At 44.6% G+C, this 144179-nt stretch overlaps 3 protein-coding genes across 3 annotated transcripts; 2 read left to right on the plus strand and 1 right to left on the minus strand.

Moving 5' to 3' along the window:
- The first annotated feature begins 15699 nt into the window (after positions 1 to 15699).
- Positions 15700 to 24326, plus strand: pvalb6 (parvalbumin 6). The gene is made up of 5 exons (XM_056287532.1): positions 15700 to 15742; positions 18911 to 18976; positions 20979 to 21111; positions 21215 to 21324; positions 24301 to 24326. Exons 2-5 carry the CDS (start codon positions 18916 to 18918, stop codon positions 24324 to 24326), a joined length of 330 nt encoding a protein of 109 aa, XP_056143507.1. The 5' UTR covers positions 15700 to 15742; positions 18911 to 18915.
- Positions 24327 to 29868: 5542 nt separating this feature from the next.
- Positions 29869 to 63785, minus strand: baiap2l2a (BAR/IMD domain containing adaptor protein 2 like 2a). Its single transcript, XM_056288491.1, has 14 exons — positions 63632 to 63785; positions 62942 to 63017; positions 60154 to 60240; positions 58741 to 58802; positions 58570 to 58641; positions 57646 to 57726; positions 56816 to 56947; positions 55772 to 55870; positions 52494 to 52563; positions 50200 to 50404; positions 50025 to 50090; positions 46217 to 46397; positions 31681 to 31721; positions 29869 to 30788 (listed from the first exon to the last, which is right to left on the minus strand). The coding sequence occupies exons 1-14, from the start codon at positions 63689 to 63691 to the stop codon at positions 30707 to 30709; spliced, it is 1314 nt and encodes a 437-aa protein (XP_056144466.1). The 5' UTR covers positions 63692 to 63785; the 3' UTR covers positions 29869 to 30706.
- A 16189-nt stretch (positions 63786 to 79974) lies between these two features.
- On the plus strand, positions 79975 to 100778 carry cbx6b (chromobox homolog 6b). Its single transcript, XM_056288610.1, has 5 exons — positions 79975 to 80706; positions 89369 to 89651; positions 90489 to 90730; positions 99699 to 99878; positions 100548 to 100778. Exons 1-5 carry the CDS (start codon positions 80002 to 80004, stop codon positions 100776 to 100778), a joined length of 1641 nt encoding a protein of 546 aa, XP_056144585.1. The 5' UTR covers positions 79975 to 80001.
- The last annotated feature ends 43401 nt before the right edge of the window (positions 100779 to 144179 follow it).

Genomic DNA, 144179 nt, shown 5'->3' on the forward strand with positions numbered 1-144179 from the left:
TCATTGCTGATTGGTTGAATAACTACAAACAGGTACCTATTCAGGGTTGCAAAGAAAATATGCAGGCTAGGGGGTCCTTGAGGACTGGGTTGAGAAACACTGGTCTATGGCATAACAAAGGACAAATTCAAAATTTACACTGCTATGCTTTGCACCATGTGAACGTTATACATCGTGAACTGTGATGTCATCAAACTAGACAATGACAATACCATGTACAATAAATGTATTTACTGGTGTTGGTCTTGCTCACCAAATCATTATTCTAAAAAAAAAAGTTATCGATAGCTTGTTTAAATTTTGTAGGAAAGATAACTGAGCTTGACAGACACGTCAGGTAATTTGAAAAAACAAGCAACCTTGAATTAAATATCTCTCAATAGCCACAGTTGGCCACAGTTAGCTTGGCTGCTAAGTGAGACTTGATGGGAAAATCAACACAAATTTCCCAGCCTACTCACACCGGCAAAGAATGATTTGATTTCCCCATTAGCATGCCAGTCAGCACACAGCTAATTGACACATCTACTTGAAACAACTAATCTCAAATGAGTCGTCACAAAGGAGAGCCCCAGAAGTGGCTACACTAACCCCAAAGTCCTTTGATTCACTCGGCGGTGAAGTGGGGATAGACCAGTTTCACAGAGAGTGTCTAGAAAAGGCTTAAATCTATTCGCTGGACGTTCGTGAGATCACCTTCTTTCACCTTCAGGGCATCGATCGTAAAGTGTGCCTGAGATAGAGATTTAGATGTAGAATAGATTTAAACCTCCCCTGGATATTTCGCCACCCAGGTGACTGAAATCTACATATACATGTAAAGCTGTGGGTCTCGGGATGTCCACACATTTATACACATTTTGTTTTGAGAGCGAGAGCTAAAATGCATGCTGAGTTTCCTTTTTAGTGATGGACTATCTTTTGATCAAACATTTATTTTCATACTTTTTGAGTCAGTGCGAGCAATGCAGCGATGCAGCTGTAATCCAAAAACGACACTAAAATGAAGATTAATGTAGATGTGCCTCGTCTGTTTCGTTTGCTCATTAGCAGACCATGACTGAAGACTGGAAAGGGAAATGCTGCACTGATGATCAATATAGAGAGGATTATTAACTCCCACACTTTTTGGCAGGTAATGAGAATTTATTGCTTACTTTACTGCACAAAACGTTTGGTGGGTCCTGGGCCAGACGGCATCTCCACAGTCGGGTCAAAGTTTGGGGACGCCTGATGTAAAGCAGTGGGGGGGGGTGACCAGTTTGTGTCGGCCAAGTGTGTTCATCGCTGAAATGGCGAAAAGAAAGCAGGATCAATTTCCAAGTTGCCATTTTGTTTCTGACACTGCAGGCTGTTTTTGTTTTTCAGTCCCGCAGGCTCCGGGTGAGAAAAACCCTGGCATCAATGCTGACTCTGACGCACACACTCCCTTAACCCCCGCCGCCTAGCCCCCAACACCCCCTCCCCCCGCTTCCATCCCCTCCCTGACGTCCGCGCCTCATCTAACATGGCCGCTCCCCAGCAAGATCCTCTCTCTCCATCCAGCGCACCATCACATCTCTCCTCCATCCCATTCCTGCCTTTTCTTTTTTTAGCCGTTTGAAGTGACATTTTGTGTTGCGCTAAGCGGTACCATCTGCGTAGATTGTGTTGGGAGGGGTACCCTCCAAAAATGTTTGCGCAAGATTTTATGCTGACTAGAAATGATATGTTGTTGTAAAACATTGATGATTTTACATTTTGATTAACTTTGTAATACTCATTGGTAAGAAAACTGGCAAAACACATTTTCCTGCATCCACACTACTGTAGCCTCCCCCTTGTACCATATCACTTGGTATTGTCCGTGTGGTTTCTTTCAGTGAAGATTTCATAGAAACAGCCATTGATGGAGAGGCAAATAAGATGTATTCTCGGGCGTCCGGGTGGCGTGGTGGTCTGTTCCGTTGCCTACCAACACAGGGATCGCCAGTTCAAATCCCCATGTTATCTCCAGCTTGGTCGGCCGTCCCTACAGACACAATTGGCCATGTCTGCAGGTGGGAAGCTGGATGTGGGTATGCGTCCTAGTCGCTGCATTAGTACCTCCTCTGGTTGGTCGGGACGCCTGTTCAGGGGGAAGGGTGAACGGGAAGGGTGAACTGGGGGGAATAGCGTGATCCTCCCACACGCTACGTCCCCCTGGCGAAACTCCTCACTGTCAGGTGAAAAGAAGCGGCTGGCGAGGCATGTGGTAGTCTGCAGCCCTCCCCGGATCGGCAGAGGGGGTGGAGCAGCGACCAGGACGGCTCGGAAGAGTGGGGTAATTGGGCGGAGAAAAGTGGGGAGCAAAGGGGGGGAAATATTAAAAAAAACGTACTCTCACATTTAACCTGCTTAAACCAAAAGTAAACCAATCAATCTTTTGATAAAGGCTTTTGGGTGATTCTGTCAGCTTGCTCTTCTGATGAGCTAACTTTATCTCTGTTGAGCCTGTGCAAAAGCATCCATTTTGTACAATACAAAGTTGAATATTTGCATCGTATCCTGATCAGACTTAAGCACCTGATCAGGATATGATGTAAATAATATTTAACGTTTGCTACTCAGTTGGAAATGTGCAATCCATACGAGAGCATACTTCCCAATGACTAACCTAAGACAATGATCCTGTATACTTGTGCTCACAACAAAGTCACACAAAAGTTGTGTCTCACATCTCTGACGTGCCCCTGTTTCTCTCCGTGAACCCTTAGACATAATATTTACCCTCACCAGCTCCTCCTCCGCACCTCAATTCACGACTCCCTCACTACTACACCCTGACTCATCACAGACTGAAGGCAACACTCGCCTCAGCTCCTTGCATGGAAAAGCCCTATACTTGGAGGACAATGCACGCAGAGGAGCCATGGGGACACAAGGAGTGAGAGGGAGATGAGAGTTTCCAAGAGATGAGAGGAAACACGGTTTAAAAGATTTAGAGAGTCGTGGGCAGGGTTTTGGAAGTAGACAGTGAGCGATTTTCTCATGAGGTTCGACGAGGGGCGATACAAAGACGGGAGAGAACGATCGAGACGTTTCCAGAGAGGGATGCCGTATGCATATTTTCATGCATTACTCGGAGCAAAGAAAGAGAGAGAAAAAAAGAAGGAAGGCAAAGGAAAACTCGTGTAATATTCATGTCACACCAAGAAGTTTGACATGGGAACACCTGTTGTCTATAGTCTGTAGTCTCTCCTGCAGGGGACATTGATTCCTCTTTTGAAGTTTATCTTGCTTTCTTCCTCTCTCTCTCTCTCTCTCTCTCTCTCTCTCTCTCTCTCTCTCTCTCTCTCTCTCACACACTCACACACACACACACACACACACATACAAATCCCAACTCCATCCATCTCCATAAAGCCCGTTTATGGCTCTCCCGGAGAGACAGTAGCCCTTAAGGCTTAAATTGGACTCTCCCAACCCTGTAGTCCCTCAAAGGTCACCAAGAAAGGCACTCTGCTCCAGTATAGCATGCCGCCGGTGGAAACAGCTGATGTTTGCAGCAATCTATAATCGCACACAGCTCAGTACAGATCTATGGGGGAGCCTCTCAGAAGGACTACAGGGCAGGGAATGCCCGGGGAAAACCTATAGCTCCTTTTCATTGTTGTGGATAGATGATGTACACGCGTGGACTCCCTTGTGGATTTTTTTCCCTCTTATGTCATCACATGGCGCCCATAGGGAACCGTATAGGACTGCGTCGCCGTGTTCCCTTAATCTACCCGTCGCACACCCTCAGTGCCACGGCAGACGTCTGCAGCACCGCGTGGAAGCGGATGGAGCCGCTGCAACCAAAGTGGAGATGGCCCATAAAAGAAAGTGGACTGTATGATAATTGTGTTTGTGTGTTTTGAGGACTAATAGCACCCAGTGGGTCCTTCTTACATGACGCTGTTCATATGTGAAGTGGTGTTTGACCGCAGGGAGGGAAAAGGGGGAACAGAAAGGGTGTTGGGAGAGAAGAGAGGTGGGGGAACTTGAGCCTTGTAATTTGTCACTGATGATGTTGAATGCCTTCCAGGAGGAAAAAGTAGATGAGATTCAAAGGTGAAAATTAAATGTTTAAGAGAGGGAGGAGAGAGAGACGGGGGGGGGGGAGGGCAAGAGAGAGACAGAGGTGGCTGTACCCTAAGGAGATTTGAGGACCGAGAAAGAATATTTGGGGTAGAAGGTTTGAGGAAATTAGGTGGGAAAATCAAACAGATGAAGGGGGGGGTGGAGAACGGGTGGAGAGGCGCCGTTGGGATAAGGAGGTGGAGATCGAGTGGGGTGATTATTAATAGGAATGTCTGATTAGCCGCGGAGCAGTCGGAAAAGCAATACTTGCTCACACAGTCCAGCATCGTCGCCCCCTACGCTGGATGGGGTCGCCATTTTTTCCAGCCCAAAATAGCCAGAGAGGGGGGCGTATAAAACGGAGAGGGCAGAGCCGCCGGTCCTTTACCGGACATCCATCCTGCACCTACCCCGGCCCCCCATCTTCCTCCATATCACCCCACACCCCGTAACCAGGTAAAACCACTCAACGTGGCACACAGTGGTGGAAATGTTATATTAGATTTGATTTATTGGCTAAACTGCTTGCAGAGAAAAAATAATTAAAAAAAACAGAGAGAGAGAGAGAGAGAGAGAGAGAGAGAGAGAGAGAGAGAGAGAGAGAGAGTAAGGTCAGTGTTGTGGTGTACCATCTGCAGCGGATGAAACCAGTACACAAACTACAGCATCAAACAGCCATGAAGACAAAAAGTCCTTTTTTCATGAGCAAAGGATGCAAATTTTTTTGCTCATTTCACACTACATTCGCTCAGATTAGGACTATGTAGGAGCAAAACGGGCCGGGTTTGCTTGAATAAAGCCCATTTCCAGCCAGGAAATACCACAAAACCTGCACACAGTTGGGGCCCGATTCAACCTGATGTTGCCATCACACACAGGGATGTTGCAACCTGAACTAGAGGGAAAGGCGGCGGTGCCAAGTGTGTGATTTGTCGGGAACACGTGCAGGAAGGTAATTTACCGTCTCCTTACAGCCTTCTGTATGGAGCGAGATCAGATTAAGATAGCACATCAACAAGGTGATTGCTCCCTAATAGCAAAGATTTGGCAGAAATAGATAAATAAATAACAGATGCAGGAGCAGTTTTGTGTCAGAACCTGGCCTACTAAGGGTTTACTTCAAGGTCAGGTCGTGAATACGTGTTGCAGGGGTGAAATTACAGTCTGAGGTCGATCATCCTCCGCTCCTTCCACGTCTTCCCGTGTTCCTCCACGTATCCCAGCGAGGGAGGTGAAATGTGCCGCGACGAGACGCTGTGACATTTTGAAAAGCACATCCGCTCAGAGTCCCTCTTGACAAAATAACCCTGTCTAATTATGTTTCTACGGGCAATAATGGTGATTTTTAAAAAGCAATCCAGTCCCACGTGCTGATGGATTAAATGGCCGTTATGAATATTCATGGGGAGGGCGAGCCGCTTAAGTGGATGCGGTGGATGCGGTTGTTGTTAATTAATGGAGAGGATGGATAATGTTTTGCTTGCGTGACACAATGAAATATGTATGCCTTTCAAGATGCTCATGCAGCTTCCATTAATGCAAATGGGGGATTTAATGGAATTTACATCTTTAATTTGTTTTGTAATATTTTATGCAAATGTGTCATTTTATTATTGTGTGTTGGCATGTGTGGTATTTGCTAAAACCCATTGTTATCCCGAATGGGTTTTGTTAAATCATCCCATCAGGTTTGGTGACTTTATTAGACTATGAGTCATGGTGCCGGTCCCACTAGGTGGGAGCAAAGGACCCTCGGTACATCTCCACACATACTTAAAAGACGTACAAGCATGAAAGTACATGCAGACACACACACACACACATGCACACACACATGCACACACACACATGCAAATACGTGCATCCACTATCATGTATAGATTCGGGACCTTTCACTGCTGGTCTGTTTCACAGCGTTTCACAACAGTGACTCCAGGTCCTCAGAGACACCCAGAACTGCTGGTTTACCACTCTGCTGGTCCACTTATCCTAACAGGGGTGACAGACCTGACACAACACGTGAATGTAATTAACTACCTGGCAGAATAGAAAAACCAGCAGCACTGTGGGGTCCCTCAGGACCAGAGTTGGAGGCCACTGACTTGCAATGAGTGCAACCTCCTTGTACAATCAGCTGACAGTAACAAATGAGGCGCTCAGGGGGCGCCCAGGTGGCGTAGCAGTCCATTCCGTTGCCTACCAACACGGAGATCGCCATTTCGAATCCCCGTGTTACCTCCGGCTTGGTCGGGCGTCCCTATAGACACAGTTGGTCGTGTCTGTGGGTGGGAAGCCGGATGTGGGTATGTGTCCTGATCGCTGCACTAGCGCCTCCTCTGGTTGGTCGGGGTGCCTGTCCGGGGGGGGGGACTAGGGGGGAACAGCATGATCCTCTCACGTGCCACATACCCCTGGTGAAACTCCTCACTGTCAGGTGAAAAGAAGCGGCTGGTGACTCCACATGTATCAGAGGAGGCATGTGGTAGTCTGCAGCCCTCCCTGGATCAGCAGAGGGGGGTGGAGCAGCGGCCGGGATGGCTCGGAAGAGTGGGGTAATTGGCCGGATACAGTTGGGGCAAAAAGGGGGGGGGGATGCAACGGTCAGAGCCGTAATGCACTGACAGCCTTCCTACGACCGGAGAATGACCATGTAGTAATGAAATGCTAGGATAGCACCACCTCTTTCAATGATCACTCACTCACAGTACAGCATGAAATATGGACACACACACACACACACACACACACACACACACACACACACACACACACACACACACACACACACACACACACACACAGACCCCAGCTTCTGGTCATGCTATCCTGTGCTGCACCTGCCAGAAGATGAGGCAGAGGACTTGTGATAACAGCCAGATGATCCCCAGTCGCCCCCTCTGCTCTTATCACACATGCCCTTCACTCTGTGTATGCCTCCGGCGCGGGTGAGTGGGTGAGTGTGTGTTTCTGTGTTTCTGATATTAATTTATATGTAAAGGGTGCGGATGCATCCGTGTGTTTGCTTTTTATATGGCAGGCAAACACCAATTCCTTTACCTGCCTGAAAACAGCTTTGTAAAATCAACACACACACAACCACACACACACATATACATACATACATACATACATACATAATACAGACACACACAATAGATAACTTTTATACAATTACACATCAGGCGTAAGTGAACAGCAGCTGTCCAGCCTGGCGGCAGCTGTGATAATATTCTTTCTTATCAGTCGAGGCAAAGCACTGGAGTCACATACCCTCACTGGAAGGCTTGTTAACATTTTTCCTTTTTGAAAGATGGGCGCTCACTTTGCAGGTACACGGGTCTCTCGAAAGAATACTAATGGGCGTCCGGGTAGCGTGGCGGTCTATTCCGTTGCCTACCAACACGGGGATCGCCAGTTCGAATCCCCGTGTTACCTCCGGCTTGGTTAGGTGTCCCAACAGATGAAACTGGCCATGTCTGCAGGTGAGAAGCCGGATGTGGGTATGTGTCCTGGTCGCTGCACTAGTGCCTCCTCTGGTCAGTCGGGGCGCCTGTTTGGGGGGGGAGACTGGAGGGAATAGCCTGATCCTCCCACGCGCTAGGTCCCCCTGGTGAAACTCCTCACTGTCAGGTGAAAAGAAGTGGCTGGCGACTCCACATGTATCGGAGGTGGCATCTGGTAGTCTGCAGCCCTCCCCAAATCGGCAGAGGGGGTGGGGTAGAGACCGCGACAGCTCGGAAGAGTGGGGTAATTGGCTAGATACAATTTAGAAGAAAACGGGGAAAAAAATACTAACAACAGTCTCCTAAACGTTAAGGACAACCATAAAGCAAAGTGAAGACAATTAATGTAATGCCAACGATTTCATGTATTCTCCTGTTCTGAGTATTTTTGCTTCTATGTGATTTCACATAACGCCCACTCAGACTTCTGTGACTCGCCCGGTGCAACTCAGCATGCTGAGTGCTGAGGTCCACCACACCAAAATCCTCCATCCATTATCCAAGCCGCTTATCCTGCTCAGGGTCGCGGGGATGCTGGAGCCTATCCCAGCAATAATTGGGCGGCAGGCGGGGAGGCACCCTGGACAGGCCGCCAGGCCATCACAGGGCTATTTTTGATGTATGAACAAAAGACGTTTTGTATGCTGTTCTATTCGAATTGTTTTTCGGACAAGCCAAAACCTTAAACTCGTTATAGGACAGCCTTGGATTTACTCGGTTTTGTGAGACACATACCCCACACCAAAAGACACCTTCTGCTTCATGTCTCCACGTGATAAACTCAAACATGTAGTTCTTTATGGTTTTCAAATGATAATTCAGAGTGTATTGACAGGACTCTCTCTACATGTGGTGGGTGCGATTGATGTCATGTGGACTTAAAGCCTAGAGCTCAATGATAAATTAATTTCGTTAGTGTTTGAGTACATACAAATGATCGAAATAACTCGTCATGTTCATGACAGTTGAGCACATGTTTACTGAAAATAAATGTTTTCACTTGTCTCACCTGGACAGGTTATCGTAGTTTCATGGACAAATTTGGAGGAAGAACATTGCTGTACAAGTTTTAATTTTTTTAGCTAGTCAAGTTAACAACAACATATTTTTTTGAATTATTACCAGAATCATTTGTACTCAAATCATTATGAGGTATTTTGGATCAAATGTATGTTAGCATGTCAGTTATTTAAAAAACAAACTCTTATTCACTATCAGGGCATTGCAAAACTAAATTTTAAGCAGCGGACAAAAACTTCTAAAATTAAACGAGGTTACTTAATTTAAAAGGAAAACATTCAGTCCACGGTGTCCTTCCCCCCTTTTCTCCCCAATTGTACTTGGCCAATTACCCCACTCTTCCGAGCAGCCCCGGTCACTGCTTCACCCCCTCTGCTGGTCCGGGGAGGGCTGCAGACTACCACATGCCTCCTCCGACACATGTGGAGTCGCCAGCCACTTCTTTTCACCTGACTGAGGAGTTTCACCAGGGGGACGTCGCACGTGGGAGGATCACGCTATTCCCCCCAGTTCCCCCTCCTCACTGAACCGGCGCCACGACCGACCAGAGGAGGCGCTTGTGCAGTGACCAGGACACATACCCACATCCGGCTTCCCACCTGCAGACACGGCCAATTGTGTCTGTAGGGACGCCTGACCAAGCTGGAGGTAACACGGGGATTTGAACCGGCGATCCCCGTGTTGGTAGGCAACAGAATAGACTGCCATGCCACCCGGACGCCCACCGTCTTCACATTTAAATTAAATTCAGCCATATAATATTCACTGTAGAAGCAAGTTAAAGCTATGTTGTTGGTCTTTCTTCTCTGGACAATATAGGATATAGTATAGCATATATACAGCCTATCCAGGGTGTCTCCCTGCCTGCCGCCCAGTTACTGCTGGAATAGGCTCCAGCATCCCCGTGACCCTGAGAGCAGGATAAGCAGTTCAGATGATGGATGGAGGGATGGAATTTAGCATATATATAATATTAAAGGTTGCATTCTCCAAGGACTTCAATCTTTCACAAGTATATACTTTTTTTAATCTGACATGAAAATGCATTTGCTTGCTCATGGATGCTTGTTATCTACTCTGCGGTTGTCACGGTGTTGTCCACGTAAGTCATGAATAAGGCAATCCAAACTTATCTGGATTAATGCTGCTATTATATTAGCTATCTTATCTTAGATAGATAGAAAAACAATTCTATTAGTGCTTATACTGATATGTTTTTGAAAAATATGAGGCCCGGGGGTCTATATGAACTCAGATAAAAGCAAGTACTCTGCAAAAACAATGCTCACCATTAAATGCCTCGCTGTAGAACGCAAACACACAATGCATGGAGGTAAACACAGATCACAAGATAAATCCTTTACCTCCTTATAGACAATGACAGCTCAAGCCCATGTCACAAACTGCGAGCATGCGTACATGCATAAAGGGCCCCATATTCAGTCGATAAGGCAGCACACTATTTCTGCATCCCACCCACCCCCACCACAACACCATCTTTCTAGGCCTCATAATGACACGCATACACTCTCTTGATGTTTTTTTTTTATTCTTTTCTTACAGCTGACTGCAAACACATACAGGGTTGTGAAATACGCGTGTCAAGTTTCTCCAGACGCAATTAACTTCTCCCTTGATCATTCCATCTCCTCATCCTAGCCAGCTTGGCACCCTTACAAAACCTTTTACACACACACACACTTGCAGCTGTTGTGGCTAGCTGAGGAGGTGGTGGTCCTGGGCTGCGGTTGGGTTTCCCTCACTTCAGAGGGATGAAATGGGCCAGCGGGACATCGTGAGCAGGAAAACCCCAGTTTCATATATTGCACTACTGTAAAAACAGCCAGGAAATCCTCCAAATGTGACAGCAAACAAGGAATTAACCCATGAAGTAACGAGTTCCCGTGAGTTCTTTGCTAGTTATCCAGCAGATAATTATCATCAGTGACTTGCAAAACCTTTTTATAGCAACTTTTAATTTATTAGTTGTATCTATGATACTCATGTATCTGAGTTTGCTTTTTCTTTTTGTTTGTTGGCTGATTGGCTGGTTAGAAAAACAACATCAACTAAACAAAAAATAAAACAAAAAAATTTCACTACTGGCATTTTTCTTGCCATCAGGAATTGTTCTGGCTTGTTCTTTCAGTGTCGCTGGAATATCGAGCAACTTTTATTTAATTTTAAGGAGGCGACAGTGAGATGTGTGGCTATTTGCCGAACATTGAGGACATGAGGGGACTGTACATATTATATAATTTAAGACTTAAAAATTAAAAGTCTAAGAAAAATTCTAAAAAAAAAGTCTTTAAAAAAAGTCTAATTGCAAAAACATTTTTAATTAAATTAAAATTAATTAAGAAACTAATGTATTTGTTAATTTTACATTAAATTAAGTTAATTTGATTTTTTTTAAAGTCTCATTGTGTAGTATGACCATTAGAAGTGTAATTTTCTCATCTGCGGTAGTATCATGTGATTTGTTATGTCTAAACGCACCATCTCTGAACACAGCCAACTCTCAGGAGGCTGACGGGGGCTGGAGGGCCTGAGTTCACAAAAATCTTTATTGACAGCTAGCTAGCTCACTAGCGAGCATGCTGTTGCTAGGCAACTATTCGAAAACAGACTGACTGATGATGACAATCATTGACTGTCCAATCAAATTAGCGTATTAGATGATGTAATTTACTACCAGAAGCAGACTGGTTTTCTGAAACGTTTTAATGATGTTAAAAATGACGAGGATAGTTGCTCAAGGGGCTTTAGTCAAATTTTCCCAATGACAGTAGTTCTAACCCATCAATGATATGGCCTTAATGGTTAATGAATTCAATTATTTTTTTGTTGGTGTTGGTCCTGGATTGGCTGAGGAGATTGCAAGCACTGGCTGTAGAAATAATGTGGCAAGTGAAGATGTATAGGTAAAAGAATCTTTGTTTTTAAAGGGAACAGATGAAAGAGAAATTATTGACATTTTCAAAAGATTTCAGGGTAAGAATTCAAGAGACTGCAATGGTATTGAAATGTCACTAGTTAAAGATATTATTGAGTGTGTGGGGAAACCTCTTACATATACTATATGCAACCAATCTCTGAAAACTGATGTTTTCCATGTAAAATGAAAACGGCTAAAGTCAAGGCTGGTGATAGAGACACTCTCAAATTACAGACCTGTTTCTTTGCTTTCACAGTTCTTTAAAATACTGGAAAAGATATTCTATTCAAGGTTGGATGACTTTATCACAAAACATAATGTACTGTGTGAACAACAATATGGATTTAATACTGATAGGACTACATCATTTGCGCTGATTGATTTTGTGGAAGAGATAACAACTGCTATAGAAAATATAGAATATCCTCTAGGAATATTCTTAGATCTAAAAAAGAAAAAAAGCATTTGATACAGTTGAGCATGACTTATTATTGATAAAACTACAAAAATATGGAATCAGAGGAGTAGCTCTTTATTGACTATCCAGTTACCTAGATAATAGGAACCAGTATGTGCAAATTAATAATTTTGAATCACAATTATTGAAAGTTAAGTGTGGGGTTCCTCAAGGCTCAGTGTTGGGGCCATTATTGTTTATTTTGTACATTAATAATATATGTGAGGTTTCCATCCATCCATCCATTAGCCAAACCATTTATCCTGCTCTCAGGGTTGTGGGGCTACTGGAGCCTATCCCATTAAAACACTAAAAATAATTTTATTTGCAGATGACACAATGCTACTTTGCAGTGGGGAAAACTTGGAATAAGTTCTGGGTACAGTAGGACATGAATTGAAGAAACTAAAGAGTTGGTTTGATTAAAATAAACTAACACTAAATTTAAGCAATACAAAATTTATAATATTTGGGAATCGGTCAACAAACTCAAACAAGAAGCTCATGATAAATGATGTAGAAATCAAAAAAAGTGGGGGTCCGCGGTGGTGTAGCGGTCTAAGCATCGGCTTTGTGTCGATGCAGTTGCCCACTGGGGACTGGGGTTCGCGCCCCGGTCTCGTCAGATCCGACTATGGCCGGACTCGATGAAGCAGCAATCATTGGCAACGCTGTCTTCGGGAGGGGGGCGGAGTTGGCTTGTGTTCGTCACGTGAATGCGTCTCTGTGTGTGTCGGGAAAAAACAGTGGTTCGGCCTGGAGTCGCCTTGTCACAAAAGTGGGGAGGCGGTCTCTTTCGAGACTGCCGGCCGGAGAGATGCAGTTGGCGAACGCATGCAGTACGAGGGTGGGTGTTTGAATTAAAATAGGGATCGATTGGCCACTAAATTGGGAGAAAAAAGGGAAAAATCAGAAATAAACTTATAGAGAAATCAAAAAAGTGTCAGAAATACAATGTCTTGGAGTAATAATAGACAATAAATTGTGTTGGAAGCCACATTTAAAGTATATTAAAGCAAAAATATCAAAGTCAATTGCAATCTGCATGTGTATATAAAGCAAAAGTGTATGGTTGTATGTTCGCTTAAAACTCCAGAAATACTCATTGTAGAACAAAAAGAAAGGTATCTTTAGAATCAGCACTTTCCAAGGATTGCACAGTTCAAAAAATATTTCAAAAAGCAAGTAAACATTTTGATTTATTTGCGAAAGAGGCATTCCAGCGATGCTTTGTGGAGACTTCCAGCAAATCCTTCCAGTGGTCAAGGGAGGCACTACACCTAACATTGTCAATGCTCACCTGAATTAATGCAACGTGGTTTACCCTGAGCACTGAGTGATTAATACACACATGGACAAAGAAGCTTGATGAATGTATTGAAAATAATGACATTTGATCATTTTCATTAATAACATTAATTTATTCGACATTCGTTTGTCACATGTATCATATCATAAATTATCCTATATTTAATCATCGATTATATTGTAAAGATTAGATCGTTTTGGTTGTTTTGGTGAGAATATTTTCCCCGGGCAACGCCGGGTACCTCTGCTAGTATTATATAAAGTCAAAGATCTCCTGCATCAACCAGCACTATACCACATTGTACTGTTCCTTCATACTCCATACATCACCTACTGTGTGGAAGTGTGGGGGAACACATACAGAACAAACACGGATCCAAGCTTCATGCTTAAAAAAAGAGCCATAAGAATTGTAAACAAAACCACTTACAGAGACCCTACAAACCTACTCTTTATCAAACTGAAAGCACTAAAATTTAAGGATTTGGTTGACTTCAAAACAATTCAAATCATGAACAGAGTAAAAAATCAGCAGTTACCAAACAGTGTCCAAAAGTTGTTCAAAATGAGGGAAAGTAAACGATCTCAGCAGAATACGTATATTAAAAAAACAACTAGTGAGGACAAATGCAAAACTTCATTGTATAACCATCAAAGGAGTTAATCTATGGAACAACTGTAGAAAAGAAATCAAGATGTGTACATCAATAAGTAAGTTTAAACAATTCTTTAAGAATAACATATTGAACAGATATAGGATGGACGAACAAAGAGGTGGACTGGAATAACATGACATGATACATGACGTGTAAGGTGCCTTGTTTGACTTGCGCTGTTTTATTTATTTTGATTTCTATGCATTGGTCTTTCTTTTCTTTTTTTCATTTTTGTTTTGTTTTGAAAGTTTTGTTTTGGATTGATTTGGTTGATAATGTATAAAAAAGGGGGTTGGACCAGAAAAGTTCTTTACTTCATCCTACACCCCTTTCGAACATGGACCAGACTTGTGTTGTTCCAGAGAGTTTGCAAAATATGTTCACTGTTATTTCCATTTGTTTTTGTATTCCTGCCTATATATTTTATTTTGTTAGTTTAACATGTTCGAAATAAAATCAGTTATTCAAGCCCTCTGTTACAAAACTACAAGAATTGAAAACGTGTTTTCACTGGAGTGGATCTTAAAGCACAGCAAAGAGATAGGGTTTTCTAATTATAGGAAGAAGATAAATACAGGGCGAATTCGAGCGAAGGCAGCACTAGATTAAATGGAGATCCAATTACACTGATATGATGATGGGTTGATAACAGTGAAAATAAGGTTAAGAGTGGATTAATGAGCAAAACAACAGTGAGAACTAAGACCTGGATAGCTCCAGAAATGTAGTCAGTACAATATGACTTAGACGATATAGATAAGTGGATCTGAGTCGATGTTTGTACGAAGGTTGTTTGACCTCAGAGATGGATTCATAGGGGATCCCACTTGGTGATGAATGCACTCACAGATTTTTCCTGTTATGGCCCAACAAAGACCAATTAAGAGTCGCATTCTGACATAAGATGGTCCACCATTCCAAAAAAATAAAAATTAAAAAAAATGATGGTCTTACAAAATGACAGTAGGCATGAAAACAAAGGACAAATTCATGTTTATGAAATAACAAAAAAAAAAGTGTGTTGTATTGGATCTTTTTTGTAACAATATTATTCATAGTATCTATTTATGAATACTAGAAACTCACTGCCAAAACACGAGAGCAGAAACACCTCAAAGGAAAATGTTATTTCGCTGTACAGATTGGTAGTACTGTACTGGGAATATGGAGGGTGGCACTGGTTAACCGCCAATTCCTCTCTACCTTCCCATGAAGAGTTTCACTATACTTTAGTAATCAACACCGAGTTGAAGAAGAAAAACCTTGTCAGAGTAACATCATGTGGGAGGGTGTTCTGTTTCTTTTGTAAACCGTTCAGTCATTTATTTATTTGAGACTGTCATGAGCGTTTGAATACTGCTGAGATGCTGTGGTATGTCAATGTACGGTGGAGCCGTGATGGAGCTTATATAACCTATCTCTACAAGTATACTGTACTTGCAGAGATAGGTTATATAATGATTATAATTAGGATCTATCTATGTATCTATCTATGTATCTATCTGTCTGTCTGTCTATATCTGTCTATCTATCTATCTATCTATCTATCTATCTATCTATCTATCTATCTATCTATCTATCTATCAGTCCGTCTATCTTTCTGTTAGAGAAGATATGTGTGTGTGTGTGTGTGTGTGTGTGTGTGTGTGTGTGTGTGTGTGTGTGTGTGTGTGTGTGTGTGTGTGTGTGTGTGTGTCCTTGCAGGATATCAGAGCAAAGCATACTGTGCTAGGGAATATTTCAAGTCGCTTCAGCAGGACTTTGTGACCACTGTACTGTAAGTACCTTAACTAATCACTCCAGAGTACTTCGAATGAAGCTCCATAGCGATAAGAGAGCAAGCAAGAGAGAGAGATGGAGAGCGAGATGAGAGAGAGAGGGAGGGAGAGAGAGAGCGAGAGAGAGACCGATGGAAAGCAAGATAGAGAGATGGAGAGCAAGATAGAGGGATGGAGAGAGAGAGCAATGGAGAGAAAGATGGATCACGAGAGAGCAATGGAGAGAGAGAGATGCAGAGCAAGAGAGCGATAGAGAGAGAGATGAGAGCGGGAGAGCGATGGAGAGCAAGAGAGAGAGAGAAAGCCATACATGTTAATGCTCAGGAGGCCAAAAGTCTCCAGCCGCACACAATAGAAAATAGATTAACACAGGGCTTAATGCTTTCATTTAAAGGAATCGATTTCGGGGTCCACTTCATACAATTTCACTCACCCTTCATTAAACAAAACCCCTCCGTGAATCAATCTCACCCTCTTCTTCCCACCGTGAATCATTCCCTTTTCTCCACAGACCGCGGTGTGGTAAAGGTCAGAGTATGGAGGTTGTGCTCTTGTAATGATAAGAGAAGAGTTGTGTTATCACACGTGGTGCCGTATCGACCTGCGTGTGCAGCCGCCATGTTAGTCTCAAATGGTGCGTGGTGGACTTAGCCGAACCAGACTTCCTGAAAACTGTTGTTTTTATCCACACATTGTAGGTTTACATCTGAAGATGGAGTCCATAAACACTACATGGAGATATTCTAGAAATAAAGGATCATCTTGTGTTTATCATATAGTAATATGTATATGAGGATGTATAGGAGACCCACCCGGTCTGCAGAAGGGATTTCATTTTCCAGACCAAGGACACAAAGTACACACTTTGTGTAGAAGCCTAGAATAACCAGAAGTTACTGTTGGTTTGTGTCTTTCCAAAAACATGTTTATCTATCTATCTATCTATCTATCTATCTATCTATCTATCTATCTATCTATCTATCTATCTATCTATCTATCTATCTATCTATCTATCTATCTATCCGAGATGGTGTGTGTGTGTGTGTGTGTGTGTGTGTGTGTGTGTGTGTGTGTGTGTGTGTGTGTGTGTGTGTGTGTGTGTGTGTTTTCATCCTTGCAGGACATCAAACCTTAGGCTGTTCAACTCATCCCAATACCACACCCCTCCAGACCTCACACCTCCAGACCCCTGTGTGTGTGTGTGTGTGTGTGTGTGTGTGTGTGTGTGTGTGTGTGTGTGTGTGTGTGTGTGTGTGTGTGTGTGTGTAGGCACGCGCATCCTTGCAGGACATCAAACCTTAGGCAATTCAACCCATCCCAATGCCACACCCCTCCAGACCTCAACACCCTCCGGACCCCTGTGTGTGTGTGTGTGTGTGTGTGTGTGTGTGTGTGTGTGTGTGTGTGTGTGTACACCATGTTTTTCTATCCTAATGGGGACATTTGGTCCCCATTAGGATAGAAAAACCAGAATCCACCTAACTTGTGGGGCCATTTTATGGGACCGCACGAGTAAAAGGGTCTATTTTAGGGTTAGGACTTGGATTTAGGGTTAAGGTTAGAATTAGGGTTAGGTTAAGGTTAGGGTTAGGGTTAGGATTAGGTTAAGGTTAGGGTAAGGGTTAGTGTTAGGCATGTAGTTTGCGTGGTTAAGGTTAGGGTTAAGGGCTAGGAAATTAATGTAGTCGATGAGGGGGCCCCAAAAGTATAGCTTTGCGAGTATGTGTGTGTGTTTGTGTATGTGTGTGTGTGTGTGTGTGTGTGTGTGTGTGTGTGTGTGTGTGTGTGTGTGTGTGTGTGTGTTTAAGCACACAGTCTTGGTGCTTCTTGAGCAGATATAAGTGTGCGTGCATGTGTGCTTGCTTTTGTACAAGGGTGTGAGTGCTTGAATGTGTGCATGCGTTTGTGTTTGCATGAGTGTGCATTTGCTTAGCTCATGCCTACGTTTACTTTCAACAGCACCGGGGTGGGGGGTGGGGGGAGTAAGCTTAAGGGCCCGAAGTGAGCATTTCATAATTAGAGGTCGGGTCGGGTTCGGTCACAAACGCAGAGAATGAAGGCAGCGGCATGGTTGCCGGAGCTTGCAGGGCCAGGTCAGCTGTAGGCCTTCTGCCGTGCGTGCCCTTCAGAGGTGTTTCACTCTTGGACTAGATGTCCTGTAAAGGCCTGCTGACGAGGCATCTGGACGCCCGCCATTATTCCTCCTAACAGCCCGCTGACATTACGCTGATGAAGAGAATCATCATCATCATCTCAATCCCTCCCCTGGTGCAACACACACACACACACACACACACACGCCTCTTTCTGTTCCTCTGGGGGTGGATAATATTGATAAATTAGATGTCACAATATTTTTGACTGAATACCTCAATATTGCTGATGTGTGGTATTTTGGGAAAGACTTTCACGAGATATTTACACACAGAAAAATGTTGACAGCCTATCACTAGTCATTTGGATATGGTCACCAAGCAGCCTGAGACATCCATTGTTCAGTTCATTCAGCTAATTTATATCCCAATAACCAAAATCCCAGACGATATCTAGTCTCGTATCGCAAGATGGTATATGAGACTAGATATTGTCCTGTATATCCTGCCCTCTTCTACTTCCCATTATTTCTTCTCAGCAAATGAAACACTGGATTTACTTAAAAACCTCATTTCAAGTGGTTCCAAGCAAGTGTGTTGAATAAATTAGTTCCTTAAGTTGCTGAGAAGTTACTTATCACAGTTGTGCTGAACCACTTGCGTGACATTTTTAAGTAAAACCAACATTTCTTCTTATTTTTTCAGTGTAGGTTGCGTCATCATTGGCCACAGCTTCCCATTAGCGCTTCAGAAACAACAGGGCCGACCTGAAATGTGCGTGACCAAACCTCGCTGTGTACCTCTGACTCACATCATCCTCTTACAGCATCTCCCTCCTTCTCGGGAACTTCCTTCCTTCCTCATCATCTGTCACTAATTCCCTCTCTGCGCCGCTCATCCCCTCACACTTGTCCTGATTTCCTGCTCCATTTCAAGAGTGCCACTGGTGTAATACCAGAATGTCTTCTCTTGAGCTGCTTTCCAGCAACCTTGATTTTAACCTCTCTCTCTCTCTTTCTCCATCTCTCATCATTCTCTCTCTCCCTTATCTCGCCCTCCCTCTTTATCTAGCAGCCGCGATGGCAATGACCAGCATCCTCAAGTCTGACGACATCAAGAAAGCCCTAGACGCGTTCGCAGGTAAACTGCTTTCATGGTTTGGTAACCCAACTGAAACACGTCACACTGAAATACATGAAGCTCACCAAACGGGGCGGCCACACTGCACCTCCGTGTCCCATTAACTTCCATTCGAACACATGCACAGAGAGGCAGACAGGCAGAGGGAGAGGGAGACAGGCAGAATCAGCTCCATACCAAAATTCAACTTGTATGACGTAAACACACTTGACTAATACTGATCCTCAGTGTCACTGTTTTGCATACGGCCATTTTAGCGTTTGCTGCTATAAGCTATAGCAAGCTAGTTTAGCGAACGGCTAAATGCTATTCAGCTACCTACATATCTAATGCCAACACAGACAGCGACTGACAGTACACTGTGCTGTTTACAGCGCATGGATGCTATTTCTGTATCAAGATGGCTTGGTCGGGCGTCCCTACAGACACAACTGCCCATCCTGTGGGTGGGAAGCCGGATGTGGGTATGTGTCCTGGTCGCTGCACTAGCGCCTCCTCTGGTCGGTCGGGGCGCCTGTTCGTGGGGGGGGGGACTGGGGGGAATACCGTGAGCCTCCCACATGCTATGTCCCCCTGGTGAAACTCCTCACTGTCAGGTGAAAAGAAGCGGCTGGTGAATCCACATGTATTGGAGGAGGCATGTGGTAGTCTGGAGGAGGCATGTGGTAGTCTGGAGGAGGCATGTGGTAGTCTGCAGCCCTCCTCAGATCAGCAGAGGGGTGGAGCAGCGACCGGGACAGCTCGGAAGAGTGGGGTAATATGCCAAGTACAACTGGGGAGGAAAAGGGGGGGGGGTTTCTATATCAAGACATCATATCCTGCGACGTCTATATATGTGCGTCTATATATGTGCGTCTATATTTGTCTATATCGGAGTAAAGTGATTTCAGTTGCATCAGTGGTGATGTGACCACCCCTTTGTGGTAGATTTGTGAGTCAGACAAAATCTCAACACAAATTGACCTTCGCTGTAATGTGTACCACACCCAATGGTAAAGGGGTTGTTAGGGTGATGGCTAATTCATGAAAACATTGAAAACGGTACTGATAGCCAATGAATGGGTCTTTGTCTGAACACAAGACGGAAGGGAAAAGGAACCGCTCACATTTAATTAGATCAAAAAAACCTGTTTGGACTTTTTTTTTTGTTGCCTCTTTCTTGTCCCACTCCTGAAACATAAGCATTACCCTTTGTAACATCACTTAATAGTTAGAGAAGAACAATTAAGAGGTACTTGATGTCACACACACACACACACACACACACGTGTTATGAGGGCATGTGCACCTTGTGTGCCGTGTGTGTGTGTATGTGCATTTGCGTGTGTGCGTGCATGTGACTGTGTGCATGTGGACGTTGTCCTAACGAGGGACAGTCCTGAGGTCGACAGAAGTCTTTGACCCAGAACTGATGGGACCGCTGGTGGCTTGTTGGAAGACGAGCTGCGGTCAGATTTTGTCCCGAGGACCATTCAGAGCAGCATGCCGTGTGCCTCAGTGAATTCTCCACATGCTGCAGCTGTATACAGGATAGCTTGACGCATGCTAAATAATAATGGTAACAACTTCCCGGGGGTGTGTGAGACACACGGGATGCATGTTTTGTGTGTGTGTGTGTGTGTGTGTTTGTGTGTTTGGATATGTGCGTGTTTGTGTGCAACTGTCTGTGTGAGGGAGACAGCAAAAGCGAATGCAAAGAAAGTCCAAGTGTGTTGCACGTTTGCATATCCATTTTGTCTGCACAGTTATGGATTGTGTCCTCTAAAAAAAAAAGACTGTATTTGACATTTAAAATTGCTCCTGGGAAAAGAAAAAGTCTCTCAGAATACATCACGTCACCACCAGCGAGAGAACTGACAAGTTTTATCTGAAAAGAGGTTTCTCAATATGCTGGCATTGTTAGACCTGGTTTATGTGTGTGACTTTTCATTACTGCCTGTGTGTGCGTGTGTGTGTGTGTGTGTGTGTGTGCGCGTGTGTGTGTGTGTGTGTGTGTGTGTAGCTGCCGACTCTTTTGACCATAAGAAGTTCTTCGAGATGGTGGGCTTGAAGGCTAAGTCTACTGAGGATGTGAAGAAGGCCTTCCTAGTGCTCGATGCCGACAACAGTGGCTTCATAGAGGAAGAGGAGCTCAAGTGAGATGGCACAACTCAAACACACGCTCACACGCACACAAACACACACGAGGCGAAAGTGTTTCGTGACATGCATCAATTCTTCCTTCCTGTGTCTGGTCAGATTCGTGCTGAAGGGGTTTGCCACAAATGGCAGGGACCTGACAGACAAAGAAACCAAAAGCTTTTTAAAAGCAGCCGATAAGGATGGAGACGGCAAGATTGGAGTCGAAGGTGAGCACCTAACCTACCTTTACATCAGATTATACTAATTTCAATTTCAAAACATCACACACACACACACACACACACACACCATGCATATATTATAGTAGAACTGGATACAGTACCGCCACTCAGCCTTGCAGCCAATTTTTTCCCAGTGGTCACTCGCGGTATTGCAGCAAAAAATCCCCTGCGGCCCAAAAAGCATCTCCCCCATAGACCACCAATGTAAAAGAGACGCCAGTAAAACTGTTGACAGGACACCTGCAGCTATAATCATGGTCAATTATTACTCTTTGTTTTGTATATTTTTAAGCCATGGGGTTTTCATCTTTTTAAAAATTTTCCAAAGCCCAGAAATGTTCTTCCTGCATGACGCCACAGCTGTGTACAAACACTGTATGTGCGGCCATGTTGTGTCTTGGGAACGAGGATCTGTGCTAGGTTAAACACGCTGTTCAGATGAACAAAAATCAAAGGTAAAGGTGAATAAATGACACAAAGCTGAGCCTTCTCTTTCACACATCAAGATATTTTGAGTTTATGGTTTTGCGTCGCATCCCAGACAGCAAAATGAAACTGGGCCAGATCCGGGCCAGATGTATCACAGCAACTGGGGCAGATCAGCTAAACAGATCCGCCCCAGTTTCTTTTTGCACAACGGGGCCAATAAAGGCGCGGATCCGGTTTACGGATCTGTACAGGCTTTGGGCCGTACCTGTCCCAGCTCATTTTAGATCCACAAGGCCTTAAAATGGGTTCTGACTTTAGGAGGCCACACTGGTCAGGGGTGCAGGGCGGGGCGGCCTAGGAGCAGATGTGATTCCTATGCGAAACTGCTGGACTGTGGGCGGATCCAGCCCATGTCAGGTGCTATGATATTATTATTGGTCACTTGTTAGACTTTGTTTTGAACGTTAATTGTTTTGTTTTTGGTTTTTGGGTTTTTTTTGGCCGTTTGTATAAATACATCCATGGTTTCAAGGCCCAAGTAAGTCCCGTAGTAGTCTTGTTATGCATCCATGAAGTCCTCTTGCATTGCATTCATGAACGCACAGCGCTGGATCCTGAACGTGGTTCGCTCGTTCTCATAGCCTAGAGGCATGATGAGAGTATCACTACCGCGCATATTCAGTAGCCCCCATGTACCCGGAGGTAACTCGGAAGCTAGAAACTTTTTCGGCGTATGCGACGGGTTGGTGCTAGAATGCATCATCCGCAGGGAGGTGGGAGGGAGCTCCACTGCACGTCATCAAATGCTCACAGCGGAAGCGACCAATCTTATGATTGGGTAGCGGCTTGGGTAGGGGCTAGTTCAGTTTAGGAACAGTGGGAAAAAGTAGATTGACGTTACACGCAGCTCTGGCCTTTGGCCCTTGCCGGCGTTCACTCGTCCCCCCCCCCCCCCCCCCCGGGGTCCTGAGCCTGCGGTCTCGCTCCTTAGACGCAGCTCGGGCCTTCGGCCCTCACACCTTTACTAACCAACTCTATGTCAATGTGGATTGTAAAAAACACAGCTAAGTAACTATAAAGCTAGCATTAAACAACGCTAGCTAGCAACATAATCCGTGATGTCATATGTAGTCGAAGGACCCCGAGTCGATATTGGTCGATTCTGCTGTGAGCATTTGATGATGTGCAGTGGCGTTCCCTCCCGCCTCCCTCCGGACGATGCATTCTAGCACCAACCTATGCGCCAGGCGAGCAATTCTTGTAGGAATCAACAGGTGCCATTTTTAGATCCGGTATCCAGTTCTACTATAATACATCCATCACACACACACACACACACACACGCGCGCGCGCGCACACACACACACACACACACACACAGATACACATACACATACTGTAAGTGTATAAGCACTGTAGAAGCATCAAGCGAAACAGTCATTCTCTTTGGGCCTCTCAGAAATGTACACATGAGCAGACATTCAGACACATATGTACATATTAAGGCCTGGTCCTCACTGCTTACCTGTACCAGTGCGTGACAGCTACCTCACTGAACTGCTGCAGCTCGCATGCATGTGGTGTCCACACAGGCAGCATTGCTGCTGCAGTGCTGCTACTGCAAGCCCTAACTTTCTACACTGAGTTTGCTTTTGATAATGGCCCATCAATAATCAAATGTTTCATTTCATTATAAATTTAATTTATATTTAGTTTAGACACATGTTGCCTCTGCTTTCTCCTAACATTCAATTGCTAAAATGGTTAAATATATATATATATATAGGGCGTCGGGGTAGCATAGCGGTCCATTCCATTGCCTACCAACACGGGGATTGCTGGTTCGAATCCCGGATATGGGTGTGTTTCCTGGTCACTGCACTAGCGCCTCCTCTGGTCGGTCGGGGAGCCTGTTCGGGGGGTGAACTGGGGGGGAATAGCATGATCCTCCCATGTGCTACGTCCTCCTGGTGAAACTCCTCACTGTCAGGTGAAAAGAAGCGGCTGGCGACTCCACATGTATCAGAGGAGGCCTGTGGTAGTCTGCAGCCCTCCCCGGCTCAGCAGAGTGGGTGGAGCAGTGACCGGGACAGCTCGGAAGAGTGGGGTAATTGGCCGCGTGTAATTGGGGAGAAAAATGGGGGGGGGGTTTATTTTTTCATGTCTGTGACATATTCTACAGATATAGGCATTGAAACTATAGTGAAAGGTGTCAGTCATGTTGCCGGTATGATCTCAGCATGACTATCAGCTATCGTTTTCACTATCGATGTTTGCTGAACCGCGCCTCACGCCAGGAAAATAGGCTCGACTCCGAAACTCTCGACGATGCGTCGCTGCAGCGTGGCCTGAGCCGCGCCGCTCACGTGGGCCGTGTGGCTGCTCTAACCTGTTAGCATGGCCACCGAAATGAAATGCAGGAGGTTTTCGCTGCTCAGCTAGGCGGTGCGGCCCGGGCCTTTTAAGAGGTACAAACATGGTGCGACACAATGTCCAAGATAACAAGTCCTTCTATTTCTCATCTCTCTGCAGAGTTTACCACCTTGGTGAAAGAGTAATCGCCCATCCTGACTGACTAGTGCTCCACCACCTCATCCAAACCGCCACACTCGCTTGCGTACAACCCATCTCACCCCGCCCCACATGCGCACACACACGCACACACACACACACATGCGCACACACACACACACACACGCTCCCCTTCCGCACCCCTCTCACTGCCTGCACACCACTATCCACCACCATTATCCTATTTAATTTATCCTTTTTATACAAACTGTCTGTGTTTCTGTTTATGTGTTGATATCAAACATGCCTGCAAGGCCAAGCCTCAAGTTTTGATGTATAATGTAGATAATTACAGAAGAAAAACACGTAGGAGAAAGACCCCTTACTTCACCCGTCTATATGACTTCCTTCTTTATCCCCCGTCCCCTTCCTTCCTTCCTGGCCACCGCTTCCTCTCGTTCTCCCTCTTTCTATCTCTCCTCTCTGTCTGTTTCACCTCTGGCACACCTCCACACTCGCTCTCCTTCTCTTCTTTCCCTACCCGCACCGCACCGCACCAGCCCCTCCATCCGTCCCTCTCTCCTCTGGTAATGAGCCATTGTAAAACTCAACCTGAAGAAGAAAGAGGTCAAGCTGTGAACGAATAAAGTGAAGAATAAAAAATTTTAAAAATGCCTCGAAAACTTGGGCTCACGCTGACTTGTCTGTTTATCCCGTCCTTTAGTGTCAATTTTTTTTAATCTCATCTTATTTTACACCTTTGTTTTCTCTCTCTTTTCTTTTCCTTCTTTCTCTTGTTGTCCCTGCTGATCCCAGCAAGCACATTAACTGTGGAAACATCACGAAAGCCATCAAATCAGGGAGTAGGATGTGTAAAGGGTTTGCTTTGAAAGGCCAAATGAGTTAAAAGCATAATTCTGGGTCATATTCTCATAGCTTTTTTTTCCTCTCATGCATATTGGTTATGATATACTTTTACTCTGCAGCTTCATTGTGGAGGTGTTGGCTGCAGGACCACTGCCGGCCATAGCTTTATAACGGCGTCTTTAGGGGCAGTTTAAAATGAGCGTCGGACGTTTTCACGAGTCCAATTTCACCCAGTTAACTAAAAACCATTGCATTTTGCACTTTGAAGTGAACACCAAAGTGCAAGTTAAAATTTCTTACTCGATATGCCGGATACTATCCTGGGCCGGATTAGGGACTCGGAGGAGGTCTGGCCTCTAGACGTGGGGTACGCAGGCCCACCGGTGTGTGGATATTCCCTGATGCCCACGAACCAGCCCCCAGCTATGGGTTAAATAGTGCCACTGCCTGGTGGATACCTCGGGAGAGGAATAGGCTACGGGAGTAAACCCCTACAGAAAATGATCGTCTACAGTGCTGTTGTCTATTTTTGTTTTTCTTGCCCTTTTGTATCTGTTTAAGTGGGAGAGTACTGCTTTCGTCGTGTGTGGCTGCCGCTTCTCCCTCTCATAGCGCCCCCTTCCCATCCACCCCTGTAAGTCTGTGTTATGTTTATCCGTTGTCTTGTCTTGTTTCACCGCCGTTTATTGGAAAGCGACTTTGAGTTTTAGAAAAGTGCTATATAAGTTTGATTTATTATTATTATTATTATCATTATCATTATTATCATTATTATTATCATATATGGCATTGAGCAAGGGCCCGGGGCACCAACCAATTTGCTGTGCTGGGAGGGGCACCAAACGATTAAGACAACGACTACACTTTTAAAATATTTAAAATATATATTCAAATATTTGTCATATTTTCTACAATGGCTACTTCCCCCCTGTGCGTCTCTCAGCACCACGGAGCCGTGGAGAGAGAGACACTATTTCAGTAACTAGTGCAGTGCCCGTTTGGGTGTAATTCCCTCTCCGACCACAATATGGGTTGCAAGGCAGAGTGGCACACTGGAGGGTGTGCTCCATTATCGGGGCATCACACTGCTTAGCCTCCCTGGGAAAGTCTACTCTAGGGTGCTGGAAAGGAGGCTCCGATCGACTGTCGAACCTCAGATCCAGGAGGAACAATGTTGATTCCATCCTGGCCGTGGAACAACGGACCAACTCCTTACCCTTGCGAAAGTGCTGAGGGGGGGCATGGGAGTTTGACCAGACAGTCTACATGTGTTTTGTGGACTTGGAGAAGGCTTTAGACCGTGTACCCCTGGGCACTCTGTGCGGGGTACTGCGGGAGTATGGGGTGCCGGGGCAGTAGCTACAAGCCATCTGGTCCTTGTATAACCAATGTGAGAGCTGTGTCCGTATTCTCAGCGGAAACTCAAACATGTTTTCGGTGGGTGTCAGACTCTGTGAAGGTTGCCCCTTGTCTCTGATTCTGTTTGTGATATTCATGGACAGGATCTCAATGCGCAGCCAAGGTGAGGAGTGTGTCCATTTTGGAAACGTCAGAATTGCATCTCTGCTCTTCGCAGATGATGTGGTTTTGTTGGCTTCATCAGAACGCGACCTCAAGCATGCACTGGGGCAGTTGAGTGTGAAATGGCCAGGATGAGAGTCAGCACCTCCAAGTCTGAGGCCGTGGTTCTCTACCGGAAAATGGTGGATTGCTCCCTCCGGGTTGGGGATTAGTTGTTGCTTCAAGTGACGGAGTTCAAGTATCTCAGGGTCTTGTTCATGAGTGAGGGTAGGATGGAGCGGGAGATTGACAGGGGGGTTGGTGCAGCATCAGCAGTAATGCGGACGTTGCACCAGACCGTTGTGGTGAAGAGGGAGCTGAGCCGGAAGGCAAAGCTCTCAATTTATCAGTCAATCTTCGTTCCAACCCTCACCTATGGTCACGAGCTTTGGGTAGTGACCAAAAGGGTGAGATTGCGGACACAAGCGGCTGAAATGAGTTTCCTCCGTAGGGTGTCTGGGCTCAGCCTTAGAGATAGGGTGAGGAGCCCAGACATCCAAAGGGAGGTTGGAGTAGAGCCGCTGCTCCTTCGTGTCAAAAAGAGCTAGTTGAGGTGGTTTGGGCATCTGATTAGGATGCCTCCTGGGCGCCTTCCTTTGGAGGTTTACCGGGCACGGCCAACTGGGAGGAGACTCTGGAGTAGACCCAGAACTCGCTGGAGGGACTACATGTCCAATCTGGCCTGGGAACGCCTTGGGATCCCCCAGGAGGAGCTGGAGGGCGTTGCTGGGGAGAGGGACATCTGGAGTGCCCTACTTAGCTTGCTGCCACCGCGACCCGACCCCGGAGAAGCAGCTGATGATGATAGATGAGGCAGAGTGGAGCTGTTCATCCAGTTGCGACTGGACAGACAGACAGACAGATGGCGTCCTTCCATTTTAGTTAGATGATAATAGAAGTACACTTTATTGCTGGTAGAGAACAACAAAACAACAATAATTTCTAATAGCCTGCACATTGCAATGCATCGTCTCAATGTGCTATTCCCTCTACCGCCACATCAGCTCCCATGGCGCTCTGTGATCATCCAGCTGTTGAAACGGTTGGTTGTGACGGTCGTTATTGGGCTTGCCTTATTTGGTGTATGGGTGTGATGATTTTTTTAGACATACTCTGTAATGGTTTTGCATGTAGGATTCATATAGTACATTTATGATGGAATTAATGATATTTATCATGAGGTGTTGCACTGGGATGTGAGTCGCATTCAGATTTGAGCATCAGTGTAAGGGCTGGTATGGCACTTGTAGGCCCATGTCTATCTATGGTGGAAGGTTTCTTGGTTGGGTCTTACATTTTTCTGTAGTATGTGTGTTGAGCCTGCACTTTAGCTACAAGTTCATGTAAATCTCTGGTTTTATACCCATAGTAAATTTTTATGTGTAAAGTGGGAGGCACTTTAAGAGTGGTCACCTTAGGGCACCTCACTTTGATTCCATCACACTGCTGAGCTACTTCCTGGTTCAACTTGCAGGAACTACCAGCCTACTATAGTTACCATAGGCAGTAGTAACCATCAGTAAACTACCCAGCCAGCACAACAGTATGGGCAAACATGTACACAGTCTAAATGAGGCACTAGGGTTGTTGTTGTTGAAAGGGCAGGTTTAAGGCTTGTATTTGTTTCCCCTCTACGATGACGTTGCAAAGCTGTGTGGTCCCGTGTTCATACTCTTGAAACGAAGCCATTGAATAACAATCACATCATAACCAATATGCATTATGGCAAAAACTGTGAAAATAAGACCCAGGTTATAAACAAAAAACAGAATTATTCTTCAAATAAGTTGTCAATTTCAGTGTTGTACCTACAGCAAACTTCTTTGTTATTTGGTTATTTGGGGCGCTGACATTGCAGTCAAAGCAACAAGAGCTCGAGCATCACTGGTACTGAATCCAAGTAAGAGTGTATTCGGCGAAGTGGTCAGTGGACTTCATGTGTTCAGTAGGTGTGAAGCTGAACAGGGCATATTTACCTTGAGACCGGCGAGCAGCTCACATTAGAACGAAACATGGTGTCGTCCATCTGGGGGCTTGACACTGTTGGACTTAAAATTGTAGAATGCTTTTTTTTTTGCAATTTCTTTTGTCTTCATTTTCAAATATTCCAAGCATTGCTGAACATTTCTTAACTTTAGAAACCTACTGTCCTTTTTTTGCCCCCCCCCACACACACACAGATGGACTATTCTAGCTAAACATGGGAATGAGTGTGTGTGTGTGTGTGTGTGTGTGTGTGTTTGTGTGTGAGTGATTGAGAGTGAGCAAGGTAAGCAAGCGAGTACATGAGTGAGTCAGCAAGTGAATGAATGAGTGAAGGAGTGAACGAGTGAATGAATGAGTGCGTGAGGGAGCGAGAGAGCAAGTTCCTCTCCAGTCCCACGAGTTTCTCCGGTAACACTTTACAATAAGGACACATTAATTAGCATTCGTTTATACAGTAATTAGCATTAACGAACCCTAACCCTGATAAGAGTTAAGTAACTGTTGACACATTTCTCTTGTCATGTATTAAGTGTTTACAGGTTAATGAAGGTTGTAATTATAGTAAATGATGAACACCATTAGTAAATTATTACTAGACATTAGTTAATTGTAACTGTTAATGTGTATACCTGGATAATTAATGTGTCCTTATCGTACAGTGTAACCATTTCTGCACATCTAAAAAAGAATGTGCCTGTGCCATCACAGCTTACCGGGAGGAGCTCTCTGTGCCAGCATTTTCTTTCTACTCAATGTTGAGTTGTGTATTACATTACAAATCTGACTTCGGAGGGAGGAAGAAAGTCAGGCGGGGGGTCAAATTATTCATCTCTTCTAAATAGGTTTTACTCGGAGCTGCTGCGCCAGTCGAACACACCCACATCATTAAGACATTAGCCGAGCTGGCTTCACACTGAGGTTCAATTTGGGTTAAGTATCCCCGGCGGAGGACCCAAACCGGCAACCCGGAGCGCCTCGCCCGCTTTAGCAGGCCATTTTACTGCCTGAGCAGATAAACAGGGATCTGCGGCTGCATCACCTGACGTGCGATGACAGGCCAGTTAAGTTCAGTGTGGCTCAGGCTCAGCATGTCACAACAAGTTATTTATGGTGCGGGACGCCGCTTCCACTGGACCAGAGGACACTTCTGAAATGAGCCGAGATCTCGTACCTGATCTTGATTAGCTTTATTCAAATGACACCTTACAAAACATGCAAGAGAAAAAAACCCAATAACATAAAGAGGTACATACATTAATATATGAGAACGAAGTGTCCGTCGCGTATGTGCATTTGACATTCAGGATTGTCTTTTTGCCAGCCTGGCTTCCTGTGCTTACATCCTGTGCATGTTGTGGACAGCAGGCATGGCTGTTGACTGATTTACATATTAATTCCCAGACGTGTGTCTTAAGAGGACAGTGATGCTCTGTGACCAGCTAAACCTTTTAAAATAGGCATGGAGGAACTAGTTTGTGAGAATAATCCAGAAAATGACTCAGAATACGAATGTGTTCTCAAGGTGGGACTCGCTTCAATGTAAAAATGTCTTGTGGTAATCTCACGTGCTTCCCGTTCGGAGAACTCGCCCACCCGCCACCAATGAACAGCTTGTCTGGTAATGCCTGCTGACATTACAAAACCACTGATACCATGCAGTTAAGACTACAACATATCTATGAATCAACAAGGATAACAACATCAAATGCCCAATAGTGCACTGCTAGAATTATAAAGTTGGTTTCTCATGTATTCCTCTCTATGAATACTGAGATATTTGGATCTTAAAGTATAAATACAGGCCAGAGCTGTAATCAGGGAGTGAGTACCACACTACTAGACCATTCTTTCCTGATCATGTCCTCTTTTTTCCCCACATCTCTGTACAAATCTACAAAAAAACAAAAACTAACTAAGGACCCCATTAGCAAACAGAGAGATGACGGGTTGAGCAGTATCACGGTATTCAGCATGGAAGCGGGCCGCGAGGTGTCAGCGTCACGATGTCATAATGTCACGAGCGATGTAGACGGGGCGCCGACCTGTCATTGGTGGACGTGGGCCTCAGTTTAACCGTGGCAAATGGATTGGTACCCCTGTAGAGAGAGAGGGAGACAGACAGACAGAGAGAGAGAGGGGGAGAGAGAGGGACACAGACAGACAGATGGAAAGACAGACAGACAGAGACACAGATGGAAAGACAGACAGACAGAGAGAGCGAGAGGGGGGGGGGGGAGAGAGAGGTACACAGACAGACAGATGGAAAGACAGACAGAGAGGGAGAGAGGGACACAGACAGACAGACAGAATGACAGACAGACAGATGCAGAGAGCGAGAGAGGGAGACAGACGAGACAGATGGAAAGACAGACAGAGAGAGACACAGACAGAGAGTGACAGACAGACATACAAACAGACAGACAGGCAGAGAGAGGGGGGGAGCGAAAGAGGGACACAGATAGACGGATGGAAAGACAGAGAGAGAGCGAGAGAGGGAGACAGACAGACAGACAGGCGGAAGGAAAGAGGGAGAGAGAGAATGCTATATCAGAAAATGCTCTTATTATCTTCCTGACATCCCCTCCAGCTGACAGACCAGAAGCTACAGACGGAGATGTCGTGAGATTGGAGAAACATAAGTGCCGCATGGCTAGCTGTACGAGCATCATCTGGCTAAATGTTCACCTGAAGGGAGAGCACCAGCTAGCTCGCTGGAAAATGGCCGCTGCTGAGCACCCAAATTGTTTTCAGCACTTGACGGCACTTCACACACAGATGGAAAGCAATTGCATGATGTTCACATGCCTGTCCCCATCTGTCGGTCTCTGATTTGTTGATGTCATTACACACTTCAAAAAACCATTATTGGTTTCTCCATTAAGGAACTTCAACGACCTTCATTTTTAACACTTTGCAACAAAGCCTCTTCGCTTGTCCACAACAAAGGAGTTATAACACTTCATTCTACATCAGATAGGTCAGTCTTACTTTGGGAAGAGCTCTGGTCGGGATCCATACGACTCTGATCTCTGTGAAACATGAGAAATGTAGAGTGTTGACGAGTAATAATCACACAGATTAGATGCATTTATTCATAATTATTCATGCATGTGAAACTGTTTTTAATTTTAGAAAATAAAATGTAATCAGTCGGGATACGAGCTAAAATTTTGTCAAAATACATTGTAAAAAAACCTGATTACAATAATCTCTCATGATGTGCATTAAAAATCAAGGAATGAACAGTTAAATTACAATATACACAATTTAGAAAATGTTGTCTCAACAGTAATACAGTATGGAGAAGCCAGACTGTGAAAGAGGCCAACTTCTGACTTTTTTTTAACAAAAGCATACTTTCTACATGCATAAGTAAGATTTTAATATCAACCTATATGTCATAATCCTCCCAGGACGTCATGAAATATGACGGAGAGTTTATTCACCTTCTTCAATGGAAAATACATTTTCTGGGTCATAACAGCTCCTCCATTAGCAACATGAGCCCAAATGTCCTTTATATGAGGTGCACACTGCAAAAACAAAACCTGCCTAGCATGGACATGGGGGAAGCTGCACACTGGACATATAAGTCCACAAGGACAGCAGGGGAACTATTCACTACACACTGAAGACTTTTATATACTACCATTTATACTAAGATCAGCTGCCAACTCTAAACAAAGAAACCCGTTGTTGACAGTCTTATTTTCAATACAGATATTGTGTGTGCTGATGTGATAAGCGTTGTGGCCTGAAACTCCACATTTTGACACTATGGACTAAACTACATCTCTGGTGTTTTAAAAAAATTTTTTTTGTTTTTTTTGTTTTGCATTGGCTGCTGTTGGCTGAGAGTGTACAGCAGTCACAATCTCCTCTACCTAACCTTAAACTCACTCAGCATGAGTTTTGCGGATAAGCACCTATCAGCATCAGCCCCGTCAATGTGTGTATGTAAACAGACACACACACTAACACACACACACACACATATATATATATATATATATATATATATATATATATATATAGTTTCCCGAACATGCAGTGGGGTGCAACCTCACACAGTATATCAAAGAAGGTTGAATCAGTCCATCTGGATGCAATGTTTATTGACAGATACATTTCATCACTCATCTAAGTGACCTGTCATTGGTGGCGACCAGAGATGATGCACGAGGGGCACCTCAGTATGGTGTCATACCATCGGTATGGTATATGGTATGGTAACGGTATGGTTTATGGTATGGTAGTGGTATGATATATACCATCAAATAAACAATACAGTTGCATAACGACCGAAACCAACGGCCAGTTTCATATGCAAATTGCCGTGACCATTAACTAGAGTTTCAATGGCCATGTTTACTATTCACTGAGGATTGGGGAATAGCTACAGTCACAGCATTGTAAAATGGTGACAGATGTACTCTTAGCGCCCCCTCTGCCCCCCCCCCCACCCCTGGTTCAGGGATGGTTGTTCCCTCTTCACATAGATGGCCTCTTTGACTCCCCGTTCAAACCAGCGTTCCTCCCTATCAAGTTAACGGTCACACCCCTATTTGCATATGAAACTGGTCGTTGGTTTCGGTTGTAATGTAAATAAGGGTGGGCACACCTGCAGTCAGTTTAGACCGAGGATCAAAGAAGGTGGAATCAGTTCATCTGGATACAATGTACCCAGATGAACTGATTCCACCTTCGTTGATCTTCTTAGCTGGGTTATTGAGCATGCATCAAGACACTGAAGACTGAAGAGGTCACGTAGTTGAGTGATGAAACGTATCTGTCAATAAACGCTGCATCCAGATGAACTGATTCCACTTTCTTTGATTTCCTTACCTGGGTTATTGAGCATGCATCAAGACTCACACAGTATACCTTTAAGCGGAAATCCGGGCTCTCCCTCCTTCACCTAACAGTTGTTTTCGCAATTTGGATCATGTTTTCAGGTTACACATTTACTAGCTAGCATCTTTATCATGGTTGGAGACACTCTCCATATACCCAAACAGGAAAAGGATTGAAACGTGACGAAGATTTGGCGATGCATCTGTTAGACAGGTGATCTACTTTATGGTAATTTTACAGAACAATGTTTCCGTACAGGTAGATGTAATTTGTAATACATTAGATTGCATGTGTTAGCTTTGGTCCAAGGATGCCATTTTTACAAGGGTGGGAACGTTTACTGCTGAGCTGACGGCATACAAGTGTCAATGGCTGCTACGCCTTGTTTGTAGTTCTCACGGCCAAACGGAGGAACAGATCAGGGTAATCACGGATTTTAGCTTTAACTCTTGTTGGAGAGGTCTTTTGTAAAAGCAGGTGTTTTTTTCTCCCAAAGTTGGGTGTCTCATTTGTGTAACCGGGCAGATTATCGACACGTGAGGGCCCATTTGATCTCAGTTTACATCGCAAGTCTCTGTACACGTCACTAGCACGGTCTTTGGCCTTTCAAAGAGAACAGGGAAGAAATAGCTCTGATGACATTATGAGAAGGTAGGATCCTCCTACAAGGTCCTCCTATTTACCCAAGAGATCATCTCAAAGGGAGTCCTCAGTGTGACACTGCCACACAGGTGTCAGCACTCCACACCATGCCAGGAGTTAAAAAACATGCAATACACACACACACACACACACACACACGAAATGTTTTCATCCCTACGCTGTCAGCAGCTGGAACTCCCTCCCTGCATCCACCAGAAAGAGGGCTGCGGCATCATCGAGAATAGGACGTTGCCACAGTGCCCCTGCTGGGCAGACATGGAAATACAATGTACATCGATTAAGTCTATTAACCTGTCAGGAGGACATTACAATATAAACCACCTCATCTGTTTTATGGGGCTTTCACCATTATCTCTCCAAACTGTATGGCACAAATACACTGAAATAACCCATCTCCAGTACTTAAAGTCTTCTCAGCTCAGTTTTATAAACTCCAGTTGTCCCCTGGGGGATGATTTGGGAGCCATCTTGCTCAGTGCATGCGCTTGTTAATGTGGCATCAATCTAATTTCACTTTCTCTCGACTTTGATCACTATTGGGCAATTAAGTTACTCAAATATTAGCATAATTTTACAACACAGAAACAACAGCTTGCAAGGAGGACTGGGAGGTAAGATCAGTTTGGTAACATTACGCCTTATCAACAAAAAAAGGTTTTAAAACAAACCAGAGATAATCCACCAACTATTTTAGATCAGATCAATGGTTTTCAAACTGTGGGTTGTGACCCAGAGTGGGATCCAGCTTGGGGTCAGGTGTTAGTATAGAGGGCTACTGAAGGTGTCTATTTATTCACAATGCGGCAGAAAAGAAATCTGTCTATTCTTAAGTGTCTGAAAGGAATTAATTTGATGTTGATGGTTGGAGGTTACCGTTGGGGAAGATGAAAAGGTTTTCGATAAAGGTTGTAATATTCCTAATCACTTCTACACAGGTTAACTTGTGTTGATGCCCGACATCGTTGAAACACTGTTGGGCATCATTTTGAATTTTACAGAGCGGGACGGTGTGGCTCAGGAGGTAGAGCTGGTTGTCCAGTAATCAGACGGTTCCTGGTTCAATCCCTGGCTTCTCCAGCGAGCATGTTGAAGTGTCCTTGAGCAAGACACTTAACCCCCAACTGCTCCTGATGAGTGGGTTGGCACCTTGCAACGGCAGTCCTGCCATCAGTGTATGAATGTGAGGCATACATTGTAAAGTGCTTTGAGTGGTCGGTAGACTAGAAAAGCGCTGTATAAATGCAGTGTATTTATTTATCTAATAGGCAGATGAATATTATTCTGAAAATCCCTGAAGTGAAAGAAGTGTGAGCTCCACCCCCTTGTGTGCACTGTGAAGTACGGAGACGAGAGAGAGAATTTCGTCCCCCAAGCCAGGAAGAGTGGATGCCTTTAGGATGGGCAACATGATCCAGAAAGGGCCGGTGTGGGTGCAGCTCTTTGTTCCAACCAAGCAGTTACACACCTGATTCTATTAGTCAACCAATAGTCTTTGCTAAGGACCTTAATTTGTAGATTCAGGTGTGTAACTGCTCGCTTGGAACAAAGACCTGCATCCACACCGGCCCTTTCTGGATCATGTTGCCCATACCTGGCAGAATGTAGTTTAAAAACAAAAAACAAAAAAAACTTACTAACTGTCAAATGAACTTTGTTCTGCTGAGATAGACTTTTGGATTTACTGGGACGCTCCTCGGTGAGTTGAACTCTTTCTGGATGAGAAATAATTAAGCTAAACTCAGCATGGTAATAATGTAACCCAGCATATTTTTCCGCCCGATGCGGGATTCGAACCGCAGTGTGCTGTACCGCAAGGCGACATCGCTAACCGCTCGACTCAAGGGGGTCGACCCCCTGGCGACCGGCCAGTGAGTCTTTTTGTAGGTTACAGTCGTCACCCTCTCCCGGAAGCCTTCGTTAAACCCGCGCTCCGAAGAGAATTGTGAGGGTCTGCACGCTTCCGGGTTCCACCGCTGCCACCAATGTAACCGAGCATATTTTCCCGCCCGTTCCGGGATTCGATCCGGATGTACTGCACCACATGGCGACATCGCTCGACTAAAGCAGAGTCTTGTTGTAGGTTACAATATAACAGCGGCTAGCGCCGATTACGTTACAAGTGTTTTATGTGAAATTGTAAAGACTGTCTCTTCTGAAATTGTATGTAAACAATATGGGTTATATGCACATAGTGTGTGTGCGTAGCTATATGAAAAGGTTTTATTTTCCGTAGTTGCCACGCAGTCGCCATTTTCAGGCTTCTGGGGAGCCCTGTGTCATGTCCCGTTTGTCAGAGAAAATGAATGGGGAAAGTCTTGTCATTGTATGAAAAGCGAACGCAATGCCAGTGTGGGTGACACTTGCGGTACATGAATGCGACGATTGGGAACACTTGTCCAAATGGGATGACGACATCTTTCTGCCATTGGAGAACCCGCTGTGACGGCGAGCCAAATCCACAAGAGGGCGTATTTTTAAACTGATAAATGGTAACACTTTTGGACATTCGGGAGTCTTTGTCCAGGGTGTCTCCCCGCTTGCCGCCCAATGACTGCTGGGATAGGCTCCAGCCTCCCCGCGACCCAGAGAGCAGGATAAGCGGTTTGGATAATGGAATGGAATGTCTTTGTTCTTATGGAACATATGTATAGGTATATATGGGAACATGTTTTACATTCATTATTCTTAATTGTTTTACATGTATACATTTGTAAATATTGTTGCCATTTGCAACTGAGAACCCTGACGAACCTGTTCAAAAGTAATGTGACAAAAAAAAATGTCACCAATCTTCCCAACTTTAACAGAGGATGACTCGTCAATCTGCACACTATGCTCACTTGATTGTTCCATTAGAAACATTTTATTTTCTGGTTTCTGCAGAGGGGATTTGGTCATGGGAGCTTGTTCTAGCCCTTGCCCACATTGTGTGTGCAAAGTCTGTGGTCTCTGGGACCCTCCTATGATAAATTGTGCACATATAATTCACACTGTTTATAATTTACGCCCGACCCGTTTTGTAAATAGTTTAAATGTATAGTTAAATGTGTTAACATCTGTTCCCAATGATGAATAAATGTGAAATGAAGACGATCAGAGTGAGTGTTTTTTTCACCGTGTATGCCACGTTATGACAATCAATATATTGTGACATGGTCAAATAATGGACTCCTCAGCCAACCGTTTAGAGTTACCAGCAAGCTTTTAATGACCAAAAGACAAGCCAGTGATAACACACATAGGTTTGTATTGGTCTCAGCTTCCCCTCTATCTGCCTACTCTTTACACCCATGGTGGGAAATAGCATGCTGTCTAATACAGCTCTTCTACTAACATCCCCATTACCTTCCACAACATCCCCAATATCTGTAACAAATATACCCCCGTTTTTAACATGTTCAAGATCATACAATATAACACAAAACATTAACACTCTTCAGCTGCATTATGGGTAATATGCAAATGAACCCCCCCTCCCAGCAGGAACACTCCAATAGAATTCGCCACACTGCTCCCTTCCTTGAAAGACCAACGTCCCGTTGGCCTAACCCAAATCCCATGTGGATGGGTCCATCCACCATGAGGGTTTCTTCCGCCGAGCACCCCTCCCATCCCGGGCTGCTCCTTGCAGCGGGCTGCTGATGGATGATGGGGGTGGCACTGTATTCGCCGGGTCCCAGCCCCCACCCTTGACGTCACCATTGTTTCCGTTCCTGGTCAGGGAGGGTAGCTCTGTAAGCCCAGTGTCCCCGCTCCCTCCCTGGCCCAAAACAAGGTCCTCTGGTGGTAGCTCCTTGCTGACATCCAGGGAGAGTGGCTCTGATCCAGCAGTGTCCTTACCCCCTCCCTGGACACTGGTAGCCTGGTCTACAGAGGAAGAGGGGTCCGGTACCCCACCTCCTCCCACCCCACTTTCAGTCCCAGCTTGGTCACTGTCTCGGCTGAGGTAAGGTGCGAGGCGATCTTGGTGAAGGATGACTATCCAGGGGTGGCTGTGCAGCTTCACTCTGTAGGTAACCTCTGAGCTCCTCTTCAGGATGAGGCAGTGCCCCTCCCAATTGCTGTCCAGCTTTGGGGACCGTCCTTTCTTTCGCTGTGGGTTATACACCCATACGTTGTCCCCCTGCTGGTACTCTTTGCAGTGGCAACGCACATCATAGGCTCTCTTCTGCCTTTCCCCTGCAGAAGCCATATTCTCTCGAGCCAGCTGATGAGTTGCCTCCATCCGGTCCTGTAGTGTCTCTACATAGTCTTGGTCTGGCAGCCCTTGTACTGGTGGGTTTGGTGGCTTGCCAAAGGCCAGAGCCACAGGCGTCCGTAGCTCCCGACCAAACATTAGTGCAGCTGGGGTGCACCCCATAGACTCCTGAGTGGCAGACCAGTATGCCATCAGTACCAGGGGCAGATGGCGGTCCCAATCGTTTTGATGCCTCGCCGTGAGCATGGCCAGTTGTGTGACCAAGGTCCGATTGAACCACTCAACCAGGACATCACTTTGAGGGTGTATGGGAGTGGTCCTGGTCTTCTGCACCCCAGGGCGACAACACACCTCCCCAGATACCTGGGATTCGAAATTGCGCCCCTGGTCACTATGCAACTCCTCTGGCACTCCAAACCGGGTAAACATCCCCTCAATGAGGCAGTCTACCACTGTGGCTGTAGATTGGTCAGGGATGGTATAGGCCTTGGGCCACTTCGTGAAATAATCCATCACTGTGAGGATGTAGTGATTACCATCCTCTGTCACAGAGAATGGCCCAACCACGTCCACTCCAATTCTTTACATGGGCGCCCCCACCCTGTATTGCTGCAGGGGGGCGTGGGATTGCCCAGCTGGCCCCTTCTTTGCATTGCAGGTGTTGCAGTTACGGCAGAACCGCTCCATGTCTCGCCGGCACCTCCCCCAGTAGAATCTTTCCTGCAGCCGCCACAGAGTCTTGGTAATGCCAAAGTGTCCCACTCCAGGGGGGCCATGAACTGTGCATAACACTTGCTGCTGTAGTGCCCTGGGAACAAGTAGTTGCCAGGTACTGCTTCCCCTCCTTGGCTCTTCCCACACCCGATAGAGGCACCCCTCATGAAGCATGAGTGAGTTCCACTGTCCCAGCAATGCCTTGGTGGTGGGTGAGTGGGGACCTGCCATCTCTCTACTTGGCGCCTCTTTATGTGCTAGCCAACGTATCACGGGTCCCAGGTGGCTATCCCGACGTTGGAGTTCCCCTATCTTGGTTGGTGACATCTCCTCTAGCGGCACACTTGGGACCACAAGTGCCCACAAATGCAGCGAACTCAGGGGGGGGGGGCAGTCTGGGAACCACCACATCTGGGGTGTGAACCCGTAGCACCTGCACCACAGGCGACAACGTTAACCAGTTGACTAAAGGGTCTGACCCGTTAGCCAAGGGCTACCGAGTCTATTTATCCATGCACATTACACTATTTTGACATTTGTTCAGTGTTCCCGTTTGGACATACCCCCAACCCATTTTGTAAATAGTTTAAATATGTTCACAAACACCCGTTCCCAATGACGAATAAATGTAAAATGAAGATTATTGGAGTGGGGTTTTTCACTGTAGAGTCCCTTTATTAAAAAAAAAAAACTTTAAAAAAGAAAGCAAAAAGAAACACTGATATCAGAGCAATGGAAAGGTATGAATTTTGAATGGTTTCTTCCTCTCCACGCAGAATCAGTGTTGTAAAAATGAAGGAAATCCGATGTGTAGAAATAGATAATTAGTCGTGCATTATGATTAGTTTAGAAGTCCACACTTGGCGCATGCTGCTTGTCAGAGGAAAACAGAGCGTGACGTCGTGCGGACAATACTGCGTCACTACACTTCAACCTCGTCCTTGGTGAAAAGTAAGTTTTCATATGACTTATTCCACATTATGACTGATCCCCACACATGTATTGCTGTATATGTTTTAATGCTGTTTTATATGTAATAGGAATGAGTACAGTTGAATAGTCCACATGCATTTGCATATATTGCTTATACACCTGATTGTAAGCATTACTCTGTGTTGGCTATCGTTTCACCCTCATCATTATTTACTAAATATTATAATCTGTGTTTTTGACTCAACTAAGAATGATTATTTGTTTTTACCTTCAGCCATGACTCTACCCAAGTGCCTAGCTCCTGCCCTGTGTGCTGCAAGGCATATTAGGCAATGTCTAAACATCTCCGCCGCTCTCACAGGTTATTCAATCTGGAGGAGAGGAAGCTACTAGTTAGCCTGGCCAGAAAAAGGGTTAACATTGGGGATGTGGCCTGTCCAGTCTTGGGATGTAGTTGCAAAAGTACAAGCATGTGGTAGAGAGCCATCTGGAGCTGAGCCAGGCCGACAGGGAGAGTACAACATGGATGCAGTCAGGAGGGAAGTAACTATTTCTCTCCTAGCAGCTCAGAGGGCAACAAATCCATCCCCACCCATGATAACCACCCTAGACCTGGAGGGAGAAGAGGAGGGGGATGAGGTGTACATGGGTGGGGAACCGCCGCAGGAGCAGACCATGTGGACTGACCCTGAGTATGTTAAGCGCCTTGAAAGTTGATGTAAGGCTAACAAAAGCCTAAAAAAAAAACAGAGGCTGGAGAAGGAGCTTGCCATTCTTCAGAGAAAGTACAAGCTCTTGGCAAGCAAATGCTGCCGTTTGTCCAAGGCAGCTAGATTGGTGAGTGAAGCTGGCTAGCCCTGGGCCTGAGTGTTTGATTATAACATGAGCTCAAAGAAAAGGACTGAAGATCCCGAGTTGTTTTATCAAAATGAAATTGAGACAGAGCAAGTAAGACACATATCAACAGCACGGGTCAAAACAATTATTCTTTCCATTTGTGTTTTTTTTGACAGTCAATACTACATGCTGCTGCATGTACTGAGGAAGAGGCAAGGAGGAAGAAGAGGCGGGCCTGAGCAGGGTCGGGAAGCAGGCCCCTGCGCCTCAGGCGGCTGTGGTAAATGAGGAGGAGGCTGGATGTGATGAGGAAGAGGCAGGGTCAAGTCAGACAGCCTTTGACGGAAAAGCAAAGAGAGGGAATGATGCAGCCAGGTTAGTGGGAGAACGCCTGGAATGAGAAATCTAATTTTCCCTGCCTCCATTGGTAAGAAATAAAGTAGTATGTGAGTCGCAATATAAGGTTCTAATTTCATGTTAAATGTTGCTCACATTGTTTTCTCTGTACTCACAGAAAAATACCTGTGATGGATGGCGTCATGAGGGACGCTATCCATCCAGCAAACATCTGGAAAAGGCCTTTTCCAAAGTCAGTTGAGTGAAATCTTTTATCTTTTTCATGAGTATGGGGAAGTAAGGATTTGCACTCATGGCTGTTTTTGGACAACATGGACAGGATCAGAATGTAAGCGTGGCTTTCCTAATCAATTGTTTTTAAGCGGTTATGACATAAGCCTTGAACAGTGATGAAGTCCAACTTTTTGCTTTTGCAGACAGTCAAGCCACCTGGGATCCATGAGGTAGACCATAACCACTGCCAACTTTTACTTGAGGCATGTTTACCACTTCCTCAAGTATATGAAAGAGACTACACCACGCCTCTTATCGCCTGTCCCACACCCAGCTCGCTGGAGTGATCAGGGCTGTGAGAGCAGCCCTGATCAACATAAAAAGTGTCGTCCTGCACCAGTTGAAGATGAAGGCTGACAAAATGGCCAAGGTTATCTCGAGGGACAGCCTGAAGAGGTGCCGGGAGCTGGCCAAGGCCAAAATCCCAGAGCTGCTGAGTACGTGTGCATAATGAACAGTTTAGTGTGTCTATCTTTCTCCAAGGTGCTTGTCGCAGCAGTTATTTTAATTCGACTCTGACATTAAATGGGGAGCGAGACAAAAATCTCTGACAGTCACAATCACAGTCACCACTTAGTGTCACAATTTTAATATGTTCAATGAACAGACACACAAGCCTAGATGCTTATGTGCATGCCCTGATCTCACAGCACACCCCCTTTATACCATGCAGCACAAATCATGTCCATTGTTTCAATCATAATGATGTGTACCCAGAGTTTCTCCCTTATCCTGAGGAAGTAGCTTCAATCACTGTGGTGGTGTAACCAGAGTCTCTCCCTCATCCTGTTTTAGAGGAGGTAGCTTATCTCGATGGACTGTGATCTGTTACAGATATGTTTTGGGGTCTTTCTTTCCCCTTCCGTTCTATCTTTTGTGCCGAGCTGATTGTAAACATGAGATGCCACAGCAATGCTTATTACTATTAGTTGTATGCTGTGTGATGCCTACAAATCCCAGTGCAGCAGGTTTCCTGAGTGTGGCGTCACATCCTGCCCATTCGTTTGGCGGGAATGGCTGATTGATAGGTTAGGGGACGGTATGGCACACACTCAGAGGAAGGAACAGTGTTTCTACACACTTCTCTCCACTACAAACAAGACTTGAACACCATCTACAACGAACAGGACTGGCTGCTCATGGGAGCTGGGATTGCATTCTTCAGACCACTGAGAGGAGACGTCCCGAACCGGTTCACGGCTGCAGTGACGGTAAGCATAGCTGCCAGTTTACCCATCCTCTGTTTTCATATCAGCTCTGTATTTGGTTCTCTTTTCATTTCACGTTGTGCTACTGCAGTGGCAAGTTCTGGTTGTGTGCTTGTCGCAGCTGTACCATAACACATCCTAATGGATAACAGAGCTTGCATATTGTTGAGAGAGTTTATAGGTCAGGTCTCCCCTCGTCCTTATCTTCTGTTGTGATCCTCCAGGACTGTTCCTTCTGCCCTTGTGACACTCAAGTGGGCTTCCCACAGATTCTTCTGCTATCAGGCCCTTACCAGTTTACACAGAAAAAGGCACTTTCAGCACCACCTTTGACCTGCTACACATGAGCCTCAAGCATCCGTTCAAGCAGTGTAAACATAGTATAGCTGGTCTATGGTCAAAGATTAAAAGTAAGCAAACATTCATACATGAATTGCCCTCACAGTGCTGAAATGGGGTTTTTTGGCTCTCGTTTGCCATGTCCTCCTCTCAGATGAAATGAAGCATGACAACAATAAGCAGCTCCGTTACCGTTTTTATGGTTACTTTTCCGCCTTTGTTGCTTCCATATATGAACACCACCCCGGAGTGCTCACTAACATGAAGGTGCATGACGTCCTAGCTGCCAAGACTGGCAGCCAGTACCCCACCAGTTTTTTTAATCTCTGTAAGTATGAGGGTCTTTACTGATGTGTGGTTATAATTTGAGTTTTCTTGGAAAGGTTTGATCTGAAAGGGTCCGGGTGTCTGTCTGTTTTCTGTGTATTGCAGGTGAGTGATCACAAAACAAAAAGGACTTCTGGGTGGCCCAGATCTATTTGGAGCCAGAAGAGTTCAAATGGCTGGAGACCTGGCTGGAGCTGCAGGAGCAGTGCAGACCTCTTAATAAACTGGTCTTTTTCACAGCTAAGAACTAGCCAGCTAAGAACATGGTGCACTACATGCAGGGGGCCTGGGAGGAGGGAGCTGATGGGCTTGCCAGGAAAGCCCAACTTCATAGATATACGCACGGCCGTGTCCACAGATGTGAGTTCTCTTATGTCACTTGTCCTGGTGCAGTATTGCCATTAAAACTCTGCTGGCGTTACTAATAGTCACAATCTTTTTGTGTCCCTTTCTTCTACTGTCTCCAGGCAAAGAATGTACAATCTGCAGAGGTGAGGTCAAAAATGGCAACTTTTATGTGCCGCAAGACCTCTATGGCTGCCAGATTTTATGCCTTGAATCTGGACGTTCAGCAGTCCATGGAGATGTGGCAGCATATTGAGGAGGTCATGTTTGTCCCCAACACCCCTGCAGCCACCCCCACCTCTGCAGCCACCTCAGAAACCTCCATCACTCCCAAGAAATCAGGAAAAGGAGATGCTGCTCTTCCCCAATAGACTCAGCATGGATGAAGAGGGGGAGGTCCCTTATCAGGACTCTGGGGATTCCTGCCTGGAGGAGGAGCTTCAGGAGATATGGGAGGAGGAGCAGGAAGACAAGGAGGAAGCCCCGTCACGGAAGACTGAAGGTGTAAGTAAAGATGTGCCAGTCTCTTTTAACCCAAAGAAAAGCTCATTTTGTCCTGCTTAAAGTTGAGGCCTGTAAAGAACTCCAGTCGGGACACTCAGTGGGTGTTGTGTGTTTCCTCACCAGACACCTGTAAAGTCCATTAGGAGTCACAAGCGCTACAAAAAGCTGATTGTCAGCATCAGCCTGCTGAAGCCCAAGATGAAGGCTGTACAGAGAGTGACAAGCAGGGCCAAGAGCAGCCATCAAGGAAGAAGAGTGAGGAGTGGACGAAAGAATATGGTGGACAATAGCAACCCCCGCCCCCGCACGCACGCGCACACACACACACACACACACATACCTTCCATTTTTTTAAATAGTTTAGATATATATTTAAATTTAATATTTTTGTATTTTGGTTCTATACTCACCAAATCCATGTCAGCTCTTCACTGCAACACCAACTTTTATTTGGAAAAGGTTACAACTTTCTAGCTCTAGCATAAAGGTTCAACATCAAGTGAAAGGATCGTAGCAAGGCCTTTTGACCTTTCAGCTCTGGGGTGTGATCCTGATTTGTCAATAAATGTTCCCGTTTGTCACACGGGACCCTCATCCAATTTGCCAGAAAGGGTTCCCAATTGTCAGAGAACGGCACTGCCCGGTGGCCGGTCCGGCATAGCCTGACAGCATGGTCGCCGAACTTGGGAAAGTCGTAGCTCAGAGACGGAGCATCGGATCGGCGAGAAGTTTTTCATCTGGGGTTGGGGCCGAAAGTTAACTTGGATCGCGTGGGGCCCGAATTTTTAGGGCCCCCTCCTCGGGTGGGAAGGGGTGCTCTTTTTCGGGCGTTTTTTTCTCCCTATTGTGTCAACGGGGACCAATGGGGGATGGGGGGTGGACGGCACCTTCCTAAGGGGGGTAAGAAACTTCCTTATCAGTGTTTTTGGCTTGTTTTGTGGATGTTTGTGTATGCTGTTAAAATAATTCATGGAATTCTACTAGTGGGATGCTTCAAGAAAAGATAAGGAAGTTGGATGTAGATTTTTGAATATCAATCTGACTGTAGTACAGGTCGTGTTTTTGATGTACAATTCATCAATGAACCATTCCAAAGATGGCGAGCCATCGTGATGAGCTCATCCACTGTGATGACAACTAATGTTAAGAGAAGTAGAAATTTTTCGGCCGGACTGTGAACATCACTGACTCTGCTTGAGTAGTAGGATGGACTTGCACTTCACTGCTCCTCTGCATATCCCGCAAGGAGAATAAGAGATTTTCATACCGGGATCTCCCAATTTAATGGTGTGGGTTGACACCATAGAGACTGAATCACATTATTTTGAGCCTATTTTCTTTTAATGCAGTTTTTTTGTTTTTTGTTTTTTTGGGGGGGGTTTAGTGTGTTAGAGGTTGTCACCAAGTTAGAGGTGACAAGTTGTACTGCAGTTCCTACATTTTCAATATATGTCATCAAATTAAACCTACTGAGTTAGTCTCATTAATCGTCAATCCTGCTCCAGCAGTTGAACCTTGGTATTTGGTCCAGCATTCAACTGAACATTGAACTTTGTATTCCACCTGTTGAATTGAGTGTTACATAAACACATTGTGTTTTAATACACCAGAAAATGCATTTGCTGTCATGCAAACAATGGAATGATTTAATATAAAAAAAACAGGAAAAATAATGTTTATGATGCCATGGCTTGTCTGTTTCATTTGATCATCAGTAGGGCTTGGTGAAGACTGAAAATGGAATAATGTATTGATGAACCATATAGAGAGGATTGTTAATAATCTCGCTTTTAAAACAGGTACTGAGAATTTATTGCTTTTTTACTGCACAAAATATTTGGTGGGTCTCAGGTCAAAAAGTATCGCAAAAATGTTTAGGAACGTATATAAACAAGTGTTTACATAGACAGACTGATTGATTGTTATACTGATTGACTGACTGACAGATTGAGTTGGTTAATGATTGCCATACCTTGTCTGCATTCGACTCTGCCTTTCTGTCAATTGTGGGTGTGACTGGTCGTTTCTCCATCTTATTGCTGTATGACAGCGATGGCAGCGGAGGGGGACCAGGAGGTCCTCTGCTGTTCCAGTTCCCTCCTGGCTGGTCCAGCAGGTCACTCGCGCTGCTGTTCCTTTGAAGAGTGGAGAAACTGGAAATACAGAAAAACAAATGTTTAATAATATACTTCACTTTTAAAGGAGGGGTATTATGGGGGAAAAACGTATATCTAGTGTTGGGGTGGATTCTGCCATCAGTGAGGAGTATCATTTTCATGCTTTCTCAGATAACATTTCTGTCTCAAGCTTTACAATACCACCAAATGGCACCATTTGAACAAACCATACAGAATTGCCCCTTGGAGTGATGTCAAACTGGGCACAATCAACCCAGATTTTGCATTAGGCCGCCCATGACGAGGTCGCCTCTGCTTGAGCAGCCATTGTTTCTGTCAAGGGGGGCGGGGCCAGTAATACTGCCCGCCAATCAGAATAGTAGCTCATGAATAAGTTCATCATTACTATGTGGAGCACCAGAAACCAAACGACTTTTGGTGAAACCAAACAACCTTGGGTGAAAAAAAGGTCACAGATGTGTTTTGCTGCATTTATTTTGCGAGTGATGGGTTGAAGTGTGGTGGCACGGTTGTGCAGTGGTTAACGCAGTCGCCTCACAGCAAGAAGGTCCTGGGTTCGAGCCCCGGGGTAGTTCAACCTTGGGGGTCATCCCAGGTCATCCTCTGTGTAGAGTTTGCATGTTCTCCCCGTGTCTGCGTGGGTTTCCTCCAGGTGCTCCGACATATAGGTCAGGTGAACCGGCCATACTAAAGCATCCCTAGGTGCGAATGTGTGTGTGGGCCTTGTGCTGGCCTGGTGGCCTGTCCAGGGTGTCTCCCCATCTACCGCCCAGTGACTGCTGGGATAGTCTCCAGCATCCCTGCGACCCTGAGAGCAGGATAAGCGGTTTGGATAATGGATGGATGGATGGGTTAAAGTGTTTCATTCTATTATTGTGCCTGGTGATGCGAAGTCATGAGACTTCACATCAAAAGCTGATGGTCCGACCTGTATGTGCTCATTGCGACTGGTTTACTTTCACACAGACAGTTTGGTCAATTAGCTGAGACTGACTTGAAAGAGAGCTTCAATTAAAAAAAAAAGAAAGAAAGGAACACACTTTACTGTTCCTCTTGGCAATGGGTCACCCAAATATCTTAAATAGTTAGTGTTATTCTTCCATGCCTGAGTTTAATTTTGACCCTGTTTTCAGACAAATTTGTCTCATAAAACAAGGGAAACGGCTTGAGGGAGCTGCTAAATTTATTCTGTGCTAGGTGTAGGCTGCGTACAGTCCAAACACGTGTCTGGCCTAAGTAAGGTGCGGCATAGTTCATGTTAAACCATAGTCATTCAGAATACATAGGTACGCGTGCACATGTGGAATTCAATCCTAAATGTACCACAAACGTAAGAATAAATGAGTGCACACTGGATTTACTTGGATCACAGAGAAAGAAAGAAAAAAATCATCTTTGTGTGGCTCATGGTAGAGATCATTTTAGATCCTCTGCAGAATACCTTCTACATTATGCATGTGGGATGATGGATGAAGGTAGTCTGGCCTAGACTGGTGGTGTACATGAGACCTCTAATCAAACACTGATGGCCTTATGTGCTCATTGAGACTGGTTTACTTTTACATAGATGTAGCCCGGGTGAGAAAAGGCTGGGTTTTGGGGATTAGGGATTTGCTAATGTCTAAAAAGAAGAAAAAGAAAAAAAAAACTAAGCAAGTTTGATTGGAATGTACATGCGCACACACGCGGCATAGTGAGTGTACAACCTACCCTGTATGACATATAAGAGTGTTTTATTGGTTAATGTCAAATGTCAATCAAGGCAAATCTTTATCGTGATTGGATGGGGGGCGGGAGTAAAGAAAACTTTAGGGAAGAAGTTCTAGAGCGTTCGGGAGTGAAGGCCTCAAATCAAGTGGCGTTCCGCTGCTTTCAATCTCCTCAGCATTATCCTGCATTCGGCTTTAATTATATACATGTAAGAGTCGACTCTTATACCTTGATCAAACGTGTAAATTGCAAGGTATGTTGAGTCCGATTATATTCAGAAGTTTGAGGTTGTGTACGTAAATTCTCACTGTTAACTTCGTTTGCTAGCTCAATGAGCTTACGTTAGCTGATTGCTCCCGATTAGCTTGGGTAGTTGGGCTAATCTCACCTTTACTTTAATGACGGCAGTTGTCATTCGAAATACGGTCTTTTACTGACAACATAAGGGAGTCGACTCGGTTTTCTAGCACGTTTGAAAGACGTGTTTTATTTTCTGTACGACCCCAGTGTTCTTTACGGGTGTCTTGCTAGTCAAATATGCTAGCATGTTAGCTTATCTGTGTCGGTTATACTCTGCCTGGTTTCGGTGAGCCTGTAGCTCGTGGGACTGAACCATAGTATTCGGCAGTACTTCAACCCGGTCACGCGCACCGCGCATTAAGTTTCGTATACGGCGGTTCATCGCTTGGTTTTGGTCATCGTTCCCGCACTGTGCTACGTGGGCGCGTACAGAGCTCTCCTGGCCACAAGGCGGCGCTACTTGTCCGGCACCACCACCCGCGGACATTCGTAAGTACAGTCTCATTCGGTTCTATTGAGTGAAGGGGCGCATTGTAAGTAGCGCGCGGGTCACCACGCACCCAAGCAACGACCGGGCCTACAACGTTTATTTGTTTATGCCGGCTTTTGGGGTTATTTTATTTGCGTTATAAATTGTGTGGGCCCACCACTATTGTTACATTTGTGATATTGACCAACAGGTATTTTGTGTTTTGTTTTTACTTGGGGCTATATTATTGTACCGCAAAGGTACGTGCACTTGTTTTAAAGCACAAGGTGAATTACTCTGTTAGGGTATAGCCAATACATTCCTAGGGGTCCATTTAAAGCAGAGTATCTGCTATAGTACTGCTTACAGTCAAAGTAATTAGGCCCAATCTATTTAAAAGCTATAGATAGTTAGCTTTATTTGGGGTATACTCACAGCTAGTGTCATATTGTCCACTAAATAGATATAATACTACTGTCATAATCCTGGTCTCGATCTATACAAATTCTTTCCCACTCTATTCTATTACATTTAGAATTAGATAGATAGATAGATAGATAGATAGATAGATAGATAAAAGATAATTTTCCCATCTCAGAAGCACTGGTATACTTGGGATGCACAAAGGTATTCGTTGTGCAACTATTGACTGGAGTCACATTATGCTTTATTTGCATTTTCTTTTTTGGGGTATTTGACATAATTGAGAATTGTGCACCTGTTTGCATTTGCTGCTGTCACAACTTTACTTTATTCACATTCCTAAATTCAGTACATTAGCTGTTTGTATAAGGAGGTTGTCTGGTCCAGTTATTTCATTCTGAATAATAAGTTGAGTTCATTAAGCATAATTTTGCTGGGTATAGTTAACTCTTATTCAGAATAGTATTTATATATGAACCCGTAGCCCCACCTTCCTAGTTTATTCCCTTTCATGGCGTCTATAGACACAGAGTAGGGGAGGGGCGCTACATAGACATTTAGACAACTGTTGAGTGAGTGTACATGTTGATGTAGGTTTGCATCAAAGCTGGTACAGTTTCTTGTTCACACAACAAGTTTTGGAACTCTATGTGGGCAGAAACAGGGAGCCAGGTTAAGGATACCAAGAGAAGTGAGACGTGTGTGAATCTATGCTGGTTGACAACCACGAGGATATTTACCTGAAGCTGTTTGGTTTAGGAATATCATCAAATGCTTCCACAAAGGTGGCTGGAAACCATCCCTGACTGATGGGAAAAATTAAATAAATTAAGGGATACTACCTTTACAGACACAGCAAAAGTTAAAAATTAGGGTAAAGACGTACACACATACACACAGTTCATTTTCCCTTACCGCGAGCTGTTCTCAGCTTGTCCATATAGCCAGCCATTCCTGGGCTGGGAGACCAGTATGGTGATTGTCTCCCCTCGAGAGAAGGATAACACGGTGGGACTGGAAGTGGCAGGCTGGTGGGCCGCCAGCGCCCTCATGGATCTACCAACCGCCCCGCCACCGGCTATGGAGTTGGAGCGAGAACGGCTCCCCTGGGGAGACGGGGCTGGAAAGGGAGGAACGTGATTTTATCATATTAATACTGCATCATGAACATGTATCTGTCTTTATCATAGACACATAACCAACGGATGTCGCCAGTGCATGACATGATCAATAATTCAGTGTAACAAGTAATATATATATATTTTTTTCTTTCTTTGTAACTAACATGTTGTGCGTTTATTACATATGAATACGGTAGCGCAGCCCGATGCATTCCAGATATCTTCCTGTACCTGTTGTGTAAAGGTCAGTACTTCTCCTAGCAGTCTTAATTTGGTGAGCATTGGGCTGGACCGTCAGTGTTGGTTTAACCAAGAGAGCAGTTGTAAAACCTGTGTTCATGTTCAGCGGGCTTTCAATAATGAGCTGTGCTTCCGGGTGGTGTGGCGGTCTATTCCATTGCCTACCAATACGGGGATCGCTGGTTCAAATCCCCGTGTTACCTCCGGCTTGGTTGGGCATCCCTACAGACACAGTTGGCCGTGTCTGCGGGTGGGAAGCTGGATGTGGGTATGCGTCCTGGTCGCTGCACTAGCGCCTCCTCTGGTCGGTTGTGGCGCCTGTTCGTGGGGGGGGGGGGAATAGCGTGATCCTCCCACGCGTTACGTCCCCCTGGCGAAACTCCTCACTGTCGGGTGAAAAGAAGCGGCTGGCGACTCCACGTGTATCGGAGGCATGTGGTAGTCTGCAGCCCTCCCCGGATCGGCGGTGGAGGAGGAGGTGGAGCAGCAACTGGGACGGCTCAGAAGAGTTGGGTAATAGGCCAGATACAATTGGGAAGGGAAAAAAGGGGGGGCTGTGGGGCCCAATCATATTGGCCCTATGCTGACAGCAGCCCCCACCCCCAAAAAAAACAACAACAATAGAATCAATGACGTACGTCAAGACGTTTGGTAAACTTCATTTACGCTAGCAGCGTGTGGAGAAGCTATTCAATGTTGAAAAGGATTACGATATTGGGGCAACAGAGGTTAAATGCACTCGCTGTGCTATCAAGTGAAAATGAGTTCATTAATGGATTGGTGGACTTCGACAGAAAAGTTATTGACAAGTTTGCCGAGATGAAAGATCATTGTGCATCTTTTATTTTCAAGCAATGAGCACCACAGGCAAGTCTATATCGCATTATTACAAGGCGTGTTGTTTTGGCTGCAGGGCAAGGCCCAGAAAGCAATGGGTTTCCCTGCTCTAAAAAGTTGCTTTGGATGTGTTATTGCAGTTGCAGACCACCATGATCGGATACTGCTCGATAACTTTAGATTTTTAATGTGATGGTGTATAACAAGGTAATATACCAGTTGTGTGAGCTCAAATGTCGTTATTGTTGATGTCACTCATATCCCTGTCTCCATCACCGCTAACTCCTGCGCCGCATTATGCTAACGTGTGCATTTGTGGTTCCATTCATTGATGAGGTGTGTTTGTGTTTGTATTCATTGAGGAAGTAGGTTTGTGTGTAGTTTCGTGGATGAGGCGGATGCTGCCCATACAGAGGTTACAGAGTCTGCTGTGCCCCACCAGGCTTTCCGTGCCCCAGACGCCCCTGCTTAAAACAAGATTTATATAACAAGAGATGCTAAATTGCAGCCGTAGAGACGTAAGGACGTGTAAATGTGTAGAAAGGAAAGTAGAAAACGAGACTGGGGTAGTGAGCGAAAGAAAGGGAAACAGATGGACCGTATAGGGAAGGAAGGAAGAAAGAGGGAGAAGAGAGAGTTAAAAGACTGACGATGGCAACTGAGAGCATGGGAAGGTGGGTGATCAAGGAAGGAGAAACGAACGGGATTAAAATGGAGGAAACATTATGAGATCTAAATGATTTACACGTGGTCATACATTTTGCAAAGAGCATTTCCTCCCAAAAGGAAATTACCACCATTTGAAATATGTGACATCTAGTCCTTGAAAATGATGACCATATATTCCATATCTTTATCCCTTTACTTCAAAATAGTAACATAGTAACATACACAACTGACACACACACAGCTGACCATAAAGTGTTGCATAAACCATCCTGCATGTATCTATCTGTCTATCTATCTATCTAAAAATTTGGAAAGGGGTAATGACTTGGGATGTCAACTCACCTCTAGATGGCACTCTTCCAAGGGGCTGCTCCTCTCTGCCCCTCTCCTGTTCCCGCTCCCTAACACCCACCTGCCAACCAACAAAACACAGTACATGACGGTACAGTTAGTGATCCGGCCAGACCGCCAGACTGACGGATACACCGCCATTACAATATGTTAATGTTTCCGCTGGAATCCAAATTACATCTATAAACAACAACCGGCAAACGAGTCAATGTGGCCGTTTGTGAGTCACTTAGTCTGCCGTTTGATGAATAGGTCAATCCGCCTTGCTGTTCGCCAGTCGACCTGTAAATCAGCCGGGCAATCAATGACTCAGCAGAAAGTCACACAACATTCACAAGACGATAAAATATTTTCACCCATCCAGCCAGCCATGCAAGCAAGTTAGTCGTCCATTTATTAAGCCAGGCTGCCAGCTGTAGCGGCTGCCCTGGATGGATAACTACAGTATACGCAAATATAAATCCTACGGACGTGCAACCAAAACAAACACAGCATCCACGTTAATCCGCTGATAGTCATTACGGTGGGATCTGGGGCCTCCGCTGTGTCCCATGCTGGTCGGAGACAGACTGAAAGTGATGGGTTTCATCTCACAAGGGCTTTACTCTCGGTCTGTTTGAATCGTAATTGTGGCTCTGAGATGGAGGACGATATCTCTCTCTGATCAGATGATTTGTGTTTTTAATCTCGCCATCTGAGGATGGAGAGGTGCATATGGCCACAGTCGAGCACATTAGAGGTTGTGTATTCTCATATGACGGAAAGCACGGACTTTAAAGGGACGCCTGCATGCCTATCCATCCTGGGGCAGGGATCCCTCCTCTGATGCTCCTCCTGAGGTTTCTTGACAGTCTAAATTATTTGCGGCGTCATACAATCGCACAGAACGTAGAGCGACTGTAAAGTCCTCCTAGATTAGATTTGGGAGCGTACAAATAAAATTTGACTTTACTTGACCAAGCAGCTGCAGGGGTATTATTTATTACCAAAAAAGTAAACATGCTAAAATACAGTTGCCTAACAGAGGGCTCCATTTAGATGAATTTAAGGCCTTTAAATACGGTTCTCTGCAAAATGAAGTTGCCTGCTTTTGTTCTGCCATGCAGCAGGGAACGTATGGTCCAAAACCAAAATAATGTTCATGAATAAACATGGAGAGCCGTACGCGGCTGGTGACAAACGGCAGACGCAGCAGTGTTGACAGATGATGTTGAACTACTATACCCCAGCAACAGAATCAGAGGTCCTTTGCAGGGTGCGGCTCTGAAATATGAGTGTCATGTGGAAAGCACTGACGTGTTAGGGGCAGGAACGGGCCGAGGCCTCCATGTTACACTGTTCATCCATAACATTCAACTTCCTCACAATTTCTTTTTTTTCCCCCCCAACTGTGAGCTATAACATAGGCCGTATAACACGGCCTATGTTATCGGTTTATAACCCCCTTGAAAGATGGCTATGATTGGTTGAGCGTGAATACTGTCGTCACACAGAAGAGACGGAGTGACCCTCCGTCTCTAACCCGAACTCTAACCCATGCTGCCTTCCCTTCTGACGCTGACGGCTAATGTTAGCTATTGATACACATGAGATTTTTAAACCAGCCACGACCTCACAACAGTACAACGAGCAATCACCCTGCCTTCCCTTCCCTTCGCCCTCCGTGTCTCCTGTATGACGACAGTATTCGTACTCAACCAATCATAGCACAGACAGATGAATCTGAATTAGATCCTTCAAGTTGCAAACCGATAACATGGCCCATGTTATATCTGCCAACTGTACATGGCCAATTACCCCACTCTGCCGAGCCGTCCTGGACTCTACTCCACCCTCTTCTGCCGATCCAGGGAGGGCTGCAGACTACCACATGGCGGTGCGAATTCACGTTTGTAGTGACCTCGCCCAGTACCGGTGTGGGAGGGTGGCGGCGCGAACTTATGTTTGCGGCGGCCTCACCCAGTACTGTCCGTGCAGTGTCTTTGTCCACGTCTGCGTCTAAATTTGTGTCTTCGTTTGATGGCTGGGAGAGCTGGCGCTGGATTGGCTGGGAGAGCATGGTCTGCCGCATCCTGTGGGCCCAGGGACCACGGCCCTGCCTGGAGCTGTGCCCGAACAGGAAACACCGAGGGCGGTCTGACAGGATGCGGAAGCGGAGCAGGCTAAAGTAACTGCTAGCTCATGCAGACCGGAAGTTCTGGCAGTCATCCTGGCATTTGCTCTCTTGGACTGATTTTTTTTTTTTTTTACTTGATATGTTGGCTATATGTAGGGTTTTTTTTTGTAGTTTGGATATATGTGTTCTTTTAGTTTGAATGTGTTTTTGTCTTTGTGTTGCACTGCTGCATGTTGGGGGAAATGATATTTAATTTCATTTCATGTACGCAAGTGCCTGAAATGAAACGACAAATAGATGTTCCTGATTGCTGATGATCCTCCGATACATGTGGAGTCGCCAGCCGCTTCTTTTCTGACAGTGTGTTGAGTTTTGCCAGGGGGAGCCTGTGGGGGGGGGGGGGCACGCCATAGCGCATGGGAGGATCATGCTATTCCTACCAGTTCCCCCTCCCCCCTGAACAGGTGCTCCAACCAACCAGAGGAGATGCTAGTGCAGCGACCAGGGCACATACCCACATCCGGCTTCCTACCCGCAGACACGGCCAATTGTGCGTGTACGGACGCCCGACTAAGCCGGAGGCAACACGGGGATTCGAACCGGCAATCCCTGTGTTGGTAGGCAATAGACCATCAGCACCCGTACGCCCCTTCCTCACAATTTCTACCTCATCTTCATCTCAACGTAGTTCCAACTCCCATGCTCCACCATCACCAGTGGCACAGTTTGATATTTTTTGCACTAATTAACTATTTTTCCTGTTTCACAAGATTTGAGGTCATCGTTGTGAGACACAGAAATGGAAACAGATGATCCGCTGTGGCGATCGCTAACAGGAGCAGCCGAAAGTAGTAGTAGTGGTAGTAGTAGTAGTAGTAATAGTGGTAGTACGTTGTGAGACACATGAGCTCAATAATTTCTAAAACAACCATCACTGTTACAAGCAACGTAATCTGGTTTTCAGCACTTTCCACTGCAACAGGGTTTCTACAATGACTAATAAATAGATATTCAAGTTAGTACACTAAATCAACTGTAAAAATACGCTGCTCATTGTTTACCTTCCCCCAACCAACTACCACTTCCTCGAGTGTACATATACGCTCTCTCTCTCTCTTTCTCTCTCTCTCGCTCTCGCTCTCTCTCAACTGACCGTGTTGTCCAGCCCAAAGACTCCTGTGGTCTCTGGCCTTCTGGTAGCGTTCACCGCCTCTCTCCAGACATCAGCTTTCAGCTGGAGACCGTCCCCTGTCTGCCACACATATAAACACGTGCACATGCGCGCGCGCACACACGCACATGCACACACACAAAAGTATACATATTCAAACGCACACATAAACAATAACATTTGTGTAAATGTTCTAAGTCAAAAAGTGACTGTATGTGTTCATTATTTGACCTCCAATTAATGAGTAATGAATAATTCATTCATTATTCATTAATTGGAGGTCAAGCAAAGTTATATTACGTCATCTGGACACAATGTTTATTGACAGACATTAACTGGAGGGTTTCTCGTTCTCTAGAAGGGTGTTCCTGCTTACAAAGGTCAAATAGTGGTTGTAAAGGACTCTTAGTGTCCTTAATTATTTGCTTTAACTTCCTTTCTTACTGGATCAGTGTTACTCTTGACGCGGCTCGTGAGACTTTGTTTTGCGCCTCATATAGATCCACTGATAACAATAAGAACACAGCTATAACTTCTATAGGTTCCGTTTGTGTCCTGTTTTAGCGCATTGAAATGAATTATCCAGCAGGTGGCAGCATACTGAAGATACTTCAACGAACGTAGGCTACGTAACAGCGTGGGATCATGGGTAGACGTATAGCCTATGTGTGAAGCTTTGTATTTGCGAAATGTTTTGCAAGCTCTGTGGCTCTTTGAGCAATGGTCTTACTCATAAGTGGCTCTCCTAAGAAAATGAGTGAGTACCACTGTGATGGACACACGAGGACAAATCTGCACGAGAACAAATCAGGTTGTCAATCAATAACGGGACAGGCCGCGGGGTAGCTCAGTCTGCACCTCCAGAGCAGTATAAATATATGGAAAACACACCCGAGTTGAACAAGAGCACCACCCATTCATTTTATTGCCTTTTATTCTGAACAGCCCCCTGCAATATGGCATGCATGTAGGTCAGAGCAAGGCCCAAATGAATCTTGTGAGTACTGTTTGAAGGAGGTGTGACACCTTATTAATGAGTTGGACTATGGACTGTGTGAGGCTGCAGTGTTTCTCAGCCAGGAAGCGATATCTCCTCTCCTCCTCCTTCAGGGCTTCACCATGACTCTCCCTGAGGAACCTCACATACTCACTGCCATCCTGGTGACACACATGAGGAAATACATTATAGACCTTCTCCTCTCACTATCTATCTATCTATCTATCTATCTATCTATCTATCTATCTATCTATCTATCTATCTATCTATATGATAACAAATGTGTAATTCTTTTCAAGCAGATATATGCTACACACCTGCTTATAGCCACATATGTATACCACACATACAGACATGTACACATGCAATATCCATCCATCCATCCATCCATTATCCAAACCGCTTATCCTGCTCTCAGGGTCGCGGGGATGCTGGAGCCTCTCCCAGCAGTCATTGGGCGGCAGGCGGGGAGACACCCTGAACAAGCTGCCAGTCCATCACAGGGCCGACACACACACACACACACGTTCACATCTAGGGACAATTTTAGTACGGCCAATTCACCTGACCTACATGTCTTTGGACTGTGGGAGGAAACCGGAGCACCTGGAGGAAACCCACACAGACACGGGGAGAACATGCAAACTCCACACAGAGGATGATCCAGGATGATCCCCAAGGTTGGACTACCCCGGGGCTCGAAGCCAGGACCTTCTTGCTGTGAGGCGACCGCGCTAACCACTGCGCCACCGTGCCGCCTCACATGCAATATGTATCCCCAAAAAGACCTGCACACTCAGAAGAACACAAACGTGCCAAGTGCACATTCATATGAGCACACACACACGCACACACTAACCTGGTTAACGCCTCTCCTTAACTGTCTCTCCAGAGCTGTAGCCTGGGTGCGCACCTCCATCTCATAGCGCCTCCTGCTGCTCTGTGAAAAAGAAACACCCCCATGGTACCGTCACACCACTATACTACTATTTAGTGCACGTTATACTCTATGCATACATCCAATCAGAAAAACCATAACCAATGTAGGTAAGGAAAGACAAATACAAGTAAAATATCAGAGAAAGATATACTTTGTTAAACCAGTTGTGGTTTTGTTAAAATCTCGTGAGCTGGATTTCATGCGGGCTGCTAATGTGAAGAGTGTCCCTCTTCATGGAGAAGGTGTATTCAGAAACGTTTTGGCAACATCAAATAATGATTTGAAGAGGAACGCTGTCATCTGATACTTAAGCCTGGATTAATGTAAATACCTCACAGCAGGGCTGCAGTAAACATGCCCAGAACATGCAACAAAAAGAGAAGTATTGTATAAAGTATAGGTTGTTTGCATATGACGTCACGAACTACAGATGGAGGGCAGGAAGTGATTTTCTACTTAGGAAGCACTGTCACAAACTTTCGAAATGCCTATGTTTGGCGTCATTAACTGAGAAACCACAAGGAGTTTTTATTGAGTACCAAAAGGTGTTCATGGGGGGGGGGGAATGCAAGAAATAGACCGGAAACGCCTGAAAAAATGGCTTGCGAGCCGTCGTCTGCGGTCGGGAGGAGCCGAGTCGGATAACACGCACCGTGTGTGCAGTGACCACTTCGTCTGCTTTTCACTTCCTGCCCTCCATCTGAATCTCGCGCATCATCAGAATCACGCGACCGCAAACAAACGTTGGTCCTGTAGTTTTAAAGCCCACTGCTTTCTGGACACAAAGCTTCAGGACCTGGACACGATCTCAAACGATCTCAGATGGCCCCAGCTTCGACTCACTGATAAATAGTCTTTGTCCAGTCGGATGTTATTGTCCATCTCCTGCAGAACTTCCCTGTGGAACCAGTGGAACTAGAGGGAAACGCGTCAAATGGAAACAGAACTTCACAAAACTACACCGAGCAGATGTTAAATGTATACTCATCAAACTGGACACTGAACTGAACCTACAACTCCCTCCAGCTCCATGGTCAGCTTCCTCTGGTGCGCTGAGAGCTGAACCAGCACGTCCCCTGAAAGACAAGGTGGACATCACTAGAGACACGCTACTTCATGTCAGCCTGTATTATTTTGTGTATTTAGTGCATTAATTTTCATTCGTGCAGACACCAAACACATCTCCCTTTTTGTCTTATTCACACACACACACACACACACACACACACACACACATACACACACGTCACCCTATACTCGTGGGGACCCCTCAGTGACTACGTTCATTCCCTGGCCTTAACCTTAACCATCATAACCACATGCCCAACCTTAACCCTTACCTTGATCTTAACCTAATCCCAATTCTATCCTTAACCCTAAAACCAAAATCGAACCCTAAAATAGATCCTTTTCCTCATGGGGACCCATAAAATGTCCCCACAAAGTTGGTGGATTCAGGTTTTCCTATCCTAGTGGGGACATTTGGCCCCCATTAGGATAGGAAAACGTGGCACGCACACACACACACACATGGAGCTCAACCTGCTGTCTACCACGTGGCACAGTCCGAGGGACCCACCTCCCGGCTGAAAAGACAGCCAGTCAACATTGGCATCAACTAAAAGACTGAGTTTGGCTTATTTCCAGCACACACCAGCAGACCTTCTGCAAGTCCATTTAAAAGAGGCCGGGTTAAGTGAACACAGCAAAGCCATCTGCCTGTTATCCTCCATTATTCATGCGCCCGGTGGCACCTGATGCGTATACCTTCTCCAGCAACACCGAGGCCTCCCGGCTGTATAACTCATGAGAAATGCATCGAAACATACGCGACCTGACAGCTCCCCTTGTAGAAACTCATCCGCTTTTTAAGCAGCTGTCACACATCGTACATCCAGCTCTGATAAGGAAAGCGCGGGCTTTGCAGCCGACTGCAAGAGCATGTGGGACCTGCAGAGTTAACCACGTTTGGCCGGTTCGCCACCTGGTCCGTCTGCCTGAAACCTTAAGACCTGCTCCGCATCAGTTTATTGTCTGTCAGTGTGAAGGGTTTAAACGGTAAAACACCGGGCGCGTGCAGTACATGCACAGCAGCTAGCTCGTTTCACTTTGGACGGAGCAGGGACCCAAGCGATGAGGGGCAAGACAAGTAAAAGCAAGGAGAGCACACTCCAGTCTGTTTGATCCTGTGAAGGAGACAAAGTCTGACTGAGTTCATAACGAGCCATGAGCAGAGCAAAGGCGACGCACAACCATGCCCGGGGGACTAGACTCTCTTCGTGTTCCTACTTCAAATGTTTGATTTGTACCGTTTGAACTCACACACCTGTACACACAACCACACACACACACAGAAATACATACACACACACACACACACACAACACATAAATACCTACACATACATACACATCTTGGTTGTCTTACCTATTGATTGTGAGGACATGGTACGAAAGGCCTGCTCTCCAATCTTAGCGATGGCATTAAAGTAGGCTTCACTGGTTACAGCAAGAGCTTCAGCAAACACACACACACACACACACACAGTCAATTGAATTGCAAATTTAGTTAATGCAGCACACTTTGCAGACATGGAGGTCTCATACATTAAAAGCGCAGGAATAAAAACATTAGTTTAAAAGCATTTCGCAGACTTACCTCCTACCACAAGGCAAAGAGATTAATCGACCAAGCATTCAAGTTTCGGGCCCCATTACCATACCCTACAGCTCTAACATGTAAATAGCCTGATATTTAAGTGCTCGTTCCAAAACTGTGCCTCATAATAATCATATTTCCTCCTACCGACAAAGCTAGGCTTATGAAAATGAAGGTTTTTACCACGAATCCTTTCTCCATGTTGTTAGCGGCACTCCATAGATTTTCCAGAAATTTCCCTCCATCGCTCATTGATTTAAAGCAATCCTATCTTGTCAAAGCAATTGAGATTAGCGGCACATGGCTGGTGCGTATCGCAGTGGATGCTGCTTAATGGGGAACTCTATCAAAGGGCATAGGATTAACAGATTCAGATAGCACAAGCTTGTGAGATCCCCCTTCAAAACAAGCAGGGTGAAAAAGCACATAATCGACGACCACGATCTGTCTGGTAAATGGGCAGAGAGTTGTTTTTTGTCTTCATTTACACGGGGCAGCAGAGTCCATATAATCTAGACTCCGTGTAATGGAGGCTTTATTTATATTAGGCCCCGGTATTGGCTGGGGCCCATCATTAAAATGTAAACGTTTATGCCTTCAGCCTGCACAGAAGGAGGCTAATTAAATGTTTAGTGTTGGCGATGTGAGCCGGGGCAACCATAATCCTCATGTCTCTGGGGTTATAAGTGGACTGGTCTTTCTATGACTCAGTATATATGCACATATTAGTGTGTAAAATTTACCTCTACAACTGTATTTCATTTTGGATTTAGCATCCATCAGCAAAATTGATAGCGGTCTACATGAACTAGAATATAGAATAGAATAGAATAGACTTTATTTGTCATTGTACATACATAAAATGAAATTTGTTCTCTGCATTTAACACATCCTATTGTATAGAAGCAGTGGGCAGCTGCAGAAACCAGCTCCAGTTCTTCTTTCCATTCCCTTGCTCAGGGGCACAGGCAGGAGTATTAACCCTAACATGCATGTCTTTTTGATGGTTTGGAGGAAATCAGAGCACCTGGAGGAAACCCACGCAGACACAGGGAGAACATGCAAACTCCACACACACCTGGGACGGCCTGGGGTTCGAACCCAGGACCTTCTTGCCTAGAAAGGAAGATAGCGTTGCTAACTGTTTGGCAGAAAATGGAAAATTAACTTCTGCTTCAGATTCTACTGAGATGTTAAATGTCTTCACAAGAGGTAAATATTTGCCCCGGCTCACAATAATATTGGCATTATAGCTAAAATAGGCCTCAAGAGAAACCTATATCATGTTGTGCCTCTGACTGAAATGACCCGATGTCTCATCCACCCATGCAGGAGACTGATGTAAAAAAACAAACAGACAGTAAACAGTAATACTGAATGTAGTCTCTGAGCAGATGAGCAACGATGCCTAGAGGACAAGCTCTTTCAGCCCTAAACCAAACCTGGGCCATAACACCGTCAAGATATTCCCAAAGTGTACAGACTTTGGAATAAGGTCATCAGCTGGGGTAAAATAGAGTGATTGAAACTCCCATAACCTCTGACTCCATCACAACCAGTTAAGTTTATGGCACTTATAAAGTAAGCTGCGTGACTCCCATACAAAGCAAAGCCCACATAGAGAAGTCAATATTCACTGTAGCAACTTCAAGTCCTCTTTCTTTCTTTCCTACTTTTTTCTTTCTATCTTTCCTTCGTTCTTTCCTTTTGTCTTTCTTTCTTTCCTTATTTCCTTTCCCTTTTTTATCCCCCCCCCCCATTTTCTCCACAATTGTACCCGTCCAATTACCCCACTCTTCCGAGCTGTCCCGGTCGCTGCTCCACCCCCTCTGCCGATCTGTGGAGGGTTGCAGACTACCACATGCCTCCTCCGATACACGTGGAGTCACCAGCAGCTTCTTTTCACCTGACAGTGAGGAGTTTCACCAGGGGGATGTAGCGCGTGGGAGGATCACGCTATTCCCCCCAGTTCCCCCTCCCCCTTGAACAGGCACCCTGAGAAACTTTTTCGGCGTGTGCGGCAGGCGAGCAATTCTCATAGGAATGAATAGGCGCCATTTTTAGATCCAGTATCCAGTTCTACTATAATACATCCATGGTCACCACAGCGGATCTTATAGTTTCCATTGGTACCCTGTGAGGGCACAGCACCAATGGCAGCCTTGTTAACACAGGTCTCGACAGATCCGGCAAGGTCTTGTCAATCCACATACTGATTTGGCAAAATTTTACGTCGGATGCCCTTCCTGACACAACCGCTAACCCTATGGACAGGGGTCACAAGTAAAGCATTGGATGCCATCCCAGTATTCATGGACTTGCGCCCATGCCTGTTGCCATGTCCTTTCCTTATTTCCATATTTTTTTCCATATTTTCTTATTTTTCATGTATTTTTCCCTTATTTCTTTATTTTTCCCTTATTCCCTTATGTCCTCATTTTCCCTTATTGCCTTATTCCATCATTTTCCCCTTATTTCCTTATTACCTTATGTCTTTATTTCTCCCTTATTTCCTTATTCTTCCCTTTATTCCTTCCTTCCGTCATACATCGCTTACCCTGAAAAGCTTGGATGTAGCTATCGCCCAGTAAGATCAGTTTTTGTAGGCTTGGGTTGAACTGATCCATCAGGCTCTGTTTTAGAGACAACACACACACACACACACACAAGCACACATGTAAATGAAAACATCCACATAAACAAGGACAAACTGTCAGCACATTGACAGAAACCTCTCCTTTGGACAAAACCCCCGCAAACAAACAAGCACTGTAAAACCAAAATCAAACTATATACTATAAAATAACTCGAAGCAAACCGAGATTTGTGAGCAGAAACGACTCTCGTAATGTCGTTACCAGAGATGGGCGACTCTTATTGGGTAGTGGCTTGATACGGGCCTTATTTGAACAACACCATGTATAGGAGGCGCAGGTTACTTACTAGAAATGTGTTTATCTACTACATAAATGACATTCAAACCTAAATCTTCCATTCACTCACCTCACAGTGCCAACAAAAATCCTCAGGTACTTTCAAATCACCAAAAAGTATTTCTCTCTAACATCACAGAAATGACTTTCCTATTGACATTAAGTGAGCAAATGGTTTCACAGGACAAGTCTGGGGTCATTTTGCACCCCACTATCGCAGATAAACAGGTTCTCTGATTACAGTTACATTTTCAATTACAAGTAAGTTGTCTGATTACAATGACTCATGGATTATCTGCCTCTCACTCACTCACCGAGTAAATCGTCAGTGTAGAGCGATGCAGCTGATCGCTATTCATTCCCAGCATACTCATGTCTACCACGTTCAGACCGCCAATGACACGCTGACGGAGATTAAAAGTCTTAAAACATCCAGAAAATGTGATAAAGACTCGCCTAAAGAAGGGAGAGAGTGCTTTATTGTAGTGAGCAGGAAGAAGAATGGTAAAATGAAACAAGCACGTAATTGACACCTCCCTGTGAGAGAGAGAGAGAACGAGAGAGAGAGAGAGGTAAATAATTAAAGACAGCCCCATAAAAAAAAAACAGTCAAACACTGTAAACCTTGAGACTGCTGTGGGTTTGTTTGAGGCTGTGCACACACATGTACGTGCACGTGTATATGTCCAGACCAGCGGTCGGGAACCTATGGCTCGCGAGCCATATATGGCTCTTCCGGTGACGGCATATGGCTCCCAGACAATTTTGAGTTGAAAATTTTTTTTTTTCAAAAAAATCAGTTTGGAACTGATTTTAAAATGCTTGTGATATTTCTTAATAATACTGTGTCATTTTAAAGTATACAGAAATTAGTTTTGAAGATAAATTTCACGGGTCACCCGTGGGTCGGGTCGGGAACCAATGGCTCGCGAGCATGTCCGGGTCATTGTAAAGGTGAAGAAATCAATTTTATCAGATAGCCAACTAGTTTATCCGCTTCAACCCTTGTAACGGAAAAGATGGCGAAAAGAAAAAAAGACGATGATTACCGTGCATTCCAGGCTGCGTGGACAGAGGAATCTGCATTTGTGGAGAGAGCAGGATCTGCGGTATGTCTAATATGCAATGATAAAATTGCATCGATGAAACGGTCAAATATAAAGCGGCACTTCGATACGCACCATGCTTCATTTGCATCGAAATCTCCAGCGGGGGACAGCAGGAAAAGGGCACGCGAGGAGCTACAGCGGAGAGTGCAGACGAGTCAGCAGCAACTACGTGTGTGGACCAAGCAAGGTGACGGGAATTCCGCTAGCTTTGCGGGGGCTTTGGCAATAGTAAGGAATGGAAAGTCATTCACAGATGGCGAGTATGCCAAAACATTCATGCTTGATGTGGCCAATGAACTGTTTGATGACTTCCCAAATAAAGACAAGATAATCAAACGAATAAAAGACACGCCCCTGTCAGCAAGAACTGTGCACGATCTTAGCATCATGATGGCAAATCAAGTCGAGGAAACACAAATTAAGGACATAAACGCCGGGACATACTTTTCTCTCGCGTTAGATGAGTCAACAGACGTTAGCCATCTATCTCAGTGCAGTATCATTGCCAGGTATGCTGCAGGTGACACACTGCGTGAGGAAAGCTTGGCTGTTTTGCCAATGAAAGGGACAACAAGAGGAGAGGATTTATTCACGTCTTTCATGGAGTTTGCTAAAGAAAAAAAACTACCGATGGATAAACTTATTTCTGTCTGTACTGATGGTGCACCCTGTATGTTGGGGAAGAACAAAGGATTTGTAGCGCTTCTCCGTGAACATGAAAAGAGAGCCATCCTAAGTTTTCATTGCATCCTGCACCAGGAGGCGCTTTGCGCTCAGACGTGTGGCCAGGAGCTTGGTGAGGTGATGTCTCTGGTCATTCGAGTGGTCAACTTTATTGTTGCCCGAGCTTTAAATGATCGCCAGTTTAAAGCTCTGTTAGAAGAAGTTGGGAATCATTATCCCGGTCTGCTTTTACACAGCAACGTGCGTTGGTTGTCAAGGGGGAAGGTGCTCAGCCGTTTTGCAGCTTGCCTGAGTGAAATCCGGACTTTTCTTGAAATGAAAGGCGTCAAGCATCCTGAGCTAGACAACACTGACTGGCTCCTGCAGTTTCACTATCTCGTGGACATAACTGGCCATCTGATCCAGCTCAATGTGAAAATGCAAGGTATTGGAGATACAATCTCATCCCTTCAACAAGCAGTGTTTGCATTTGAAAGCAAGCTGGAAGTCTTTCTCAGGGACATTGAAACAGGTCGTCTTCTGCACTTTGAAAGACTGCAACAATTTAGAGATGCATGCTTAGCAAGTGACTCCACTCAACATCTGGATCTCCAGCAGCTAGCTGGCTTTACGTTCAATCTCCTGCAGTCATTCAAAGCACGCTTTGGAGAATTTCGTGCGCGCACTGGTCTTTTCAAGTTCATCACTCATCCACATGAGTGTGCAGTGGACAAAATCGACCTGACATGCATCCCCGGGGTCTCTATCGGAGACTTTGAGCTGGAAGTTGCTGACCTGAAGGCATCAGACATGTGGATGAGTAAGTTCAAGTCACTTAATGGAGAGTTGGAAAGTCTTGCGCGACAGCGAGCAGAGCTGGCGAGGGAACACAAGTGGACAGAAATTAAAAATCTTCAACCTGAAGACCAGCTGATTCTTAAAACTTGGAACGAGCTTCCTGTGACATACCACACAATGCAGCGTGTGAGTATTGCCGTATTGACCATGTTTGGCTCTACATATGCATGTGAACAGTCTTTCTCGCATATGAGGAACATTAAGACCAACCTACGCTCACGTTTAACTGATGGAAGCCTCAACGCCTGCATGAAGCTCAACCTCACCACGTATGAACCAGACTACAAGGCCATCAGCAAAACCATGCAGCACCAGAAGTCGCATTAAAAGTAAGACATATTTAATTTATTATACGTTAAAAATACTATATGGCTCTCAATGAAATATATTTAGAAATATTTGGCTTTTATGGCTCTCCCAGTCAAAAAGGTTCCCGACCCCTGGTCCAGACCATTGTTATCTATTAAACTATAAAAAGGGCCTGGATATTTGACCGAATACAACACACACACCATGTCACCCCGGAGACCCCTCATTGACTACATTCATTCCCTAGTCCTTAACCCTAACCTTAACCATCATTACTACATTCCTAACCTTAACCCTTACCCTAACCTTAACCTAATCCTAACCTTAACCCTAAACCCAAGTCCTCACCCTAAAATAGACCATTTTCCTCATGGGGACCCATAAAATGTCCCCACAAGGTAGGTGGTTTCAGGTTTTTGTATCCTAATGGGGACATGTGATCCCCATAAGGATAGAAAAATCTGATGCATGCATGCGTGCACGCACACACACACACACACACACACACACACACACACACACACACACACACACACACATTGAAGGCAAAATTGCATTCCTTTTGTAAGTAAACAGTTAAATGGAGTGTGATGTCATTGATGAAGATTTACACCATCGATGCTTCAAAATCACTGAACGCATGAACACAACTTTGGCTATTTGTAACACTTCACCATTGTAATCAATTACAATCAAAAATCTGGTTTATAAAATCTCTGCAAAGTTTTTCACACAGTATTTGAAAGTCCCAGCTATGCCTGGTAGAGGATATGGGTCTTTTTCATGTTAATGGTCAGCCCAGGCTGCTTGTATGCCTTTGCAAAGGCATCCAGTATGTTCTGTAGATCCTCTTCTATGAGGGATGTTGAGGTGTTGTCATCGGTGTACTGCAGCTCTATGATGGATGTGGATTTATAGTTTGTCTTTCAGCAAGCGCTGGAGCACCTGACGAACATGGAGCTGGTGAGAGTCGAGGTCCTTGGAATAGAATAAAATGTCATCAAGATATACAAACACAAAATGCCTAATCCTCTCTTAACACATCATTTACCTCAGGTCAGAACACAACAGGGGCATTCCTCAGGCCGACAGCATTACCAGGTACTCAAAGTGTCCGAGAGGTGTGTTAAATGCTGTCTTCCATTCATCCCCCCTCTCTCAGGCGCACAAGGTGGTAGGTATTGTGGAGATCCAGAAAACACCACGGCTCCGTGGAGGGGGCAAAAGCAGCGCTGATTAGTGACAATATTTGTTCTTAATGGTAATCTGATTAAGGCTGCGAAAGTCAATGCATGGTCTAGCTGAGCCGTCTTTCTTACTCACAAAGAAAAACCCTGCACCCACTGGAGAAGAAGAGGGGCGTATAATACCTGTAGCCAGGGAGTCACCAATGTACGTTTCCATAGCCTCTTGTTCCAACCAGGAGAGGTTGTAAAGCCGGCTGCTGGGCAGAGGTGCTCCAGGTTGCAAGTTAAAGGTTTTTTTTAGGGAGTTGTTCCTTATCCGGTGAGAGGGTCTAAGGACAGGATGTTGTGTTGCTGTTAAGCCCACTGAGGCAAATTTGTAATTTGTGATATAAATAAAATTGATTTGATTTGATTTATGGCACAGTCATAGGGCCTGGTGTTTGCTAAAAACTGACAATCGATCATGATATACTGAGGGAACCGTGGAGAGGTCTGAGGGCTCAGGGAGAGACTGCGCCAGTGTCGGTGCTACGGGGGGGGCATTGGCCGGGCCTCGCCCCCCCCAAATGAAAGTTGTGCCCCCCCGCCAATTACCCAGTGATGATGTGAAAATTAGTACTTAAACATCATATAAAAATTAAAATTAATTAATGCACATAGCACATTTAAATACATAATCAATAATAATAATAATAATCAAGGAAATAAAATGCTTAAATTTCGTGATTGTGGAGGAGCGGGGTTGGCAGGACACCGGAGCGGAACATCAGTGTGTGATTTTGTCCATTCAGGTGGTCATTGCGTGTGACACACAGGAAAAGGATACTTTAAAAACGCGGCAAAATCGACGGAGCTAGCTAGCTAACTGTAAAATCATGATGGCTATAAGAAAATGGCTACGATCTGCTTGTAGCGTCTGTGCGCGAATGGAAAACAACGGGGTGAAAGAGCAGAGCACAAGTAAGGATTCTAAACGCACATTCGAAGGTTAATTTAGCAAATAATTAAATAAAAAGATTCACAATCGGAGAATATTCAAATATAGAATGTAAATTTGACAGCCCTAATGCTCATGCCCCCCCCCCCCTGTGAAAACCGTAGGCCCGGCCGTCAGATTTGTTCTGGCGCCGACACTGGACTGCGCACTGGGAGAGTCAGAGCAGAGGCTGAGTACAAACAGTTATGATGGCAAAATGAACTCCATGCATTAATCTTACCTGTTGTACTGTCAGCAGTTGATAAAAATACATTTGTATATCCATTATCCATTAACCAAAATGCTTATCCCGCTCTCAGGGTCACGGGGATGCTGGAGCCTATCCCAGCGGTCATTGGGTGGCAGGCAGGGAGACACCCTGGACAGACCACCAGGCCATCACAGGGCATTGTGGGTTATTCCCTCGAGCATAATCTTCAGGAATGTGGGTTTACCGAACGTGTTCAGTAAGGGCTCAAAAACTCCATGAGCAAGCTGTCATGCACTTGTAGATTTTAACGTGGGACAACCCTGAGCCCTAAGAGTGCATTTTAGTTTCACCACTTCACCAAGGCCCCTGTTATTCGGTTTAGCTATCGAGCCTCTGGCCATCTGGCTTTGCAGCCGTAAGGGGTTTGAGGGCATCACCTGCTACGGCCTGGTCCATAAACTCTCCCTGTGTGCGGATGACCTTCTTTTATATGTTTCTAAGCAACCAAAGTGGCATTTGTATAGTTGAGCTCAATATGAACCGTCTCTTTAAGGGAACTTGGCCTCGCGGATGATGTCATCCTAATGAGGTAGTCTCGCGATTGCTGCGTGGTTAAGGCAGAAGAAGGAAGTGTTGTGGTGGAACATTGTTTGCACATGCAGACATTACTCGCCGACATCTGCTACATTTCAGCCCTTTGAGAGTATTGTCGGTAGGTCAGTTTGAGTTAAATCCATATCTTTTTTTTTTAATAAATTTATTTCTGATTTTTCCCTTTTTTTCTCCCAATTTAGTGGCCAATTGATCCCTATTTTAATTCAAACACCCACCCTCGTATTGCATGCGTTCGCCAACTGCATTTCTCCGGCCGGCAGTCTCGAAGGAAAGCGCCTCCCCACTTTCGTGACAAGGCGAATCCAAGCCGAACCACTGTTTTTCCGACACACACAGAGACGCATTCACATGACGAACACAAGCCGACTCCGCCCCCCTCCCGAAGACAGCGTTGCCAATGATTGCTGCTTCACCGAGTCCGGCCATAGTCGGATCTGACGAGACCGGGGCGCGAACCCCAGTCCCCAGTGGGCAACTGCATCGACACCAAGCCGATGCTTAGACCGCTACGCCACCGCGGACGGTTGAGTTAAATCCATATCTAATATTGTGCTAGGACATTTTGAGTTTGGAAAACAGTTTTATATCTGGTTGCATGGAGTTAAATTCTTGTAGTTGCCGATATTGGGTAGAAACGTGAGTCGGCTAAAACTTGAATTGTCGGCCATAAAGCAACCTGTGTTGTGTCATGTTCATAATGCTTACCCTGTTTAGACAAATGTTTTTAATACTCAGCCTTTATCTTGTTTCTCACGTGGATTTAATTCTATATGTTTACATATTATCATGTCTGACTGTATTTTATGTTTGAAATAATAAAACAGGCTCCAACACGTATGATAAATAGCTTACATATATTCACTGTATTGTGTTCTCAGTTCTACCCTGCCTCTAGGTCACCATTAAACGAAGTTGATCTGAATGTCGTGTTCAACAGACTCCGACAACTTTGATGCATATTTTATTTGTGTACAGCTTACATATATGCATCGTATTCTCAGCTTTACGTTAATCATCACGGGCGACATTTGGGTCCCAAAATTGGGGGGGGGGATATTTTTTTAATCACGTAATTGTGGTGTACTGATTTGGGAAGCAACACTGCCAGTTTTTTAATGAATTCATGTAAGCGGTCAGCTTCGTAGCTACAGAAATGTGTGCATTGCATTTTTGATGGTCGCCGTATTTTCCAATGCCTTCTTCCAGTTTCCAAATCCTACCGTTCGAAACGTTTCTTCTTTGTTGTGGCCAGCTGTGGAGGCTCCATCTCTGCATTGCCTACTTCTCGCAGAGATTGTTGTTGCCTGTCTCTGTGAGAGACACATCATTGTCCTGACGCGATTCTTCATTTTCGTTCTCTTCAGCCCTATTGATTTTTGTTCTCTTTGTAAAATAGCTTAATAACGTGTTAACGCGTTTGGACATTTTCAATTAGCCTCCCATAGCTAGCTGACATGGTTCGCTTCAGATCGTTACATTGCCCCCAGCGACTCGTAGGTGTAATTACAGCAAATAATATTTGTTTATTTTTAAATAACGTTATGTGATATATTATTTTAATTATTCTTTGTGAGTTGGGGGGGGACAATTGCCCCCTTGCCCCCCCATAATGTCGTCCATGTTCATCATTAATGAAGCTGAACTGAATGTCGTCTTCAACATGATGATTGGGGGAGGAGTTTCTGCCTGTCTGCTTATGCAGGGCGCATGAGGGTGACAGAACAACCGTGGTCCAGCTGAGGTATGGGTTGTGGAGTCTCAACCATGGGTGCCCAAGAACTACTGGAGCATGAGGGCTGTCTGTGATGTGAAAACTGATCTTTTCCTGGTGGTTGCCCGAGAGATGGAGGAGGACAGGAACTGTCTTCTCCGTGATCCGGGCAAGGCGCTGGCCATTTAGTGAGTTGGACTCCAGAGGCGGGTTGATGGGAGTGGTGCCCAGAGCCAGCTTTCTGGCCACTTGCCAGACTAAAAAACTCGCATCGGCACCAAGTCAACAAGAGCAGACAGGGCAAGGCTGGCCCCGCCACACCAAAGTGGTGTCCAGTTGAGGACAAGGTAAGTGGTTCGACTCAGCAGTATCTCTCCCACTACTGCCGAGCCGACTGTTGCTGGGCATGCAAATAGAAAACGGCCTGCCTGGCTGCAGTATAGACAACTCCTCGAGTTGAACCGCCGCTGACGTTCCTCTGTGGAAAGACGAGTCCGGCCCAGCTTTGTGGTTTACTGGTTGAGTGAAGTCTGGAGAACAGAAGGAATCGATACGGGAAATAGGCATGGAGGAGACAAGCGGACTGCTTATCCGCCTTCTCCCTTTGGCACTCTCGATTCGTATGGCCAAAGTGATGAGTTCATCGAGCCCACTAACGCCCCCTGGAGAGACTCATCGTTCCAGCCACTCTCCATGGCGAGAGCCCGAAATTCAATGGCCATCTCAGCCACACTACGATTGCCCCGCATGATCGAAACCCTTCATCTCCAGAGTGAAGCTGGTGTACGTGGAGCAGACAGTGGTTTGCTTCTCCCACACCGCAGTTGCCCAAGCAAGCGCAGGATCTCAGAGCAACCCAGTCAGGTATAGGTGATCTTTGCTCTCTCACTGGCGTACGTATGAGGTTGTTCCAAAACCAGCGAACACTACAACAGAAAGGCTCGGCAACCCCTGGGGTCGCCGCCAGGAGTGGGCACAGACGGTTCGAGGGGCAGGGGCGTGGAACTGGATGCTACGGGGAGACTCAGGGCAGCCACACTGCTTTTGTAACCTGCAAAAAGACTCACTGGCCGCTCGCCAGGGGGTTGGCCCCCTTTAGTCGAGCTGTTAGCATTGTCGTCTCGTGGTGCAGTACAACTCTGGATCGAATCCCGCAGCGGGCGGAAATATGCTCGGTTACATTGGTGGCAGCGGTGGGATCTGGGAGTGTCCGGAAGCGTGCAGATCCTCAAAAGTCTCTTCGGAGCGCGGGAACAACGAAACGTGAGGGCGCGCTTCCATCGTGGTTACACTTTGGAGGTCCATGAGGGACTGCACAACGGTACTAACTTGGTCCGTGATGGTTCTTGGGGTCTTGTCATGCTGCCCAAGTAGTATGTCCTGATTGGCGAGGGCTAGCTGGAGTCCATCTGTGGTGGCTGGAGTCCATAGTGGCCAGATTATACTGTTAACCGGCGCTGCAAGACTGAACCAAATATGCCGACACAGACAGACTAATGACCGGAGGCAGGGGCTGGGCAGAGCAGAGCAGGCAGGACTGTGGGGAAACACGGAGAGCCAGGTCTAGATGAGGAAATAGGTAACAGGCAATGTCTCAACATAAAGGCTGGACACGTAGACTGAACTAAACCGGTACTGTTATCTGGCAAGGTGGATGTGGACCTCTGCTCTGCCTGCCCGACACCTGCCTCCAATCCTGAAGACACATACACACACAAACAGGAGAGAGAAACTAGAGCAGGGAGTGGCCAAGATAAGGGAGACTGGGACGAAGAGGGTGAGTCCTGGGAGGGCGCAGGGACGGCTGTGACATAGAACAGTTCTACAAGCACCATTTATTAGTTAACAGTAATAAGTGACAACAGATTATGAATTGTTTGTTTATTTAGTCATTTATTTTGCTCCTTGTCGTGGCAATTATTTAATTCTACTCTGACATTGAGGAGCAAGACAAAAATCTGTTACAGTATTGTCACACGATTTTAATATAGATGCACAAGCTCAGACGCTTGTGCGTGCCCCGATCTCAGAGCGCACTCTCTTTATACCATGCAGTAGAACAATGGCCATCGCTTTGGTCACAATGATTTGTACCCAGAGTCTCTTTTATCATGGAGGGTGCATTCTTAAGAGTCTCTCCCTCATCCTGTCTTGGAGGCGGCAACTTATCTTGGTGAACTGCCCTCCTGCTGGGTAACAGAACTTCTTTATTGTTCCAAGTGGTCATCTCCCTTTGTCCTCACCTTCTGCCAGGACCCTCCAGGACCGCTTCCCGTGACACTCAAATTGCTTTCACACCTCCCTCTTTTATCAGGCCCATACCATTTGGCATAAGAAGAGGCAACTGTAAACCCCCTCTTTGTCCTACTACATATGAGCCTTCAGACATCTGTTCAAACAATGTAAACACAGTATAGCGGCTATGTGGTCAAAGATTAAAAGTAAGCAACATACATATATGACTTTCCCTCACACTCCTTCAACACAAATAGTTCCACTACTGGACCGGACTGTTGCCAAGCAACACACAAACAATTCCTGCGCACTAGCGTGCTACTTTGTGTAGGTCTACATGTTACCGCAGGCCGGCTACTTTGTATCATGTTCATTTATCTGTAAGTTTCCATTTATTGTGCAACCAGTGAAATAAGAGTGTGTTGGCAGACGCTTTGATGGCATGTGTGAGTCTGATGAGTTAACACGTTGAGCAGACAGCACGTTGCTCCATCCTTTCTTCCTCTGCAGCTCAGCCAACACACGTCTTTAGACTGAACCAGGAAGCCACAGACCTGCAGGAATTATATTATACAATACATGTACTGATAGCATCGTGTTTAGCACTTTCCATTTCATCTTTTCATTTGAAACAGTGTTTTCTATTCATCAGGGGTTATCAAACATTATTAATTTCCAACATGTTGCCCCTTCTAACAGCTGTAGTTACTTACGTTTTGGATAAATAAAAAGGGTTGTGTGTGAGACAGGAGCCAGAGGAAGAGGAGAAATGAGGGAGTGGGTGTCAGTCCTTGGTTTCAAGCAAGTTTCTTTTTTATAAGCAGCAATAAATGAGAGCAAGAGAGAGGGATAGAGCGAGAGAGGGAGAGGCCATGAGCTAGTTCTACATTGTACACAAGATGGCACTATATGACAACTGGGAGATATGACTGGAATTACAAACGTCTGAAGACAGCATCCATTTTTTCTTGTCTTTTATCTCGTCTTATCCTCTATTCTCTTTTCTTCATTTTCCTTCTTATTAATTATTTTCAGCATTTGACACAACTGTCCCAAGTTGAGTAAATGAAGCAGCATTGACTGAGGAGGAACATTATTTATATCCACATCAGTTGGCTTTTCATACCAACTGCCTTTGGGTTCTGCCAGCAGTAAAACCCTTCACGATTTACCCACCCGCTGCTCACAAAAAGGTAAAATCATAAGATGATCATGTCTAAACACAATAACCATCACCATTTTGAGTCAGAAGTTTGATTTCAACATGGAGATTTTTCAGTAGTCTGAATTATGTTGTTTTTGTTTTGGATCTCATGAACAATAGTGGTTATTGACCATGAATCCAATCCTATAAACATGTGCATTATAAATGAATATAATACAATATAATATAAGCTCCAATGTCTGCTCCATACATACTCTTAATGATTGGCTAATGAGCACATCCATCACTGGAACTGTCTCACCGTTGACCAGACATTGATTTCCGAAATGATTCGTTTGGGTTTTTTTTAACCTCTTTGTATTCCATAATGCAAAACTTCAGTGCACTGAAAATATGCAATATGCTGCAGTACTTAACAGACATTTGCAATAGCTTAAACCCCAAATTTGAAATCCTTTAAATACAATATCCACAAGTAACAATCTCGTCATAATAAAGTCTGAAAAACAGATTGATTGTAATGGTGCTTGCAACACCAGAAGCAAAAGTAACGTCAAGCAGAGATAAACGTGGAAAAATACAGATTGATGATGATAACCTCAATTCCCTGATGCTGCAGAACAGTATTGATAGCCGGAGCAGGACCAATACCTTGATTTGTGTGTGAGGAGTTATGGTTTTGCATTTACTATGCCCGAGATCTGACCGACTCCCTCATCAGTCTTCACCTCAGAGAGAGGACTCAGCAACCTGCCCTACTATTCTAGTATTCCAGTCAGGACCGCTCCTCCGAGCATTTCTGCTGCACACATCTTTAACGTTTCAGATCTGTTCCTCAGCCCATCTTAAAGCTTTCATTGTCTGTGCCTTTAAAAAAACTTAACCCAAATCATCCTTGATACTTTCGTGAGAATGCACATAGTGCACTGATTTCACATGCGAGAGCGTTTGACCTCACTGACTTAAGACTTTTCTCCCACACCAAGTTGTGTCCGTCTCTGTATGCATTTGTGCATTTCCCATTGTCTCGCTCTCTCTTCTCTTTCCCCATACACACACAATACAAATATCAAAAAACAACACACACACACACACACACACACACACACACACACACCTGCCCGAAGCCTTGGCTCCTTTCATTGTGGTAACTGACTATGTTGAAAATCTCACTAGTGACATAAATGTGACCCTCTCTAGTCTCCTCAATTTATTTGCACTGCTCACAATCAGAGCTAGGCAACTAAAGAGGCCTACACCCTGGTCTAATGATGTCCTCTTAAGCGGGCCTCCAGGAGACTGGAATGTAAATGGCAAAAATCAAAATTAGAATTTTTTTACCTATCTTGGGATGAGTGCTTATTGAAATACAAGCATGCTTTATCTGCTGCAAAAGCAGCCTATCGCTCGCTTAATCAATATTAATTAACATAACCCCAGATTTCTCTTTTGACTCTGTATCTGCTTCTTCTTTTGGCTCATTCCCTGTTTCTCAGAGGTCACCACAGTGGATTTTACAGTTTCCATCGGTACCCTGTGAGGGCAGAGCACCAACGGCAGCTGTTGTTAACCCAGGCCTTGACCAATCCGGTATGGTCTTGTATGCAATCTGCATACTGATTTGGCAAAGGTTTTATGTCAGATGCCCTTCCTGACACAACCACTAACCCTATGGACGGGGGTAAAGGTAAAGTGCTGGATGCCATCCCAGTATTCATGGATTTGCACCCATGCCTGTCGCCTACACTTTGGCACTGTATCTAAACTTACTAAAAAGCAGCCATCTAGTAGCTGCTAATCATTCATGGCCCATGAGTTTCTTGACTTTTTCTGCAATAAGGTTGATGAGATCATAAACAAAATTAGTTCAACTCCAGCTACTCCTACAGATCCTGTCTTACCAAATTCATATCTATACAATGAGTCACTGATAGTCCCTGTTATTACAGCTTTTGAGACTATCTCTCTTGATACTTTACTGAGCTCATGTCAACTTCTAAACCAACTACTTGCCTACTTGACAATTTATCAGCAAAACTTTTTAAAGATCTCTGGCCTGTCCTGGGACCTACAGTGCTAGACATTGTTAATTTATCACTACTGGCACTGTCCCCAGCAGTTTTAAGACAGCTGTGGTTAAACCTCTACTTAAAAAACTGCACCTCAATCCAGTCTCTAATCTTCCATTCTTTTCTAAAGTACTAGAGATAGTTGTGTATCAACACCTTTCAACCCATACAGAAGAAAACTATTTATGTCCACTGAAACTGCTCTGATCAGAGTGATGAATGATCTTCTACAAGCCGTGGACTCTGATTCCACTTCTGTGCTTCTATTATTGGACCTCAGTGCACCCTTTGACACCATTGATCACTGTATACTATTAGACGAAATAAATTGTAATTTTTTTGTCTCTGGCTTAGCTCTCTCTTGGCTTAAGTCCTATTTATCTGGAAGAACACATTGTGTCTGCTATAATAATATTACATCAACATTCTTTGACGTTAAATATGGTGTACCTCAGGGCTCAGTTCTTGGCCCTCTACTTTTCTCTCTTTATATTTCACTTCTTTGCCTTGGGACCTTTTTTGACCTGACCGTTGGGTTTTTTTGTTTTGTTTTTTTTTTGTGAGGGGAGACATTTTGTTATTTCATTGTGTGAAGCACTTTGTGTTACATTTTTTTGTATGACAAGTGCTATACAAATAACGTCTGGTTGATGATTGATTGATTGATTGATTGATTGATTGATTGATTGATTGATTGATTGATTGGCCAAATTATTTGCAGAGTCATGGAATAAATTTCTATTGCTATGCTGATGATACTCAGCTGTATGTGCCCATAAGGGCTGATGATCATACACAAATGACTAATTTAGAGGCCTGCTTGGCTGCTGTGAAAAATTGGATGTCACTAAATTTTCTGGTTTTAAATTTGGATAAATCTGAGATGCTGGTCATTGGCCCTGCTAGACACAGACACCAATTTGAGCAAGTAACAATGACAAGCGACAACTCTGTGATTTCACAAAGTGTGGCAGCCAAAAACCTTGGTGTTTGATCCCAGCCTTTCTTTGATAAGCACATTAAAGAAAACACCAAGACTGCCTTTTTTCACTGAAGTAACATAGCTAAAATTCAGTCTTTCCTGTCCATGGCTGACACAGAGACTCTAATACATGCATTTGTTTCATCCAGACTTGATTCAGTTTTCAGGTCTGCCACATTCTAGTACTAAAAGTCTTCAGATGGGTCAGAATGCTGTAGCTAGAATCCTAACTAAAACTAAAAAATTTGACTATATTACACTAATTCTTGCCTGTCTTCATTGGCTTCCTATCCATGTTATATCAGACTTCAGGGTGCTTCTGCTGATTTATAAATCCTAAATGGGCTTGCCCCATCTTACCTGTCTGAGCTCCTTAAACCATAAATTCCATCTCAAGCTCTCTGCTCTCAAAATACAGGGCTCCTGTGTGAACCCAAAATTAAAAAGAAGTCAGCTGGTGGCAAGGCCTTTTCCTATCGGGCCCCGTTCTTGTGTAATAACCTGCCTGCTGCCATCAGACAATCAGAGTCTGTTGAGCCCTTTTAAATCCAAACTTAAAACTAATCTTTTTGCCTTAGCCTGCAATTAGTTGCCTTTAAGTTGAGTGCTTCACAACCTGTACTGCATGGCGGGTCGGTTTCTGTCTCAATGAATTTACCAAGCATTGTTCTGCTGACTAGATTATAGAGTCTAGATTATTGACTATTGCAAACTGTTCTCTTCCCTCACATGTATTTTCTCTCTCTCTCTGAATGATGTCTTCTCCTTTATCTTCTTCTGTGGTGAGGGTGTGATGTGAGTCTCCCTTGTGTGCACGTGCAGTCTGTCCTCCTCCTCCCAGGTCTCCATGGTGGCAGTGGTCACCACCTGGACGCTGCTTGGCATCCCCCTCATCACATTTTCTTTTAATATATTTTATAAGTTCATATAATTTTGTTATCCTGTTTCAATGTTATATCCTTCTCTCACTCAGACATGTGACTAATGTGTTTTTTGGTTGTTTGTTTTTTGTCTACATGGTGATGGTGGTCATGTGGCTCAGGTCCTGGGCTGTTCTGGTGCGTCTGGACACTGCTTGGCATCCTCCTCATCACATTCTTCATATATTTTATAATTCCATTATAATTCTGTTATCCTCTTTCGATGTTGTATTCTATAAATTGTGTTTTATTCTGTACACACAACATCCATTGCACGTTGTCCGTCTTGGTAGAGGGATCCCACCTCTGTTGCTCTCCCTGAGGTTTCTTCCTATTTTTTTTCCTTGTTAAAGGTTTTTTTAGGGAGTTTATTCTTATCCGATGCGAGGTTCTACAGGATGTTGTGTTGCTGTAAAGCCCCTTGAGGCAAATTTGTAATTTGTGATATTGGACTATACAAATAAAATTGACTTGATGTCACACACACGCACACATACACACACACGCAAAAAAACACACACACGCACACACAACCTTCCGTTTATTTCCACACACACAAACCATACACATACAAGCAAAACACACACACACAAACACACACTAATTTCCGCACATTTCTGCACACCAAAAGAGCATACACTTACAAACAAAAACCATGCGTGCACACCATACACACATACACACACACGTATGCACGCACGCACGCGCGCACACACACACACTCGCGGTGCTGCTGCCATCAGTCTCTCTGTGGTGCTGCTGCTGTTCCGCCGGGAGCCTTGGAGTTGACTTACTGTAGGTCTCCACAGACGGCAACCTTCCCCTGAAAACTAATCACTAACCCTAGAGGGGGGAGAAACAGATGGAAAATGATGAGTTTTCCTCATCTGATCTGAGAGTCTGGGGATAGAGGGTGTTGCTCATTGGCACCTATTTCATTTTGATCTGCTGGAGAATGTAATATGATTGTAAAACCCCGTGGGACTGAAGCGTGATTTACGGCAGAACAAATGAGATCTGATGAGACTTTGACCGCTAACGTGTGCGAGGTGTAAGCATCCAGGCCATGTAGCTGCATATCAGGTGAGGGTGTATTTCTATACAGGGGAGGTCCCGCAGTACGCTGTGCAACATAACGAGCCAACTCTTCCTCCATCTCCTCTGTCTCCATCACAGTCTTCCTCTCTCTCTCTTTCTCTCTCTCTCTCTCTCTCTCTCTCTCTCTCTCTCTCTCTCTCTCTCTCTCTCTCTCTCTCTCTCTCTCTCTCTGTCTCTCTTTCCCCTCTCCCTCCCTCTCAGTTTTAGTGCAAATCCGAAAGCCTGCGTGCAGGAGTAGGAGGAGGTGGTGGTTGTGGAGGAGGAGGAGGAGGTGGTGAACAGCGGCTGTCTTGTCATGTTCTCCGTTGACTGCATGATCTCTCCATTCCATGACTCTCTCGCTGTCATCAACTGCAACAGTGGAAAAGAGTGATCATAAGAGTGAGGACGCCCCCCAGCCCCCCACCCCCACCCCCATCCCGCAATGATATGGACGAAAACAATCCAGTCACTTGCCATTTCCGACCTCCAAGTGCCTCGCTGAGCCGAATCACACAGAAACCAGTTTTCTAATCAGCGATCGCTTCCCTCTCTGCCGCCAACCTGAAGTTCATCGTTGTCATCCTCGCCGCCGGCATGGTGGCCTTCATCGGAGCGGTTATCTGCATCATCGCCGCCGTCCACACCGGGTCGTCCAGGGTTGCCGCGGAGGCGCAGCGACCGGCGGCGGCGGCGGCCGGTAACCAGTCTCTGTATCCGGACGCCGCGCAGACTCCGGCGGAGTCCGGACCGCTCGGCGCTCTCCACGGTTCTGAAACACCCGGTTCCGAGGCACCGACCTTCAACGTCGGGCTCGGCGGTGGGTCGGTGGACGGGGTCGTCACCGGACTTACCGGACACGACCCCGCCGTTAGCCGGCTCATCTGCACGCCGATCCCCGCGGCTGAATGCAACACCCGGGGCGACCTCCCGCCGCAAGCGGACCAGGCGTCGCTGTACACGCGCGACGACTGGGGCCACCTCCGCGTCGCCGCGGAGGAGCTCCGGCAAACCGTCCTGCAGCAGAAAGACCAGATTTCCACCGACCAGAGGACCATCAGGGAGCTGACCAACAAATTGTCCGAGTGCGAGAGAGGGCTGGACGGCCGCAGCAGCTCGGAGAGACGGCGGGGCGCCTCCTCCGCGGGGCTGCGGGGGGGCAAAGCCGCCGCCGAGGAGGCGCCCCGCGACCGCGTCATGGTGCGGGACAGTCCGGAGGGTGTCCACCTGCTCACCGTCCGGGTCGTGGACGAGCTGGAACAGGCTATAGCCCAACTCAAAGACCGCATCGAGAAACTAGAGGTTGGTGAAGTGTGCGGAATGAAGCCATTCCGTAGTGAGTGCATCAAGATAGACCGCTTCAGTAACCTGGAAATGCTGCTGATAGTATTAATTACTGCTAGACTGACTTGCACATCTGATGAGTTGTTATGTTCCCGCGGAGTTTTTCCTCTTCCGAGTCCTTCAGGGTGTAGGGGGGTTATACATCTGCACTTGCATTTCATCTGTTGCACTGTAATGTGGCTGTGAAGCCCCCTGGGACTGAATTGTGATTTAGGGATTTACAAAAAACCCAAAACAAAACTAAACTAAACTTGACCTGTTTGGCAGACAGGATGTTTATTTCACTCCCACCTCGCTATCAGGTTTTAGCCCCCCCCCCTCCTCAGGGTTTGTGGGGATGTCTCTGTGTGGTTCATTACGAATATATAAGGTTTTTACATGTTGACCGAGAGTGAAGGGGTGTAGCACCACGAGCTCGGCTGGGGGTGGGGTGGGGGGTGGCTTTGACTTTGGGGATATTGATGGTTAGGTTACTATCTCTCTGTTCATCAGGTGATTAAGTGCCATCATTGATTATTCAGTTTGCTGTAATCATTCCCAAGCCCTTTCCCACAGCAGTGGGATCTGACAGAGAGAGGGGGTGGGGGGGGGTGAACAAGCAGCAGGAGTTGAGGAGTTGCAGGAGGAGGAAACGCATCAGAATGGCCCACTACATAAGCAGAATCCAAAGATGTACGACTTCATCTTGTCTATAGAGAGAGAGAGAGAGAGAGAGAGAGAGAGAGATCATGCATAATGGATAGCCTCCCTGTTAAGAGCACACACCCCATCATGCTGCTCCCCGTCTCTCTGTTAGCATGCCAGCCAGCATGGCTCAGTGTCTCTGCGTGTCTCACGTTTTGATCGGCCTGCTCTGCTGTTGTATCTTTCAAATGTGAGCAGCTCAGGGGAGAAGAAACCTGAGGTCAGCCTATCCGATCACACGTGTCACCTCAAATCTCCGGAGAGGGTCGAAACGAGTTTTACTGATCACCGGGGTGAAACATAAGGAAGGATGTAGTCCCTATAGGAGAGAGCAGGGAGCTGGAGCACATGGCGTAACACTCATATCATCGGCCTCTGGTGTGTTTATTAGTTAAGCGAAGTAAAACAGAGATTGCCAAATAGTTTCTGTAATGGTGGTAAACACTTGATAACCCCCCCACCCACCCACCCCCACGCGTCTTCATTGTCGCGGCCCTAGCCTGGTTGGCTATATGAGATTCTGCACAGGCCACTGGCTGAATGTAAGCACACCCGAGATAAACTCATCTAGGGCTGATGGTTATGCTGGCCAACAGCTGTTGTATGATGCTGTTTTAGATATCTCATGCACTGTGCATCACAAGTCAAGATTTCAAGATTCGGGGCGTCCGGGTAGAGTAGCGGTCTATTCTGTTACCTACCAACACGGGGACCGCCGGTTCGAATCCCCCGTGTTGCCTCCGGCTTGATCAGGCGCCCCTATAGACACAATTGGCTGTGTCTGCGGGTGAGAAGCCGGATGTGGGTATGTGTCCTGGTCGCTGCACTAGCGCCTCCTCTGGTCGGTCAGTGCGCCTGTTCGGGTGGGGGAACTGGGGGGGGGGGGTAGCGTGATCCTCCCACGCGCTACGTCCCCCTGGCGAAACTCCTCACAGCCAGGTGAAAAGAAGCAGCTGGCGACTCCACAGGTATCGGAGGAGGCATGTGGTAGTCTGCAGCCCTCCCCAGATCGGCAGAGGGGGGCGGAGCAGCGACCGGGACGGCTCGGAAGAGTGGGGTAATTGGCCGGATACAATTAGGGGGAACTCTCTCTCTCGGCTTGGGCTTTCACCCATGCTGCAGCCGTAGGGAGCAAACGTTCCACGTGCAAAAACATACAAAGGTGTTAATGAATAAAAACCTACAGCAAGGTTCCTAAAAGCAGCTATAGTCAAACAGGAAACACGCATCAACAAAAGCATAACAAATAGTGTCCATCCTGCCCTCGTGTTTTTCTCATCTGCCACTATTTAAAAGTTTTATTGACACAGGGATACGTGAATTTTAAAATCTATTTAATCTGCAGCACGGGACTCCGAATCTCTTCCCAGGGGGCGGTAGCGTGCAGAACACGGGATGGCTCAGTAACCTTCCTACTGGCTTGCCTTAGAGTAAGTAGCCTGTTGGTAAGTAGACTGCAAGCATGGACGTCGTTTTACCCTCCTCATCTTCATGCAGTCTGCATCAGTGACACCAGTTCAGACTTGAGTTGCACGGAGAGATTACCAAACCAGGCTGCGCTGCCGTATCTGATACGGCCCTCTGAGACTGCCTGATAAAAGACCAACATGGATTTTTGATCAACACCATGAACTCGACGCAGGAAGTGGAGTCGTTGCTACTGAGGCCGTCCACAGGGTGGTCCAGGCTAATGAGTTGTCAGTAGAAATACCCAAGTATTTGTATGAGGAGACCTGTGAGACGGTTGCATCGTGGACGGCCACAGGCCCCCGGTCGCTATCTCCCGCGGGGTCGAACACCATATCCTCAGGGCTTTGCAACATTCGAGACGAGGTGGTCGTGGACACACCATTTTACAAACCTCTGTATCTCTGAATAGTAGTCGGATAAGTCGCTGCCGGTTTTTATTAGAGCTAAGGTGGCAGTATCATGTGATTGATGTGAATGTTAGCGTTGTAGCTTCTACACTCGTTACGGTAAAAAGGACGGTTGAGCTGACCCGTGCACACGGTTCGATGCTCTGGGGGAGTACCATTAACCCTGACCTGTTGTTACCGGTGGTTATAACCGACTGGTACCATCTAGTAATGACAGGGGGGATATTAAGGTCATTCAGCTTCTTAGTTGCGGCTGTATCGTATTGTAACGTGCATGGATAAGAAGACACGCTGGCCGCTGGCTGGCGGGTCTGACCCTTTAGTCTAGCGGTTAGCGATGTCTCCTGCGGTGCGGGCGATACGGGTTCGCGTCCCGGCCGCGGCAGTTCCTGTGGTTGCCCCCCGAATTCGCTACAGTATTAAATGTTGAGCTACAATCTGTGGCTAGCACCGTCGCCTCACAGCAAGAAGTTCCCGGCTTCGAACCCCAGGCCGTCCCAGGTCCTTTCTGTGTGGAGTTTGCATGTTCTCCCCGTGTCTGCGGTGGGTTTCCTCCCACCATCAAAAAGACATGCATGTTAGGGTTAATACTCCTGCCTGTGCCCCTGAGCAAGGCAATGGAAAGAAGAAGTGGAGTTGGTCTCCGGGCGCTGCAGCTGCCCCCTGCTGGGCTAAACGCAGAAGACAAATTCATTGTAACCTGTACGATGACAAAATAAAGTGGCGCTCCTTCTCTAGAAGGCGTGCATATGAGGTAGGCAACTGTTTTACTGCATCTCAGCTTTGGGGAAACGTTCCTTGTCAGGATCCAGTGACAATCACATACCCACATTGCAACATGTCCGGCCTATTGCACGCAGTTTTGGTGGCCCAGCGATCATCCTGCTCCAATCTGGCACGTGAGAGAGGCAGGATAATAATGATTGTTAGTGATGTGAGTGTAAAGTTATAACTCCTCTGGTCTTCTTGGTGTATTTTTGGCATGCAAATAGATAGACGTGGTCCCACATGGACGCGGTTTGTCAGAATAAGACCGTTCTGCGAATGGTTTTGAGGTTGATCCGTCACATGTAAACATCAGGGAGAGTTATAGCGAGCCGTTATTGCAAAGGTTATGTAGTCCTTAGATTATAGCGAGTGGTCTATTTAGGCTGCATAGCTGCACAGCACACGTTTTCAGAGATGAAGAGAAGATTGCAGATTTCCTCATTCATTTCCCCCTCACATGTGTTATAAATAATGCAGTGGCGTTTTGGGCTGATTTGGTTGGTACAGAGAACACGGGGACACATGCAACAGCACATCAGTGCAAAAACATGAATTTTCAATTAAAAAAAAAAGCGAACGTTGGCTTTGCTGACATTGTTCTTTAGCACTTCTAAAACCAGTGTCTGTCAGTGTCACTGTAAACTACTAATAAGACACGTTAGTCCCTAGCTAATGGGTCTGACCCTTTAGCCGAGCGGTTAGTGACGTCGCCTTGTGGTGCAGTACACCCCGTATCGAATCCCGCACCGGGCAAGAAAATAACCGGTTACATTGGTGGCAGTGGTGGGATCCGGAAGTGTGCAGATCCTCAGAAGTCTCTTCGGAGCGCGGGAATAACAAAGCGCGAGGGCGTGCTTCCGTGGAGGGTGACGACTGTAAACTACTGATAAGACACGGTAGTCCCAGTTAAGGGGTCTGACTCTTTAGCCGAGCGGTTAGTAACGTACACCTCGTATCGAATCCCGCACCGGGCAAGAAAATAACCGGTTACATCAGTGTCTTTCCGTCGTTTTGGCCACTTCGGAGTTAAATTCTTGTGTCGGTGGTTTCGGTGTAGCCATTAATCAGAACATTAATCGGTAGCAGCACTAATCCGGCATCGCAGAGCTGCTCGTTTTGTCAGCCGATGTCTTTGAAAACTATGAATCATGTAAAATTCAGCCACTTCATCGCCATTGTGGTCCAAGAGTTAGACTCCAAATATTTGAACCAGGCTGTCAAAAACGGCTATGATGCAGAAAATATGATGTGATATTTTTTCCCCCCTAGTGATAAGGATGCCGGTGTTGCCAACAATACAAATCTTTCCCCGAACACAAGGAAGGGGGGGTTCTCTACCAGACAAGACTTTAAAAAAAAAAGAAAAAAAAGTACACAACTTTATCTCAGTTGGCAAGCTTTTTATTGCTGGATACTTCGGGCTGATCAAGATTCAAAACTAATTTATTTGTCCCGAGGGAAATTTTTCTTGGTCGTAAAGGCTGCCACATAGAAATACATAGCTTATAGTGCAGTAACAGACATAAAGTGCATAGCACAGACAAGTGCAGACATAAAGTGCATTCAAATACCTGCAACACCACCCCTCATTTCACCCCCTCTTTATGTCCTGAGTTTAGGAGACTCCCTGATAGAGGGATGAAAGAGTTTTTATACCTGCTCGGGTATCTCATCCTGTATTTAATAGGACCCCTGTAGCGTCTACCTGATGGGAGCAGTTTGTATTCTGAGTACAGGACACGGGAGGGGTTAGCGCTAATTTCCCTAGCCTGATTAGCTATTGTCTTCTCAGAGAGCAGCAGATGGGAGAGAGGGAGGGAGGCCCCCTCACCCCCATCACTTTCATTGCTGTGTGGGCCATCCTGTTTATTTGTGATTTTAACTTAACCAGCATGATAAAATGACATCATCACCCTCTGTCCAACCCCAAATACCCTGAGTCGGCGCAAAAAGTAGAGTTGCGGGCACCCAGGGAGCGTAGCCATCTATTCTGTTGCCTGCCAACATGGGGATCGGTGGTTCGAATCCCCCGTGTCACCTCCGGCTTGATCGGGCATCCCTACAGACACGACTCGGAAGAGTGGGGTACAATTAGGAGGGGGCAAAAGGGGGGGGTAATAGAGTCGCTGTTGGACCCTAGTACATACAGAATTCACATGGACATGCTAAGACAGATTACGGTCAATATGTACACCCAAGTGTTTGTAAGAATGAACCTGGGTAATACAAGTGTTATGGATCAGTAGTGGAGAACGATCGCCCAGATGTCCTGGATCGTAAATCATTTCTTCTGTTTACTTAGTGTTAGTGCAATGACATGATGGTCATCACACCACTGTACAAACTTTTCAACCTCTAAACTAAAGCCAGAAATGCCGGCGTGTGCATCCCTAAGTCCCAGTGTATCTCAGCATCTGTCTCCAGCACATAGTCAGATCACCAGCCTGCATTGCAGTGTGTTTGCATCTCTACGGTTTACAACACAGCGGCAGCTTTGAAAGGCAGTACATTACATGTTGTAGGTATGAATTTCCCGAAAACTTGCAAATGTTGCAAGCTCACCGTGACATTTCATCGTTTAATGATAACATTTTACTATAAATACTGGGTAAATTCCCACGATTGCCGCAAAATGTGTCTTTATATGCAGTGAAACCAAGAACCACGTTGCTAAGACATACTAGTAAGATATACCAAGGATCACATTTGGAAAATCGACTCCTGTATTTTAACAATGTGTGTCTGGTGTGTGTCTGTGTGCGAGTCTATAAACGGCCAAACTAAAGCACTTGGGGCCTTGATTCTTTTTGGAGGTTATTGGGGATGATCAGGGGCACCTATTAAAAATAGCAGAACATTAAAATTATGCATAATATGCGGAATATGCATAAAATATGTGGAATCCCTTCAGAATCCTGAGCAGTTCAACAAGATGGCGGGCTCTGGCTACGTCACGCCTCGGCTCTTTCCGCCGTTCGCACAAACCTCGCGTTCTTAACGGGTTGCTGGATGGCGGTCGGAGACAGCGAGCAGCGTTGGAACTACAAAGCGTCCGTGAAATAAGCCACAACGTCAGAGTCGCATTTGCATGGGTCGAGCACGGGCGTATATGGCAGCTGTCACGTGAAGTGAACTCAATAAAGTTTTCTGTTTTTGAACGTAAATCAGCGCGTGCGGGCGGTTCGGGTTTTGGCGGGTCTGACGAACAATAAAGTTGTCCGCTGTTGCGCGCGTGGAAGTGTCCGAGTGTCTTATCTGATGAATCAGATTTAAAGGCCCAAACATACTCGGGCGGAACGCACGCGGAGCGGACTCCACGAGGAATGTCCGCAGTCATTTGGGCTTCCATAGTCTAGCGCACTTCCGCGTTGTAGTTTCCTGTAAAACTGTCCGTGAAACACTACATTACCCACAATGCTTGCGTGTTGTTTACACTTCTGTCATGGCGTCCGACACTGACGACGAGGAAGAGATGCTCTTGCCTGCTGGCTCTACAAGAAATTAAACTGAAGAGACGGTGGTATGTATCCTCTCTGTGACGTGTTGTACAGGTGTGGGTACTTTCGCACCTTCTACTCATATATTTTCGGAATGTGTGTGTGTGTTAGTTAGAGTAGATAGCGGGACCGAAAGCTAAAGCATTTATGATCCTAATTCTTTTTGGAGGTGGTAGGTATTGTCTCAGAGAGTAAGGGAAAAATCCCAGAAAATTAAAATTATGCATAATTATGCATAAATATGCAAAATATGAATTTTTCTGAAAATGGCTAAAAACCACTTCTCGGCATTTCAGATGATTCTGAGCATTTGGGGGGAGGGAGTTGGAGTGGGGGGGGGGGGTTAGCTGGCAGGATGAAGAGGAGGGAGATTTAGACGGGTGGATAGCTAATAAACGTCATGATCGCCGCAACTTGGTTGTGGGTCACTTACTAGTCTGAAATATAACCAAGCCAATCTGTTTAAGGTGATGGGTTTTTTTTTATTATGTGTCCTGTGGGAACTGGGTTTGGTTTAATTTTGTGTTATTAATCATTTCGCAAGATTCAGTGTCCTTTAGAATTTGTATCATTAGATTGAGCCTTTTTTTCTATTTAATTTCACCTGTGGTATTTGTGTATTTCTATCATATACAGCTTATAGGTATGATACCGGGCACACACACTGTTTATGTATTCTGCAGAGTCTGTATTCCCCGTATTTCATCTCCGCCAGTCTGCTGCATCACACAGCACGCTGGTCTCGGTGTGCTGGATGTACTGGGTATAATGTAAGGTATGGCTGATAAAATTCTTGCAGAGCCTGTTTCCCCCTTGCCCTGTAGCTCTCCCACATATCCAGTGCACAGCAGTTTGTTTTTATGGGAGAAGTAGAGCACTCTCCTGCTGGTCCTCTTGCTCAGTCTCAGTTATTCGTCTTGCTTCTGTATGTATAATTGATTTAACTTAATTCCGACCAGCCCGCCACATGTGAGACGACCTATTTCAAATAACGAGGCGTTGATTAATCATGCCCAAAGTACTGCCAAATCGGCACTGAATGAATCTGCAAAAAGACACAAGCTCGCCTCATCTTTCAGGTCCTCTTATATAGTACGTATGATGGCTTAGGACACCTTCTCCAAGATCTATTGCACTCATAATGACTCCAACCCATGCAACGTGAACACACATCAAAATAACTACTGAGGTAATGATACAAGGCTATATAAATCCTTCATCATTATGCAAAAGCATGCTGATGATCTCCGAAATGAGCCTAGGTGAGCCTTGAAAATAAAAATCAAGGTCATGCATACATTTCTGCATTAACTACACTAAAATGGGATGAAAACAATCTGTGTTGTACCCCGGGCCTCCTCGTGTCATATATCTCTGCCAAGCAATAGTGAGTGGCCAATAAATTAGGTTTTGAATTTTCTGATAAGGATGCCACAACGGTTTACATCTCGAGACGTACCACTTTATAAATATATAACCCTCATGGGATCATATGGGAAGCGTGTGAAGTGTCCTAGCTATGACTGAGATCAAGCTAAGTGCACATGGCACTATGAAGAGCTGCATCTGACAGATGGAGCTTGAACTAAAACGTGGACCAGCCTCAGAAGGAAATGTTCAAAAGCTGAAAATAACATGTCTTATTCTATCCACACCCTGACAAATGCAACATGAGTGAGGTGCAGATGGGTAAAAATTGTGTCAGAGCAAATAAAGACAGGACTGCGAAATATCCAATAGATTGTCAAGCCGGTGCTGAACCCCTTTCCCATCCTCTGTCTCCATCTGCTGCAGTCAGACATTGGCCCATTCCCTCAGAACCAGACGGATGCCAACGCTTCCAGAATGCTAGGGGAAGGCGGGTCGTTGGACGGCCCAGAAAGGCTGGATGAGCCGGGGCACGGAGCTGACACAGGAGAGCCCTGGAGGATGGAGGACTTGGAGGAAGAGCTGGGAAGGAAAGTGGAGCTGCTGGAAAAGGAGAGAAAAGCCCTCAGGCTGGAAACACAGAGACACAAGCAAGAGATCGACCACGGCATCAATAAACTACACCACCGCATCACAGGGCTGGAGGAAGGTGAGAGTGAGAGTGAGAGTGAGAGAGAGAGAGAGAGAGAGAGAGAGAGAGAGAGAGAGAGAGAGAGAGAGAGAGAGAGAGAGAGAGAGAGAGAGAGAGATGTACAAAGGCGAATGGGGAGCACAGAGAGAATGGTTGATGATGTGTTCTGCAACCAGAGACAAAGAGTAATTCAAAGGGATCAATGACTTTTACTTAAAAGCAAACACCTCTGTAAGACAGGGGGAGCGCGGGTGGACAGATCTGACAAATGTGTGTTTGTGTGCTTTTGTGTATGAGTGTGCACACAAACACACCTGGTTAGAAATGCGTCCAACTTTGTGCAAAATTGCGTTGTGCATGTATGTATATGGGGGACATAGAGAAGAGAAGAAAAGGTCTATGCTGATCTCCATCACACTGGATGTGTTTTTGGCAGTGACAGGCATGTGCAGTTAGGCAACCACAGAGTCGCCTGTCAATCACTTACATGGAAGCGTTAGCAATAGGTGATTTAGCTGCGCGACTCCACATATTGGGCCAGAACTGGGCAATATATCGACGTAATATCTATATTGTGATACGAGATTGGATATCGTCTATCGTTGCATTTGTCCAGAGTTGAACATTTTTCAACTTGAGGCACTCAGGGTGCTTCTCCATAAAGCCTAAATGGCATTAAAAGTCAGTTGCTTTTCCCTGACATGCTCTCTCTCTCTCTCTCTCTCTCTCTCTCTCTCTCTCTCTCTCTCTCTCTCTCTCTCTCTCTCTCTCTCTCTCTCTCTCTCTCTCTCTCTCTCTCTCTCCCCCCTCCCTTACCCCCTCTCTGTCATCTATTCTGTATTTCTTGTTTCCCAGGTGTCTCTGGACACTTCTACCCCGAGGGCTACAGACTGTCCTTCCCGTCGCGTACTAACTACATGTATGCCGTTGTGATGCATCCCATCCCAGAACTGCAGGCCTTCACCGCCTGTCTGTGGCTGCGGCCCGCTGAGAGGGGCATAGGGACCCCCCTGTCCTATGCAGTCCCAGACCAACCCAATGAACTAGTGCTGCTACAGGGCCTGCACACCCCCACCGAGCTGCTGGTGAACGACAAGGTAAAGTGATGTCGGCACTGCAGGCGGGTATTTAATGGCTGAGAGAGGGAGAGAGAGATTGCTGTGTGCCTTTTCAGCCATGATATAGTATATATATATATATATATACACACACACACACACACTATATAGTATGTGTATGTATGTATGTATGTATATATGTATATATATATGTATTGTGAGTGTGTGTGTGTGTATATGTGTATATATATATATATATATATATATATATTTGACAGCTGATGATTGCTTATGGCATGAAACAGGCTTGTACTGTCTCATAAAGAATTTACTTGACTCACTGGATTATATATATATATACACTACCGTTCAAAAGTTTGGGATCACATTGAAATGTCCATATTTTTGAAGGAAAAGCACTGTACTGTTCAATGAAGATAACTTTAAACTAGTCTTAACTTTAAAGAAATACACTCTATACATTGCTAATGTGGTAAATGACTTTTCTAGCTGCAAATGTCTGGTTTTTGGTGCAATATCTACATAGGTGTATAGAGGCCCATTTCAAGAAACTATCACTCCAGTGTTCTAATGGTACAATGTGTTTGCTCATTGGCTCAGAAGGCTAATTGATGATTAGAAAACCCTTGTGCAATCATGTTCACACATCTGAAAACAGTTTAGCTCGTTACAGAAGCTACAAAACTGACCTTCCTTTGAGCAGATTGAGTTTCTGGAGCATCACATTTGTGGGGTCAATTAAACGCTCAAAATGGCCAGAAAAAGAGAACTTTCATCTGAAACTCGACAGTCTATTCTTGTTCTTAGAAATGAAGGCTATTCCATGCGAGAAATTGCTAAGAAATTGAAGATTTCCTACACCGGTGTGTACTACTCCCTTCAGAGGACAGCACAAACAGGCTCTAACCAGAGTAGAAAAAGAAGTGGGAGGCCGCGTTGCACAACTGAGCAAGAAGATAAGTACATTAGAGTCTCTAGTTTGAGAAACAGACGCCTCACAGGTCCCCAACTGGCATCTTCATTAAATAGTACCCGCAAAACACCAGTGTCAACATCTACAGTGAAGAGGCGGCTGCGGGATTCTGGGCTTCAGGGCAGAGTGGCAAAGAAAAAGCCATATCTGAGACTGACCAATAAAAGAAAAAGACTAAGATGGGCAAAAGAACACAGACATTGGACAGAGGAAGACTGGAAAAAAGTGTTGTGGACGGATGAATCCAAGTTTGAGGTGTTTGGATCACAAAGAAGAACGTTTGTGAGACGCAGAACAAATGAAAAGATGCTGGAAGAATGCCTGACGCCATCTGTTAAGCATGGTGGAGGTAATGTGATGGTCTGGGGTTGCTTTGGTGCTGGTAAGGTGGGAGATTTGTACAGGGTAAAAGGGATTCTGAATAAGGAAGGCTATCACTCCATTTTGCAACGCCATGCCATACCCAGTGGACAGCGCTTGATTGGAGCCAATTTCATCCTACAACAGGACAATGACCCTAAACACACCTCCAAATTGTGCAAGAACTATTTAGAGCAGAAGCAGGCAGCTGGTATTCTATCGGTAATGGAGTGGCCAGCGCAGTCACCGGATCTGAACCCCATTGAGCTGTTGTGGGAGCAGCTTGACCGTATGGTACGCAAGAAGTGCCCATCCAACCAATCCAACTTGTGGGAGCTGCTTCTGGAAGCGTGGGGTGCAATTTCTCCAGATTACCTCAACAAACTAACAGCTAGAATGCCAAAGGTCTGCAATGCTGTAATTGCTGCAAATGGAGGATTCTTTGACGAAAGCAAAGTTTGATGTAAAAAAAATCTTATTTCAAATACAAATCATTATTTCTAACCTTGTCAATGTCTTGACTCTATTTTCTATTCATTTCACAACATATGGTGGTGAATAAGTGTGACTTTTCATGGAAAACACAAAATTGTTTGGGTGATCCCAAACTTTTGAACGGTAGTGTATATATATATATATATATATATATATATATATATATATATATCAATTGATAAATGGACATCTGATCAATAATTGATATTCTGCTCCTCATTAGTTGAGCACTTATAACAACACCATTGATGGTTTTGGGAAAAAAACGCTATATATATATATATATAGTATCTTTATATAAAATGAAATGTCCCAGCATTGGGTGGCATTGATAGCATTGGAGCATTTTTTTTGCCATGGTCGATCGTCTACTTCAAAGGTTCCCCCCCCCCCCAATGTATTTTGTAACTCCTGTTTTGACCTTTTCCCAAATCTGTCCTCCAATTTGCACACAAAAGTGCCAAGAGCATCTTTGTACTGCATGACATTCAGTTCAGAATTCAGGGCCCGCATCCACTTGTTGGTCTTATTGTAATGAGTGAATGTGTCTGCTAGGTATGCCGTTTTGATCCAAAACGCATCAGCCAGCTGTTCACAGTGGTTTATCGTGATCTTGCAAGAATTCCTTTATTTTCGTCCTGCAGTTCTATAAAACACACAAGCACTTGTCCATGCAACAAGCAGCCTGCCTCTGTGTAACAGTAGTGTTTGATGCACTTCATCCTCACACAGCTGGGCAAACAGTCTATTGTTGGTAGGGTAAGCCTTAACGAACAGTTGCCAAGCTGCTACGAAGGTCCTCTGAAACTTTTGTTACTGGCCAATAATTGGCGATGAAGCATGCAGTGGAAAATTGCTCACCCCGGGGCTTTTTCCTTCAATTGGCTGTTAAATCCCATGTTTTTGCCCATCATCGCTGCAGCCCTGCCAGTGCAGCATTAACAAGATTCTCGTAGATTGATGGATGAGAGGTAAGAGTCTACAGCCATAAAACTATCTTGGCCTGTTGTTGTTGTGGTTTGATTGGTAGACATAAGAAGGTCTTGTTTCAAGTCATCACCGTGGACATATTGCACAGAAACGATGAGCACGGACTCGTCTGTCACTGTTGTCATTTAATCCAGCTGAATAGCAAAAGGAACATTCCTAAGCTTCTCGTGCAGCTGGTTTTGACAACCTCTAGCCATTTTATCAATTCTGTCTTTGATGGCATTGTCAGAGAGTGGGACAGTTTTCACTTTGTCCCCCACCTGTGGGCCGCACAGCCTCTCTACAACTTTCAGTTATGTGGGTTTGATAAGCTGCTCTCCAAAAGTGCGCAGCTTTTTAGCCTTGGCAATTAATAGCCAACACTCAAATGGCTCTGTGTAAATCCCTGCCTGCTCTTTCTAATGCTTTTCTGATGTCTGTGGATCTTTTGATGTCCACTGCGTTTTCCTCTCACAACATTCCTGACCTTGACCAATAGTCTCCCGGTGTTTGGTTTCCTCGTGTCGTCTCATTTTGCTTGGTTTAATGTTATCATCAGCTAGCTCCTCCTCACAAATGACACATTCTGGCCCAGACCTGTCCTGCCCTTCGATAAAACCAAAGTTAAGGTAGCTCTCGAGATATAGTCTTATTGTATTTTTGATACTGATGAGTCATCAGCACTTTAATGTTTCTCAGATGTGTTGTTTCATTCATAAAGCAGTGATGCTCTGACTGCAGGAAAAACGAAAATGAGCTAGCTAACTGACTTGACCAAATTGACTGAAAGCACGGGTCACAGAGGTGGAGAGGTCACAGAGGTGTGGCCTACTAAGTAGCCTACAGACTACTGTATAAATCATCCAGTAAGTGTGTTGTGCAAATCTGATTTTGACAATCTCAGAGAAGACAAAGCCTCGCACCCCCCCTGTGATCTATGGTGCCCCCTAGAGGGGACAGGGATCCCAGGGTGGGAACCAATGGTTGACTTGATGTTTGGCTGTACTCTGATATACGTATTTTCATTTGGATTTCTGAAATTTTAAATCGACTCTATGAACAGTATAAAACAGCACATTAGTTTGAAAATTGCGGTGGATTTTCCTTGCATTGTCCCTTGTTGAGGTCAAGGGTCATGTGATATTTTCTTATCGCCGTTGTCTCACCAGTGCATCTCAAGAGTATATCCACACTTAAATTGATAATTTTGAGAACACATCTTTTTCTCTCTGTCTTGGCGTCTCATCCACACTAAGCCAGAGTTTTTTGATCACTGAAAACAGCTTTTCGAGAAAAAAAACTCTACTACTACTACTACTACTACTACTACTACTTTCAGCTGCTCCTGTTAGAGGTCGCCACAGCGGATCATCCATTTCCATCTCTTCCTGTCCTCTGCATCTTCCTCTGTCACACCAGCCACCTGCATGTCCTCCCTCATCACGTCTATAAACCTCCTCTTTGGCCTTCCTCTTTTCCTCTTCCCTGGCAGCTCCATATTCAGCATCCTTCTCCCTAATATACCCAGCATCTCTCCTCTACACATGTCCAAGTCACCTCTCTTGCTTTGTCTCCAGACGATTCAACCTGAGCTGTCCCTCTAATATAATCGTTCCTAAACCTGTCCTTCTTCGTCACTCCCAATGAAAATCTTAGCATGTTCAACTCTGCCACCTCCAGCTCCGCCTCCTGTGTTTTCTTCAGTGCCACTGTCTCCAAACCATATAACATAGCTGGTCTCACAACCATCTCGTAAACCTTCCCTTTAACTCTTGCTGGTACCCTTCTGTCGCAAATAATTCCTGACACTCTTCTCCACCCACTCCACCCTGCCTGCATTCTCTTCTTCACCTCTCATCTGCACTCCGTTACTTTAAACAGTTGACCCCAAGTATTCAAACTCATATGCCTTCGTCACCTCTACTCCTTGCATCCTCACCATTCCACTGCCCTCCCTCTCATTCAGATGTATGTATTCCTTCTTCCTCTACCGACTTTCATTCCTCTTCTCTCCAGTGCATACCTCCACCTTTCCAGGCTCTCCTCAGCCTGCACCCTACTCTCGCTACAGATCACAATGTCATCCACGAACATCATAGTCCAGAGAGACTCCTGCCTGAGCTTGTCCGTCAACCTGTCCATCACCATTGTAAACAAGAAAGGGCTCAGAGCCGATCCTTGATGTAATCCCACCTCCACCTTGAACTCATCCGTCATTCCTACCACACACCTCACCACTGTCAGACTGCCCTCATAAATATCCTGCACCACTCTTACATACTTCTCTGCCACTCCTGACTGGTTAAATTGGAAAATGCTGGTTTCCTGTTATAGTGTGGATGATGAAAACGGAGCATTTCGTCATGTGACGTCTTGATACATGCTCATTAATTCAGGTGTAGAATTCCAGAAAAGTTGAATTAGTTCATCTGGAAACAAGGTTTAGTTGTAGGTGGGTGGAGATCATGGAGTCCTGGCCTGACGAGGTAGCTCTTCTGTGTTGTGCCATCTGCTTGGCCAGAGTTTGTTTGGTTTCCTTGATGCACGATAATCCTCCTGGCACAGCATACACTATATTTCTGTTTGTGACAGGGAACCTGATCCCTGGGGTAGACCAATTTCTGGCACAGCATTTTCTGGGTTTGAAAGCAACTGAGAAATAGTGTTTGGAAAATACGTGTCTCAACGGTTCCAAAACTCCCACCACATACGGAATCACCACTGATTTACACTTAAGCAGCTGTTGTCCTTCTCCTCTCCTTGATTGGTGGTGCACTGTCTGGGCATCCTCCTGGCCTTGACAAATGCCCAGTTAGGATAACCACACTTACCCAGGCCCTGCTAAACAAACGGGAGGAACACTGGTTTGAACGGGGAGTCCAATCTGTGAAGAGGGAACGACCATCCCTGAACCGAGGCTAATGCCCCTTTTCCACTGTATGATACTGGCTCAACTCGACTCTACTCTATTCGACTCTACTCGCTTTACTTTTTGGGATTTCATTTTCCACTGCAGATCGTATCCCCTCACGGCGAAACCCCGCTGGTCATTTGTGGGCGTGTTGACTAGGGTTTTTTTTTAAGATTTTGTTTTTATTTAAATAAATACAAATAAATATATACATATATTTATCCATCCATTATCTTGACCGCTTATCCTGCTCTCAGGGTCGCGGTGATGCTGGAGCCTATTCCAGCCACATATATTTATATATATTTATATTTTATTTATTTATTTATAGTGGTATTTTCATGTCACCTCTTAGTATCAGCTCAGCTCACTTGGAACCTCGACGGAGGTGGTACCAAAAAAAGTACCTGGTACCAGGTACTATCCCCAACTTTTGCCCAATGGAAAACCAAAAAAAATCGAGGAGAGTTGAGCTGAGTCGAGCCGGTAGCATGCAGTGGAAAGGGGGCATTATTGAGAGTACATCTGTCACCATCTTGCAATGCTGCGACTGCAGCTGTTCCCCTAAATCCTCTGTGAGTAATACATGTTAATGGTCACTGCAATTTGCAATGAAACCGGTGTTAGATTGCGGGTTTTGGTCATTATGCAGCTGTACTGTTTGTAAGGTTGGGGATATCGGTGGTCAGCTGAGAACTGACGAAGTCAGCGTTTCGCCAATTAAACCAGTGTTTCTCAACCCAGTCCTCAAGGAACCCCTAACCTGCAGATTTTCATTGTAACCCTGCATAGGTAGCCCTGCTTGTACTTACTCGACCAATCATCTCGCAGCACTTAATTATGCAAGGTGTGCAACATTGACAAAATTCATTGCTGATTGGTTGAATAACTACAAACAGGTACCTATTCAGGGTTGCAAAGAAAATATGCAGGATAGGGGATCCTTGAGGACAGGGTTGAGAAACACTGAATTAAACCTTGTGTCCAGATGAACTGATTAAAATTTTCTGGGCTCTTCATGTGATCATCATAAAGCTGTGTGTACATGCCCAGCAGAGGAGACCTCCTCGTGTTTCTGTTGTTTTGTCTTTTCAATGTGAGTAGTCAACTTTTCAAATATGATCAAAAACATCAGTGTGGACGGAAATCATTCTTCCCATTTTCACCATGAAGATGGCTTTTTCAAATTTCTGCAGGTTAGTGTGGACATAGTCTTAAACCCGATTCACATGGGGCTAGTATTACCTGGGGACCTGGAATTGTGGAGGTTGTCTGTGATCTTAATCCTGTGTGAATCAGTCATGTCCGTAATTTGTAAAGTAAAATTCCAGCGCAAATTACCTGCCATATTTCAGCACACACAGAGGTCATCTGATAGTATTAGTCCCATGTGACTTGGCATCTCAGTATTTTGGGGTTGCTGTTTTTTTAGCAAGGTTTTTTGTTTTCTCTGCTGCTTTTTTTCTGGTTGAGAATTATGGAGGCTGCAGTGGAAATTATGAATGAAAGTTTTGACAGCATTTAGGGTGCAAATTCAGGATCTCGCTACACAGCACTGAGGCCCATTTGCAGAACGAGCAAGATCAAATCCATCAGAAGAGCAAAATCTCGAAAGATGATGAGATGGATAACATGCATGGCAGCAAGCAGATGTTACATGGAGTCTTGACATTTCTAATCAGATGTCAGTAAATTTTGAGGGGTGTCCGGGTGGCATGGCGGTCTATTCCCTTGCCTACCAACACGGGGATTGCTGGTTTGAATCTCCGTGTTACCTCTGGCTTGGTCGGGCGTCCCTAAAGACATAATTGGCTGTGTCTGGGGTGGGAAGCCGGATGTGGGTATGTGTCCTGGTTGCTGCACTAGCGCCTCGTCTGGTTGGTCGGTGCGCCTGTTCAGAGGGGAGGGGGAACTGGGGGGAATAGCGTGATCCTCCCACGCGCTACGTCCCCCTGGCCAAACTCCTCACTGTCAGGTGAAAGGAAGCAGCTGGCAACTCCACATGTATCGGAGGGGGCATGTGGTAGTCTACAGCCCTCCCCGGATCGACAGAAGGGGTGGAGCAGCGACCGGGATGGCTCGGAAGAGTGGGGTAATTGGCCAAGTACAACTGGGGAGAAAAATGGGAAATAAAAAAAAAAAGATGTCAGTAAGTTTGAGTAAACTACTGACTGTGCTTAACTGGTGCAAATGCCCCACATGAAACACAGACATGGGGGGGTGTCATTTCTAAATCACGTGTTTTCCCCAGGTAACACTAGTCCCACACGAATAGGGCTTTAGTCAAAACAAAAGACAGGATAAGAGTTCAGGGTTTAATTCGTCATTACTAGATCAAGCAAAAATCGACGAGGCAAGCTTCTGATGTCCATCTTTTCATTCGGTGCAGTGTGTGTCTGCAAGGTGCAAGGTATGTCTGCAAGATGTGTGTCTGGAAGGTGAGAAGGAAGACGTCAAGAAATCAATGGGAGAAATGTCTGCTTTTATAATAACATGTTTTTGGTTGAAATGGTACGAGACAAGGAGAAAGATGAGTCACACAAAGTGAACAGTGTAATCTGGACGTGTTTTGTATTTGAAACCGGTGTACTCCACATCAGAACAGGAAGGGTCACTGTCCCAACAGGCCTGCAAGATCACGTCTCGTAACAACAAACGCAAACCCAATTTAGCAGACAGTCTGAATAGCAATGTCTCTGTGTTTTATATGAGAAACTTAGGTACCATTTACAGCACCTCACCTGCTTCATATGCAGAAAAGTGCCTTCAGGTAAATTACATTGAAGCCATTATGGTAATGGATGCCGGAAGCAGTAGCTCTTTGTCCTTGAAGATAATAACATGTCTTTGAGAATTCAGAGGTATTCAGCCCAGCTGCTTGGACCCTGGAGACTGTAATAAAAGAAAGAATTGCTCATTTAATATAATAAGGCTATAACTTTGACTACCAGAGGGATTCTTGGAGATGAATAGAGCTTGTGAAAGTTGTAATTCTTGCACTTATAGAATCCTTTCCGATGTTTTATATCCTGTTATTGCTGTTTGGTGCTGAAACTGGATTCGCATTCTTGATATTACAGGAGAAACGATATAAGGATCTGACGAACTATTCAAGTGCTGATTATTAATTACAACACAAACAGAACTGAATATTGAATATTTTCTGCAGCTGCGTGCAATTTTGAATCCTTCCCTTTGGAAAATCCTTCCAAATTTTCGCCGCAGCCTTTTGAGTCCAAGTTTCTAATTTATTTAAACTTTCCTTTTACCCTGTCTAGGTCGCCCAGTTACCTCTAAACCTGTCCAGAGGCAGCTGGCAGCACCTCTGTGTTACCTGGAGTCAGAAGGGGGGAGTCTGGCAGGCCTACCAGGGGGGCAAGCTCAGGGGAGAAGGCCACGGGCTGGCACCCGGACACCTCCTCAGACCAGGAGGAGTGCTCATACTGGGACAGGAGCAGGTAAATTAAGAATCAGTCAATCAACAAATGAATCAATGAATCAATGATTGAATGAATGTCACGAACTGATGATTGATTGGTTGGTTAATTGTTTGATTGATTGATTGATTAAATGAATGAAGGAATGGATGAATGAATAAGTGAATAAATGAATTAACATGGGTTAATTAATTAATTGAATGAATGAATGAATCAGTCAATCGGTGAACACTGTGGGTCAATAAATAAAGCATGCCAATAACTATGACAGGCCTAGGAGCTCATTTCCCACCTTGGCCACGGGCTCTAACAACCTAATAAAAAAGGTACAACGTTATCAAATATGTGAGGGATAAATGTTTGAATTAAACCTGAACAAATAAGGAAATGAATGAATGAATGAATGAATGAATGAATGAATGAATGAACGAGTGTGAGTATTTGGACTGATTGCAGTTTGGATGGGGGGTGGGGGAGGTCAGCCAGGTAAGAAACGGGAGAAGTACTAATATTTGATAAGAGGTGTGTGTGTGTGTGTGTGTGTTTGTGTGTGTGTTTTCCACTTTCTTAAATCTGCGGTTCCCTCTTTCTTTGCTCAACTCTTCTGCACCTACTCCCTTTGCCTTTGTATCATCCCTCCATCTCGTCATCCAAACTCAATCTCCTTTGTTTCCCTTTCTCCATCTCCAGGACTCTCTAGGTGGGGGTTTTGACTCGTCCCAGGCTCTGGTCGGGGAGCTGTCCCAGGTGGGGCTCTGGGACCGGGTCCTGACCCCGGCCCAGGTGGCCAGTTTAGCACGCTGCGGCAAAGTCACCCCGGGCGCCGTCGCCCCCTGGATGCAGAAGGGCGTGGGTGTGTACGGCGGTGCTACGAAGGAGCCCGGCGAGCCCTGTAGTAAACACTCCGTCAGTTCTCAGTGACAGACGAGAAGGAGAAGAGATCCCACGAGGAAAGGCTCTGAGGGAAGGGGGAGGACAGAGAGAGAGAGGAGCTGGTGGGTGCGTTAAGGTACCGAATCAGCCAAGTGGACAAACCCACCAATATTTCTGCTTCAACAGAATTAAGTGTCGCAAAACTTCCCACACGATTATTTTGGCCAGTGGTGCAGCGAGTGTGTACAAGCGGCTCTTCTTCGACGACTAAATCAGTATATTGATGCTGCGCACGGCCTTCCCTAAGGCTGCGGGGGTTATTAAATCTCATTGTGAGACTACGGAGAATGTTAAAAGGAAGTGCCAGGAATATTAAGTAGCAAATCTTAAAAGGAAGGAAGACCAACGTAATTGAAAAGGGAGATAAAGTGATAGTTGGGAACAATAGACTAATAAAGAACGCCGGTTTAATTAGGGGATGGATTTAGCATTTCTTTTGATGAGTAGCGCTGAATTGTTTTCACCTTTGCATGTCGTATTCGTATATTTGCCATGTCTTGCCACCAGTACCGGAGCGGAGCATGGTACCTTTACTCCAAAGGCTGGCCTTGGGCTCGGTCCATTATGGGAATGAGAGCATCTTTCCCAAATCCGGGTGAACTGAGCAGGTCTGAAACGAGAGGAAATGGGTGTTTTTCTCTCCTGTGGAAGTCGTCAGCACCAGCAGTATAACGGTTATGTTCTTTGGATGCACATTTATACCTACGTGACCGGATTTAGCTCCACTTGGGCCATGACGTGTAAACTGGAAAAAACAAATTAAAAAGCACAAAAACGAGGGTTTTTTTCCCGTTTGCAGTAGTAAAACTATTCTCAGAAAGTCAAGTCAATTTTATTTGAATAGCCCAATTTCACAAATTACAAATTTGCCTCAAGGGGCTTTACAGAAACACAACATCCTGTCCTTAGAAAGCATCAGTTATACGTTAATTAGGTATCAGTTGACAAATTAGTTCATGAAATTAATTAAATATAAAACTGTGGGTTCAGTATTTACAGAGCAGCATTTTAATGGGATGCTGCTGTTTGTTGTAAATATGCATAACCAACTTTCCAACATTTCATCCATCCATCCATTATCCAAGCCACTGGTCCTGCTGGAGCCTATCCCAGCAGTCATTGGGCCGCAACGCTGGACAGGCCGCCAGTCCATCACAGGGCCGACACACACACACACTTTAGTATTCAATTTATTATTAGTATTTAGTTATTTCATCCGTTCTTCTAATTTCATGCACTCTTTTTATGGATGCAACAAGCAAGCATTGTGACATACGTGGTAAATCCACTTTCCAGAACATTTCATGCAACATTAAATGTTTCAAACAGACCCCAGTCCATTTCCATGGCACATGGTGCCATGCTAACGTGTAATGGTGCAAATGCAAATATATCATGACCGCAAATTATGGCATTGTCAAAACTACATTACATTTCTCTGTTAGTAATTTTCCGGTGTGTTAATCTAAACCATTGGGTGGGCGCGCGGGAAGATGTTTTAAGCAGGGGGGCTGCCAACTAAAACCAAAAGGTATTGTGGCGAGCCGGCGTGAAAGGAGTCGTCCAGAGGCAGAGGTCTCTTTTCAGTCCCAACTCCCCACACACCGCACGACCCCAGGAGGGCTCTTCTATTCACACCGGCCAGAACGGACCGGAACTGACAACAACATAACGAACCCCCCCCCCCCCCCCGCCCAAGTCACAAGTGGCGACATCGGTCCCAGTCATGGTCCTACAGCCAATTAATCAGTAAACGGTCTTCTCGTCTGAGTCGAACCCCCAAAAACAACAACACAAGAATAACCACAACATGAACACAATTGACCTTTCGCAAAGTACCGCCCCAGAACGGTGCTTGTCCAATCCTACCTTAGCAACGGTCCGTCAAGCTTTCAAACACACAACAAAATGCTGAAACGGTGTGCCTATGGGATCTGCAAATCGGATACTAGACATCTGAAAAGTTTGGAGGGGTGTAATTTTCTTTCCCTTCCTGAAACTCAGAACGCAAGAAGCGCAACGTCGGCAATAGATTTGGCAGTATAGCAGACCCCATGGCCAGCTTAATCCATCCAAAATCAACAAAAATACCTGTCTGCTCCAAGCTAAGCTTGCTACTAGCTATTGTTGATAGCTAATACAGCTAAAGTATTATTACTGTTACTTTTACCCACACAATGCGCTGATTTCTTCCTTCATGTTTTGGTGTTTCCGGCTACTTCCTGGGATAGTTCTGAAATGCTTGACGGGCATAGCAACAGTAACTAAGGGGGGCGGGACTTTGCGAAAGGTCAATTTAAAATCTAACATTAACAGTCCCATCAGCCATTGCGCTCCCCTAGCGCGGAACCGCCGACAGTCAGAGCGACCGCCTCCCCCGGTCGCGATATTATGAACCCTACATAGGCCTCGCCAAAATCCCGTTTCTGGCTTTGTCACGTGTGCGCCACCGTAGCAACGCGAAAATATGTTGTTATGGGGTTAGCGCTCATCAAGGAAACGCTGTACACCCACAATTTAACCTGTCTAAGTTATCCACAATCAACATTAACGTTTTTAACTCAATCTTTGCTTGCTCCACGTTTGAGCATAGGATACTGATCAGCTTTCTTAAATGTGAGAAAGTCTATTTATTAGATATATGTTCATTTTCAGACAACTAACGTTACTTACCTCCGTTCTGTTGTTGACAGCCAGCAGTCCAAAATTACAAAAGCAGCCAGCTGTCCAAAATTGCGAAAAATACAAAATTACAAAATTGAAGGTAGCTAACGTTAGCTTTGCTTCGCACCGAGTTGATAGTTGATTGTTTCCTTAGCAACGCAGCGGAAATCCGGCGTCCGTTCGCGAGATTTGGGACAGGGTACGGGATTTTGGCGAGGGCTATGTAGGGTTCATAATATCGCCCCCCGGTCGCCACAGTATGACGTCATTGTTTTGTTTGTAAGGCACGTGTGTAGCAGAGATGGAACGGAGCGTTTACTCACTTTATTATCGAAAATGTGCGTCCCACGCAGCCCTAGCCCACTGTTGAAAATAAAGGTATGTTTTATATTTATTTACTTATTTATGTATGTTTGCTTTTGTACGTTAGGAAAAGTTAGGCATACTGTTGGGTCTAAGATGTTACACAGCCACCTGCCACCACTGCGGGGGTCCCGGGGGGGGGGTCCCCCCCGGGGGGTCCCCCCCGCACTAATGCCATTGGGTTTGCCATTTCGATGTTTGTCATAGTCTGTGAAGCATTAGGTATTTAGACCGACTTTTCTTCCAAACGGTAAGTAACTCATTAGTGGGAAGTGCCGGGCATGGCGAGGGGTGGTGGTGGTGCACTAATGTAAACAAAATCATCCACTTGATTATGCAGATGGAAAACTCACCCTGCAAGATATTTTGAACTAATTACGAGCCAGTATTGAAATCCCCTGGTGAGTTTAAGTATTCTGAAAGTACTTCTGAAAACACTGTCATGGGACCTTCTCCTTAACATCTAAATTTGTGGGGGGCAGCCTAACTGGTGCTAAATCGAGTCAACACAGTCTTGAAGTTTCTACTTGGCTCTTTGATGATGCTCTTCAGATTGCTTTGTTGTTCATATTATGCCAGTTGTGTGTTCAGCTCATAACAGAGCATTTTTTTAATGCTTTTGATAGCAAAGTGGTGTTCCTCTGTTCGTACGTATGACTATCAGAATTGCAAAAAAAAAAAAGATCACCTCGAGTTGACCAAGATCACCTTTAATGAATTGTAAGAATATTTGCGATGCTTGTCTTTTCTTTTCCCACGTGATCTCCTCTTCTCGTTTTTCAGTGTATGCACTGGTGCCCGTTTGTTAAATCTCCTGTTAACGAGATTGTAAATTACACGATGTCTGTAATTACTATGTCTGTGTCTTATTTGGTGTCGTGCTCTTCTGTACATGTGTTGTGTGTTTCTCGAATCTCCGCGAGTAAAATCCTGATTTCCAGATGTAACGTCTGCACTCCTTTGTCTCTGTCTCACTTTTCTAAATCTGTATTTGATGGTATCCCTGGGACTCATATGTTCTTAGAGGAGTTGGTGTATCTGTGATGCATGCCAGGGTGAAATAAACACGTATTATCAGTGTTAATCCGGTGGCCATTTTGTCCCTAAATGACACACACTTTACGCTTGTGTCTGCTGCTTGTCGGTCCAATTCAAGGACACACACCTTAAATTTTAGCGTTTGTGCAAATGACAAATGAAACAATTTAGAGGTGAGAGGTCAAGGAGATGAGCGTTTTCTCGCCCCCTCGGTGTGATGGGGGGGTGTCAAAATTGAATGAGTTATTTGGACGATGGGGTGAGTCATCCGCTATGACTCAGCCACTCAGTTTTCTCTCAGTGAAACCTCTCCCCCGTCTAGGGACAAATCTGATTAGCCATCGATGTGTTCACATAACAAACCTATCTCGGAAACGTGGTTTAAAAGCACACATGGTGCCAAACCTCACATGCTGTATGAGGGGACCTAAATTACACAGTAAACTACATAGTACTCTACTATGTATGTACCTACATGGCATTATTATCAATCATTTTTTCCACACACACACACATACACCAGGGGTGCCCAACCTTTTTTGAACCAAGATCTACTTTTACATTTGTCATCCAGCCGAGATCTACCAACCCAAATATGGAACCGTGTTACTGTAATACCCATTCAATACACATGACAAACAGAAAATAATACAGGCACTATACAGTATAGTTCTCTGTTAGAAAAGTAGAAATAAACGTCATTCTCTGGGACCGTTGGCACTGAGAGGAGGACGCTAGTTTCTCATAGTCAGGGTTGTAGCAGCTGGGTGCCTTAGGCAGGCCATATGGTGGTCAGCTGTCATTGTGGATCTGTACTTCGACTTGATGATCTTCATGTGAGGAAAAGCAGATTCACACAGGTAAGTTGGTCCAAAAAGTGCTGTGAAGTTCATGGCACATGTCCTAAGGTTGGGGTACTTTCCCTGCAGTAGCTCCCAGAACGCTCCCTTCATGTCTTGTGTTGCCCTGGATTTAATGTCACTGTCAGTCTGAAGTGCGAGGATCTCATTCTCCACAGCAGGGCTGTCCAGGTGAAACAGTGATGCCACTTCCGAGGCAATGTCATCCACATCAATACTTCTAAATGGAAAACACAGATAGCTGGCAACAGGTTCAATAGATGCAAAGTCAGTAAAGCGCCTATAAAACTCTTGACAAGATGCTCTGAACTTGTTCCCCATCATGTGCATTATCAAGCTGTGCCGTGTCGTTACCTTGACGTTTAAGTTCTGCCTGCATGTGAGCAAAGTTTCACAGGTCACTGCATTGCAGCCTACTTAACAGTAGTTGGAGCTTGCTTTTAAACGCCTTCACTGAGCTGATCATGTTCGTTACATATTTATCCTTTTCCTGTAGTTCTAAATACAGCGCATTCGGCATGCTGGTGAGATCGGTTAGGAATGCCAAATCCAAAAGCCACTTATTGTCCTCTAGCTGTGTATACTTGGCATGTTTAGCGAGCTTCAGAAAATCTTTGATTTCAGGCAACAACTCACTGAATCTCCAAAAATGTACCCTCTCTCTGCTCAGCCACCTTACTTCCGTGTGCAGCAACAGGTCTGTGTTCTGCCCCTATCTCCTTCATGTGTGTGCGGAATAGCCTCCTCTGTAGGCTCCTTGCCCTAACCGCGCGTACAATCTTCATAGCAATATCCATCACTTCTTTCATGTTTAAGATCTTCCACACAGCGCTTGTTGGTGAATTGTGCAATGATAATTAAGGAAATTCGGGAAAGAATCACTTTGCTCGCACAATCGGAAGAACCCATTAGTACGGCCTACCACAGCAGGTGCACCATCAGCTGTAACGGAGATGAGTTTAAAAAGGGGCAGTTTATTCTGGCTAACGAATTCCATGAATGCTTGAAAAATATCTTCGTCTCTAATCTTTCCTTTAAGTGGCAAAATGGTGAGCAGCTCTTCTTTTGCGCTCGTGTCTTCAAAGGCCTTCCTAATGGAAATGCAGAACCGTGCCACATCGATCATATTGGCTGACTCGCCGAAATGGTGGGAAAAACACTCACATGCCTCAACGTCCTCCTTCAGGTGCTCGTGAAGATTGTCGGCCATTTCCTCACGGCGCCGTGTAACAGTATTCCGGGATCGTTGAACGTCTTTAATGGCATTCACAATGCCGGTTTTATCCTTGAAATGACAGAAGAGTGCATCCGCAGCCGCGACAAACGCCTCTTCCACAATTTCGCCATCTTTGAAAGATTTCTTAGGCTTAGCAAGAACATAACTGACGCGATACGGTGCTATCGTTGCACCCTTGGGGTTGGGTCTTGTAAACATTGACTGTTTCGCTTGAGACTTCAGTTCTTGCTATTTTTTTTTCTTTTTTCGTAGAGCTTTTTTCACTGGGAAATCTGTATCATAGCTTTTGTGAACCATTTTGAAATGCCTCTCCAAATTACCCTTATTCAGTATAGCCACACTAGCATCACAGATCAGACAGATGGAAAAGCGTTGGAATAAACTAAAAAATAATCTCCCTCCCATTCATTGTGGAAATGATAAGTTTTCGATCTTTTGGCTTCTGCCATTTTTGTTTGTCATCTCCGAACATTCAAAAGAAAATGAAAGAGAAGCCGATCTTGATAACGTTAGCCGCGGCTCTCTTCTCCTCGTCTCCACTTTGACACTGACAGTGAATGTAAGGTTATGCCTTCATACGTCAGAGCTTGCTTGTACATTCCTCCATGGGATGTACCATCGACGGATAGAAGACGTGGCTGATATCGAGAAATCCTACCAGTGGCTAGAAACGGCTGGACTGAAGGACAGCACAGAGGCTCTGATCATAGCAGCACGAGAACAGGACCACTCAGGACCAGATCGATTGAGGCAGGGGTCCACCACACCAGACAAAACGTAAGATGCAGGCTGTGCAAAGACGCCCCTGTGACAGTCCTTAGTAGCAGGGTGTAAAATGGTAGCGGGGAAAGTGTACACTGAAAGGCATAACCAAGTGGCTGTGATAGTGTACAGGAATATCTGTACTGAATACAGACTGGAAGTCCCCAGGTCCACATGGGAGACACTACCAGAGGTGGTTGAGAATGACAGAGCCAAGATCCTGTGGGACTTAAAGTTCCAGACTGACATGCAGGTGCTGGCTAACCAACCAGACATGTGGTGGTCGACAAGGAACAGAAGACAGCAGTAGTGATCAATGTAGCAATCCTGAGCGACAGCAACATCAGGAAGAAAAAGCATGAGAAGCTAGAGAAATACCAAGGGCTGAAGAAAGAACTAGTATATCGGATGTGGAAGGTGAAATCCACAGTAGACCCCAGGTGCATAGCCAGAAATCAGATTGTGGGTGGGCACAGACAAAAGTCAGATGGGCACAGTCCGTATGTGTATAGCTATATAACAGCAGCAGCGTAATCATATAACATAAGCTATGCATAGCAGCTGAGATTTCTGCATGCGCTCTGAACATTTTCAGAGGCTGACGAAAATAATCCATAGTGGAATATATTTTCAAATATTATGCTATATTGCACTAGTGCTATGCAGCAGACTTGCTTTCCAAATCCATCAGAGCGAGAATAATCACAAACGTTCAACAATCATTAATAGTCTAACATGGTAACGCAAATAACATTTTATTTATTTAGTAGTAACGGTAATATCATTACTCAAATTAGATAGTAGTGTGTCGCTACACTTGTGACCACAAAAAGTACAATAAACCGCTACTTTGAAATGATTGGATGGGCAGGAGTGCCAATTGGGTGGGCGTTGCCCACCTTTGCCCACCCGTGGCTACGCGTTTGTGTGACCCCCAGACTGGGAGAGTGGCTCCAGCAGATTCCAGTCCAGGAACAACATCTGAGGTCTCTGTCCAGAAGAGTGCGGTCCTCAGAACAGCTAAGATATTGCGCAAAACCCTCAAACTCCAAGGCCTCTGGTGGAGGACCTGAGCTTGAGTAAGACACACACCACCCGACAAAGGGTGAGAGGGAGATTATATACGTATATATATATATATATATATATATATATATATATATATATATAGTATGTGTGTGTGTGTGTGTGTGTGTATATATGTAATTCTGCATTGTATTTTCAGTACTTGGTATTTTTCACCCTGCAGACAGTAAGGTGGTGTAATGTATCTGCATGGGTTTCCACCTGGTCCATAGGCATACATTTCTTCTTTTTTTTTTTATAAATTTATTTCTGATTTTTCCCTTTTTTCTCCCAATTTAGTGGCCAATCGATCCCTATTTTAATTCAAACACCCACCCTCGCACTGTATGCGTTCGCCAACTGCATCTCTCCGGCCGGCAGTCTCGAAGGAGACCGCCTCCCCACTTTCGTGACAAGGCGACTCCAAGCCGAACCACTGCTTTTTCCGACACACACAGAGACGCATTCACGTGACGAACACAAGCCGACTCCGCCCCCCTCCCGAAGACAGCGTTGCCAATGATCGCTGCTTCGTCGAGTCCGGCCATAGTCGGATCTGACGAGACCGGGGCGCGAACCCCAGTCCCCAGTAGGCAACTGCATCGACACAGAGCCGATGCTTATACCGCTACACCACCGCGGACCGCCATAGGCATACATTTCAACCTAACTGCAGGCTATAGAATGATCCGTTGGTTGTCTTGGTCCTGCAAAGAACTGTAGATGACCTGCCTCGGGTGTTTCCTTGTCTTTGGCTTATAGTATGCAATGATAGGCTCCTGCACACCAAGGCACTGAAAGAGAGGAGGCCGGATCAGTGGGCGGATGAATTTTACATCACGTCAGAAACATTTTAAATGTCTTATATTGTTCTGTAGGATATGCCTTTGGGGGACTGTACATTTTTGATAAAGGCGTAATGGAATAAGACCTTGGATAGCCCGGCCTCTGGGAATTTAGGTCTGCAGCTTATTATCTAATGCTATTTAACAGTTTCTCTTTTTGCCTGTCAGTACTTTGAAGTTATTAATTCGCACATTCTCACAGTCTCTTGACAGCAGATATAGTAAAGCGAGTAAAATGTTAATATGGTTGTTATAATCTCAGGTGGAAGAAAAAACAACGCACACTTCGGGAAATGTTCTACTAACAAGCTAAAAATGTGTTGGGGAATAAATCTACAAAGGCTCAAAGCGACGACATGCAAGCTCCCTTCTTTATTTGTAGGTGATAACACCAATTTGTTTGACATCGATGCTCTCACAGATAACTCACTGCATTTTTCTCCCCCCCTCCCCCGTCATTCTCCCTGTTCTCACACTCCTCTCATTCTCTCACCTCCACCCTTATCCTCTGAGTGTTATTTCATTTTCACACCACAAGGAAATGTCTTGCCCCGTCCCTCAGTCCCTGTATGTCTCCATCCCGCCATCCTGTTTTCAGCCATCTAAGGCATCAAGACAGCTCCACCGGGTCTAGTGACAAAAAAAGAAGCAAACCACCAAAGGAAATGCTCATTGCTCAAGGTCACTGTTATAAATCCCAAGTTATAAATCCCAAGTGATTTGCGAGAATAACAGCGCATAATATCAATAAAATAAATCAATAAAAGAAGAATCAATAAAAATATCAATATCAAGCATGTACCCAGCTCCATCTCAAGACGCACATCCTAATGGCATACAGGCCATTGTTCAAATTGTCATCAAGCAATTCTTGTTACATGATGTTTACAAGTAAGTGCAAGATTGATGCTGAGAAGTTAACATTATATGGCAGCCGTTGGAGAGGGTGACTGAATTTAAGTACCTGGGCCCAGGGCTAGATAGCAAATATACATGGAGAGTACATATCAAATACCTGGAAACAAAATGCAAAAAAGTCATAAATTTATTATTAGCTATGGCTGGATGCGACTGGGGGGCAGATAAACAGTCATTACTTGACATTTATAGGGCGGTTATGAGGTCAGCAATAGATTATGGTTGTATAGTATGTGGAGCAGCAGCAAAGACATCGTTGCAAAAAGTGGATAGACTACAGTATAGAGTAGTACGAATATGTATTGGAGCTATTAAGTCAACCCTCAGTAATGGTGTACTAATAGAGGCAGAAGAGACACCACTGGAGTTAAGAAGAGAGAAACTCGCACTTGCATAGTGGGTCAGATTAAAAGGAAGTGGGGAAGAAAACCTTACAAAGAAGACGTTACAGGATTGTTGGGAATATTCCAAGTTCCAGAGGTATGGGTTTGGGTGGGCAAGAGACGAAAGAGCGAGGACATATGGAATTGAGGCCTTAGAGTTCACCAGGTCCGCCCCATTTAGTAGCGTACCCCCTCGGCTGTTCCCAGAAGTAAAGATAGACATGACTATTCTGGAAAAGAAAAGAGAATGGCAAATGAATGAAGTGGGAGTTAAAACAAGTGTGTACCTGAGAAATATTTATCACAGTTGTCTCAAAATCTACGCAGACGTTTCCAAGAGCAAAGAGGAATGTGTGGGAATTGGTGTGTATGTCCCTGAGTTTAAAGTATCTATTTCCAAAAGAATATCTGACCAGTTGTCAGTATATACAGCAGAAATAGTGGCAGTCATTATTGGGTTACAGTGAGTTGAAGAGGTCAGACCTGATAGGGTGGTGATATGTACAGATTCAATAGCAGTCTTGGAAAGTGTACAGTCAACAAAAACTCTCAGAGAAGATTTAATCGTTGAACTTTACCATAACTTGCTAAGACTACACGGAGGTGGTACAGATGTACAGCTCTGTTGGGTACCAGCACATGAGGGACTGTAAGGGAATGAGTGTGCAGATAAACTAGCAAAAAGGGCATTGCAAAAGGAAATAACAGTATCAGTTCCACTTGGAAAACGAGAAGGAAAAGCAGTGATTGATAGGAAAAGAATGGAGATATGGCAGAAAAGGTGGGAGGAAGACCAGAAAGGAAGAGGGTATTACAAAATACAAAAGTCTGCTACTACTACTACTTTCGGCTGCTCCCGTTAGAGGTCGCCACAGTGGATCATCCGTTTCCATTTCTTCCTGTCCTCTGCATCTTCCTCTGTCACACCAGCCACCTGCATGTGCTCTCTCACCACGTCCATAAACCTCCTCTTTGGCCTTCCTCTTTTCCTCTTCCCTGGCAGCTCCATATTCAGCATCCCTCTCCCAATATACCCAGCATCTCTCCTCCACACATGTCCAAGCCATCTCAATCTTGCCTCTCTTGCTTTGTCTCCAGATGGTCCAACCTGAGCTGTCCCTCTAATATACTCGTTCCGAAACTTGTCCTTCTTTGACACTCCCAATGAAAATCTTAGCATCTTCAACTCTGCCACCTCCAGCTCTGCCTCCTGTCTTTTCGTCAGTGCCACTGTCTCCAAACCAGAAAACATAGCTGGTCTCACAACCATCTTGTAAACCTTCCCTTTAACTCTTGCTGGTACCCGTCTGTCGCAAATCACTCCTGACCCTATTATCCACCCACTCCACCCTGCCTGCACTCTCTTCTTCACCTCTCTTCTGCACTCCCCCATTAACTTATACAGTTGACCCCAAGTATTTAAACTCATATGCCTTCGTCACCTCTACTCTTTGCATCCTCACCATTCCACTGTCCTCCCTTTTGAAAGGAGATTAAAATCACCAGGAAGGCATTCTTTGCTTTCTTAAGTGACACAAGGTTGATGGGTAGAATTTAAGAAATAGGGTAAAATGACATGATGTTACACACTCTTGTACAGTAGGTAGCGGTATGCGCCTTAACGTTGTTTGCTCTCGTCCAGTAAATCGAGAGAAGGAGATGAAGAAGAAGAAGAAGAAGAAGAAGAAGAAGAAGAAGAAGAAGAAGAAGAAGAAGAACTTGACTGCGGGGGGAGGGGGTATGGATTTAAAGCGGCACGATTATAAACTGAAATTTTAAGTTTTAATGTCTGTTTAAGGGCACAAGTCATCACAATATCATTACGGTAGATGAACCGTTTAGCTTTCCATCGTGCATTTTACTTTTAAAGTGAGTTTTGAGAGTTTCAGAGCAAACTAGCTAGACACGTTTCCCCTGTGTGTGGGCATCTGCCATTTTATCTTCTTGTGGGAAGCATACTTAAGCTTTGTCATAATGTGAAGATAAAAGTTCGCATGACAGCATGGTTCTCTCTCTCAACTCAAAATAGGTAGGTGTATGTGCTGTACTCCCATTACCACGTTTGGCTAATGTATTACTTATTTCATCGTGTTAAAGTAGGTTTGACTTAAAGTTAATTGTTATTAATAATATAATTGGATTTCGTGTTATTAGAGACAAAGTAATAACCTTTGTTATTCATTTATATTTTATTGGCAAGTGAGTATTATAGTACGTTAGGATGCTATCGCTAATATCTTACGGTGACCAGACGTCCCCGATTTCCGGGGACAGTCCCCGTTTTGGATGCCCTGTCCCCGGCTAAAGTTGTCCCCGGAAATGTCCCCGATTTCAGCATTTTATGTATGGTATACGTCTTGATGCGCGCAGACTAGAACACAGAACAACGGTGTGTTAATGTTTCAGTATTAATAATAACAAAGAAACTGTGGAGTTAGAAAACAACGAGACAGGAGACGTGAGAGTAGACGTAGTCGAGGTAGTTTACTAGCTCCAACTTAGCATGTCATACATTCGACAACGACACTGAACTGTGAACCGGAAGCGGAAGTGCATTATCTGACCCCTTGCCTCTTCCCTTAAAGGTACACCGTCCTCTTAGGTGAATGTCTCTCGTTATATAGATGTGGGTCACCACAAAACAATGTAGCCTCTTGCCCTTCGCCTACTGTTTGGAGGCGGAGCAAGCTACGCGATACCAGATAGATAGACGTCGTCTCTACTAATCTCTATGCGTGAGACCGGTAGCTGGTGGTCGCACTGCTGCCGATGCACTGCTGTTGCTAGGCTACTATGAAGCCCGAGCGAGCAGAGAGCGTGCGGAAATCAAAAGAGCTCTCATTATTCGTGCCATGGCTTCTATATTGTCACTGATCCAAGGCTTGAGGATTTTCGGGGACCTGGTCCTGGCTGGATTTACTACGTTATACGGTAAGTACATGTGTGAAGAACTTTATTTTGTGTGGGACTGTGAGTTGGGCTAACCGTTAGCATACACGAACCATGACATGCCTCAGCTAACAGTTAACGTTAGTGCCAACGTCCCTCATCCTCTCACCCTCGACATCCCTCAGCTAGTCATTGTAGCACAAACAGTGTAACATAAGCTAGGAGTGGCCACACACTGGCACACAGTAAGAAAAGTTACATTGGAAATAGCGACTCAAAAGTAGGCTAACGTTACCTGCGCAAACCGCAATTTCACGACTAACGTTAATGTTAGCAGCTAACGTTAGTCGTGGGGTGCGTGTGGGGTGCGGTTTGCGCCGGTAACGTTAGCCTACTATTGAGACTTTTATCAGCTTGAATAGGACATGGAGGGTCAATGTCCACACCAAAGTCAAAGATTCTCTGCAGCGGGAGGTGATTGGCTTGGGTTGTCCTGCCCACATCATTCATAATGCAACCAAAACAGCTTTGGATATCATCCCCATTGATGTGGAGTACCTACTCACAAAGATATTTGGATATTTTCATATTTTTGCTGTCCGAGTAGAAAGACTGAAGAGCTTTTGTGAGTTTGTTGGCCAGGAGTACCACAACATATTAGGGCACAGCAATGATCGCTGGCTGTCTATGCTCCCTGCACTAGAAAGAGTGCTGAAAATGTAGGCACCACTGAAATCCTTTTTTTCTCTCTGAAGAGAAATGCCCTGTTGTCCTGCGAAGGATGTTTGAAGATCCACTGACTGAGCTGTGGCTGGCCTTTGCCCATGGAAACCTGATCATGTTCAGTGACACAATCAAGATGCTTGAAGGCCAGGACTGCTGTGCTGTGGAGTCTGCTGCAATTCTGAGAAACCTAGAGGCAAAATTGACTGCACGACTTAACGACAACTTCATCCCAGTTCTGGCCAGAGGACTCCAAAGGGAACTTGAAGAAAATGGAGCAATGACGAGAGACACCTTTCTAACCACATCCCGGTCATTCTTCACCACTGCTGTCAACTACATACAGGCTTGGGGAAAGCACGCAGACTCTCTCTCAGATTTAAACTGTCTACTTTTAAAAAAGACACCTCAGCATGAAGAGATTGAGAAGGCAGCCACAAGACTGAAAGAAAAGTGCCCCAGTGTTCACATCGATGAGGATACACTATTTGACGAGGTCTCTGCTCTGCATGAATTCTTGAAAGGGGGGGCACTTGAAGACTGGAGAAAAGATGAGACACCTCTCTTTCAGAGATGGAGCACAGTGTTCTCTCACTTTAAAGCAAACGAAATCCCACACACTAACCTGGCCAGATGTGTATCTGTTGTCCTGTGCCTACCTGGGAGTAATGCCCCAGTAGAGAGGGTGTTCTCCCTCATGAATGACATTTGGACAGACAGCAGAAATAGATTCACCGTTGAGACCATCAAGGCCATGCTAATAGTGAAGAACAACATCAACCTCCCTTGTCAGGAGTTCATGGAGATGCTAGCCAGCAACAAAGCCACCCTGAAGAAGATACATTCTTCAGAGAAATATGCACATTAGGTAAGGGGGAGAGAGAGAGAGCGAGAGGGAGAGAGAGAGAGAGAGAGAGAGAGAGAGAGAGAGAGAGAGAGAGAGAGAGAGAGAGAGAGAGAGTGAGGCAGAAGGAGAAACATGACCTGATCCTTAATGCATTTCTATACAAAAGCTGTGAATATGTTCCTCTGGTGAGTGGATTTTATCAGTGCTAGTTATAGCATGTGGGCTATTTTTATTTTAATACAGTTGCATTATGTTGTTGTTGTTTAGTCTTTCTGATGCTGTTACATGGTTAAATTAGTTAATGGTACATTTCAAATCCCTATTCTCTCAGTTTTGTGCTCATGTTCTCTTCTACTCTTATCCATTCCAGACTACCAGGACCACTGACTGGCTCTCCTGACAAGATAAGTGGAAGAGCAAACAGAAAAGAATAATGTGTATTGTGTAATACATGACCATATTGTGTGTTTTTTTTAAAGGGGCACTGTCATGCTCTACTATCTTAAGGCTATTTGGATTGAATGTTTAAATTATATGAGTAGGCTTTGTAAACATTGTCAATGTAACCCTGTCCTAGAAAATTTTCATTTTCCCATGCCAAAACCAGTCCAGATGATGTAATCTGGACTGGTTTTCTCAGTGACTACAATGATGAGTAGAGATTACATTGAGGGTCCAAAACTCAAAAACCTCAAATCCAATTTTCATGATTCTTTTTTTAAATATGAAACATAACATTGTAACATTAGATTAAAATTCAGAAAACATACATACATGACTGAGTATTCTTGTTTAAATGTGTATATATTGGTCAAAATAAATGAAACTGTAATTGTCCCAGTTTTTTAATTTATCATGATAACATTTGATTTTTTTTAACCTCAAAACTGGAAATGTCCCCGGATTTGATTTGAGAAATCTGGTCACCTTATAATATCTGCCACCCATGTATTAGTCTGAGCCCATGTCCCCTGAAAGCGACTCCTACCAGCCTCATGAAACCAACTCCATTACAGCGGATAAGGTAGGACTGAGCAGTGCTTGTTCATGCAATCCCTTTTCTTGGTAATAGAATTACAGGTTTAGCTCATCAGGGGACTCACCTGGCCATGTCGTATCAACTGGTCAGAGTCACACAACTCATACCTCTCTTGGATCGTAGACCCACTAATGCCGTTATGTTGAGGTTAAGGCCGTGTGTGAGAAACTGCTTAACCCTGGTTGCTGATCTGTGACATCCGTGCTGCAGTCTGACGTTCCTGTGCTGCAGCCTGCCACGCTCTTTAAAGTCATCTCCTAATTCTCATTCACGGTTGACAAATTGTGAGTTACAATAACTTTGTTCAACTGAATTCTCGTGTACACACTTACAACACTGGAAATGCAAACAACCTCTAAATTCCCATTTTCCATGCTGCTGTTTGTCAGTTTTCTCTGAGATACAGCGGATCATGTTTATGGAATAATTATATTACATTCGCATTGCAAGCACATCCACATCCCTCGATAACTAATACAGGACCACACATGCACACACACACACACACACACACACACATTTCATTTGCATGGTTGTTTGATTATTGGATTTTGTTTCTTTTTTTTCCTCCCTTTTGTTGGGTATTCCTCTTTGGAGGCACTGGCATTTAACATTGTTTGACTGTTTCTGTTCTGTCCTTACTGTTTTTCTCATTCAAGGAGTATTAGGTGCAAGTAGTTTAATCCCCTGAGCTTCTTTTCTCACGTATACACAGTCTTTATTCAACTGTTGTTTTTGTCTGTTTGTTTTACCTTGTGCAAACAATATGTCATAAATCAGACTCGTATTGAAACTCCCTTACAGCATGGGAACTGAGCAGCTAAACCTGAGAGTGCACTAACATTTACCTGAAATACAAAAGCGCAAAAGCTTTTTTTGTTTTGTTTATGTTGTTACAATGAGCAGGGTCATGGGAGAACAAAAGCTGACAACTGCAGAAAATATTTAATGAATGTGATTCGCAGTGTCAAGACAAGACTTAATACAAGACTCAATACAGCTTATTTACACTGTGTTTGAGCAAATGGTGTTGAAATATTAGTTGAATTTTTGTAGCAAAACTACACCAATACCACACTATTGCCCCATTACAAAGAGACGGTTTGGAAAGGGAAAGATATTTTTAGCTTTTGTGATAGATGGCACCCCGCCGGTCTTCTGCCTACTAGTATACAGACCCTCTAAGCCCAATATTAATTCTATCAGTGAATTCTTTCATCTCCTTTCCCACGTTGCTCCGAAATATGATGACTTTCTCATTCTTGGAGATTTCAATATCTACATTTGCTGTCCCTCTGAAGCCATGGCATGTGATTTTATAGATTTGCTTGAATCCTTTGGTCTCCAACGATCTCTGAATGGCCCAATTCATATTAAACGCTGTGCCCTAGATTTAGTTCTCCCCTCAGGTCTATCTCCAACCCTGTGATAGGAGATTTTCACCTATCTGATCAAAGGGCAATCATTTTTTTACCTTGATTTGCAACACACTTCTCCTGTCTGCCCTGCTCTTCTCCGCTCCCACACTCTAAATTCTTCCACTGCCACTAAGCTTGCCAAAGCCTATAGAGAGGCTCTCATCTTTGCCAGTGTCAAGGCTGCACCATCTCATGTGAGAACAGAGGAACTTGTCTCTTTATTTAACAGTACCGTTTCAGCCACCATTGAAAATGTTGCAGTGGTCAAAACCAACAAACGTAAGCCTTTGGCCTCACTGTGGCTTAATAACAATACTAGAGAAATAAGCAGAGTGAGCAGAAGGACAGAGCGGTGGTGGAAATAGGATAAATTGCAGATTTCATTCATATCTTGAGGTATCTCTTGGATGTATATCAACTGGGTGTCAAAAATGCCAGGGCTCAATACTTTTCTGATCTTGTTGACAAAAACTGTCATAATACCAGGGTACTATTTAGTGTGTTAAACTTTCACCTCCTCCACTCCCACCTCCCGCTTAAAAGCATCTGTATCTAAATGTGAGGATTTCCTTAACTTCTTTAGAGACAAAGAACTTGACAACAGAGTTAGTACTAGATCCTTCAGTTCTCAATTACAGACCAATCTCCAAATTCCCCTTTCTTTCTAAAATCCTTGAAAAAGTAGTTTTTAACCAACTGTTGTCCCACCTGGCTCAAAACTGCATTTTTGAAATATTCCAATCTGGTTTCAAAGCTTTTCACAGTACTGAATCTGCATTGCTGAGAATGAGTATTGACCTCCTTCTAGCTGCTGACTCAGGTAACTGCTCCATCCTCTTGCTGCTAGATCTGACTGCAGCCTTTGACACAGTAGATCGTTCTCATTCACAGATTAAACCAATGGGTGGGGGCCCTGAATCTACCTTAAACTGGTTTTCTTCATATTTATCCAACAGATCTGTCAGTAGGCATTTTTACACAGATCGTCCAATAATGGAGCAATGAAGACCCATTTTTGTTTTTTTGTTGAACCAAACAAAGGTGGCATAATTGCACCCCAGTGTGTGATTTTACATAGCATGCCAGCACTCCGGAAGCAGAGGTGTCATGACATGTAACACAATGGCGCTGGCTGTCCCATCCTGCTGGCTGTCCTTACACATACGTCGATTCAGCTTTGTGACTACCTCCACTGCCGGCTTAACACCAGAACAACAATGACCCCCCCCCCCATTCCGTTTTCATACCTTTTTTCACAGGACAGCAAGGCGGCTTAATAGCACAACATTTCTGCCTTTAAAAGGCTGTGTAAAAAGGCCAAGAATCTCTATTAGCAACTCATCTTCTTCCTCAGCCCTCATCTCCTGCGGTTCCATACTTGGTCCAATCCTCTTCTCCATCTGTTTGCTTCCACTAGGCCACATTATTCAAAAGCGTAAGATACATTTTCACCGTTATGCGGATGACACACAGATCTACCTCCCCCTAAAGCCGGATAACTACAGTAGTCTAACTGACTTAAATAACTGTCTTCAAGACAAATCCTGGATGGCTGCAAACTTTCTTCAGTTCAATGAGAATAAAACCGAAGTTATCCAAAGGAATTGAATCAAGTGCAACTGGACTTGGTATCCGTGAAGACGTTTCGCCTCTCATCCAAGAGGCTTCATCAGTTCGTGCCTTTCTGACTAGACCAAGCTAGTCCAGTTGCACTTGATTCAACTCCTTTGGATAACCATGACCTGGATGAATGAGAACATTCACAGACAAAACCGAAGTTATTTTATTTGGATCACAGCATTTCACCAACAGTATTTCTCCTCATCTTGGCCCACTGGCCCACTCTGTTAAAAAAAAATAATCTTGGAGTCATATTCGATTCAGGATTATAGTTTGACAAACAAATCAGTCAGATAGTAAAATTCAGCTTGATGCAGTTCCGCTTCATCTCCAAACGCAGATCAATTCTCTGTACTTCTGACCCATCTCCAACTAGTTCAGAATGCAGCAAAAAAAGAGGTCAAAAAGAGGTAGCACATTACTCCCATTTGTGCCTCCTTACACTTGCTGCCTGTTAGCTACCATAGAATTGTTTTTAAAATCCTGAAATTTGCCTAGAAACTGTTAAATGGTCTTGCCCCCTCTTACATTACAGAACTCCTGTCCCCATATCACATCGAAGAGAGCTGAATTCACCTGACCAAAGACATCCATCTGTCCCAAGATCCAGGCGTAAGTGTTATGGGGACAGGGCCTTCTCTATCGCTGCCCTGAAACTATGGAATTCTCTTCCTCCCGCCATCCGATTCTTCCCTACTATTGACAGTTTCAAGAGTCATTTTAAAACACACTTTTACTCATTAGCTTTTAACTGTGCCTAACTCAGCCGGCTCAGGTATTTCTCCTGAAGTCTCTGTAGGCTTGTGTTGTCATTATGGGCTCTGTGTTTCCATGTGCCTTTACTATTATTATTATTTCTTTCGTGTTTCCTGTTTTACATCCTGTAGAGCCGGGTCCAAACTGTGGACCTGAGGCACTATAGGGCAGATGATTGACAGTACTCGTTGTAATGTGTGGGCTGTTCCGAGTAGGGCGATCTTCTGGACTGCATGGATGTTGATGTTGCCTGGGATACGGTTGGTGAACTTTTCCATTCTCTTCTTCATTAGTCCTAGAGCTCCGATTACCACTGGTGTTGTTTCGGTCTTCATACCTGACATCTTGTTGATTTCAATCTCCAGGTCTTTGTACTTAGTCAGCTTCTCTGTGACTTTCACTGAGCTGTTTTTTCCAGATGGTATTGCCATGTTAATGAGCATGCACCTCTTTTCCGTCCTGTCCTTGATAACGATGTCGGGCTTGTTGGCTTTTATCTCTCTGTCAGTGTGGATGGGCATGTCCCAGAGGATGGTGACATCATTGTTCTCAGTGACCGTTTTTGGCTGCTATTCGTACCACTTCTCAGTCGTCTTGATCTTGTAACTCCTGCAGATCTTTCAGTGCAGGTATGCTGCTGCCTTGTTGTGCCTGTATATGTCCTCAGTCTTTGGCAGTTCTGGGCAGCCTGAGACAATGTGGTTGATGGTTTCTTCTTATATTCCACAGGTTCTGCATTTTGGGTCTTTATTGTTATTATTATTATTATTATTATTATTATCCATCCATTATCCAAACCACTTATCCTGCTCAGGGTCACAGGGATGCTGGAGCCTATCCCAGCAGTCATTGGGCGGCAGGTGGAGAGACACCCTGGACTGACCGCCAGTCCATCACAGAGCCGACACACACACATTATTATTATTATTATTATTTTTGTTGTTGTTGTCATCATCATCATTACTGATTTTGCTTCTGTTGTGTTTGTTTGTTTTGTTTTCTTTTCCTCTGTGTGTGCTGTAAAGCACATCGGCTCATCTGTGTTGTGTGTAAAGTCTTTTAAGAATAAGGTTGAGTTGAGATATGTATTTGATGTTTCTTTGGCGCTGAAACCTTATCCACTACTTCTGTACATCACATTTCATCTCTACAATTGATTTTATTCATCTTCCTTCACGTCAACCCCGGCTAGGAAATGGGGTCAAAAAGACGAGCGTTCTCATCATTTCTGACTCGAGAATGTGGCAGATAGTGAGAATATAGTCTCCTGAGGCGTGAATGGTGGTAATAAAATCCCTGATCATCCTTTACCACCTCAGTGTTGGAAGCAGGGAAGGAAGCACTTGATGAAGGAAAACACCATTTTCTTGTTTTATTTCACCACTGACAGCTGAAATGGGTACTGCTGTATTTGTACTTTTGTTATTATTGCTTCAGCACTTTGGATGCCACAGCATGATAAGGGATTTCCTATCACTCACTCACAAACTAACGTTGAGTCTCATGTTAAGCTGTATCATCTGTCTAAATTCGGGGGTTGGTGTTGTGATCCCTCCAAAAATGTTTGTGGGTAAATGCATTTAAAAGTATATGCTGTTGTAAGACATTATAGATTTTGAAAAAAAATTTTTTAACATTATAATCCTGCTTGGTCAGAAAACTGTCAAATATGTTTTCTCTGGGCGTCCGGGTAGCGTAGCGGTCTATTCTGTTGCCTACCAGCATGAGGATCATCGGTTCGAATCCCCTTGTTACCTCCGGCTTGGTCGGGTGGACAGACACAATTGGCCGTGTCTGCGGGTGGGAAGCTGGATGTGGGTATGTCGCTGCACTAGTGGTCCTCTGGTCGGTCGGGGCACCTGTTCGGGGGGGGGGACTGGGGGGAATAGCGGGAGCCTCCCACGCGCTACGACTCCTCACTGTCAGGTGAAAAGAAGCGGCTGGCAGCTCCGCATGTATCGGAGGAGGCATGTGGTAGTCTGCAGCCCTCCCTGGATCGGCAGAGGGGGTGGAGCAGTGACCGGGACGACTCGGGTAATTGGCCGGATACAATTGGGGAGGAAAAAAAATCCCTATACATAGATTCAAGTAAGGTACTTGAATCACTGGATTATTTTGCTCCTTATTTGTTGAGCACTTTTCCAACCGTTGAGTTTCTTTTAACGAAATTATACACGTTTTCTCTTATACCCCCACCACTATTCTCTCTTAGCTTTCCCCTCGTACTCTATCAGTTGCTATTGTAACCTACAAAGAAGACTCGCTGGCTGATCGCCATGTTGGCCACCTTTAGTCAAGCGGTTAGCGATGTTGCCTTGTGGTGAATGCCGGTCGAGAAAATAGCTCGGTTACGTTGGTGGCAGCGGAGCGGTGTCTTTTTTTAGGTTACAGTAGTCACCCTCTCCCGGAAACGCGCCCTCGCGCTTCATTATTCTCGCGCTCTGAAGATATTTATGAGGATTGCTTCTGGGAGAAGGTGACTACTGTAATGGACAAAAAACAGTAGCTGATCGCCGGGGGGTCGGCCCGGCCCTCTTTAGTCAAGAGGTTAGCGGTGTCACCTTGTGCGGTACATGCCAGTTCGAATCCCACACCGGGCGAGAAAATAACTCCAGTACAGTATTGTCCGTAAGTTTTATTCGAGGTACTATTTTGCAAAAATGCCGACAGAGATGCAAGTAAGTTAAGACGTTCGGTAACACTTTCTATGAAGCTTGCATCTATAATGCCCTATAAGCATCTATTGCATCTATAACGCCCATACTTTCCTATAATGTGTATTACAATGACTAACGGCTCTGGCAGAAGACTGTGAAATAGCACTGAAGTCTCATTATGCATCTCTACAAAATGTCAGCAAAACAAGTTGGCTATGATGCATTATGACAATTGACAGATAAACAGGCCAATGATGACATATTTATAATGCATAAATCCGTTTTAAATTGACATAATGTATCATAAAGGTTGTTATGAGGTGTTGCGAGGGCGTATACATGGTTATAATGAATCTTACAATGACTTATAGCTACACTTACAGGGCGTTATAGGTGCTTATAGGGCGTTATAGATGTAAGCTTCATAGAAACTGTTTCCAGATGTTCTCTATCACCTCTAATCTGCTCAAACAAATCAAACTTTTGATAAAATAGTGTTTCTGATGTGTCCGGTTGCTTTTCTGGGTAAACGGTTAGCTAAATACATACCGGGTATCACGAGATTTCGTGTCATAGTCACGAATTTAATCTATGAAATTGTGCTGGGGGACACGATGTCACTGAAATTTTCTTGTCCGGCACCACGAAGTTGTATCCAATGCATAGGAATGCATTGGTTACAACCCACAACACACACACACACACAAAAACCACAGCGGTTAGGGTTAGTGTTATATCTTGCAATTAGTCCGCCGCCCACTGGGGGAGGGGCGGCAGTAGAAGGGAAAAGTAAGAAAATTACATGTAAAAAACCAGTGAGGAAAATAAAGAGCACTGATGTAGATGGTTACTGAGCAGTCGTGTCGTTTCTGCTGTCTGATATGTGGATAAATAACAGTTAGGGTTAGGGTAGTTTTTGTGTTTTCAGATATATGTAAGTGACCAGCATTCTCCCTGGAGACCAGACCAGCCAGAGCCAGCATCTTGATAACATGACTCGCACAAGAAAAACTTGGCCCATAGGAATGCATTGGATGCAACTTCGTGGTGCCGGACAAGAAAATTTCAGTGACATCATGTCCCCCAGCACGATTTCATAGATTAAGTTTCGTGACTATGACACAAAATCTCGTGATACTGGGCTGAAAGAAGAGCTAGCGTTAGCTCTGTGGAGTGCTGCAGTAGCATCCTACAATGTCATTGTTAAGCATCTGATCGGGATATGATGTAAATGATAGGTAATGAGCTACACAACTGAAAATGTGCTGTCAATACTAAACCTACCTCCAGTTACAAATTTAAGACAATAATCCTATGTTCTGTTCAGATCTATGACACTGGTAGTCTGTGTTCAGATAGCCCTGTTTGGGAGATGTACAGTTTATGAATATATGTCACAGACAGGACCCGGTAACATTATCTGTAGGTGAGATATGCGCTGTGTTGAGGGCACATGGACAGGAGTGGATAAATTACCTGCATGAGGGATCGGTCCTGTAACCCTCTGCTCAGGGTTTGACCTCTAAAACCGCTGGGCCGCCATAGCTCTGTTAGTCATTCAACACATTTTAAGGACAGCCAGGCAGTAGAATTACTGCTCCCCTATCTAATCTATAACGTTTAATCTATGAAAGGCCAGGCTGTAATCCGATATAATCCATGGAGTGGATGGTCCAGTGATGGTTAAGGTTGCTTGGTTTACTGCAAATGAACTCAATCATGGCAGCACCAGCCTGCTGTAGCTCAGAAAAACACCACATCTTAAAGAGAGGGGAAAAAAAATCCATGGTTAGAAAAAAAAGTATTTCATTTTTGCATTTCTTATTATCCTTGAATATCCTTTACATTTATTCTTGTCATATTTGGTTAGATCTTTGTCACTCAGAAAATTTTAGATGCCTTATTTTTTTTTTAATATAATTTATTTAGTAAAGTGGTTTCTCTCCCACCACCGTTAGCCACATAGTGTGTTTCTATTTGGGTGTTTTCATGTGAATTTGTCATTTTTAATGAAACAGCTTGATGGAAACAGTAAATCCATCCATCCATTATCCAAACCGCTTATCCTGCTCTCAGGGTCGCGGGGACGCTGGAGCCTATCCCAGCAGTCATACAGTAAATACCAAATTAAATCCCCAAAATTAGCATAAAAGTTTATATGCTCATTTGGAGTGGGTACTTTTTTTTTATTTGATAAAAAGAAATGCAATAAACTGCGATGGAAACGCATTTGCCGAACAAAAAATGAAATGTGAATAGAATATAATTGCATGATCTTGACTTCATGTGGGCAATGGTGGGTGAAAGATGGATGAAAACAGATGTGGACAGAGGAGGAAATACAAACCATATTGTCTGATATAGGGGAAAAAACAGCAATGATATTAGATATAAAACAGCAGCATAATAAAGCTTTTTATTTATAAAATGTGGCAACCAGCAGAAACTAAACAGCAAAAAATCATGTCCAATATGAATCAGGTCTTGAAGGACTGTCTGTCTTTCTCTTGGTTGTATGGACACGACATATGGGGCTTATATTCAAAGTTTATGTTCACTTAAACAGGTCTGATAGACACACACCTCAATTTGGAAGATTCTTGTTTTTTGTGGCATTTAATTGGTCACTTGAAATGTATTCATAAATTGGAGGGAAACATGACTGCTGCCATTGGTTAGCAGCCACGTGGTCACACCCCTTTCTCTCCAGACCACACCTGCATGCCTGCACTACAACACTGAATGGTGACCGCATATCAATGCCCTAAATGTATATACTTATACATATACACTACCGTTCAAAAGTTTGGGATCACCCAAACAATTTCGTGGTTTCCATGAAAAGTCACACTTATTCACCACCATATGTTGTGAAATGAATAGAAAATAGAGTCAAGACATTGACAAGGTTAGAAATAATGATTTGTATTTGAAATAAGATTTTTTTTACATCAAACTTTGCTTTCGTCAAAGAATCCTCCATTTGCAGCAATTACAGCATTGCAGACCTTTGGCATTCTAGCTGTTAATTTGTTGAGGTAATCTGGAGAAATTGCACCCCACGCTTCCAGAAGCAGCTCCCACAAGTTGGATTGGTTGGATGGGCACTTCTTTGAGCAGATTGAGTTTCTGGAGCATCACATTTGTGGGGTCAATTAAACGCTCAAAATGGCCAGAAAAAGAGAACTTTCATCTGAAACTCGACAGTCTATTCTTGTTCTTAGAAATGAAGGCTATTCCATGCGAGAAATTGCTAAGAAATTGAAGATTTCCTACACCGGTGTGTACTACTCCCTTCAGAGGACAGCACAAACAGGCTCTAACAGGTACTATTTAATGAAGATGCCAGTTGGGGACCTGTGAGGCGTCTGTTTCTCAAACTAGAGACTCTAATGTACTTATCTTCTTGCTCAGTTGTGCAACGCGGCCTCCCACTTCTTTTTCTACTCTGGTTAGAGCCTGTTTGTGCTGTCCTCTGAAGGGAGTAGTACACACCGGTGTAGGAAATCTTCAATTTCTTAGCAATTTCTCGCATGGAATAGCCTTCATTTCTAAGAACAAGAATAGACTGTCGAGTTTCAGATGAAAGTTCTCTTTTTCTGGCCATTTTGAGCGTTTAATTGACCCCACAAATGTGATGCTCCAGAAACTCAATCTGCTCAAAGAAGTGCCCATCCAACCAATCCAACTTGTGGGAGCTGCTTCTGGAAGCGTGGGGTGCAATTTCTCCAGATTACCTCAACAAATTAACAGCTAGAATGCCAAAGGTCTGCAATGCTGTAATTGCTGCAAATGGAGGATTCTTTGACGAAAGCAAAGTTTGATGTAAAAAAAATCTTATTTCAAATACAAATCATTATTTCTAACCTTGTCAATGTCTTGACTCTATTTTCTATTCATTTCACAACATATGGTGGTGAATAAGTGTGACTTTTCATGGAAAACACAAAATTGTTTGGGTGATCCCAAACTTTTGAACGGTAGTGTACCTATACTTATACATCTGCATGTACATTCTCATTTAATTTCAACAGACCAGTGACTCTAAATGTTATAGGGTGATGTCATTTAAGTTAGAAATGTTATCAAGTTTTGGCGGCACGTTGGTACAGTGGTTAGCGTGGTCGCTTCACAGCAAGAAGGTCCTGGGTTCGAGCCCCGGGGTAGTCCAACCTTGGGGGTCGTCCTCTGTGTGGAGTTTGCATGTTCTCCCCGTGTTTCCGTGGGTTTCCTCCGGGTGCTTCAGTTTCCTCCCACAGTCCAAAGACATGTAGGTGAATTGGCCGTACTAAGTTGTCCCTGTGTGTGTGTGTGTGTGTGGTGTGGTGTGGGGGGGGCCCTGTGCTGGTCTGACAGCCTGTCCAGAGTGTCACCCCACTTGCTGCCCAATGACTGCTGGGATGGGCTCCAGCATCCCTGTGACCCTGAGAGCAGGATAAGCGGTTTGGGTAATGGATGGATGTTATCAAGTTTTAACATTAGCCAACGTTTACACATCCATTAATGCATATAATATCTGTCAGTTAGCAGGTTAGCAGGACATGCAAGCTTGCCAGCAATCATTAGTATAAGAGAAGGATGGTGGATATCCCAGGCTGTGGGTTTGACTCATCCTGAAACGTAAGTTCACAGAGGGGTAAAACCCTTTATATCACAGCGGGGGTTAAAGGCTCTGCGGGACGGACTATTCAAATTAGTCCCGTTTTTACAGCTGGCGCAAAACAAAACATTTTGTTAAAATGTTTCACTGATCAAAATGGTAAAAGGGCTGTGACTAATTTAGGTAGATATCAATATTAAAAATGTCTGCCTAACTAAAATCAAGCCAGCTATTGGGACGGGCTCTCTGTATGGTACCCTACCCCACACACACACGCACACACACATTAGTTGGCTGCATTTCTTTTTCTTTTTTGCAAAAAAGATCAAAAAATTTATGGTGCATAAGAAAATACAATACAAAAAGGGAATATAGAAAAAGAAAATGGAAAAAAAGGAATAATAGAAGACTTATGAGAGCACTGTTTTATATTCAGGGACACTTTCGCAATCACATGAGCTTGGCTCTACACTGTAACAAATGTGAAATAGCTAGTTTGGTAAACTGGTATATTTATTGTTGTTTTGATAATCTTGCCTCTGGGTTTCAGTGTGCTAACAACTTTATCTTGAGATTTGTTCACCATCATGTCAACTGTCTTCTATCGAAATCCCTCAAATCCACCTACTCACCACTTTCCCTTTTGAACCTGTAATCCACCCACTCAGCTCCACATGGCAGCCTACCAGAATCCTGACCGTACCTCACACACACAATACATCAAACTACAACACACACACACGCACACACACATTAGTTGGCTGCATTTCTTTTTCTTTTTTGCAAAAAAGATCAAAAAATTTATGGTGCATAAGAAAATACAATACAAAAAGGGAATATAGAAAAAGAAAATGGAAAAAAAGGAATAATAGAAGACTTATGAGAGCACTGTTTTATATTCAGGGACACTTTCGCAATCACATGAGCTTGGCTCTACACTGTAACAAATGTGAAATAGCTAGTTTGGTAAACTGGTATATTTATTGTTGTTTTGATAATCTTGCCTCTGGGTTTCAGTGTGCTAACAACTTTATCTTGAGATTTGTTCACCATCATGTCAACTGTCTTCTATCGAAATCCCTCAAATCCACCTACTCACCACTTTCCCTTTTGAACCTGTAATCCACCCACTCAGCTCCACATGGCAGCCTACCAGAATCCTGACCGTACCTCACACACACAATACATCAAACTACAACACACACACACACACACACACACACACACACACACACACACACACACACACACACACACACACTGCACCAGGGTAGTTTTCCCACTGAGGCTCCATCTGGACAGGAACACTGTTCTGTTCTTCTAATAGCGCTTGCTCTCTCTCTCTCTCTCTCTCTCTCTCTCTCTCTCTCTCTCTCTCTCTCTCTCTCTCTCTCTCTCTCTCTCTCTCTTCCTCTCTTCCTCCTCCTCGCTTGCTCTCATCTTTCTTTCCTCCCTTGCTTGGTTCTCAACAGCTTACTTTTCCTGTTCAGTTTCTGTCTTCCTGCTGGCTTTCGGTCCCATCCTTTTCATCTCCTCCATCATCTTTACAGCACGTACACACCGGTCATTGGCAGTGTGTGACTCTGGCTACAAGGGGTTGTTTGTCAGTGTTAAAAAGCTTTGCGTCATTGATAATCCTAACCCGTATGGTATCTGAGACACAAATAAAAAAGGATGTAGTTGAATTTTTTTGCTGAACCTCCTGTTTTGTTCTAATTTAGGTTGATACCAGAATCTCTGTTTTCATTCCTGCTCTCTAGCCCTCGGTTGGTCTGTCGTGTTACGTGACTGCTAGTTTTTATTTTGAGGAGGCTTCCTGTGTCTGATTCCACAGTATCAGGCAGAATAGTCTGTGCTTGCTTACCACTGTTGCCACACAAAAAAAAATCAGAAAAAGAAAACAAGTAGGGTTTGATGACACATTTTTTTTTTTGGAGGTATTATTCTTGCCTCCCTTCACTGGCTTCCTATCCATGTTAGATCAGACTTCAAGGTGCTTCTGCTGACTTATAAAATCCTAAATGGGCTTGCCCCATCTTACCTGTCTGATATCCTTAAACCATACATTCCATCTCAAGCTCTCTGCTCTCAAAATACAGGGCTCCTGTGTGTACCCAAAGATACAAATAAGTCGGCTGGTGGCAGGGCCTTTTCCTATCGAGCCCCATTCTTGTGGAATAACCTGCCTTCTGCCGTCAGACAATCAGTCTGTTCAGTCCTTTAAATCCAAACTTAAAACTCATCTTTTCTCCTTAACCTACAATTAGTTGCCTTTAAATTGAGTATTTCACAACCTCTGCAGCATAGCACGTAGGTTTCTGTCTCAATTAATTGACCAAGCACTATTCTGCCAATAAGATTATAGCGCATAGATGATTGAGTATTGCAACTGTTCTCTCCTCTCTCACATGTATTTTCTCTCTCTCTCTGAATGATGTCTTCTCCTTTCTCTTCTCCGGTGTGTGTGTGAAGGGTGTGATGTGAGTCTCCCCTGGGTGCACGTGCAGTCTGTCCTCCCAGGTCTCCATAGTGATTATCAAAGGCAAGGCTGGGATCAAACATTACACCAAGAATTTTGGCTGCCACAATTTGTGAATTCACAGAGTTGTTGATTGTTATTGTTACTTGCTCAAATTGGTGTCTGTGTCTAGCAGGGCAAATGACCAGCATCTCAGTTTTATCAGAAATTCAAAGCAGAAAATTTAGTGACATCCAATTTTTCACAGCAGCTAAGCAGGCCTCTATAATAGTCATTTGAGTATGATCATCAGCTCTTATAGGCACATACAGCTGAGTTTCATCAGCAGAGCAATGGAAATGTATTCCATCACTGCATATAATTTGGCCAGGAGGCGAAATAAAAAGAGAAAAGTAGAGGGCCGAGAACTGAACCCTGAGGTACACCATATTTAACGTCAGAGAATTTTGATGTAATATTATTATAGCAGACACAAAGAGTTTTTCCAGATAAGTACGACGTAAGCCAAGACAGAGCTAAGCCAGAGACACCAAAATTACAATTTATTCTGTCTAATAGTATACAGTGATCAATGGTGTCAAAGGCTGCACCGATGTCCAGTAGTAGAAGCACAGAAGTGGAATCAGAATGCATAGCTAGTAGAAGATCATTCACCACTCTGATCAGAGCAGTTTCAGTGGAGTGACAGGCCCTGAAAGCCAATTGAAAAGGTTCATATAGATAGTTTTCTTCTATATGGGTTGAAAGTTGTGAATACACAACTCTCTCTAGTACTTCAGAAAAAAATGGAAGATTAGAGACTGGTCGATAGTTATTAAGAGACCCTGGACCGAGGTGTTTTTTTTAAAAGTAGAGGTTTAACACTAGAATGACCGGGATGTCACTCCTTGAAAAAGTGAAAATATTACCTGAAAAACAAAATGGAAAAAAAACATTGCTAATCTAACAAACTTAACAAGGCCTATAAAACATGAAATGTAAAAAAAGAACTGAAAAGAAAATAAATATTGAAACAGTCCCAAACAATGACTGGAATTTTAAAACTACTAGAATGACTATGGGCAGTAATTTTGACCGCCACAGTTTTTAAACTCTATATTCTGTCCAGATAAGTAACCCAGCCACTGAGGATGCACAGGCCAGTGCATTCTTAGTACCGGTCCCAAGCCCGGCTGAATGGGAAGGGTTGCGTCAGGAAGGGAATCCGGCATAAAATCTTTGCCAAATCAAATATGCAGATCATAAACCAGATTTCCATACTGGATCAGTCGATGCCCAGGTTACCAATGACCGCCACCAGTACTGTTGGCCAGCAGGGTGCCAGTGGAAACTGTGCTACTGTTGGGTGAAGGAGAAGGAGAGGGGGAAGGCATGTCCAGAGGCAGTGAGAGAGGAGGAAGGGTAGGAGTGTGGAGGTGGGAGTCGGAACTTTGAATGTTGGCACTATGACTGGTAAAGGGAGAGAGCTGGCTGATATGATGGAAAGAAGAAAGATAGGTATACTGTGTGTGCAAAAGACCAGGTGGAAGGGGAGTAAGGCCAGGAGCATCGGAGGTGGGTTCAAACTCTTCTACCATGGTGCGAATGGGAGGAGAAATGGGGTAGGGGTAATTCTGAAGGAAGAGTATGTCAAGATCATGCTGGAGGTGAAGCGAGTGTCAGGCAGAGTGATGAGTATGAAGCTGGAAAATGAAGGTGTATTGATGAATGTTAGTCAGCGCATATGCCCCACAAGTTGGGTGTGAGATGGAAGAGAAAGAAGAATTCTGGAGTGAGTTGGATGAAGTGGTGGAGAGTGTACCCAAGGGGGAGAGAGTGGTGATTCAATGGAACAGAGGTGATGAGGAGGTGATGGGTAGGTATGGTGTCAAGGAGAGAAATGTGGAAGGACAGATGGTGGTGCATTTTGCGAAAAGGATAGAAATGGCTGTGATGAATTAGGGGTGTGCGGTATATGAGGTAGACGGTATAAATAATATAAATTTGACCTACGGTAGAGATTTGGACTCTACCGACCAATCGCGATAACGCTTGTTGATGACGTCATCGTATCTCAGCGTGACAATGGCTTCAAGCACAGAGACCACGGAGCGGGAGGACCTGGTTAAAAAAAACGGTGCTACGTCAGTGATTTGGACTTGGTTCGGATTTAAAAAGTCGGATAGTGAGCAGAAAAATGTCATTTGCAAGATGTGTTGAATGACAGTGCCTGCAAACAAAGGTAACACGAGCAATTTGTTCTACCATCTAAAAACAAAACATGTCTTCGAGTATGAGGAGAGCCAGACGATGCGCTCGACTCAAACGCCCAGTCAGTCTCCAAACACAGGAGGGAAGAAAAAAGTTTGCCCTACTACCCAACCGCAGACCTCTATTGCGCAAGCTTTTTCGAAGAGTACTCCCTATGATGAAAAGAGTAAGCGTTTGACTGACATTACTAAAGCCATTACGATACACTTATGCAAAGACACGGTCCCTTTCCAAACAGTGGAACGCAGCGGGTTTCAAGACATGATTAAAACCCTTGATCGCCAACCGCATCTCTCCGGCCGGCAATCTCGAAGGAGACCGCCTCCCCACTTTCGTGACAAGGCGACTCCAGGCCGAACCACTGTTTTTTCCGACACACACAGAGACAAATTCACGTGATGAACACAAGCCGACTCCGCCCCCCTCCCGAAGACAGCGTTGCCAATGACTGCTGCTTCATCGAGTCCGGCCATAGTCGGATCTGACGAGACCGGGGCGCGAACCCCAGTCCCCAGTGGGCAACTGCATCGACACAAAGCCGACGCTTAGACCGCTACACCACCGCGGACTGGGGAAATGGAGTTTTCAACTAGATTGTTTGACACAATCTTGGAAAGGGAGAGGATACCTGAGGAGTGGAGAAGAAGCATACTGGTACTGATTTTCAAGAAAAAGGGCGATGTGTAGAAATGTAGCAACTACAGAGGTATAAAGTTGATCAGCCACAGCATGAAGATATGCGATAGAGTAATAGAAGCTAAAGGGGTTACATTGTGTCTTTGTAGATTTAGAGAAAGCATATGACAGGGTGCTGAGAGAGGAGGTGTGGTATTGTATGAGGAAGTCGGGAGTTGCAGAGAAGTATGTAGTATTGGTGCAGGATTTGTATGAGGGAAGTGTGACATTGGTGAGGTGTACAGTTGGAATGACAGATGGGTTCAAGGTGGAAGTGGGATTACATCAAGGATCAGTTCTGAGCCCTTTCTTGTTTGCAATGGTGATGGACAGGTTGATGGACGAGATCAGGCAGGAGTCTCCGTTAACTATGATGTTTGCGGATGACATTGTTATCTGTAGCGAGAGTAGGGTGCAGGTTGAGAAGAGCCTGGAGAGGTGGAGGTATGCACTGGAGAGAAGAGGAATGAATGTCAGTTGGAGCAAGGTGGAATACATATGCGTGGATGAGAGGGAGGACAGTGAAATGGTGAGGATGCAAGGTGTAGAGGTGATGAAGGCATATGAATCTAAATACTTGGGGTCAACCGTCCAAAGTAACGGGGAGTGCAGAAGAGAGGTTAAGAAGAGGGTGCAGGCAGGGTGGAGTGGGTGAGAAGCGTGTCAGAGCGCTTTGCGACAAAAGAGTACCAGCAAGAGTTAAAGGAAAGGTTTAGAAAATGGTTGTGAGACCAGCTATGTTATATGGTTAGGAGACAGTGGCACTGATGAAAGCACAGGAGGCAGAGCTGGAGGTGGCAGAGTTGAAGATGCTAAGATTTTCATTGGGAGTGATGAAGGACAGGATTAGGAAAGAGTATATTAGAGGGACAGCTCAGGTTGGACAGCTTGGGGACAAAGCAAGAGAGGAAAGATTGAGATGCTTTGGACATACACTACCGTTCAAAAGTTTGGGATCACCCAAACAATTTTGTGTTTTCCATGAAAAGTCACACTTATTCACCACCATATGTTGTGAAATGAATAGAAAATAGAGTCAAGACATTGACAAGGTTAGAAATAATGATTTGTATTTGAAATAAGATTTTTTTTACATCAAACTTTGCTTTCGTCAAAGAATCCTCCATTTGCAGCAATTACAGCATTGCAGACCTTTGGCATTCTAGCTGTTAATTTGTTGAGGTAATCTGGAGAAATTGCACCCCACGCTTCCAGAAGCAGCTCCCACAAGTTGGATTGGTTGGATGGGCACTTCTTTGAGCAGATTGAGTTTCTGGAGCATCACATTTGTGGGGTCAATTAAACGCTCAAAATGGCCAGAAAAAGAGAACTTTCATCTGAAACTCGACAGTCTATTCTTGTTCTTAGAAATGAAGGCTATTCCATGCGAGAAATTGCTAAGAAATTGAAGATTTCCTACACCGGTGTGTACTACTCCCTTCAGAGGACAGCACAAACAGGCTCTAACCAGAGTAGAAAAAGAAGTGGGAGGCCGCGTTGCACAACTGAGCAAGAAGATAAGTACATTAGAGTCTCTAGTTTGAGAAACAGACGCCTCACAGGTCCCCAACTGGCATCTTCATTAAATAGTACCTGTTAGAGCCTGTTTGTGCTGTCCTCTGAAGGGAGTAGTACACACCGGTGTAGGAAATCTTCAATTTCTTAGCAATTTCTCGCATGGAATAGCCTTCATTTCTAAGAACAAGAATAGACTGTCGAGTTTCAGATGAAAGTTCTCTTTTTCTGGCCATTTTGAGCGTTTAATTGACCCCACAAATGTGATGCTCCAGAAACTCAATCTGCTCAAAGAAGTGCCCATCCAACCAATCCAACTTGTGGGAGCTGCTTCTGGAAGCGTGGGGTGCAATTTCTCCAGATTACCTCAACAAATTAACAGCTAGAATGCCAAAGGTCTGCAATGCTGTAATTGCTGCAAATGGAGGATTCTTTGACGAAAGCAAAGTTTGATGTAAAAAAAATCTTATTTCAAATACAAATCATTATTTCTAACCTTGTCAATGTCTTGACTCTATTTTCTATTCATTTCACAACATATGGTGGTGAATAAGTGTGACTTTTCATGGAAAACACAAAATTGTTTGGGTGATCCCAAACTTTTGAACGGTAGTGTATGTGGAGGAGAGATGCTGGGTATATTGGGAGGAGAGATGCTGAATATGGGGCTGCCAGGGAAGAGGAAAAGAGGAAGGCCAAAGAGGAGGTTTATGGATGTGGTGAGAGAGGACATGCAGGTGGCTGGTGTGACAGAGGAAGATGCAAAGGACAGGAAGAGATGGAAACGGCTGATCCGCTGTGGTGACCCCTAATGGGAGCAGCCGAAAGTAGAAGTAGTAGTAGATATTCTGTCAAGTTAAATACCTAATTGAGATATTACATATGTTAGTATGTCTGTTAAGAAACTAAATGACACCAAAATTAAAATTTTAACAACTTTTAGTACTATTTTTCAAACAATTTATAATGGCCGCTGTCCAACGCCTGTAAATACTGCAACTTATCAGTGGTAGTCATGATGCGTCTGTAACAGCATCTGTAATCAGACATGTTGGCAATAATCATAAATCAAATTTAGACTATTTCTCTGCACTGGAGAACACTAACTTTTTCTAGGACAGAGCAAAGGAAATTATGCGACCAAATAGTCATAAATGGTGACATGACGCATACGATCATGCGCAAATTAGGAGCGGTCATTTTGGCGGCCCATGATCGTTTTAGGTAGATCTTATCATAACTTTTTTTTTGCAATTGATGTAAAACTCATTGTATATGCAAATATATGCAATTTTAGGAGAATTCAGGGAGCGGCAGGTCTGTATCTTTTTTTTTTTTACAAAGTTATTAAACTTTAACAATCCAAAACGATCATAATGACCGTCTTTCACGGCTGTCTTAAAACTGCTGGGAACAATGCCAGTAGTAAGTGATAAATTAATGTCTAGCATTGTAGGTCCCAGGAAAGGCCAGAGGTTTTTAAAAAGTTTTGCTGGTAAGGGGTCAAGTAGTTGGTTTAGAAGCTGACACGAGCTTTGTCAAAGTATCAAGAGAGATAGTCTCAAAAGCTGTAATAACAGGGACTATCAGTGATTCATTGTATAGATATGAATTTGGTAAAACTGGATCTGCAGGAGTAGCTGGAGTTGAACTAATTTGGTTCATGATCTCCTCAATCTTTATATATATATATCTTATAAAGCCATATAATTGTTTTATACTGTTTCAATGTTGTATCCTTCTCCCTCTCTCTCTCTGCGATGTGTGACTAATATTTTTTCTTGTCTCTTCTCCCGTGTATGTGAACGGTGTGATGAGTCTCCCCTGTGTGCGTGTAGTCTGGCCTCCTGTCAGGACTACATGGTGCCAGGGGTCACGTGGCTAGGGTCCTAGGCTTGGCATGCTCCTCATCATATTCTTCATATATCTTATAATTCCGTGATAATTCTGTTATCCTCTTTCAACGTTCTTCTTTCGGCTTGTTTCCTGTTTCTCGAGGGTCACAACATCGGATTGTGTTGTTTCCATCAGTACCCTGTGAGGGCACAGCACCAATGGCTGTCGTTGTTAACCCGGGCCTCGAACGATCAGGCATGGAGCCTTGACCAATCTGGTATGGTCTTGTCAATCCGCATCATGATTTGGCAGAGTTTTACGTCGGATGCCCTTCCTGACACAACCACTAACCCTGTGGACGAGGGCACAGGTAAAGTCCTGGATGCCATCCCAGTATTCATGGATTTGCACCCATCCCTGTCGCCAGAATTCTTTCAATGTTGTATTCTGTAAATTGTGTTATGTTCTGTACACACAACATCCATTGCACGTCTGTCGGTCTTGAGACAAAGATCCCTCCTCCGTTGCTCTGCCTGAGGTTTCTTCCTATACCCCCCCTCCCTCTTTTCTTGTTGTTGTTTTGTTAGGGAGTTGTTCCTTGTCTGATGCGAGGGTCTAAGGACAGCATGTTGCATTGCTTTAAAGCCTGCTGAGGCATATTTGTAATTTGTGATAATGGGCTATACAAATAAAATTGGCTTGACTAGCTCCTCGGCTTTTGTCCTTAACGGACACTTTCTGAAACTGTCTCCAAACAGGCCCTTCAGTCCTTCAGCTCCCATTTGTTCACACTGAATCTCTTAAATGTCCCTAAGAAAGTCTGTTTTCCAGAGTTGTAGGCTCAGCTAAAATCTTCACATCTCTATCATCACATCTGCCCGGCCTCGGCGCTGTTGTGGCTTCTTTCTTAAATGTCACACAGTGGAATAAAATAATTATTTTGAAATAAATACAGTTTGCAGTTTCTATTCTAATGAGCTGGTTAAAAAAAAAACAAGTGAGAAGCCCACAGGGAAAGAAGCCAGCAGAGATCTGCTTGGATCCAAACTGGACAGCTGATCAGGAAATGATGATGTAATCCCTCCCTGTCCCTTCTCTCTCTCTCTCTCTCTCTCTCTCTCTCTCTCTCTCTCTCTCTCTCTCTCTCTCTCTCTCTCTCTCTCTCTCTCTCTCTCTTTCACTCACTCAATCTCACTATCCCTCCCCTTCATCCTCCTCTCTCTCCCTCTAACACTCTTTTTCCTCTGTATCTCGAGGTACAGAGGATTGCTCTGGTGTTCTGTGATGGAGGGTAAACCTTCTTTGTGCATTTTTGATGTCGCTGAATGACTTTGTTCTTGTAAAAAAAAGTCTCCATTTGGTTTCTAGATGAATCAAGAGCTGTTTTTTAATCCAGTATCCTTCTCTGATCATCAGTCTCTCTGTGTCCCTCTCTGAACCTCACGCTTCATATGTGTGTGTACAGGTTATCTGTTGTAAAGTGTACATATATATGTAAGTATGTGTGTATGTAATGTGCATATATTACATTTTTATATAGCACATTGTACTTGTCATTGAAACAATATTGACCACCTTGCAAAAGAAAAAAAAACTCTCCTATCGCTCTCTCTGTCTCTTGATGTAGCTTTTTTGTAATTTTTATTAAAGTATTGTTGAAAATCAAAATCTCTGTCTCTCTCTCTGTCTCTTGTCTCTCTCGCTCTCTGTCTCTATCTCTGTCTCTCGCTCTCTTTGTCTGTATCTTGCGCTCTCTGTCTCTCCCTGTCTCTGTATCTCTCGCTCTCCCTGTCTGTCTCTCGCTCTCTGTCTCTCTGTGTATCTCTCGCTCTCTGTCTCTGTCTCCCTCTGTAGCTCTCGCTCTCTGTGTCTCTCTCACTCTCTCTGTCTCTGAAAGATATCCAGCAATTCAGTGTAATCTGGGCTCATGGGGATGTGTTGTGCTCAGTAAAAGAAAATCAACTTGTTTTTCTGGAGTTTTGATGATTTATTTATTTTTGAATATCTATTTATTTGCTTGTGATTTGATTATGATTGTGTTTTTTTAATAAAGGTTACTTTTAAAAATCAAAATCTCTGTCTCTCTCTGTCTCTCTCTCACTAACACGTCATTTTGTCTGGCAACTTGTGACTCAATGATGAACACACAGGCCTTTGGCTTTATTCTCAGGAAATTGCTCTGTGTGTGTGTGTGTGTGTGTGTGTGTGTGTGTGTGTGTGTGTGTGTGTGTGTGTGTGTGTGTGTGTGTGTGTGTGTGTGTTGGGGGTACACTGCATGTCACGACATGCTGGGCACCACCTTCCCTCTGTGAAATTTGTCCTCCATTCACCGGTGCTCTGCAGTCATCATCATTTTTGGTTTTGATTTCAACTGAATCGTCTTGAGGTTTGTGTCTCTAAACCATACATAATCATCCAGTCCTTTTGTTGAATTTATAAAACATGGAAATCATTAGCAAAAAAGAAAAAATCTGTGCATTCTGTCATTTGATCAATTTCATTCATCCAACTGCATCCCATCATAAAATCCCGAAAGATAAAGAAGATAAAACAGATTTGAGCACTAAAGTAATATATTAAAGGTCTCATAGTAATACAGTCAAACATGCAACCAAACCAGATTGTTGCAAGACCAAATTCTCTGCCTCCAAGAAAAATATGAAAGGGGGTGAAACTCATCTGCACTCCTCAAGTAAAAACGTTTTGCACAATCTTTTTTTGTGCCAGGGTCTTCCTGTAGGTGTGCAATCATGTCTCTGTTTTATGCATGCATGTGGGTGTGTGTGTGTGTGTGTGTGTGTGTGTGTGTGTGTGTGTGTGTGTGTGTGTGTGTATGTGCTGGTACACTCCTCTTTAAGGATTTCCATGCCATCTGCTCGCAATCAATTTTCTGCTACATGGAGGGGCCTCACAAAAACACAACTATGCACATATTCACATGCATAGAGACACGTGGGCACACACAGTAACATGCACACACAAACTGTAATCTGGGCATTTTGCTGCCGCCCAGTGAAACATTACATCCTCTCTTGCTCTCTATGCATGTCTCTCTTTCCTCTCTGCTGTTTAGGGTTTGCAAACTTCAGCCAAGTTGACAACCCAACCTCCTTCCTCATACATACATGCAAGCGTATTAGACTGCCCCAAGCCACCAAGTAAACCATCTAAATTAATCCCATCATGCCAAATCATGAGTATGTATTAACGGGATGAGGCTCGTGCAGCTCTCTGACTCACAAGCCATATGATCCACCATATTCATTGCTCTACAATGTACCGCCCAACCAGGTTCAGCTCCTTCTGGCACCGTGTCAATACAAGCAAAGGTTTCACCTGAAGCTAAGATACGTGGAAATCAACTGTAAAAAAGAAAAAGAAAAAAAGAAGTCAAATTGTAATTGTATTTCTTCATCAAATCACTTTGTCGGGTTGCATTCAAAACCGGGTGGGGTTACATGCATTTCTGCATACATACATTTTCAAGCACCGTATTTAGAAAGAAAACGTGCAACTGACTGACATTTGTGAATTTCGGCAAGAGCTAACAATTCCGCAGCTCAAGAAGTAGATATTACTTTCTCAAAGAAGGAATCGCGTTTCGACCCCATGACCTGTGCTTTGAGTTGTAAGGTCAATATTCTGGTGCAAAATCCCCATGTTTCTTTGAGCTTATAGCTGCAAAGGCTAATAATGACAATAATGCATTTTATTTTATACATTCATCAATTCATTATCCAAACCGCTTATCCTGCTCTCAGGGTCGTGGGGATGCTGGAGCCTATCCCAGAAGTCATTGGGCGGCAGGCAGGGAACACCCTGGACAGGCTTCCAGACCATCACAGGGCCAACACACACACATTCACACCTAGGGACAATTTAGTGTGGCTGATTCACCTGACCTACATGTCTTTGGACTGTGGGAGGAAACCGGAGCACCCGGAGGAAACCCACGCAGACACGGGGAGAACATGCAAACTCCACACAGAGGACGACCTGGGATGACCTCCACGGTTCGATTATTTTATACAGTGCTTTTCAAAATACTCAAAGACGCTTTACATATGTTAAAATGAACATAAAAGCAACACACCAAAAGCATAAAACACACAACATTAATTACAAATTTAAAGCAATTCTGAAGAGGTTAGTTTTGATTCATGATTTGAATAGATGAACAGTCTCTGGTGTATTTGAGGAGGGAGTTCCAGAGGGAGGGCACAGCTATGGAGAAGGCTCTGTCCCGGTGCATGGTTCTGTGTGGTGGAGACAGGAGGTTGATGTCAGAGGAGCGAAGGCTGGGGAAAGGAGTACGGTAGTGGAGCAGGTCAGTAAGGCAGGAGGGGTCCTGGTTATGGGAGGTTTTGTGAGTGAGGAGAAGGACTTTGAATTGGCTCCATTGTGGGACAGGGGGCCAGTGGAGGTTCTGAAGGACAAGGGTGATGTGGTCACGGGAGCAGGAGTGGATGAGCAGATGGGCAGCAGAGTTCTGGATGTACTGGAGTTTGTTTAGGACTTTGGATGATGAGCCATAAGAATGCTGTTGCAGTAGTCAATTCGGGATGTGATGAAGGCATGAATCAATGTTTCAACAGCAGAGGAGGAGAGGGGGAATGATGGGTGGAGACTAGCTATGTTTTTTAGGTGGAAAAAGGCAGTTCTGGTGATTTGATTTACATGGTGTTCAAAGGAGAGGCTACTGCTAAAAATTATTCCAAGGTTGCAGATGTGTGGGGAGGAAGACGGAGTGGAGTTATCAGTGGTAAGGCAGAAGTGAGTGGTTTTGGTAAGGGATTTGGGACTGATGATGACCATTTCAGATTTATCACAATTTAGTTTGAGGATGTTGGCTTGCATCCATGACTGGATTTCAGTGAGGCAGTTGGTCAGACTGGAGTAAGTTGTAGTTGGGTTTAGTGGACATACAGAGCTGGATGTCATCATCATAACAGTGGAGGTGAAGACCATGATGCTGTATGATATTAACAAGGCGGAGCATGTAAAGCATGAACAGGAGAGGACCAAGCACCAAACCCTGGGGGATGCCTTGGGACAGAGGAGCAGTAAAGGTGGTGCAGTTATTGATGCTGATGAACTGTTGTCTGTTTGTGAGATATGAGTTTAGCCAGGAGAGGGCAGTACTGGTGATGAGGGAGAGTTCAAGGCAGGGGAGAAGAATGTTGTGGTTGATAGTGTCAACAGCTGCAGTCAGTACGAGGAGGATGAGAATGCTGAAGTGGCCAGAGTCTATGGAGAGGAGGGGGTTGTTGATGACTTTAATGAGTGCTGTTTCTGGGCTGTGCTGTGAGTGAAAACCAGATTGAAATGGTTCGAACAGGTCATTGGCGATGAGTTGAGCTTTGATTTGGGAGGCAACAACACGAAATTGCTCATGATATCAGGGTTGATTCCAGGTTTTTTGAGGGTGCGGTGACAGCACCCAGTTCAAGTGTATGGGGAACTGAGCCAGAGCTGAAGGAGGAATTAATGATTTCTGTGATGAGTGAGGAGATAGCTGGGAGACAGTCCTTAACAAGATTGGATGGGATGGGATCCAGACCACAAGTGGAGCTTCTCATTCCTACCATAAATTTGGACGGCTACATTGGGGACACTGGGGAGAACTTTGACAGGGGCTGAATGGTAAAGAGGGTGGGGGGTGGAGAGGATGGGGGAGGTGGTAAGGTTGCTGTATATGGTGTTGATTTTAGTTTGGAAAAATGAAAGGAGAGTTTCATTTGTTAACTGTGAAGGAACTGGAGGTATTTTCACTGGGTTTGAGAAGTTTGTTTATTGTGGAAAAGAAAGCCTAGGGTCGGTGGAGCCAGAGTGTAGGAGGTGTCAGTAGTAGGTGGACCGGGCTGTGCTGAGAGCATATTTGTATTATTGAAGGTAGTCTGTGTTGGCTTGGAGATGCACTGTTAAACCAGTTTTCTTGCAAATATCTTTCGAGCTGGTGCTCCGGGATTTCATTTGATGGAATTCAGGAGTAAACAAGGGAGCTGAGTGTGTGAATTAGAATTTTAGTTTTAATGAGGGCCAGCTGATCAAGACAGGAGGAGACTGGGTCATTATGATAACTGACAAGATCGGAGGGGTTATCGAGGGAGGCAGACATTTTACTGGCAAGAAAGGCAGAAAGAGCTAAGGGGGAGATAGATTTTAGATTTCTGAAGGAGATTATGCATTTGACTTTTGAGATGGGGACAGGGATAGGGATGTCAATGTCAATGGTTTGGTAGATTCAATCCATAAGAGCAACTGGCCCTATGTTTTTTGTTTTTTGGGGGTTTTTTTTTTACAGATCAATTAGGATCCTGATGGTAATCCAGGGTAACCCCTACCCTCTCTCACCCTTCTGAGAAAACTGTCTACAACAACCAAGGGTAATACAATACAATACAATACAATACAATAGAGTTTAAACTCTATAAATCTGACTTTAAAATGAGTTTAGGAAATCCTGAGTTTGAAGTGATTGAAGTGAAATTTTCCCTGTTATTTACTGCAAAATATTGAATCTCGAATTTAAACCAAGCCTCGACATTTGGGGGATGTTGAAGAAGTTCCTAATGCTTCAACTGGTTAGATTTTGTTCTGCTTGATTACTCTAATTTTGGTTAAGAATGCAGGAGAAGCTATTTCTGCTGACATGTTAGATGCATATTTGCCACCAGGCAAATTTAGCTTGTTGCTAAGGGAACAAATTATGATGTGTGTTGCTCTTTTATTTTTAGTGCCGTTATATTGTGAAGCAGTTAACTGGGCAAAAAAAAAGCGGCAATGCATTTGAACAAGTTTTCAATCTCAGATATTTTGCACATCATATTAGGGGTTGTAATTAAATGGGCTGTGAGCATATTACCGATGAGCAAACAGTGGCAAAATTCCAGATAGAGAAAATGGGTTTTTTCATCGGATTTTGCTGAGAAGTCAATCCAGAATAGATTTAGTGAATAATTAACCCAGATATTTCTCCGATCTATATTGCGTGCAGCTAGCTTGTCTGTTTTGATAGATGGTTTCATGTGAGTTGCCTTTCCGAAACATGAACACATGCGGTTTTTAGAAGGATGACTCAAAGGGAAATCAGGCCTGTAATTTTGGTAGCAGTCAGCTATTATAATTATTATACTACACATATCATTATAGAATTATTAATTGTCTAACCATTGTGCTGCACAGGATACAGCTACTAATTGTCCTGGTTCTTCAGTGTCACAAATGCATTATGTAGTGTAACCGGTTATTTTCTTGCCTGGTGCGGGATTCGATACAGGGTGTACTGCACCACAGGGCGACATCACTAACCGCTCGGCTAAAGGGTCAGACCCGTTAGCTAGGGGCTAACGTGTCTTATTACTAGTTTACAGTAGCATTAAAATGCCAGTTGAGATGTGTTTCAGAGACTCACTGTACCTGATGGAGAACCCACCGTCTGTGGCATGAAAAAATGAAAATGGCCATTTAAAATGCCGGCCAACTGAATTATCTATCTGAATAATGCAGTAGTATTTCATTTTAAAGAGCGAGTCTGGCAGAGCCCTTTAACTGTGTTTTATTAGCGTACTGCCAAATTGTGATGGTATATATTTTGTTATTGCGACAGAGCTCGCTTGCAGCTACAGCAGAGTCTAATATGTCAGCTAATTAGAAAGGCTTCCCTGCAGCCCTTTGGCAAATGCTGAGCCTGGTTTCTGCCTTTTCTCTCTCTCTCTCTCTCTCTCTCTTTTCTCCCCACAAAACAAGGCACAGGATAAACCGCAGATTCGGTGCTGGACTGGAGGGTCATCTGTGGAGTACTGCACACTTAGTGGTATAGAAACACTTGATTACTGTAAATTGCTGTTTACGAATCGCTATTTCACAAGTGACACACACCCATTACTCAATTAAAAGCTGCTTTCAAACAAACAGTGGTTATAAAAGGTCTACACCCCCCCCCATTGA

The sequence above is a fragment of the Lampris incognitus genome, chromosome 10 (assembly GCF_029633865.1).
Source record: "Lampris incognitus isolate fLamInc1 chromosome 10, fLamInc1.hap2, whole genome shotgun sequence".
NCBI classification, from domain to species: Eukaryota; Metazoa; Chordata; class Actinopteri; order Lampriformes; family Lampridae; genus Lampris; species Lampris incognitus.

What these genes read in the sequence shown, in the direction of transcription:
- pvalb6 (XM_056287532.1), top strand. Translation starts at nt 18,916, where the DNA reads ATGGCAATGACCAGCATCCTCAAGTCTGACGACATCAAGAAAGCCCTA. An exon ending in AGCCCTAGACGCGTTCGCAG is followed by an intron (nt 18,977 to 20,978) that starts GTAAACTGCTTT and finishes GTGTGTGTGTAG; the next exon opens with CTGCCGACTCTTTTGACCAT. An exon ending in CGGCAAGATTGGAGTCGAAG is followed by an intron (nt 21,325 to 24,300) that starts GTGAGCACCTAA and finishes ATCTCTCTGCAG; the next exon opens with AGTTTACCACCTTGGTGAAA.
- baiap2l2a (XM_056288491.1), bottom strand. Translation starts at nt 63,691, where the DNA reads ATGAGTATGCTGGGAATGAATAGCGATCAGCTGCATCGCTCTACACTG. An exon ending in TAGTCCAACTCATTAATAAG is followed by an intron (nt 55,871 to 56,815) that starts GTGTCACACCTC and finishes TATGTGTGGCAG; the next exon opens with ACAGGGGACGGTCTCCAGCT. An exon ending in CAGAGTCGAATGCAGACAAG is followed by an intron (nt 31,722 to 46,216) that starts GTATGGCAATCA and finishes CATGTTTCACAG; the next exon opens with AGATCAGAGTCGTATGGATC.
- cbx6b (XM_056288610.1), top strand. Translation starts at nt 80,002, where the DNA reads ATGGTGGCCTTCATCGGAGCGGTTATCTGCATCATCGCCGCCGTCCAC. An exon ending in AGCTGCTGGTGAACGACAAG is followed by an intron (nt 90,731 to 99,698) that starts GTAAAGTGATGT and finishes TACCCTGTCTAG; the next exon opens with GTCGCCCAGTTACCTCTAAA. An exon ending in TCATACTGGGACAGGAGCAG is followed by an intron (nt 99,879 to 100,547) that starts GTAAATTAAGAA and finishes CTCCATCTCCAG; the next exon opens with GACTCTCTAGGTGGGGGTTT.